Source organism: Cibotium barometz, chromosome 32, assembly GCF_041138505.1.
Source record: "Cibotium barometz isolate CiBa-2024 chromosome 32, ASM4113850v1, whole genome shotgun sequence".
Taxonomy (NCBI): domain Eukaryota; kingdom Viridiplantae; phylum Streptophyta; class Polypodiopsida; order Cyatheales; family Cibotiaceae; genus Cibotium; species Cibotium barometz.
The window spans coordinates 50,957,145-51,101,323 of record NC_141077.1 but is presented as its reverse complement, the minus strand read 5'-3'; the positions used below and the strand labels follow the sequence as shown (position 1 = coordinate 51,101,323).

Genomic DNA, 144,179 nt, shown 5'->3' with positions numbered 1-144,179 from the left:
GTAGTTGGCTTGAGACTTGTTAGTAGGTGGGGGGATATGGATTAAGTAGGCGACATTAGAATATACTAGGTAAGTGGAGATGGAAGATGAAGATGGTGTCTCTTCCTGACTATGACTTGAGCTGGGGGGTGGGTGGCTAGATTTGTGAGATTTTATAAAATCTTGAAGTTTAGGGATATCCTTAGGATTTATGTTAGGATGTTCAATATGGATGGCATCAAAGTGTAAAGTACATTGGTTAACATGGATTCTAAATATTTGTAGATATTATAGTATAGTTTTAGAATACCGAAAGGGTGATATAAAGAAGACTCACATAAGTTTAAGTGCTGGTGAGTATTGTAGACTTCTAGCTACCCATGGCTTATAATCCATTGAAAACTTTGTGCTACCACCTCGTAGTTGACTAGTGTTTCAGGAATAGCATCTGGAACAAACAGGTCTAATTTTTCAACACTGTTGTCCAGGATTTCAGAGTTTTGTAGTACCCAACACCAACTACGAAGGTTTAACACATAGGGTGTAATGGATAAAAGTAGATATCCTATGGATTAGTTAATACTATATCTTCTCGGCAAAATTCCCATTATGATAGTGGGGTCGGCATCACGCTCAGTATTTTGCTTAATGAGGGTTAGTTCACCTAGGCCTAGGTCCTCAGATAGATTGATAGTGTATTGAAGCAAGGAGAGGGTTAGTGTAGACAAAAATAGAGTAAGAGTTTGAGTAGGGGCCCTGAGGGGTTACTAGTTTGACCTATCTCCGAGGCTCGCTCAAGGAGTAGGCGCATTCATCCGTAGGCTCTTGTCTTTGACTGCGGTCTTGTATGGCCAATTGGCATTCCATTTCGTGTAGCGGGAGTCATTGGTACTGAGGAGGTTTGATATGGCTGTTCCATCCATGCAGCATCCAACTCCTCGAAGCACGTCGTTGCGTCCTCTTGGGCACGTCTGGTGGTAGCCTTTCTTTCTTGAGCCTCTGTGATTCTCTGAAGTCTTTTGGCAGCCAGTCTTTGACTATCTTGTAACTGTTGGGTGACTTGTGCCATTGCCTCTCGGTGTGCTATCTCCATTCTTTGCATTTCAACTTGATTGGCACTAATGGCATCATTAAGGACTCTCACCTTCTCTGCATGTGCCTTGTTTGTTTATTCCCTTTCTTGTTAAAAGTGAGTAGCCCTGCTTTCTACTTCCTTTAGGACTTAAGGATTTTGTAGCTCTTCTTCTTTGGCCATGGACATATGCTAGAGCTCTTGTACCTACTGGGCATGAATGGCTGTTAGCTCGTGGTTATGGTGGGTAACCTCCTTTTAGAGTTGCTCCTTAGCCTGTTCCAGCTTTGCCTTAAGATCTGTATTCTCTTGTATTCTCTGATCTCAATAGTTTGGCTTAGAACCAAATTATTATTTTCTAGCGATTTGTACTTGGCCTCTTGCTCCTTAGTGGCCTTTAAACTCTTTATGATCACATCTCGATGCGTGGCCTCTATTGCTATCAAGTGTTCTTTTAAGGTTTGTACTTGTGTATTGGACTCTTGAATTTGCTTCCAAAGTGCAGCATTACGATCATGAAGCATATGTGTAGTGAGAAGATGGCAATGCCATACTCGTTGCTCCTACTCCCATAGTGGTGCACTTGTTCTTGCTGCCCTTTCTAGTCCCATTTGGGTAGGTTTAGTAGTCCATCCAAGCCTTCCATAGTTTCTTGCATGAATTGTTCATAATCTATATTCTGTAGGAATGACAGCTGTGGCTATCTAGATGCCTTCTTTTGCTTGGACTGGATGTATCTTCACCTCTTGGTCCTTTACATGTATCAAGTGGCGCTGCTAGATCTTGCACTAGGATTGATGTTGCTGTCTCAAGTTCTTGTGATTCTTTAGCCGGGCACTGCTTCTGTTTGCTGTCTTTGGCTCCATCTTGTAGGTGTGTCTGTCATGGTAGAATCCTTGATCGGGGATAGGTTTTTGAATATAAGCTGAGCTAGGCTCGGAGGAGGAGTCATTTGTTGTGTTTGTTCTTGTGTGGCCTAACTAACAGTGGCTTCTTCTTGTGCTAGTACTTCCTAGTATGATTTAATCTCTTGTGCGAGCTCAACCTCAATCCTTTGTGATTCCTCAGCCACGTCGGGAATGATGCCCCTCATCTTTCTTTCTGTTTTCTTTTTCCTCCCTTTCGTTATCTCCTTCATTATGGCTTGTGTTTCCATGAGGACAGCTTGACTCTCTTGCATCTCTGTGTGTAGCTGTCAGCGCTGGTTGCTCTGGAAGGAGTGCCAATTGCATCTACTCTGCTAGTTCGGGTTCTAGAAGGGTCCTCTTCACCACATGGTTTAGGACGTATGGGTTTCATATCTTAGAATGATGGGCTTTGAGATAGTTTTCCATTTCCCTGTGTATGTAGTATGCCCAGTCCTCCTTCTCCTCCTCATGGACTTTCGAAATTCTATTTAGTGGTACCCTGTTGTATAGCGGTCCACTAGCTTTACCTGCATGATTAATGACATTGCCCTGTATGCCTTCTCCCCATGGCCTCATCTCTTTTCTGATGTTCTCATATTCAGCTCCATTGGAATTATAGGAGCTCTTCTTCAGCATAGCATCCAAGAGCATCTTGCCAAAGTCATGGGCATGTATCTTAAGTGGTGGTGGGAGTTGTAGAGCTTTGTGGATAAGATCTTCCATGATCAGGACCTGCTCTGTTGTGCCATCAGCCTTTATTACTGTCCCCCGCTTGGTAGCTTTGTCATAGGTTTTGATGTGTTTGACACAAAGCTCCATGTGGATGTTCTTGGGAAGAATCTGTGCCATTCTATTGAGGCCCACATTCTCTAATTTTTCCTTTACTTCTGCCTCTTCCAGGATTTGGAGGTACTTTGAGGGGCTGTGGAACTGCAGCGCCACCTTTCCATGGGCTGTATGAATCTCCTTGCTGATGATGATGGCACCATGGAAGGCTTGGGCATATGGGCCCAAGTAATTCATCTTTGGTCCCCGTGTCAGCCTCTTCTTTTGACTCACCAAGGAGCCCATAGCACTGGCCTGTGCTATTGCTGGGGTCTCTTTGCGGCTTCTTTGGTGTGGCTTCTTTGGTGTCTGAGCCTGGTGGGGCACTGGCCTGTGCTATTGCTGGGGTCTCTTTGTGGCTTCTTTGGTGTCTGAGCCTGGTGGGGCAAGTACCACTCCCTATTTTTGTGTGCGTGTATGTGTGTGTGTGTGTGAATGGCAAGAAGGTTAATCGGGATGAGAAGGGTGTTAGTTGGTGGGAGCAATAAACAAGGTGTGTTAGTTGAATAGGTGAATTATTTAGCATGAAGGTGTAGGTTTTTAGCAGTTTCGTGAAACTGCAGGTCATGAGGAGTAAAAACGTGAGAGGGATGTAAAAATGCGAGAGGGATTTCCATGAGACGGAATCCTGTGAGAGTTAAAGACGTGAAAGTTAAAAACGTGAGGGGGATTTCCATGAGACGGAATCTTGTGAGAGTTAAAGATGTGAAAGTAAAAAACGTGAGGGGGATTTTTGTGAGACGGAATCTCATGAAAGTTAAAGACGTGAAAGTTGAAAACGTGAGGGGGACTTCTGTGAGACGAAATCCCATGAGTTTTATTAGCGTGAAATTGTAGGTTTTGGCTATTCCGTGAAGTTACAGGTTTTTGGCAGTTTCGTGAAATTGCACGTTTTTGGTAGTTACGTATTTATGTTTTGTTTTTCTCTCAAAGATTTAATTAATGCAAGTGATGAGTTCACATAGCGGAGTTTAGAGCAAAACACGAAAATTGTCTGATGAAAATGCAGATGGTTTTAATGTACAAGACTTTGAGTTGTCCGAGACATTCAGTTGATCATAATCAAAGTTTGAAATGGATGAAAAAGAAAAGAAAAACAAAGAAGGGTCCAAGTTCCCACCTCAATGTGTGAATGTAGATTAGAGTTCGAATAAGCAGGAATGCGATGCAAGACTAATTGCGGGAGCACACGATTAGAAGACGGTTTGTGTTTGAGCACATGATGCAAAATGATGAAAAAAAGGAAAGATTTTTGAATTTATAGCGTAGCCATTAGACTGGGTAGCTGCCTTAATGAAGAAGGCCATGTGGCATCTTGCGATTGGCTCATGATGAGAAGTGATCATTTCACGACATGAAGCATTTTGGACCAGTTTAGGCATGAACTATTTTGCACTAGTTCACAATGTGAACTTTTTTGCACCAGTTCACGGCATGAACCATTTTGGATTAGTTCACGGTGTGAATTGTTTTGCACTAGTTCACGGCATGAAGCGTTTTAGATTAGTTCACGGCGTGAACCCTTTAAGATTTGTTCACGGCATAAACCTTTTTAGATTGGTTCACGGCGTGAACTTTTTCGGATTATGAGTGTGCAAGATTGATACCTTCTATTTCTCTTTATGCTCGGTCATTCAAACATGCATTAAATAAGTGAATGATACCTAGTTCTACCTTGTATCCATTGTGTGACTAATGGATACCTTCATCTTTTATTGCCATGGGAACCAAGGTGACACCTTGTGGCACTTCTGGGTAGATGTTGCTACAGGCGTTTTAGCTCCGTGTGGGAGTGTTTGATTCTTCCTTCCACCCAACTGAACAATGTTATTACTAAGTCCCATGGATTGGGGCTTTTATCCATGTCCCTTTGCTGAACTTTTTTTTTCCCTTTAGGGTCCTTGTCCAGCTCCTTGATCGAAGTGGTTACTAGTATTGCTTTGGCAATACACAACCCATCTTGTTGAGTTGTCTTCTTTCTCCATATACTAGTGTTTGTGTGCAGTTTGAGCATTGGTTTTAGTTGGGAGTTAGTTTGAGCATTGGTTTTAGTTGGGAGTTGGTTCTGCATACTTTTACTATGCTTTCCTTTGTATTCTGAGCAGTTTATAAAACGATGACCACTAGGTGGGGTTTGGGCACCCACACTGTTGTATTGCCTTGGTAGTATCCTTGTGCCAGTAGTAAATCCTTTCGGACCCATTGCTTATGAATGCCTTGTGGAGTGTTGGTTTGTCTGGGGTACTGTGCCAGCCTACTTATAAAGGCCAATTCTAATTTTTGGCCCCCTTTTGAACCCTTCTTATTGCTTTCGTATTAACCTCCTTCTCCTCCTTTTGAGGCTGGTTTTTGAGTTGACCCTTGGGCAGCCATTGCTGTGTACCCTGTGACTTAGGATGATTTTTGCATAGGGATTGCGGAATTGCTACCTTTTTTGCTTCATGAGTGGATGTCATCGTGCTTGGTGTTGCTTTCTCCTCAATCACAGCCTGATTTCCTATGTTTGTCAGGGTCCAAAAGGGTATGTATATTACATTGTCTCTCCCTCATTCACAGCAGTGCAGTCCTTTTCTCCCATTGGATATTACATTTGCTGGCACAAATACAGGATCGTCCTAGGATCATTTCCTCTTCCATGGAACTTGCAAGCATGACAAATACCTTTCCAACCAAATAATTATTTCTGATGGAAATGTTAACACTTAAAAATCCCTTAACTTTCATAGTTATCAAGTGTACACTGCGTACTTGTGCATTGGTGGGTTCAAGGTGCAGTTTATCTAGGGCTACCCATGTCTCATATGAGATCAGTTTATGACTTGATCCCGTATCTATTAGTGCAATGCTCATTGCATGGCATTTAGCCGTAGAGAGTTCCACCCTGAGTTGTGTTGGCTCAATGTTCTATTCCTCTTCCCAGGAGAGTTAAGGAAGCCATGTTCACGTGCAACATTCTCTTTTAGAGCAATTTTTTGGCTTTGGCCTCCCTTGCCTTAGCCTCTTCTTGAGCTTGCCAGATTTGTTCCATTGCGAGCTGCTTTTGTTGTTTTAAGAGATGTTCTTGTAAGAGAATCTCTTGGGTCAGTGGTCCAAAATATTTTTTGAGTTTGCTTCCATTGATGTAACCCTCCATCTGAAGGTCGTCAATTGTCTCAATCAAAACCAATCCCTAAGGTGTGATCTCAGACACTCGGAAGGGTTCTAGGCCTCTGTATTTGAGTTTATTTTTCCTGGTGCTCTCTACACCATACATGAGGATAAGGTCCCCTATTTCTAGTTCTTTTTGTTTCAAGTTTTTGCCAAACCAATGCTTTCTACGTAGTTTCTTGACCATGAGTCCATGCGATACAATTAATATGGTCTCATCAAGCTTCTCTAAATCGATTATCCTTTCAACAAATGCATTCTCCGTTAGACGTTCTTGCATTACAATTCTTAAGCTCAGAACTAGGTGATGATTTCTGATGGACTACTAAGAATCCAGCAAGTAAATAATCAATCACCTCATTAATGAAATGTGAGCCGTGATCACTGACTAATTCTAATGGGCAGCCGAATCTCGAGATAATTTGCTTATATAAGAATTTTGCTATTGTTTGTGCATCAGTTTGCTTCGAGGCTATGGCTTCTACCCATTTGGTGAAATAGTCCGTGGCCCACGATCACATATCGGGCTTGTGATGGATATGCCGCTGGACTAATAGGTCCAACAAAATCTACCCCCCATTTTTCAAAGGGTTGTCTTACAATAATAGGGGTGAGCGGCATCTTGTCCTATTGTTGTTGGATAGCAAATCGCTGACATTCCTCACACCTTTAGACAAATTCTATGGCATCCTCGAACAATGTAGGCCACCATAATCCTGCTTAAAGTACCTCGCGAGCCATAATCTCTCCAGCAAAATGCCCTCCTGCTATTCCTGAATGAGCTTCATCCAATATCGTGTGATGAACTCATCTTCTCTCACACATCTTCTTAGGACATTATCTTCTTTACCTAGCTTATATAGTTCTCTCGCAATTAATTGATAAGGTGTAGCAAGCTTGATAAGCCGCCACATTTTATCTTTGTTCAAGGGTTCTACGAAAAACCATAAGCTAGATAATCTGATATCTCCTCACTCCATTCGGGTACCACGTCCAGTTTGAACAAACAAGCATCAGGAAGAAGGTCATCATCAACACTAGTGCTGGTTTCCCATTTGGAATTCTTGACATATGATCAGCTAACACATGTGTCCCTTTCCTTACTATAACTATAAAGTCGAATTCTAATTGTAATAGCAACTAGTGTATGATTCTTCCTATGGTGCAAGGCTTATTCACCAAGTATAAAAAGGCTTATTCACCAAGTATAATAAGGCTTGATGGTCCACGAAGAATACGAATTTGTTGGCCAATAGGTAATGTTGATACTTCTTGATAGCGTAAACCATGGCCAACCCTTCTCGCTTTGTGGTGGTGTTGTTCACCACTACATCATTTAATTGACAACTAGCAAAGCAGACTGGATAGTCCAATTTGAACTCATTGGATTGTGCTAGTACACATCTAATAACAAAGTTTGATGCATCAATATGCACATGAAATATGAGGTCCCACAATTGGGGGGTATTAGAATTGGCGTACTAGCCAATGCCTACTTTAAAACGATCATATGCTTCCTGGCATTCCTCAATCCATTCAAAGATAATGAGTAGCTTGTACAATGGCTTGGCGATTTTAGCATAGAAGATTATGAAGCGGCGGTAATACCCAACGTGGCCCATAAATCTTTGCACACGTTTGTAATTAGTGGGTGGTGGCAGCTCCAAGATTAACTTGACCTTACTGTCATCTGTGGATATACCGTTCTTTGAGATAATGTGTCCCAATATCACACCATGTTTGACCCAAAATTGGCACTTTAAAGGGTTTAGGGATATACGATATAATCGACATCGCTCAAACACCTTCCTTAAGCAAGCCAGACGGTCTGCCCACCATCGAGAGTGTGCACATAGATCATCAACAATGAATACCTCCAACCACTTATGCAAGTAATCTTTGAAGGTTGTGCACATCAATCGTTGGAATGTTGCTGGGGCATTGGTGAGACCAAAGGGCATGACTTTGTATACAAACGTCCCCCACATTGTATTGAAGGTTGTCTTATGCTAGTCCTCTAGTGCTATAGACACCTGATTGTTAGCTGGGGCATTGGTGAGACCAAAGGGCATGACTTTGTATACAAACGTCCCCCACATTGTATTGAAGGTTGTCTTATGCTGGTCCTCTAGTGCTAAAGACACCTGGTTGTAGCCTGAAAATCAATCCAAGAAGCTGTAAGCTTCTTCACCAGGTGACTCTCTCCAAAACATGTTCCGTATATAGGGCAATGGATAATGGTCTTTCCTAGTAGCTGCATTGACCTTTTTAAGATCGACACATACCCTAAGTTTCCCATTCTTTTTTGGCACTATTACGATTGGTGACAACCAATCCGTGTATTCTCTCTCATATATGAAATCCGTAGCAATGAGTTTATCTATTTTCTCCTTTACAATTGTCGAATACTTAGCATTCATCTGGTATGGTTTCTGCAATGGTCTTTATCCTTCCATGATTGGAATCGTATGCTGCGCCACCTCATCTCCTTGTAATTCTAGGTGAAATAGTCCTTAAATTCCTTAAGGAGGGTAACAAGCTCATTTTCTTCAGCCGAAGTCAAGTCCTTAGCAATATATATGCGTTTGGCTTCCTTCCTTGGTCCCACAATATCAACATCCTTGACTTGAACCGGGCCATCGTATGATGTGGATAGCCCATCTTCCTTAACCCTTTTTGCCATCAGTCGCATCACCTTCCGTTTGTCTCAACAGTGTAGGTGTTGAAGTGGTCGGGTACTGGTTTATCGTCATTCTCACTTTTTGTTTTAGACATGACTTTTTAGGCCTCTTGCTTGAGCTTTGTTCCGTTTTCGACACCCAGCTTTTGTAAGTTTAGGTGTTTTTGGCTCTTAAAGGATGACTTTCTCCTTATGTTTCCCCTCCAGTGATATCTTACTCAATTCCTCACCCCAATCCTTAGAAAACTCATTGTGTACCTTAGTGACTTCGAGGTATCTCATCCACTAGGCATCCATGGGTTTTCTTCGTAATAGGGCATTTCGTCGATCAATATCGTTTCTGTTTTTGCCATCTTCTGAGGTGTTGAGCATTGATACGGCCTTGTGTTCCCTTCTATGCTAGATGCCTGTCCTTCTAATTCTTCATCAATGGTTTGCCAATTAACCATACAGATAGAGGTCATGGTAACAGTTCCAGATTCCACATATTGGGTCCCTCTAGGTTGCATCACATCTATGGTAGCTAGCACATGCATCCATTTTCCACTGAAATCTAGAGGAGGAAGTGAAGCATACATTTTTGTTTCCTCTTCCTCTTTGGAATTTTCCATCGAAGGCTAGTATATTTTGTACGGATGTGGTCCGCTCAGTTATGACCGAATCATTACCGAATAGTTGCCCTTCCATGGGGTGTGCTCTCCACGTTCTCAGATCTATCTTTAAAATTCGTGAATCCCTACGCATATACACGTGATCTAATGCCCAATCGTGCACCAATTTGGACTCCCTAATGAAGGGTCTCCCCAATATTATGTCATATAAATCAGGTTGGCACAAGAAGTCCATTACCACAAATGTATGATGGTAACGAAACGTAAAGAGTTTGAGTTTCACATTCTCCAAAAGTCCAATGGGTCTTGAAGATGTTCCGTCTGCCATTTTAACGATTAGATCTGCTCTTTTTAGATTGGGTTTTCCCCAGTTTTTTCAGCAACGTTTTGTGATGATGCTAACCCCTACCCTACCATCTAGGATAGCCAGTGCCTCGTACCCATCATCATGAATCGAGATTGTAGCATTTATGTCGTCACTTTCATAATAACGTCCCAATTGATTAACTGGTATCTTGACGACTCGAGTTTCCCTTATGTGTTTTAGGGTTCTTTCTACCAAAGGTGGTAGAACCTTCTCTGTAGTGTTGGCTAGCCTTAGTCTATGCTCTACCCATTCCTTTACATCTGTTCATAGTGTTGGTCAACTGCGTAGCAGTTGCAACAATGGCATTTGTACACACGTGGATAGTATAGCAGCACGATGCTTCTTATGTCTCTGGGTGATGGATGGACTCACCATGCGCATTTTCCTCAAACATCCTGGACATTGTGTTTGCTTGAGATCCCTCTTCCGTTTCTTTTGAAATTGGAGTAGGTACGTACAATTCCCTTTTCCTTGTTGTCTCGTTTCTTGGATACATTATATCCCTGACCTGATTACCCCTTAGCTTGGCTTCATGAAGCCGTTGACATTCTTCTACTAAGGCCCTAGCGTCTTCGAGCTTCCTTATCTCTTCGGCATTTGGGTACTCACCGAGTCCTTTAAGGGTTGATGGTCTTTCCTTTTGCTCCTCTAGGTCAGGCTCTTTGTGGTTGATCACTTGATCCCCTTCTTCTCTCGATTGAGCGGATCCAGTGGTGTCGATCGTACCTTCTTTGAATCCATCTTGGATTATAACCCTAGTGTCACCCTTCCCCACGTTTTTCACTCTTCTCCTGTGGCCAGTTCTAGAGATGGTCGCATCTGCTCGGTTCTTTCCCTTGTCTCCCAAGTAGGCCTGGGCTCATGTCAGGACATTTAGTGGTGTGATATTTTCAGGCTGCACACTAATGGTTCGGATGGTGGCCTGATTAGAAGTGGAAGTCGAACCACTTGTGCAGTATGGACAATCCTTGATCAAATGATCAATACCACATTTAGTACAAGTGAGTACTGGCATGTCATTGGGCAAAGTAGTTTGTTGGGGTTGGTGCGTATGAACCACATTCTTGTTTGGGCACTCAGCGATTCGATGCGGCCCACCACAGACGATGGAACATTGTAGTGGTCCTCTCCTCTTATTTGAGTTCACGTCCTTACCCTTCCACTGTACCGTGGTTTGAAACACAGGTACTAGCGTGTTATTCTATAGGACATAGAATTCAGGTGTGACCTCCGCAGCTTCCTCATAGTACTCTCCACTAAGTTCTACCTCACGTACGATATCAATATCTTCTGATGAAGGAATCTTCAGTTATTGGGCCTTCCTCTTCCAGTCGTTTGTGGCGCTTGTTTGGGCTTACAGGTTCTTCTGCTCTCTTTCTTTTCTCAGCTTTTTAGTCTTCCTTTGCGGCCTCTGGATTTGTGGATGTAGCCTCTTTATTCCTTTTGTTAATATCTTTTTGCGGCACTACTTCCTATGGGGCTTTCTCTGCACCAATCTTCGTTGAAGTTGTCTAATCTGAGAGAATAGAGTCGCAAAGTGGTGAGAGGTTCTTGAATGCCATTTGTGCCGGTTGGGAGGGGCGTGTGAAGAGGTAACTTTAAAGCTATGCTTACTGGTATATCGGGAAGTTTCATTCCCCATGCTTCGTGCTGCTCCAGCACCTACTGATATGATGCAATATCTTGTGATATTTATGCGTCCAAGCGGTGGGATTCCTCAGTAACTTCCAGAATTATGCCTCTCATCTTTTTGTCTTTCTTTTTTCGCTTCCCCTTCTTCAGCTCCTGCATTATCTCCTTTGTCTCCTTTAAGAGGGCTTGTCCTTCCTGCAGCTTGTGGTACCTGTGCTTGTGACATGCTTTCGGGAATTAGAAGGTTAGCTGCATGACTTAGAACCTTGGTAAGTAGATAGGTGTAACTTGTAATTCTCCATCTCGCTATGGATGTACCATGCCCAGTCTTTCTCCTTTTCTTTATGTACCTTGGCTATACGGTTAAGTGGAACCCTGTTGTACCTGTTAACTTCCTTCACCTACATCATCATAGACATTGCTTTGCAAGCTTTCTCATTTATTTCATCACGTATATTGTCATACTCTACCCCATTGGAGTTATTGGAAATCCTTTTTGGCATATCTTCCATGGGCATCTTCTCAATATTGTGGATATGTGTCTAGATTGGTGGGGGCAGCTACAGAGCCTTGCGTATCAGTTCTTCTGAGAGGAGGACTTATTTTGTGGTGCCATTTGCCTTCGTTACAATACCTCTCTTAGTGGATTTATCATATGATTTGAGGTACTCTGCACATAAATTTATGTTGATGGTGTGGGGAAGGCTTTCGGCCATTCTGCCCCAAGACCCACTTTCTCTAGCTTACCCTTGACCTTTGTATCCTCCAATATCTGAAAACACTCAAGGCTATGGTATTGGAGTGTGATTTTCCTGTGTAATGTCTATATGTCTTTGCTAATCAGATCCCTGGAACTTTTGTGCATGTGGCCCCAAATAGCTGAGCTAGGTGCCGCGTGTGGTGCTCTCTTTCTTTGTTCCACGGGTGACCTTGTGGTACTGGTTTGGGTTATGGCCAAAGTCTTCGAATTCTAGTTTTGGTGTAATGGAGGAGGCCATCTGTAACATTGGAAAGAGCGTCAATCATAATTATTGGTAGGAGCTCGTGAATCTCCCCTTCTTTGTTTTGTGTGTGTGTGTGATGCGTAATGAGAAGTAGGTTAGTGGGGTGAGCAATAACAGAGTGTATGAGTATTAGTCATCGGGAAGAAGTGTTTAAGACAAGAGAGATTAAATCATGAGGGTGCAGGTGTGAAGGCTTAAGCCGTGAAATGTTAGTTTGTGAAGAGTTAGCGCATTAAGGGTTAGTGCGTAAGGGGCTTAACCCGTGAAGGGCTTAAGATGTGAAAGGCTTAACCCATGAAAGGGCTTAACCTGTGAAGGGCTTAACCCATGTGAAAGGCTTAACCAGTGAAAGTGCAGGTTATAAATCCACGAAATAGCAGAGTTTTGTGTGTGATGTTTTGAGTTAAATTAAGTGTGAATGTGTTGCTATAGCACGTCCACAACATTGGAATGCAATTAGATGTAGTGTTATTTCTACCAAAGGGTTGGTGTGGATTCTGTGAAATAGCAAACTTTACTATTTCATGAGTTAAGAAAGCATTTGCCCTTGTGAAGCACTTTAGGTGTGATGATACATTTTGTCATGCAAATGGAATATGGACGAAAGGTTTACAAATCAATGCAACTTGAATACAAAAGGAAGAACATATGTAGACAAATGGAATAAGAATGTGTTTGATTGTTTTCATGTCCTATAATACTTTTATTCAAAAGAAATAAAACAATCAAAGTTGGAGGACAAGCTCCTATCTATGATCGAAGGTCGCAAGCAATGATAAATGGAAGACCCCTTGAATGCAATCCCGCAAGCAATGAAGAAAAAATGCAATACAAACACAAGTCGGACGACAAAGAAAAATGAACAAAAAAAGGGGAAAAAACAAGCTTTAATGATTTAGGCATCGATCACGGTGGCTAGCTTAAATGGGCATGCCATGTGTCAGCTTATGGTTGGTGGAAGACTTGTGACCGTTTCTATCTTATCCCTTATGCATGCAAGTTTTGATACCTTATAGTTGCCTATATGCTCAAACACTTAAAGCCATACGTTATACATTCATTGAATACAAATGAAATGAATGAACCTTGTATGAAGGTGAGGTTGTGACGTGGATGCTTTCTCTAGTGGTATGACCACTACTGTCTGTGGCGTCAGTGGTTCCATGTCACCTGTCATTGCATGTTTTCCTTTGTTTAAGGGGCTCCATAATGGCACAATGATGGTATCCTTGCCATCATTGAGTTGTGACACACTCTCTTCCCATTGGATATGACAACTACTGGCGCGCAGATCCAAGATCAGTCAAGAATCATCTCTTCTTCCATGGTTCCTACACAAGCATGACAAATACATTTCCCACCAAGGATTATTTCTGATAGAAATATTAACGTTAAAAAACCCCACAACTTTTCATACCTCAGACTTGTGCATTTGTAGCTTTGAGGTGAGGTTTGTTTAGAGCTACCCATGTTTCATAGGAGATCAAGTTATGACTTGATCCCGTATCAATTAATGCAATGCTCTTGACGTGACTCTCTTTCGTAGAGACTTTTACACTGAGACGTGCCGGCTCAATGTCCAGGTCATCCTCATCCAAGAAGGGTGAGTGAAGCCATGTTCACATGCAACATTTTCCCCTGGAGTCTCTGTTTAGCCTTGGCTTCCCTAGCCTTGGCTTCTTCTTAAGCTTGATTTCTCTTTGGCTAGCTCTCTCTTTTATTTCAGTAGATGCTCTTGTGTGAGAATATCCTGGGTCAGTGGTCTGTAATACTTCTTAAGTTTACTTCCATTGATGTATCCTTCCATTTATACTCCCTCGATGGTTTCAATTTGGACTGACCCTTGAGGGGTGATTTTGGACACTCTAAAAGGTCCTAACCCTCTGTATTTGATTTTCTTTTTCTTGGTGCTTCCGACACCATACATGAGGACGAGGTCCCCCATTTCCAGTTCCTTTTGTTTCATGTTATGGTCAAACCAACGCTTTCTCCACAATTTCTCGACCATAAGCCCATGTGATGCAATTAGCTGGGTTTCATCAAGTTTTTCTAAATCAATCAATATCTCGGCTAATGCATTTTTGGTAAGCCTCTCTTGTACTACAATTCGTAGGCTTGGAACTAAGTACTCCATAGGCTTGGAACTAAGTACTCCATAGGCATTACCGCATCAATGCCATAGGCTAAACAAAAGGAAGTATATCCCTTCACTACCTTATACGATGTATGATACACCCATAGAGCTGTAGTCAGCTTATGTTTTCAATCGGTGCGACTGGCTTCTAATGTTTTAGTCAAGATGGCACATAAAATCTTGTTTGTGCTCTCTACTTGACCATTCGCTTATGGATAAAAAGGTGATGACTTTCAATGGACTACAAGGAATCTGGCCAGTAAGTGTTCCATCACCTCATTAATGAAATACGAACCCCGATCATTGACTAATTCAAGAGGGCAGCCAAATCTAGAAATGATATATTCATATAAGAACTTGGCCATGGTTCGTGTGCATCAACTCGCTTAGAGGCTCTTGCCTTTGCCCACTTTGTGAAATAATTTGTGGCCACAATTACATATCGGGCTTGTGAACGAACGAATGCGCTGCTGGACTAATGGGTCCAACAAAATCAATCCCCCACTTTTCAAAGGGTTGTCTTACAATCACAGGGGTGAGCAGCATCCTGTCTCTTTGATGTGGAATAGCAAATCTTTGTCACTCCTCGCATCTTTTCACAAACTCTATGGCATCCTCGAATAACGTAGGCCACCACAGTCCCGCTTGAAGCACTTTATGAGCTGTAACTTCTCCAACAAAGTGTCCTCCAGCTATTCCTGAGTGTGCTTCTTCTAGTATTGTGACAAATTCATCCTCACACATCTTCTTAGGACATCAACCTTGCCTAGCTTATATAATTAATCAGTAATCAATTGATAAGGTCCAGCCATCATAATAAGCCGACACATTTTATCCTTATTCACAATGGTCGTCCTTGCAAAAAACCATGAGCTAGGTAGTCAGATATTTTCTCACTCCACTCAGGCCCATGTCAAGTTTGAACAGACAAGCATCTGGGAGGTCATCACATCAATACCAGTTGGGTAGTCTCAGAATTGGTGCACAGGCCAGTGCTTTCTTCAACTTATCATATGCTTCTTGGCATTCCTCAATCCATTCAAAGATGATGAGAGTAGTCTATACAATGGTCTGGCGATTTCAGCATAAAAAATGATGAAGTGTGAATAATACCCAACGTGGTCCATAAACCTTTGTAATTGGTGGGTGGGGGTAATTCCAAGATCAATTTTACCTTTCTCTCATCTGTGAAAATACCATTTTTAGACACAATGTGCCCTAAGATCACACCAATGTTTGAAAGAATTGACATTTCAAAGGGTTTAAGGATATACAATATAATCGACATCGCTCAAACAACTTTCTCAAGCAAGCCAAATGTTCAGTCCAGCGTCAGTGTGCACACAGATCATCAATTAATACCTCCAGCCACTTTTGCAAATAATCCTTGAAGGCTATGCAATATAATCGTTGGAGGGTTACTAGGGCATTGGTGAGACCAAAAGGCATATTCTTATAAGCATATGTTCCCCACATCATGTTGAAGGTTGTTTTGTGCTTGTCTTCTGGTGCTATGGACACCTGATTATCACTTGAAAACCCGCCTAAGAAGCTGTAAGCTTCTTCTTCACCTACTACCCATTCCAACACATGTTTGGTATATGGCAGTGAGAGTAGTGGTCTTTTCTAGTGGCTGCATTGACCTTTTTGAGATCAACACACACCCTCAATTTCCCATTCTTCTTCAGCACAATCACGATTGGTGAGATCCAATCCGTGTGCTTGATCTCATAGATAAAATCTCTAGCGATGAGTTTGTCAATTTCCTCCTTTAGAAATTGCTGCATATTTTGGATTCATTTACTCCTACGGCTTTTACCTAGATGGCCTTGATCCTTCCATGATCAGAATCATGTGTTATACCACTTCGGGTGGTACACCTTGCATCTCTGTGTATTTCCAGGTAAAGCAATCCTTGAATTCCTTGAGGAGAGCTATGAGTTCTTCTTCCTCTACTCTAGTTAAGTCCTTGGCAATATAGACAGGTTTGGTTTCCTCCCCTGACTCTACAATATCAATTTCCCTAACTTCAGTTGGCGTGGATACACCATCTTCCTTTACTCTTTTAGCCAACAATTGAACCACTTTTTGTTTGTCAATTGTGTATGTTTTGAAATGGTCCCGCACTGAGAGTAGGTCTGGTTTATCTTCTTCCTCATTTTTTGTCTGAGCCGCCATAGTCTTCTGAGCCTCGTGCTCAACTTTAGCCAGGGCCTTGTTTCATTTTCGATGCCCTACTTTCGTGAGTTTAGGCATTTTGGACTCTTGAGGTATAATTTTCTCCTCGCGTTTTCCATCCAAGGATATCTTACTCAACTCTTCACCCCAATTCTTAAAAAACTCCTCGTGTGCACCTTAGTGACCTTGAGATATCTGAGCCACTGGGCACCATGGGTTTACTTCGTAACAGGGCATTTTATCGAGCGAAATACCTCTTCTGTTTTTGCCATCTTCTGAGGTGTTGAATATTAGTGCAGCCTTGTGACCCATACCCTTCTGTGCGCTTGAGGCTTCATCCTCTGTATCGTCTTCTCTTGGTTGCACATTTAACATGCACACTGAGGTGGTAGGAACATTCCCTGCCTCAACATATTGGGTTCCTCTGGGTTGCAACACATCTATGGTGGCAAGCACATGCATCCAATTTTCACTAAAATCTAGAGGTGGAAGCGACGCATACATTGTAGCCTCTTCCTTTTCCCTTGAATTCTCCTCCATTGGTTGGCAGACTTATAGGGACATGGTTCACTCAGTGACTGAATCAGTTCTCCCAAACAATTGCTCTTCCATTAGGTGTGCCTTCCATGTTTGTAGATCAATCTTTAGAATCTACGAATCCTTTCGCACATACACTTGATCTAACGCCCAATCATGCACTAATTTAGCTTTCATCATGAAAGGTATGCCCAAGATAATGTCGTATGAATCTGGTTGGTGCAAAAAGTCGTATGAATCCGATTGGTGCAAAAAGTCCATTACAATAAATGTTAACGAAACAAAAAGAGCTTAAGTCTTATGTTTTTCAACAAAGCCCCATAAGTCTTGAAGATGTTCCGTCTGCCATTTTTACAATTAGATTTGCTCAGATTTCCAAATCTGCTTCACCCTAATTTTTCTAACATCGTTTTGTAATGATGCTCAACCCCGCTCCTCTATCCAGGATAGCCAATTCTTTACCCGTCAATGATAGATTGGGATTGTAGCATTTGTGTCATCACTCTCATAATAGTGGCCCAGTTGATTGACAAGTATTTTAACGAATATGGGAGTTCTCACCTCCGTATGCTTTAGGTTTTTCTTTGTAAAGGTGTTTGGGTCTCCTCTACAGTAAACATTGGGTTTAATCTTCCCTCTACCCAATCCTTTATATCTGCTCACAATGCCAGAGTATTGCGTAACAATGGTCCCATTGGAATTTTAATAGTAGTGGGACAGTATGGCTGCGAGATTGCCTATGTCTCTTGGCTCCCCGGCAAGTGAGGGCTCCTTCCATGTGTTTGTCGCGTACCCACCTGTAGAGGGAATGAATAGATGGACAAGTCTTACTCTACTTCCTCAAACATTCTTGCCATGAATTCACTTTGAGTCCCTCCCTCAGATTCTTCAGGAATTGGAGTAGGCACATCCAATTTCCTTTTCTTTATCAGCTCATTTCTTGGATACATTGTATCCCTAGCCCTGTTAGCCCTTAATTTAGCTTTGTGATTTTGGCACTCCTCAACCAGAGGTTAATCCCATTTTAGATTAACAAGTGTGCTCCTCCAATTGAGGACATTGATAAGTGTCATGAAAAGCCACTATGAAAGTTATACATTATGAGATATTGGCCACCCAAGGCCTTAGTTAAGTAAGTTTTGGGTGCCCAAGTGTGAATAAGGGCCAACTGTATATAAGGCATTTTCTCATAAAATGAAAAGACACAATCCCCCTTTGTGCTATTGAGAGCTCTTCTTTGTGTCTTGAGAGAGATTGAGAGAGAGAATTCTAGCATTTGTGCCTCTTCTATGCTTGTATATTTCATGCTTGTGTGGGAGAGTGTGAGAGAGTGATTGCCTTATGCAACGATATGAGTGACTCTACGATGACATCGTGGAGGTGGAGCTTGGAGGTTTGGAGCTTAACAAGTGAGCTTGGAGGCCTCAAGGGACTCATTCAAAGCATTGGTAAGTGCCCTATGACAGTTGTGTTCTATTGCTCTTCCTTTAGCTGAATTCATTGAGTTCCCTCTTGGAGGTGTGGTAGCCCATAACATTTTTGGCACCGCTACCAGGGAAACACCTTTGTTTCTTCCTTCCTCTTGGAGTTTCAGCTCCCATTGCATAAGATTCATGATTGCCTTTGCATTTTGGTAGTGCATTGTGTAGGAAATGAATGGATAAGATTTGTGTGAAAGTTAAAAATCATGAGAAATTGGTTGTGTTTGTTGTGTGTATGTGTGATGGAGTGGTCTTGCAAGAGAGCTTCACTATTTTTTCTAATTAATTTTGATATTTGCATCACTGGAATCATCAACATAAACGAGCAGGTTAGTGTTCTATTTTTCTTTCTTTTCAAAATTCATAAAAATTGGAAAAATAAGGAGCCATTGACTGTGCCCTGAACTTGTATTACAATCCTTAGGCATGGCACAATCATTTTAGAAACAGTTGGATAAGCATTTTCCACGCAGAATCACATTAGTCAACGCAAGAAATTCCCACGTGAAACTATTGAAAAATCATTCATGACGTGAATCATTTTCTGTAACTTCACGTCATGAACCACTCGCGACATCAATGCCATGATTAACACCACAATTCACGAGATTACCTTGCCAAAAATAGGTAGTCTTATCTTGACACCACCACGAGGTCTAACAAAATTAAGAATTATGAACGTGCAGAAAATCGTTAAGGATGTGAACTATTTCAGAACTCGTCACACGACGTGAACCATTTTTAGTTCACGACATGAACCATGTCAGAAACCTTCACATTGTGAACCATTTTGTGTTCACGACGTGAAACCTTATCTCTTCATGGTGTGAACTTTTTCTACAATCTCATGCCTTAATCAAATCAAACTCACGAACTTAGTATAGTTAGATTAAGGCTAATAAGTCTTGAAAAAATTGACACCCATAATAACAAGGTAACATGGAATTCCGATCCCAAAAGCAAAAAAATTTAAACACATGAAAGTGTAGAAAATCGTTCATGACGTGAACAATTTTCTGACACTTCATGCCATGAACTGTTGTCTGTAATCTCACGGCCTCAGAAACAGGTCGACATAATCTGATCAAAACTCATTAGGGACAACAAAATAGCTTATCAAATCATACATACATGCACTTAAGATCTAGAAAGCTCATCGGAGACGATCTTACACCTAATGATAGTGCATCAAATCACCCAGGAACTTCCTATCAAAAAAGTGTGGGTTCAAGCCACTCAGTAAGCACTCACTTGAGTGTCTTAAGGAATCCAACCACCGTTGAAACTATTAGTGAAGAATCCATGGAAGAGGGGCAACGATACTCTGGATTTGGGGAAGAGGAGAAACCATCCTTCCCAACCAGATCTAGTGGTATCATTGATATTGCCCAGGGATTTTTTGGTCTCCAAACTAGCCATGATGAAGAAGCGCAATCTGCGAGCATCGGTCCGGACTTGTTCCAAGGCAAGAAATGCCCATCCAAACGTCAATTCGAGGCTGTCAAACACCGAATGAGACGGGACATGGAAAGTGCAGCCAGGACGGGTCAAGTATTCTTCCCAACCTCAGAGGAAGTAGAATTAGATCTAAAAAGGATCGAGGTGGAACGACATCTATGCGAGAGTTGAGCTTAAGGAAACAAGGGCTTGATACTACTCAAAGGGCGAGAGCTAAACAAAAGGAGATGGGAAGTTTAAACTTACTTCAATCACGGGATAAGGAGTCGAAAATAGTCATGGGAAGAAGTGAGGGAGAAATCCCAAACTTAGAACCCATAAATGAAGAGCCCAGAGCTGCGGAAGGTTTTATGACCCTAGAAGAAGAGGATAACCTAGTAAGAGCGGCGAGCGAAGTGGAGGATTGTATGTACGCCAAAAAGGACATCAAGGAAATGACCAATCATCCTACGTTCCTACAAGATATGGAACTCTTAATTCTGTAAAGGCATACAGATAGGAAGAGGACGAGGTCTAGGTAGGGGGGGAGCAATTCCTCAAAGACCAAGGGTGGATCCAACCATTGATCTTTATGCAGCCACAAGGACGGATCTGTTGAATATGGCCAAAGAGATGGGTCGAGGAATGGTCAGGGAACTAGACACTACTCTAGAATCTCGACCCTCCCAGATAAATCCACACATCATTTCCAAGCTTGTCAAAAAATTCTCTGGGGACGGGGATCCTATTCAACATGTAGAGATTTTTTAATCCACATGTGAATCAGTGTTTCCGAACCCTGAAACCCAAGGATAAGGTTAACTTCACACGACTTAAGAATGTGTTTATGCTCAGCTTTGCCAGAAGTGGTGATAGATGGAGCCCTGTGGCACAACTGCACAATATCAAACGAAAGGAAATGGAGTTGATGAGAGACTATGTGTCTCGACTAAAGCACGTAAATTCAAGGTGCAAACTTAGGGAGAGGCTAACTGACGATCAATTTATTACCTTGCTTCTGGAGAGGAGTTAGAGACCACGAGATGCATGATTATCTGGTACTAGCCCAACCAGCGACTTTAGATGCATGTTGCAAACTGGCAATTGAATATGAAGATAATATGCTGGAATTGCCGCAATCGGAAGATGTCATAATATCTTCGGCAACAATGACTTTGTGTGTTTCGAGTAACCAAGAGATTGGAGCTCGAAGCAAGTCGGAAACATGACTATGGACGAGCTCAGTAATGCAATACTAGAGAAATTAAAGGTAAAGGAGGGAAGAGAAATATTTGGGTATGGGCATAACCATCTTTATCCTCGTAGGGAATTGGTGTGCTACTCCATGTGCAAATTGAATCACACTACCACCAAATGTCCATAGTTAAGAGCAAGGCCACTACTCTATTATGCACACTATGTAAAATTAGGGAATCTTGATACTTCAATGTGCAAATATCCAAGGTTCCAAACAATTGCACAGTTGCCAGCACCTAGAGCTCCATTGGCCTTACCAGCACCACCTGGACAAATCTTTGCAGCCTGCTACAAGACAACCCAACTGGACAAATCTTTGGAGCAGCCTGCAGGAGGATAACCTAACTCTTCCTATTTAAGGGGATGTTTCGGGTACATGACACTTCACCTCTACCACCACCTGTTATACCAATGCAACCACCACAGGCTAAAATCAACCAAGTATTGATTGAATAACTTAGAGGCCGATACAGGAGAGAATGAAGGGCCTCAACAACTTGTTACAATTACCATTCAATGAAATAGAAGGCTCGGCCTCCACAAGCGCTTCTATCTGGGAACAAGAGCAAAGGGTCTCGCGCTGTCACTTACTTAATACTCACATGCTCGAGGATAGGTATGTCACCTTATGGAAGCAAGTACAGGAAGCTACAGACCAAGTGCAAAAGTTGAAGGAGAAAATGGATGCAGCCCCGATGCTACACACAGAGAAGTCATCCTCAAAAGCTTGAAGGCCGCGAAAGAACAAGAGGGAAGATACCAAGTGTTAGAAGGGCACAACCAAATGCTAAGCAAAACTGTAGTTCAAAGGATCAAAGAGAACACGGAACTGAAGGCACAAGTCGAACAAGCCAAGGAGGAACTTCAAAAAGAGGTGACAAATGCTAGAGAAAAAGAAGGGCAACATACACAACAGCTTAAAGAATCTCATGCAACATTCCAAGTCAAAGAAGAACGGTTTACAAAGCAAATCGCTACCCTAACTGAAGTCTTCTACACAACAGTTAAACAAAAAGTGATTAACCTTCAAAAACTGAAAGGGAACAATTAAACAAAGCCCGTGCAGAGAAGATTAAAGCTTTAAATGAGGTAATCACTGCAAGATCTTTGGAAATGGATCAGATGCGGGCTAGCCACAAGCAAGAGCTTGACCATATCAATCAGCCTGAGAAGCAGCTAGATATTTAGCAGAAGAGCAACTAAAGAAGATCGAAGATGCTACTGCACTAGAAACATATGCAAGGAGGGCACAAGAAGCGGCTACTAGAACATATGAAGAGTTGTAAGTTGCTAGAATGGTATGTGAGGTTGCCATCTTTGACCTTTTGTTGACCAAAGACTCAAGGATTCAAGAATTGGAATGCCAAACTGGCTATTAGGGAAAGGATTGAGAGAATGGAGCCAACAAATGAATTGCGACTACTCATCGAACGAGCCTCTAAGGTAGGTTCATTGCCAGTAACTCCTCGAGCCCCTCCACAAACACTAACTTTGTTTCTATCTACACTAACCCTCTCTCTTCTTCAATATGAGATTAACCTAACAGAAGACCTTAGTTTAGGAGACTTAACACTAATTCGCTAAAATACAGAAAGAGATGTCGATCCCACTATTATTATGGGTATCTTTCGAAGGGATTTAGTACTAGCTGATTCACCAGCTGATATCTTTTTTTACCCCTTACATCCCATCGTGCTTAACCTCCATAGTTGGAGTCAGGTGCTATAAATTTCTGACATCTTGGATAATAGTGTCGACAAACTAGACTTGTTTATGCCAGATGATATACCCACAACACTGGCGAACTACGAGGTGGTTGCACACAGCTATCAGTATATCATCAGCCAACGGATGGTTAGAAGTTTATAATATGCACGAACATCTAAATCTTTCATATTCCACTCTTTATCATCCATTTGGTATTATTAAACTTTACCACAATATTCATAAACATTTGGAGTCAATGATGACTAATGTGGTTTATATATACGGCCATCATCACAGATAATACCAATCCTCGCATTGAGGATTTCACTATACAACCAAAATGGCATAAGGAATATCTCACAATTCCTGAATATAGTCAGCAGTACCAGTGCTCCCCGTTAACCCAAAGGGTTGATCCACTAGACATGCCTATCAAGTGGAGGTTGACCCTGTTACAATTCCATGATACCAAGTGTCGGGATTCTCATGTTTGCTATAATTTTCCACAGTTTGCACCATCAACATTTCCAAATATTGCAAGTCAAAGGGTACGAGTTTGGAACCGTATTCCAAATCTAAATATCATGGTAGTAGTCAAATTTTTGAAGTTGATAGTGGTCCTAATAGATAAACCTAAGGAACGATATGAAGGATTTGCAACAGCTCTGCTCGACATGAACATAGGTCCTGATGAAAGAGGCATGATGCTATGTGCCTCTTTCATGCATGCATTTGTATGAGGGAGTGAGATGTTGGTTGCCCTTGCATACATGGTGTGAGGGACTTCGCGGCGGTGACAGTGTGGAGGTGGTGTTCGGAGGAGTGGAGCTTCCAAAGCGAGCTTGGGGAGCCTCAAGGGACACGAGCTCGAAGCATTGGTAAGTACCCAACCATTGTTGTGTCTTTTGCTTCTCCCATTGGTGTTTGTGTGGAGTTCCTTCTTGGGAGGTACGGTAGCCCATAATATATGGGATGTCATAGAGTGAAAGCCAATCTCAGTGTCATTGGAGTAAAACATGAGATTGTCTATAGACACAGGTGATAGGCATTATGCTTTGGACATGATGTCCAAGTATGGGATGTCAGGGTGTAAGCCAATCTCAGTGCCATTGGAGTAGAACATGAGGTTGTCTAAAAATTCACGTGGACCCTATTATGTACATGAGCATAGGATCACATAGTTTGATTTACATGACTATCACTAGGCCATATTTGAGCTATTGGATTGGTGACTCAATTTATGTAGGCCACTCAAGTATATAAAGTCCATATTACATTATGGACTTTTCTACGAGGATGAGATACAAACACACTTAGATACGTGGCTAGGAGGATACTCAAGTATATAAAGTCCATATTACATTATGGACTTTTCTACGAGGATGAGATACAAACACATGTACATGGGTACATAGATACATATTAGTCTAGCAATGTCTCAAGTAGGAGATCTACTAGCTATTTTATGTTCTCTTTTGGGAGTCTTGTTGTTAGTTGGAGCACAACACGAAACATATGGTTGCTTTATCGAACGAGTACAAAGTATAGGGCAGATACTATGACAACATGTGAGGTAGCTCAGTTTACGAGACCATGGATAGGACATTTGTCATTTATTATGACATCATAAGCAACATACAGCTGGCCCCATTAACCTAGTGTATTATACTAGGACAAAGCATATTGAGGTGCAATATCATTTTATGAGGGAGAAGGTTCTACGAGTGATGTGGATTCACATTTTTAGCACACTGAGGATCAAGTGTGGCTGACATCTTCATGAAGGCATTAGTTACACAGAAGCTTTGCAAGTTTTAGAAGCTTACTTGGAGTGTAGGGTATGGAGTGAGCTCGAGGAAGGGTGTTGAGATATCGAGTTCAATCAATGTGGATATGGATGGTGGATACAGATGTAACACAAGAATGACACCTCCGCACTTATGCCACTTACATGGTTGGTGAGATTATGGATGGCATGCCGCCTATGGTTTATAGGCTTATAACAACCACTTTGGTTTACGAGAGCTTTCCCTTAAAGTCTTATAATATCCACTTTGGTTTATTAGAGCTATGGCATATTCATAACGCTAGCTCATATAGTATGGTTCATACTATGGACCTTTTACATTTTAGTAGTAGAGTACTTATAATATATACTCTTATCTTCATGCATAAAAAACTTCAGACAATAATGCATATCAGAGAAAGTTCTACTATAGTTTGCCTTGTCTCGTTAACATTTAGAATTTTTTAATCTAATTAGCAAAACAAAGAGTTCAACTTAAACTTATGTTTCTTATTTAGTCAAGTTTCATATTTAATCTTTTTAAGGTTTTATAGTTTATGTGATTGAAACATTTATGAGAATATTGCCTCGATTTTTCCACAAAACACTTTTTGTTCGTGAGTTAATTTATGAGGAATTTGAGACGAAGCTTCTATTACCTTGGCTTGGACTTTATATCAATAATGGCTAAATTAGGTCTTCAATCCACCACTCCTTGGTGGAAAAGCTCATCAACCACGAACCTCCTCCTTGGACTTTCCTTGCTGGATGGGAACATCTTATTTCATGGACGCGTGGAATCACTTGTAATTTGGCTATAAAAGTGGTGGATTTTGACATCAAAGCCTTGACCCATAACACTTCCCCAAATGCCTTATCCAAATTATATATTTTATTCTTCATTAATATGGTGTCTGAAATACGCATCCACACCCCCAATTTCATAGGAGAATTTTCAATAATAGCCATTATCCATCTTATGAATAGTTTTCCCCTCCATCTCTTTAGATTGTATGAATGAGGCTCTTGGCACCCTTGGCCCTAGGCGAAATTTCTTAGTAGCATTCTGTTTTATTAAATCTTTACTTCAAATATTTTTGTAACCTTCTTTTGAATATTTATAGATTAGAAAAATTATATTTCAATCAAATCATATTACTTTCTCATTTTTCTCTCTAATTTCCAATGAGATATTCTCAATGTAGAACATCATTGCAATGTAAGGTGCAACCTTCTTACTCTTGACTCAATCTTATGAGATTGCAAAGTTTCGTATTTATTATTCAAGTTTATTTTAACTTCAAGTGCAAATTAATCTTTTCTTCATCATCTCGTTTGATATTATTCAAGTTTATTTTAACTTCAAGTGTAAATTAATCTTTTCTTCATCATCTCGTTTGATATTATTCTAACTATATAGATTTAAACTTATTTATTTAAACTCTTTCAAAACCTATTAGTCAAAATTTAAAGCTTGTTTGATATTATTCTAACTATATAGATTTAAACTTATTTATTTAAATTCTTTCAAAACCTATTAGTTAGCTTGTTTGAATTTAAAGCTTGTGGAGCAACATTTAAGTTGCCCAAAGCATTAGTCTAGACCTTTTAAAACCAAGAGATTGTGGAACAATTAGCAGAATATTCCATCATGAGACATTAAGAGCAAAACCAAGAGATTGTGGAACAATTAGCAGAATATTCCATCATGAGACATTAAGAGCAAAATTTATTAGATACTTTTTTAAAAAACTTATATGATAATTGGGGAAGACCAAAGATTGCTTTCCTCAAATTTAAGAGACACTTGCTGTAAATACCTTATAAAGGTACTTATACAAGATTCAGTCACATTTATACCATAGATTGTACAAACCCTAAGTCCTCTTTAGTTTAGACACCTTCTTTATGACCTGAAGAGATCACATATGACCTATTCCCAGTAATGCCTTTTGACATTAACTCGTTTATGACTTGAACATTCTTATTTTGATCCATACAAGAGAATTATCATGAAATAGTTAAATTTATATTTTTTTGATTTTATCAATCAAGATTGTTAAAATTGATGCTAGTCATTCATTAATTTATGCTTAAATTTTGGATGTATTGAAAACTCAATTATGTATATTGTTTATTTACAATCTCACACCCTCTCAAACAACTTTTCAACTGAGGGTTAGTATCTACTATCATTGTATCGATAATCAAGCTATCTTTTATTCTTATGATGTTAAGTTTCTTATGAATTATGTTCAAGAACTTTATATTGCCTATCCATAGAAAGCATAATGATTGACATCGCTTTGGAGTGTTAAAATTATTTTTGACAAATAATTTCAACTACACTACAATGATGGAGGTATGTCTTGACTTCATTTAACCAACGATTCACATTTTTAGCAAAGTCATTGAAAATTCCTTTTACTTTTACAATATGATAAGCATTCTCATCAAGCACATTTATACTCTATTTGTGAGTTTTTAAATGGATACCTGAGTTGGTTTTCCACACCTATCCTGACCTCACCCAATCTTACTTTCAAACATGGGCGAATCGACATAGCGCAACTGAGGACAGTTGCTATCTCAAGCAGGAGGGATGTCACGGCTTGTCCGTCCATCCTTCTCTGGTTAATTAGGGGTGCCTAATTACCACTATGTTCGTAGCAGGGCACTTGGGTGATTCCGAATATTCCATATGTAGGACATATAAAACAATCTTGCTTCTTCCCTCTTCTTCTTGGAGCACTCAACCCCTTCCTTGCATGTTTTAAAATTAACATTTTCAGTTTGGGGGTGAGGTTTTGAGTTAAAGACCTTAGTGGACAAGGTTGTTGTTGCAGAATGGTGAAAAGTATGTTAAAAGTTTGGTTTTTTGTTGTTTTTGAGTAAAGGATTAGGTTGTGAGTACTTGGGAAGCCCAGAGGAAAACAAGAGAATTATTTTACTATTGATTTTTTATGTTTTCATCATCTTTGTTTTTTCACGTATAAAACCAAGGTGTTGTTACTTTTTCACTTTTTCCCAAATCCAAAAGCCATAAAATATACTATTATTTGAGTCTTGCTGAAGTTTTCATTGCCTTAGCTTGGGTAAGCAAGCTAAAACTGCACCTTTTGAGCAAATAAAAATAGGTTTTTGAACCCCCCCAAAAATCACCTTTTGAGCATATAAAAATAGGTTTTGGACCCCCAAAAATGTAAAACTATTTTTCAATGAGGAAATATTCACAACAAGAAAAACTAGATAAATTCACGCCATAAAAAAGTCCTGAAAATCATGTCATGATTTTAGGGATTACCTTGCCAAATATAAAAAATCTTATCCTCTTATCTTAAAGGAATTTTGGCGAGAAAAAGCCAAAGAGATAGTCATGCTTGACTATCCCATAAATATTCACACATGACTATCCCAAAGATATTCATACTTGAGTAACTTAAGAATCACGTCAAAATAATTTCATCTATTAAGGTTGTTAAGATGATTAAATACTATGGATTGACTATTGAAATTCATTGGAAAAGAGTCTATTTGGCATTAAAAACCTTTTCACATTGTGACTATCTCGAATTTTTCATGCATATTATCTCCTAGATATTCATGCCATGACTATCTTCTAGAATAGTTCACTTATGGGTGGGTCTTAGTCTAATCAACTTTGGGAATAGTCGAGTTTGGTAATTCACAATGTGAAAAACGAGAGTTATTCATGTAGTGAATATGTCAGCCCCCCTTGGCCATGAGTCTATGAGAGATTATATCTCTTTTTGTAAACATTTGAACTCTTGCTGTAAGCTTCGGGAGGAGAGGTTGACTGATGAACAGTTATTGTTGTGCTTCCAAAAGGGAGTTTGAGATCCAAAAATGCCTGACTATTTGCTCATATCAAGACCAACCATTGGATCTCCATTGAATGTATGTTGAAAAATGGCCATCGAATTAGAAGATAACATGTTGGAGTTACCCTAGCTTGAAAAAAATATGACTCCGTATTTAGATGCTCCATCTTGGGTGTCAAGTTGGCATGACTCGGACCCTAGGAAAAGGCAAGTAAAAAATGACGGTAGATGAATTGACCTCGAACATCCTCCTTGATCTGAACAATGCACACCTCTACCACGGAGAGACATGGTCTAGTATGGTGTTGGGTATGTAGACAAAATCAAACAAGCACAGAGTGCCCTCATTTGTGATCCAAACTACTACTCTATTATGCACATTGGAGATGCTTGGGGAACCATGATATATCTATCCATGTGTAGATACGACACTCAATCGCTAGCATGAGTAAAAAGAGATCATTAATTAAAAGGCTTTTGGCCCAAAAATGATAAAGTTGTGTATTTTTGAAGAAATGTAAAATGTGTAAATGGAGTGGAGACGTGGAGAAATTGCTCAGAGGGGTAAAATCCCATAAAAATTTAATATCTAGTTGGAAATCTTGAAATTCACCCTAAATGCCAAGGTTTACATGCTTTGAGAAATTAATATTTAGGTGGAAACCTTGAGATTTACTTTCCCATGCCGTTGAAAAAATTAATATTCAGGTAGAAACATTGAGATTTACCCTAAATGCCAAGGTTTATGTGCCTTGAGAAATTATAAAGGTGCCAATAGAACTTGAAAAATTTAAGTCCATATTTAAATCCATAATGTGGGGTTTACCCTAGGGGCAAGGGCATGGGCAAAAATATTTAGCACTGAAGAAAGTGTGGCCGTTGTGCAACAATGTCTCAGTAATTCAAAGACTCTCGAAGAAAAAGTTTTTTTAGCCATCTGAAAATGCTCAATTCGAAGAATCATCAAGTCAGGTTTGTAATAAAGCATTTGATGTTCTCGTGGGATGCAAAATTTGAATGTCAATTTTCTTATATATTGGGAATGGAATGTGATTGTGTGGGTTACATGAAGATTGGGGATTGTACGAATTCTTAGAGTGAAGTTCAGTTAATGGTAGTCACCAGATCTAAGGGGAAAATCCAAGATTAGGTCCAAGAGACCATGGTGAAATAAAATCCATTACATTGGGGGGAGTAAAGAGAAGTGAGGATGGGTGTTATTAAGGAAATTCAAAAACAAAATAGTCTAGGTATCCATCTATTTAAGATTAAATGATATATCCTCCCACTAATGATGTTATTCCAACGAGGAAACATATTTATAAAGAGTTAAAAAAATACTGATGAGAAGAAGAAGGGTGCAATGTAGTATTAGAATATTCTCATCCTATGTATGAGACCTTACTAAAGACTCCACTTCAGATGATGGTGGATCAAGTTTTGAGTTAAGTGCCTGCTTTCAGGAACTTGGTTATTCATAAATTAACTTAGAAGAGAATGCATGAAATTGTAACTAGAATGCTAGAACAAAGTTAAGAAGGAGTTATAGATTTGGGAGATCCTAAGGTGTATCAAGCCACTGATGTTGATTATAAGGCTCCCATTATTGATCTGAGTTTCAAAAAGGAAGTAGCTAGAGGGGCATTACTTGATGGTGGATTAGGGGATAATATACTCCTTGAATCAATGTTCAAGAAATTTAGGGTCATGAAATTGGAACGTGCACCATTTCAGGTAAAGATGGTTGTGATTAGATAAGAATTCAACCACCATTGGGTATTCTCAAAAGAGAAGAGATAAGAGTTTCTAGTTAACTTTTGTGGTTTTGAGATTGGAGGATGAAGTTAAGCCTTAATGTTGTTAGGGAGACCCTGGTTTAGGACCGCAGAGATCAAACAAGATTGGGGAGCTGGAAGAGTAGTAATCATACAAAGGAAAAATAAATTTAAGCTTGATATGGTGCCCAAGGTGGTAATTAAAAAATCATACAGACCTGTGAATGCACAAGGCATAAATATGGTTGATGATGATGAAGACGAGTGGTTCTTAAGGCTGAATTCTTCATTGGTACCTATTTTTAAGGTTGATGTGGAGCAGATTGTGCAGGAGTATTAGGGCAAGTATACAGCTATGTTGAAAACTGGTACGATGGTTAGAGACTAGGATGAAGTAATTCCGGAGTTATCTATTAGGGCAGGTGTGGGGTGGTCATGAGATGTAGAGTTTTTTGGATGGCTTCAGTGGGTATAATCAGTAGGTCAGGATGGCAACTAAAGATGTGGACAAAACAGCTTTTGTGATTGATTGGGGAGTTTTTGCTAGTCCTATGATGACCTTTGGATTAAAGAATGCATTTGCAACTTTTTGGAGGATGGTGTATGAATTTTTTGTAGATTTTTTGACAACTTTTATGAGAGTTTTCTTTGATGAATTTAGTGTGTTCTGGAACATCTAATTTATTTGAGGCTCTATTTGGAAAGATGTAGATCATCAAGGTTGAGTTTGAATCCACTTAAATGTGTTTTTGCAAATAAAGAGAGCTGTTCTTTTAGGGCACATTATTTCAGAAGATGGTATTACCATTGATCATAGGAAGATTGAAGTAACTCAGAAAGTTTCGGCACAAAGGAATGTGAAGATTTCTAGGTTAGATTAAATGGTATAGTATTTGTGTTCCATTGACGTTTGACCAAGAAGGATGTGATGTTTGTGTCGTATGATGATCAAAGATTTTGAAGAAAATCTTAGTTGTAGCACTAATTGTTCAACCACTTGATTGGGGTTTGGAGTTTCATATATTTTTGGATGCTTCGGATATGGCTATTGGAGTTGTTCTGATGCAAGAAAGAGTCAAGGACTAGTTTCGACCAATTTATTATGCAAGTAGGTTATGACTTCAGTTGAAAGAAATTATTCAGCTACAGAGAGAGAAGCTTTGGGTATGGTGTATCCTCTCAACAAGTTTAGACATTATTTGCTGGGAAGTAAGGTTATTTTTCATGCGGATCATCAAGCTTTGTTGTACTTAGTGAAGAAACTTCATTTGACCAAGAGATTAGCTAGGTGGATGCTATTGCCACCACAAGAAATTGAAGTCACGGTAGTTCATACACTTAAGAAGGATCATTCAATTGTAGATTTTCTGAGCAAAATTGAATCAGAGGAACCAATAGTAAGAGTTCAGGACCAACTACCTAATTCAGATTTGTTTCTTGTTCAGACACACTACATGCTAGTGACTTGTATGATCAGATGTTGTTTTTTCCAACAAATGGTGTGTTACTTGAAATAATGACAAAAGATCAAAGAAGAAAATTGGTTCTAAAAAGTAAGTTTTTTCTAGTTTGCTGATGTTCTGTATAAGAGGGGTGTTAATCATGTTATCAGAAGGTGTGTTTTTTAGTATGAGCAAAAGGAAGTGCTTTGAGGCCCATTAAGGTGTATCAGGAGGACATTTCTGTCAAGAGATAATTGGAAGGAAAAATTTACAAGCTGGTGTATGGTGGTCAACTGTTCTGAAGGATGCTCATACATTTGTTAGGGAATGTATGATTGTCAGAGATTGGGGCAACCCACTCCAGCTAATAGAATGCCTCATCATCTTGTGTTGCCAATAGAGCCATTTTAGAAGTGGGGATTGGACTTTGTTGGTCCTATCAAACTGGCATCATGGTTATCAGAGAATCAATATATCTTGGTTGCAATTGATTATTGAATAAAATGGGTAAAAGCAAAGGCACTCAGAAATAATAAAGCATCCATTGTGGCTAATTTTCTTTATCATAATATTATGATCAAGTTTGGTTGTCCCATAGAGTTAGTTAGCGATAAGGGTGTGCATTTTTTGAACAAGGTGATTTCTAAATTGACAACTCATATGATTAACCATAAAAAGTTAACAGTTTATTACCTTCAAGAAAATAGTTAGGCAGAGAGTTCAATTTTTTTTTAAATTCAGCTTCTTAAAAATATTGTTTTAGAAAATGAGTCAGATTGGGATAGGAAGCTGGATTCAGCATTATGAGCTTTTAGAACAACTTTCAAGGTGTCTACTCCTTTTATACTTGTGTATGGGTTGGAGGGTGTGGTGCCAATCAAGTTTATAGTTCCCAGCCTTAGGATTTCTGTGCAGAAAAAGTTATCACCAAAGAACTCTCATGCATAGAATGGATCAGTTGTTACAGTTGGATGAAGATATAGTGCTGAGAACTTATATTTTTTATGTTGTCCATATAGCAAAGAAGACAAGATTGGGTGAATTGGAATACAAAGTTTAAAGTCTTTAAGGAGGATGATATTGTTATGCTTTATAATTCCAAAATGGGGCCGCATCTAGGGAAATTAAAGTTGAGGAATCAAGGCCCTTTTTTTTATTAAAAGTGATGGGTTGGTAAGGGGACATGCTGATTATCTAATTTGCATGGTTAATGGGTTCCGACTTAAAGCCTTTGTGGGACCTAATCCACAGCTAAGAGAAATGGAGATGTCTAAATCAAGAGCACTAATGATGTTCATTGGTTTGATTTCACCAGTCTGACCAGTGAGCTCAAGTTCTATAAAAGGGGGCATGCATTATTTTTCAAGTGTGTAACTGCTTAGGTTTAAAATTTGGTTTTTTTCCCACCACACTTTGTTATTATTGCATACACACGTGTGTGGGTCATTTCTAAAGTACCTTCTTCATTTCATGCAAAAGGAAATTAGTGCATCTTTTATGCAAGATTGCAAATACCAATGGGGATACGTTTAATGTCAGGCTGCCTCGCATCTTGAAGCAAATCAATCAAGAGGAAGATGAGATTTTAAGCTCGAGCAACAAGAAGACTTTGCATAGTGGCACAAGCTTAGCTCAGACAAAGATGGTGATCATAGAACTGATGTATCCATTTAAAGATTTTAAGTGCATTTTGGATGTCACCGAGGAGACCAATCAGGTATGGTTAAAGACTATAGGTCTTTATGTGTATACATGTTTACCTTCTTGGGATGATTGGAAAGAGAATATTCATGCACCTCAGCAAGGGAAGATGTTAAGGAAAAGTAAGATGCATATAGTACTAGGAATATTTCTAACACCACCAGAGTTTGTGTCTGAAGTGTTTCACTTGTCCAATGAGGGGTCTATCGAGCGGGAGAGGTGCTTAGATTATGTTATGTTTAAAGAGTTTGGGCATCTTGAGGGTACTTGCAATTACTTTGTGATTCAGAAGATTGTAAACCCAATCACAAGAAGCCGATTAACTTGGTATCTAGAGAGGGTTCTGTTCTTCGTGAAGATTAACCATATGTCAAAAGAAAATTTTGGGATTTTGCATCAAGCCAAATAGGGCAACCTAGTATTTTCGCAAAACTAGGACATAACTTCTTGATGAGTACATCCACTCTTTAGAATCCACATAAGATTAGACTAACTATTCACCAAATTTGAACCTAAGGCTCGAGTTGTCTTCAAAGCATCATTGAGTTTTTGTCTGGTTAACTTTAGCTTAGGAATTTTCTTCCCAAGACTCATAGTCGGAGTCTGATAATTATATAATCCCTGAGGCATCTGAATCGATGTAGAGAACAACTTATCCCAAAACACTGGTCTCTTGCTAACCTTCAATGCAGCTATAGCCTCCTGCTTAGAATAGAATTCATACATTAAATCCTTAATAACCCCATGAGATAAACCTTCTAACTACACCTCCCAGCTTCTTAATCTTCTTGAGTATCCACCACTAAGGGTTTCTTCACTAGAGGTTCATCCTCATTGGACTATTTCCACAATAGACCAGTACCCTTCATTACATCAAGATTCCTTTTTAATACAGAAGCCGGTTCTCCACTCTGTGAACTTTGCCAACCCCTAGGTACTTTACTTGTCTTCTGAAAAAGGGTTGCAACCTTGAGTTCCCATGTGACTTCCTCTTGTCAATTTCACTTACCTCTCCCCAAATCTTTGCATTTAGACAACATGATGTAGATGTTAATGTTGTTGAAAATGATGAGGAAAAGGATGTGTCAGAATAGGATGTTCAAGGTTTATTGCGTTGCAGGGTTCTTAAATGAAGATGATGGGGGTCCAATTTTCTGAAGCACTTCTAGCCATTTCCACATTATCTTCTTTTGTGGAACAGGAGGAATGTAATTGCAATTATCAATAAAGAAACAAAAGGCATTGGAGGTGCAGAAGATAAAGCTAGATGCTCACTGTCAAGCACAACTCTCACATATGATTAAAACTGTGGGTAGCCTCAAACTCAAAATGGGAGCTATGTTTTAATGCAAGCATCAATTATCACCAATCATCATCAGAGATGTAGCTGAAGCATTAGTCATAATTAGATATAGCTTAGGTAACATTAGCATTATCATGCATTGATCTTTTATTTCAAAGTATTACTTCTTTCTAAGGTTAGCATACAAATCAACAACCTTACTTGTTTTAATTAGACTTAGCCTTCTTGATTGGAACTTTTTTGAATGTTAATTGTGGATTAGGAGGGGAGATTTGTTATTGGAGATTCTTTAATTGGAACTTGTGTTAGTATTACTTAGGAGGGGAGAGTTGCTACTAGGTATGATCTAATGGGAATATCTGAGAGAGAGTTTCTATGTTAAAGTCCCTTCAAGTGTCTAATCTCTCTTAATTATCACTGTGAAAGGTATCTCCTATAGTTGTGTTGCTCTAAAAACCCTATTTTTTTAATGCTCGCAATCCTCATCATAGTGTAGTGCTTTGGTTGGTAACTTTCTTCCTCTTACTGCAACCCCTAAGAGTAATTAGCTCACATAAATCACAAACCAATGCATGTTTTACATTATGATGATGATGACGGTGTCCCATAATTATAGTATGGTTGGGCTATGTTAGTTGCTCGCTACCTTCTTGTTCTTCTTCTTCTGATAACTCACTAAATGTTGTCTCCTACCTTGTTCTTCTTCTTCTCATGACTCTTCACTCTATCGATGATGTAAAAAACAACTACTTATCTTGGTATGGATTTGTATCAAAGTGAGTTGATGGAGGGTGTAACAAGCTACACTCATGCTAGGAAAAATCCTTGAAAATGCATCTCCCTAATCATAAACTATGAAAGTTAGTTAATGGATGTGATAGACGAAGAACCCCCTAATAGTAAATTGCAAACCTGTAGAGAGTGATTAGGCTAGAAAATAAGTGAGAATACATGAAATTTACATAGGATTAAAAGCAAGACTTTTTTTATAATGACCTTCGATGACCAAGTGGAAGTGTTGGGGGGGTATATCTTAGCCACTAGTAGGTGGTTAAATGCAAGTAAATACCTTTGTACTCAATTGGTATTTGTGGCAACAACTCTTTTTCTTGCTTATGCATTTTTCTTTGGTCTCACCCTTTTGCTACAAAATCTGTTCCCTTTTGCTCAATTCAAAGTAAGAAGATGCATGAAGCGTAAAATTTAGATCACGAGGTTGTAGCGATGTAAAGGGTGTGTTTAGTCAAACTTGGGCATGTACCATCCACAAGAATGCGAAAGATTGTAGAAGCAAGCTATAAAGTGCAAGAGGAAGCCCTTGCATTTGGAAAATTGGTAGGTAACAAACACTCAAATAGTAAATGGTGTGCCTTGCAGTGCATTCTCTCAATGATAATGTTTGAATCTTTGGGTAAGGAAAAATGGCTATGACAACCACACAAATTTGCTCCATGTGAAAGCTATCTTTATGGTAGGATCAGGGCTATAGAGCCCTATGTTAAAAGATAAAACCAATATCCCATGTGCCATTCAAACTAGGGTTAAATGTGGTACAATTAATTAGAGTCATAGATGAATAAATAGTCTTCAAAATATGAAAAGGAGGAATAACACAAGCATAGTTTAGAGTTTAGAAGAAGCTTGTATTTTCTCAATTTAGGGAGAAGCTTGTAATTTTAGTTTGGAGTTTTGAAGAAGCTCATATTTGCCCAATTTAGGGAGCTCAAATTTGTTCAACACTTTTTCAACCTGTCAAACTTAACCACATTGGCAAATTTCTAGTGTTACCCTTGGGCAATTGGAAAATAACCAATACTATGTTATTAAATAGGGGATCTAGTTGTTGTACAATTAAGAGGGTTGGAGTGCACGAGACTAAGCAACATACTTTTAACATGCTTGTAAGGGTTGCATCCACATTTTATTGAGAGGATTATTAGTTAGTATATCTAAGTATAAATTTACTTCTAGATTGGGTCTCACATGCCATAATCAGCTTTTGAGAAGACAATTGACCTATGTGTTATGTAGACTCATTGGCTCAAGTTTTGTTTTATGCAAGTCTTCATGAAGATTTATTAACAATAGGGTTTGCCATTGCTAGAACATGAGCGTCAAGGTTTTCTATGGCGATGGTCATGGACATAGCATATAGGGGACCTATCTCATCTGTCTCCATGGTTCACAAGCTAGGTATGACGATGACATCTCTCTTCGAGTCTCTCGCTCTCTTCACAGATCACCTTTGTTAAGAGGAGATTATAATTTTATCATGGTTGCATGGCTAAGGAATAGCTTGAGAATGATGCATGTGCATAACGTTAGGCTCTATACTCTCTCTATACCGTTGTATGGTTCTCTCTATCGATATGGAGACCTGTCATCACACGGGAAATGTGCCCTTGATAGAGGCGGCCTGGTATTGCCATTACAATAGTGCCAGTATCGTTGCTGGGCGTTCGCGATGAAGCGTGGGTGGACTGCTGGAGGGGGAGCAGGGACAGCAACGGCAACGACAACAACAACGACAACAGGAGGCGGAGGAGGGTTGGCCATGGAGGAGGCAGCGACGTCGTCTTCATCGGCGGCAGGGGGGGTGGGTGGTGTGGAGAGCCCTGCCGCGTTGGGGAGGGCAGAGAAGAGCGTGGCGAGGGGCGGGGATCATGTAGCAGCAGACGAGCCGCGCGAGGGCGGGCAGGAGTCCGTTGTAGTGGAGAGGCGTGGCGACCACTCTGCCGTCTGCAAGTGGACGATCGTCCAGTTCGCCAAGGTCAAGGCGCGCGCATTGTGGAGTCGCTACTTCGAAGTGGGCGGCTACGATTGCAGACTCCTCGTCTACCCCAAAGGTGACTCCCAAGCCCTCCCTGGTTACCTCTCCATCTACTTGCAGGTGATGGATCCCCGCAGTTCATCATCCTCCAAATGGGATTGCTTCGCTAGCTATCGCCTCTGTGTGGTCAACCACAGAGATGAGGCCAAATCCATACAAAGGGACTCATGGCACCGCTTCTCTGGCAAAAAAAAGTCCCATGGCTGGTGTGACTTCACACCCTCTGCCACTGTATCCGATCCAAAATTGGGCTTTCTCACCAATGATGCTGTCCTCATCACCGCCGAGATTCTCGTCCTGCACGAGTCTGTGTCATTCTCCAGAGAGAATGAACTGCAACCGATGACGGGCCCAATGCCTGAGGTTCTCAGCGGGAAATTCACATGGAAAGTACACAACTTTGCCCTCTTCAAAGAGATGATCAAAACACAGAAAATCATGAGTCCAGTTTTCCCCGCCGGAGAATGCAATCTTCGGCTCAGCGTGTACCAATCATCCGTTAGTGGCATTGAGTATTTATCCATGTGCTTGGAGAGCAAGGACACAGAGAAATCACTATCCATGGAAAGAAGCTGCTGGTGCCTTTTTCGCATGTCGGTATTGAACCAAAAAGTAGGGCAGAATCACATGCACAGGGACTCGTACGGTAGATTTGCAGGTGATAACAAGAGTGGAGACAATACCAGTCTTGGTTGGAATGATTACATGAAAATGTCTGATTTTGTTGCACCGGAGATGGGGTATCTTGTCGATGATACTGCTGTGTTCAGTGCTTCTTTTCATGTCATCAAAGAGGCAAGCACTTTTCCCAAGAGTCTGGGTTCCACATCTGGAAGAGCGGGAGCCAAAAAGTTTGACGGGCATCAAGGAAAGTTTGTCTGGAAAATAGATAATTTCACAAAGCTCAAGGACCTTCTCAAGAAGCGGAAAATCACAGGATTATGCATCAAGAGCAGGCGCTTTCAAGTTGGGAACCGGGATTGCAGACTGGTCGTTTACCCAAGAGGTATGCATTTCTGAACCCACATGCACACATGCACGCAGACATGCGCGCGCGCGCGCACACACACACACACACACGCACACGTGTGAGACACAAAAAAAGATGCCCGCCTGCCTAAGCAAACTAGCAGATGCTTTGTAAATTTGTCTGTGTTTGTTCTTAAACCTAGCTACGAATGAAAGCATCACTCTTAATGTGCTTACCCATCGTCACTGATTCTGGTCGTTCAGGACAGTCGCAACCACCATGCCATTTGTCTATGTTTCTAGAGGTTACAGATCCCCGGAACATGTCAGCAGAATGGAGCTGCTTTGTCAGCCATAGGCTGTCTGTAGTGAATCAGCGCTCAGAGGATCGATCGGTGGCAAAAGAATCTCAAAATAGATACTCCAAGGCAGCTAAAGACTGGGGTTGGAGAGAGTTTGTCACCTTAACAAGCCTCTTTGATCAAGACTCCGGTTTTCTTGTACAGGATACTGTAATCTTTTCAGCTGAAGTTCTGATACTCAAGGAGACTTCTATTATGCAAGAAAATACAGATTCTGATGAACCCTTAGCAACCATTTCTGGGACTGAAAGCAGTAGAATCTTGCATAGAGGTACATTCACATGGCGGGTTGAGAATTTCCTTCCATTCAAGGAAATCATGGAGACCCGTAAGATTTTCAGCAAATTTTTCCAAGCTGGTGGCTGTGAGCTGCGGATTGGTAAGCCTTCACCATCACTGCATTGCTTCCATTACTGGTGGTGTAGCATTCATTTGCAGATTTTTGCTGTTCTGAGCTCGTTTTTCATCCCTGCAGGTGTTTATGAATCATTTGATACTTTATGTGTATATTTGGAGAGTGACCAGACTGCAGGAGCAGACCCGGACAGAAACTTTTGGGTCAGATATAGAATGGCGGTTGTCAACCAAAAGCATGTTGATAGAACTGTTTGGAAGGAATCATCCATATGCACAAAGACTTGGAACAACTCAGTGCTGCAGTTCATGAAGGTTTCTGAAATGGTGGAAGCCGATGCAGGATTTCTTGTTCGTGACACTGTAGTATTTTCCTGTGAAATTTTGGACTGTTGCCCTTGGTTTGAGTTCTCTGATCTTGAGGTAAGACTCACATAGCTCGTGAGTATCTTGTGAATGCAGCCGTCGTTGCATTCCTGATTCATTTATTGTCCACATCCATTTTTCTTATCCTCTGCTGGCTTTGTACTTTTCCTCTTGATCTGGTCAGGTGATGGTATCAGATGAAGAGCAAGATGCAATCTCAACAGATCCCGATGAGCTGTTGGACTCTGATGATAGCGAGGGTATCAGTGGTGATGAGGAGGATATCTTTAGGAATCTGCTTGCCACAGCTGGCTTTCATCTGAGCTATGGTGATAACCCACCGCTACTTTTGGATCCTTCACAACTGCAGGTCACTCTCAGAGAGAAGTTGTTGATGGATGCTGGGGCTATAGCAGCTTTTCTTACAGGTCTACGTGTCTATCTTGATGACCCTGCCAAAGTAAAACGGCTGCTTCTCCCTACAAAATTGTCACCAGCAGCTACTAGTGGGACCAAGAAAGGTACTGCAAAGGGGGAGGCTACATCCCCAAGTTTGATGAACCTGTTGATGGGTGTGAAGGTTCTTCAGCAGGCCATTGCAGATTTACTACTTGATATCATGGTGGAATGTTGCCAGCCATCAAATAGCGATGAGTTTGTGCAGCCAGAAACAAGCCACCTTGGTGTAAAGAGCTCTTTTGTTTGGAGGGCTTTTGGGGCCGCTGCACCAGACACTGCTGCCCAAAGTCCTGTTTGCAGACTGGACAATGACCTTGATGCAATGATGGCAACTCAAGCAGTCCAGAGCAGCGACACACCAGCTGTAGACCCACAAGTTTCCAAAGGCTCAGTTTTGCCAAGTGGGTTTCTTTCAGAATCTGTGCAGCGGGAGACTTTTGCAGCTAACAATTTGAGTCAGTCGCAAAAGGTTTGTGCTGCATGAATTCTCCACCACATCTATACTAACAACAGAGCTACTGGGTTTTAATGTTGTAACTTAGTTTCTTTTCCGGGTGTGTAACTGTAGCCAAAATGGCCAGAGCATTCTGATGAACTTCTAGGGTTGATAGTCAATTCACTAAGGGCATTGGACGGGGCTGTTCCACAAGGCTGTCCTGAACCTCGAAGGCGGCCGCAGTCAGCACAAAAGATTGTTTTGGTTTTAGAAAAAGCTCCAAAGCATTTGCAGCCTGATCTCATTGCTTTGGTACCAAAGCTTGTAGATGTTTCAGAACATTCCCTGGCAGCAGATGTGCTTCTTGATCGCCTCCGACAACCTGAAGCTGAACCCACGTTGCACCTGCCAGTATGTTGTTTTCACTACACCGCACTCTGACTTCATTGTAATTGAAACTTACTTTGCTTAGTCAGAATTCCATTTTTGTTCATGTGTTTTTTTGTGAGGAATGGCCTCATGCCGTTCTGAAAATGCAGGTACTAGGGGCTCTTAGCCAGCTGGAGGTTAGTAGCAATGTTTGGGAGATGGTGTTGGATCAGGCTTTGAAAATTCTTCCTGATTTGAATGATGAGCTTCTTGCTGCTGTGATGAGTTTTGCTTTCAAAGCAGCAGCCAAGTGTCAGCGGCTATCACAGGCTGTATGTATTTTATCCCCACTGCAGTTCATTCTCTTCATCTTCTGCTTTGTTTTGTCTTCAGATTTTCTGATAAAATTTATTTTGCAGGCAAAAGCTGTTTGGGAAAGGGTTAAACGGTTGGGTCCAACTGTTTCTCCTCGGGTACTGGATGTTGTTAGGAACACAGTTTGTAGTCATGTGGATGTTGCAAAAGCTTTGCTAAGGGATATTGACACAGATTGTGAATGCAGTAAGCCTGATATGGCATTACCATCTTCAAATGTTTTGTTTGAGGATCATGATGGTGGGGCTGCAACTGAGCAGTTGGATCTGGCAGCCGCCTGTTGGCGGGTGGCTGATGTGGATATTCTTGTAGAAATGCTAAATGTACCCTGTCTAAGAGTGGAAGCTCAGCAAGTATTTGAGAGAGCTATAGCTAGGGGTGCATTTGGTGAGCATTCTGTAGTCATGGTTTTAGAGAGACGGCATGCTCAAAGGCTAATTATGGATTCCAGATGCCATTTGAATGGCTTACAGAGTGCAGAGGCATCACTATCAGGCATGGCAAGCATATCTATTCCTGAAAGAGATGATGATTTTCCAGTGGTGCTTGGCTTGGCAGAAACCTTGGCTCTTTCAAGAGATGTTCGAGTAAGGGAATTTGTCAGCATGCTATATGCTGTCATGTTCAAGGTATATGGCGATGAAGGTTACCGTGAGCGGATGTTAAGGGGACTTGTAGAGCATGCAACAAACCATGCACGTGCGCCTCCCGAGGTTGAGTTGGGCATGAACATCCTAACCTTTTTGGTCAGAGAAGAAGAGGGCACTGCTAGACCTGTTTTATGCATGATGCGTGAGGCAGCCGAACTAGTGAATGCAGACCGTGCCACTCTGTATCAGCAACTTCGTGCCAGTGAGGAGGAGATCACCTCGGCTCGTAGTGATAGGCAAGGGGAAATAAACAACCTTATGAAAGAAAAAACTGCAGTGTCTCAAAAGCTCTCTGAGGCAGAGGCAACACAAGCACGCCTGAAAGTAAGCTGACTGTCTTTATTCTTGTGGCCTCTTTTTTGCAGGTTGTGGATCACCTTTTTCTGTATGGTTATCATTTTTATTTTATTTTATGCAGGGTGAATCGAAGGCAGAGCTAGATAGACTCTCGCGGGAGAAGAGGGATCTTGCGGAGAGGCTTCGTGAGGCAGAAAACCAACTGGATTGGGTTCGTTCAGAGCGTGATGATGAGGTGGCAAGACTTGCTGCAGAAAAAAAGAATTTTCAAGATCGTCTGCGTGATGCTGAAGCACAACTTTCACAGCTCAAATCTCGCAAGCGTGATGAGCTAAAGGTATTTCATTGCTTATGTCTGTCCTTTGCCCAATTTGTTCTCTTGGTTATTGCCTTTGGGTACAATCATTCCTTTATCATAGCATGCCTTGACTACATACAGAGGTACTCAAGTGTTGACCCCTCCATATCAGTGATGCTATGACACACCTCACAAGGCAGAGGGCCCAGGCAGGCTTGGCCCTGGCCAGCAGCATTTGAAGGCTGGGCAGCCATGCTACGTGTAGGGAAACAGACAGGGGGTTGGGCAGCCCTGGACTGGCAACATAGACTTGCTCATCTGGATTGGATTCGTGCTAGGGCAGGCTGTCGTCAGATTTGTGATTCTCTTGATGCTTGTATCTTTTATTTCTGGCACTCCTTGGTGTTGATCTCTGTTTGATGGATGCTGACTGCTGCTGCCTCTCAGTATCTGTGAGATGAGGAATGAGGAGGGGGGCAGGTCCTTTTTATAGAGGCCTGGAAAATCCCCATAGAGGGGTCAGCCTTTACTGGCCTTACATCCTTTTGGCTCCTTGCCTATTAAGCTGCATGGACAGTTGTACAACAAATAATCCAAGTGTGTTGTAACTGTGTGTGGGATAACACATTGATGAGTAGCCCTATAAGCCAATCTTGATGGTTGTCCCTAGACTAGGGCTGACAACATGCTCAGTGGTTATCCAAAAGGTGACTAACTGTGCACTCTATACAAGTATGGCCATGTGGCACCCTAGTGCAGCTAGTGCACGTGACATCAATCTTGTTTGGGCACATGGGAGCAATCGATTCTATTCTACTCCTGGAGTTCTTGGCAGAGACTAGTTTGAGTGCACGGCTAGTGCTAGTGGCAGGATCGACGCCATTCTTACGTGACACTGTTTGTGGTATGGGATGAAGACAGTTTCTTGGTCCTTGCTTGCTTGGGGGTGGGTTGGCTGCTGAGGTGGCTACCCTTTTCATAGATCTGCAGTCATCCCTTTTGAGCCTCCTGAGGCTTAAACAGGATCAAGACTTGTGATTCCAGTGAGGAGGAGGATGAGCATGAGCATGAGAGGTGCTCTGGCATTGTCTTTTGAGTCAACATGAGGGATGACGCTCGTGTGAGCGGCAGTTTTGCCCTTGGAATCAAGGAGTTTGGTGGTCTTGATCATTGCTGCCATCTCTGTACCGTGACCTGAGGGTGACACGACCATGCAATATTTAAAAAACAATACGAATTTCGTCCAGCAACTTAATTTTTAGCCTAAAACACATACATAGAGACCTTACATTATCATGGGTAAGTCTTGAAATGAGATAAGTTGAAACTCTGTAAAATGAAAAGAATAGGTGGAAGGACTAGCCTCCAACAGGAGCATAGCATTCTGTCATTGTTCATAGGAAGGTGAGAGAACAGGTTGAAAGGAAAAGTTGCTTTTCGCTTCAATGCTTTATTTTTTTGACATTGTGTTTTTTTAATTTCAGACTTAATAAGCTGAGCAGTGGCAGTTCTATATGAATGTGTTCTCTCATAGTATTTATGTTGTTGTCTACAGAGAGTGATGAAAGAGAAGAATGCATTGGCAGAGAGGTTGAAGAATGCGGAGGCAGCACGCAAAAGGTTTGATGAAGAACTCAAGCGGTTTGCAACGGAGACTGTAACGCGTGAAGAAGTGAGGCTCTCACTAGAAGATGAAGTTCGGCGTTTAACCCAAACAGTGGGGCAAACGGAAGGTGGACTTCGGGAGAAGGAGGAGCAAGTTATGAGATGTGAAGCATATATTGATGGAATGGAAGCCAAGCTCCATGCCTGCCAGGTAGGTTATTTGCATTTGTCATCCACTTTTTATTTTTGATGTCTGCAGGCTGGTATAAACAGAATGCCTTCAATTTTAATTTTGGGGTTTCTTTACATGACTACTAATGACGTTTCATAGGCCCGACATCATACACATTGTAGGACTGCGATAGATTGTGGATAGCGGCTCACCACCCAAGGGTAGGCCGAGGTTTTCGGATGGCTTATAGACAACTAGAGCTAATAATGGCTAAAATCTTGTAAATAAAGTAGGAAAGCTTATAAATAAAGCAAGGGCCAATAATAGTTAGGTTATCGCTATATATAAGTGACCTTAAGGCACTTATGAGTTATCGAGGTGTCCACATGGTAGACAAGAGAGCCACCAGGGGGATGCAAGATCTCTTGGCCATGGAGCTACAAGGTGGGTGGTTTGGCCTAGTGGTACGGGATGCTAAGGTTGGGGCCATCCGTACCAAGCAGGCTCACGGCAATCAGACCTCAAGCTTGGGGCTGATTCGAGGCATTGAATCTATGCTGAGCTTGACGCTATGATACCAATGTAACATGTGCGGAAGCTCTGTGTGTCTTCTTTCAGCCTTACGTAACTGTTGGGAATCAAGGTCTTACCTCTGCATGTGAACCACCTCTTAGAGGGTCACTTATGTGTTTGTGTATGTGTGTGTGAACTAAAGAGAATGTGGGGGAGAGGGAGAGCTTGAGTTCCTTGCAAGCAACTGTACCAAGCAGGTGAAAGAGTGCACATAGCAGAAGTAGAGTGGCACTAGAATGTGCTGAACAGAGAGTGCAACTATGCTGAATATACTGAAGCAAAACAGTCCCAAGCAAGAGACAATACAAGTCTCATAAGTGAGGGAGCAAAATATGTACAAGACTGAATGAGAAATGAGAGGCCAGCCCCACCTATTTATAGGTGAGGAGGGCTGGCCGACTGGAGTTGAATATGCTGGCCGACTGGAGCATATGAGCTGGCCGACTGGTAAAATATCAAAAGGGTTGGGAAAAATCCTAGAAAAATATGTAAAATAGGGATGGCTAGCCCACAATCAAGGGCCATACAAATGGGACCAAAAGGACACCAGAAATGGGCAGAAACTGGGGATGAATGTGCTAACACCCCCTCTCAGCACCAGATGTTGAACATAACTCCGAGAAGCCGAAGAAGTCGTCCTCTGTCAAAGACAAAAGAAAGCAGCAACAACAGGTACCAGGAAAGCTCCACAAGCAAACTCCACAGCAACTCAGCTACAAAAGTAACAGAACAAGCTGCCAGATACATTGTTTTTCTAGAAGAAATCAACCATGAAGGTTGCATCGTGCTGCTCCAAATATCGGTGCCAAACCCAAATATAAACATAGTGTCACAGGAATCCCTAGAAGCCTGTAGCTCCAAGAAGATAATACCCTCAAAAGAAAGAGTCCATCTGCTCCAACGCTGTACCAAGAGTAGCCAAATGCTGTAATATAGCACCCTCCTTGAAGGTCGGCATCGCTAGATGTAAGAACTCAACTGTCCCCTTTGAAAACTGATGTCGGGACTCCACAAGCCCAACCAAATCCAAACCCCAATCCTCCAATCCCTGGAAGTACCACTGTGCCCCAGGCACGGTCACGGACACACCTGACCACAATCCAGAATCCTCACACAGAGTAAGGAAAACAGGAACATCCATAGTAGTGGTAACTGAAGTAGTAGTAGCCTTCTCAATAGCATTCCATAGCGTAGAAGCAGGCTCCTCCATAGAAGGCAAAGGGACCAGCAACACATCCTGGTCACTGGTTGTTGAAGAAAGAGTCCGAAGCGAAGCATTAGGAGAAAAATCCCCCTCAGAAGCTGTGAGCAAAGACAACCCACTATCTTCCTCAAAAACATTACCAAATATATCATCCTGGCAAGGAGAAGTATGCACAGAAATTGAAGGCAGGGCAACAGGAGAAACAAACTCCTCAGATGCAGTGAGCAAAACTGGCCCACTATCCTTCGCTGCTTCTGGGTGCTCTGTAGCCAGTGATCTTATGGATACTTCTTTTGGAGATGTAAGATTACTGGCTACAGAGCACCCAGAACCAGAAAGCTTTTGCTGATCATTGGCATCACATTACAGGTCACAAAGCAATTACCACACATAGAAGGTAGAAGCATCATCAGGAGCATAGATGAAGTGTCGAAGAACCGAATCCTGACAATTCAGGAGGAGAAAGCCATAGATCTATTCGTCAGTTTTTCTCCACCGACACACATCCTCCGTAGAGGCAAGGTCCGGCAAGCACCGATTCTTGTACGAGAGAAACTCCATCAAACCATACTCCCTGAGAATAGAAGTAACCTGCAACTTTCATGACTGAAAGTTACCATCATCCAACTTGTCTGCCTCATCAAGGAAATAACAAGAGAGTGGTACGGGAGCCAAATCTGAAGTTGTCATCATTGATCCAATCAATAGGACCAACCCTCATAAGATAAAACTGTCCAAATCAGAAAACGTTGATATAGGGTCTTTCCTCCACCAAAACGCAACCCTAAGAGGCTGGACAACACCTGAGAATATGCTGTAAGAGGGTGTAAGAGGGAAAGGCAACAACAACGACAGTAGCTTGGGATCTCCTCAAGAAAACGCACAATCTCTGAAGAAGAAGTGTCCTCCACAGGTACCAAGAGTGCCACCAAAGCTTGCAACACCAAAGACCCCCTCTGCAAAGGGGAAAGCCCACTGGAGAGGAAAACGCAGCACACAGAAGGCTGCTGTCCTGAAAAAAAAAACAGGCCGCCTATGTCCCAAACTCCACGTGGAAAAGAAAACTGGCCAAACAGTACCAGAAGGCTGTGTTGATGAAGCCAAACTGAAGGGCGCAGCAACCAGCAAGTTCGGTCCAGAAAACACAGCAAAGGAAGCTGCAGATCTGAGAGAAAGACTCAGAGGCAAAGTGACCAGGTTCAGTCTAGAAAACGCAGCAGCAAAGGGCTGCAAATCTGAGAGAAAACATAGAGGAGAAGGTGCTGAAAACAGGGCTGAAAAAAGAGGTTTCTAAACCGGGAGCTCTGATACCATGAAAGAGTGCACAGAGCAGAAGTAGAGTGGCACTACAATGTGCTGAATAGAGAGTGCAAGAGAGAGAGAGAGATGAAGAAAACTATGCTGAATATACTGAAGCAAAACAGTCCCAAGCAAGAGACAATACAAGTCTCATAAGTGAGGGAGTAAAATATGTACAAGAGTGAATGAGAAATGAGAGGCTAGCACCACCTATTTATAGGTGAGGAGGGCTGGCCGACTGGAGCTGAATATGCTGGCCGACTGGAGCATATGAGCTGGCTGACTGGTAAAATACCAAAAGGGCTGGGAAAAATCCGAGAGAAATATGTAAAATAGGGGTGGCCAGCCCACAATCAAGGGCCATACAAATGGGACCAAAAGGACACCAGAAATGGGCAGAAACTGGGGATGAATGTGCTAACAGCAGGCTCACGACAATCAGACCTCAAGCTTGGGGCTGATTTGAGGCATTGAATCTATCCCGAGCCTGATGCTTTGATACCAATGTAACATGCGCAGAAGCTCTGTGTGTCTTCTTTTAGCCTTACGTAACTGTTGGGAATCAAGGTCTTACCTGTGCATGTGAACCACCTTTTAGAGGGTCACTTATGTGTATGTGTATGCGTGTGTGAACTAAAGAGAATGCGGGAGAGAGGGAGAGCTTGAGTTCCTTGCAAGCAAACACACACACACACACACACACAACAAGAGAGAGCAAGATACAAGAGAGGTGGATGGTTGAATTTTCTTCTATATTCTTCTCTTTTCTACAACCATACAACTAAAAAGATAAGAGTATATACTATAAGGAAAAGTACTCTCCTACAATAACGTAAATGATCGGTCCATAGTGTGAACTTGACTATATGAGCTGGTGCTATAACTATGCCATAACTCTAGTATTCCAAAGTGGCTGGCTGTCACATAGCCTGTTATCCACTGGGAGTATATCAATTAGAATCTCACCAACCATGCCAATAGCATAGGTGCGGAAGCTATCACCCAGGTGGGTCATCAATGTCCGCACTAGTTGAGCTCGATATCTCAACACTCCCCGGGCGCTCAACTGCACACACTCCACTCCAAGTAAGCTCCTAAACTTATGGAGCTTCTTTTTGTTAGAATTTATGCATCTTAGTGTATTTGGGTTGTACCATTTATTGGACATTTTATGTATTTTCTCTTTCTTTTATGAGTGGTGGACCAGTTGGCCTGTTCTAGAGTAGTCGGCCAAGTGTTCATACTCACTATTTAAGGAGGCCTCCCATTTCTCACTTTCTCATCCAATCCCTTGCACAAGCTCAACATTCTCTTGCTGGCCAATTGCCATTGTAAAGCTTCAAGCTAATATAAAAGGTGATCTTGTCCACAAGCTCTCTCTACTCTCTCTCGTGTCTTGTTTATGCTTCCGCCTATGCATTCTCCAACATGGTATCGCTCGCTTAGGTTCAGGCTGCTCCATCTATTGCAAATCTGCTGGCCTTCTCTTATGTGGCTTGCGTTTTTTGCTGTAGCTCCTCTTGGCTACAGATCAGTCCCATTCAGTGGCTGCATTTTCTTGCGTTGCTGCGTTTTTTGATCCAGCCAGCCCTCTTGCTGCTGTCGGCCAGCCCTACTGGCTGCGTTTTGCACTTCAGAAGCAGGTTGTGGAGTACTTGGCTGCGTTTTTTGTTTTCTGCATTAATTGAGGTGAGCTTCTTGCATGTGTAGTTGCAAGACAAGTGGATGTACATCTCCTTCTTCCTCCACGAGTCTCGACCCTTCTTGTAGGAGGTTCCCGGTGGTTTCTTGGACTGTTTTGTCGCTGTCCAGCCTCCTTCTCTCTCAGGTTTGAGAGGGGCTGATTGATTCTGGAGCCTCACTTCGTTGGAAAGCACTCGAGAGAAGTCTTTCAGAGTTGAGATCTATGTTTCTTGTTGCTATGGATATGGCTCCCCCCTATAAGAGCAAGGATGACGAGTTGAAAGGACCCAACTATGCCCATTGGAAGCTTCAAATGCGGATCTGGTTCATCCACAAGGGTTTGTGGGATATTGTTCCCCCCTATACGAACAAGGATGACGAGTTGAAAGGACCCAACTATGCCCATTGGAAGCTTCAAATGCGGATTTGGTTCATCCACAAGGGTTTGTGGGATATTGTTTAGGGCACTAAAAGGAAGCTGGAGCGTCCTCAAAACTCTAGGAGGTGGACTTAGGATCAAGAGAATGAATTTGTTGCGGAATTACAAGATTAGGGGAATTGGGATTCGAAGGCGCATTCAGTGCTTGTGCGGACCATCACAGAGGAGGTCTCATCGGCTGTGCAAACTCTCACCAATGCTCATCAGGTATGGTCTAAATTGGAGGATCTCTTTGCTTGAGATTCATCAATGAGGGCAGTTACCTTGCAAGGGCAGCTCTACGGCTTGTTATTTCCTTAAGGTAGTTCCATGTTGTCGTTCCTCATGAAGGCCAAGGTTATCCATTGCTAGTTACTGGCTATGGGTGCTACTTTGTTCTCTTCTAAGCTGGCTGTCCTTATCCTCACCAAGCTTCCTCTGGACTATGATGTGATTTCTCTATCTTTGTGGTGCCAGGTCACATCCACTCAATTGGATTTTGATGATCTTAGCTCCCTACTATTGGAGGAAGAGTTTGTCCTTGTCTCACAAGGTAAATTGAAGGTGTCAGTCAACAGTTCCAACCAGGCACTTTCCTCAGTTTAGAAGAAAGGTCGGAGTCACTGCTTCTCTTGCGGGAAAAGAGACATCTGTCCAAGGATTGTTTGTCCAAGAAGAAGGACAAGACCAAGAGCAAGGCTTCATCTCAGAGAAAAGGGCAAAGACACGACACACGAGAGTGATACCAATTCTAGTACCGCTTCTAGGGCTCCCAGGGCGCTTCCGGCTCAAGAGAACCTAGATGGTGTACTTCTCTAGCACACATGCAGTTCCTTCCCATGTGCTTCCAGCCAGAGGAGGCTTGTGGGCGGGAGAGGGGGTGATTATAGCTCCACTTACTGGTGCATGGGGATCGTGATTCGGAGTTCCAAGCATTAGACATCTGGCAAGACATGGTTATCTTTTGTGTAGTAGAGATTATGAACTGGATCTGTTTCGAGTTCATTGTTCGAGGCTTTTGGGACGTGATGTGTTTTTCGTCCACTGTTGGGGATTATGGGCCTGCAGCTCATCATCTATTCTTGGACTTCATTGCACACTTGTGTGGGAATTCGTGGCCAAGGAAAGTTCCTTGCTATTTGCGGTGGCATTTTGTTTCGAGGAAACAGGTTGGCGGGTGCTCTCTCCGAGGTGATTCCAGTATTCGTGGTGCTGGAGGGTCCATGGTTGCATCTTCATCAGCTTATCTTCTTTAAGACTCTTGCACACTCTGAGCTATAGAGGGGGTGTTAGAATTTATGCATCTCAGTGTATTTGGGTTGTCCATGTATTGTTGCTGGCTGATTGCCATTGTAAAGCTTCAAGCTACTATAAAAGGTGATCTTGTTCACACACAAGCTCTCTCTACTCTCTCGTCTTATTTATGCTTCCGCATGTGCATTCTCCAATACTTTGTGCCCAATGCCTTCGTGAAGATGTCAGCCACCTGATCCTCTGTGCTAACATATACTAGATCTTCATCACTTGCTAGAACCTTCTCCCTCACAAAGTGAGAATGTGCTTCGTATATTGGGTCACTTGCTACACTTCATGTTTGGACAGACATTGGAGTTAATGGTTGCACTTTTGACACGAAGTCTTTTTTAAAGTTTAGCTTAATGTTTGGTTCTGGGTCTTAAGTGCTTTAGGTCTAGAGTTTACGGTTCTCTGTTTTGCTATTTCGTGTTGTTGTTTAGTATCTCAGCTCAAAAGGTTTAAGTTCTTATGAAGAAGAAGTGTGTGTATGCTTTTGTGTGTGTGTGTTTTTTATTTTTTATTTTTTAAAGTTTCTTTCATTCATGTAATTGTTTTGTTTTGATTTCTTGTTTGCTTGTTTCTTGTTTTTGTTTGTTTTGTTTTGTTTGTTTTTTTTTTGTTTGCTTGTTTTTTTGTTTTTTTTTTTGTTAATGTCTTAATTAAAAGTCTTCGTTTGATATTATCTTTTGATTTCCTCTCCTTAGTAGCTAGGTTTGTTAGTTTATTTATTTTTGATCTTTCAAATGCTTTGTTTTTGTCTTTTTCCTTCTTCACTATTATTTCTTTCTCAAATCTCTCAATTCGTAAGTTTAGATTTTTCTGACCTTATGAAGGTATATGTATATATACTCATGTTGTCACAATGTCATGTGTATGCTAATCCCAGGGCTGATCCTTGAAGGGCAACAGATAAAGAATTAGTTTTGGACGAGACACAGGAGCTTGTGTTGCTAGTATGGGCAGGAAGACCTTGTGGAGGAATTTGGAGGCTGTCGCTAGTTTTCATGAAGAAACATCTTTTGTCGGCTGCAGCACAGCAACACTCCCAAATGAAAACATAAAGCCACTGGTAGACCTTGTAACTATTTGGTCCTCCATGCTCTTTTCACATGATAGACTCATACTCGGATACATGGACAAGATGATGGACACATGGAAACAGGGTTCCTAAAGTTGGAATTGGAAAAGCACTCGTCTAGGTCAAAAAGCAAGAAAAAGCAAAAGGCAAACTTTGTTGACCAAAAAGCTGAGGGCACCGTTGGAAAGAGGGCATCGAACTGGATCAAAAAGCTAAAAGCCGCTTTTTCAAAAAGTAGCTCCAGGGCCAAAAAGCAAGGCCCTGAAGTTGTAAAAGCATAAATCAAGAACTTTGACTATTATTAAAGCAACAGCAAGGAGGCAAATCAAAAGCAAGAAAATAAAACAAAAGCCAAGTGGAAAAAGGCAAAAGCAAAGCATGGTAAAAAGCGGGCATCCCCGCAAGTATTTAAAGAAGTATGCACCCTCTAGGTGGATCATAGAAGAACTCTTGGAGAACTCGAAGGAGAGATTCATCATCGTTATCTTCCTCCTCTTCTTCACACCACCTAACTCCTCCACCTCAGCTGGTGGCAGCCATCCCAGCAGCGCCCATCTCCGCCACCTTTGCTCTGCCACTAGCTGCCACCTCTGCACTGCCAGAAAGCTGCACTGCCTTTGTCGTCCCGCCATCTGTACTGCACCAGAGCTGCCTTGTGTAACCAGCTAGCTGCCTACGCTTGCAACAGTGCCGTTGCCTTTGCTTTGGAGCATTGTCGCATGCAGCACTTTGCCCAGCAGCGCTGCCTTTGCTGCTGGGTTGCCCTGCTGACGCTAGCTTCATCACCACCTTTGTTAGGAGTGCCATCGCTTGCAATGCTGTGCCCAGAAGCATCTATTACACATCGCCGCCTTTGTGTGGCAGCAGTGCCGCCATTTGTACGCTGCCTTTGCCTTGCTTCTCTTTGTGTGCCACCTTTTATCATAGAGCAACACCGCCTCTTAGTGCTGCTCGTGAGAATATTGTTTTACACTAGAAGCACCGCCCTAATCTCTACTGAGTTGTCATCTTCAAAACTCCGTTGATATGTTATCTTCTCCTCAGTGTGGGTGTATCTTGGGATTACCTTGTCCGGATTGGATTGAGAACAAAGAGCTTTTGTAGATATTTGGGAACATCAAACATTGGATTTTGGTACTCGCCCAGTATAAGTCTCTTGTGGGTCATCCTCGTGGTGAGCTTGGTATCAATTATCTTGTGCCTCAACATTGACCTCGGCCCTATCTTGACATTGATACTTTTGTTTGATATTGTATTCATTTGTTGTATTGGTCCTGGCTTGGAGAAGCCCGTGGATTGTTCTTGAAATAAATTCCTGAAGTGGGGGCAGGGCCTGTTCCCCGCTCAGCGTGGTGTACCGTGTGAAATCCCTATTTCCATCTCTCTCTCTCTCCCTCTTCTCTCTTTGTATCTTTATCTCTCGTACACGTGGTTGCATCTGTCACCGTAGGCTCCGTTGGTCTTACATGTCAAATCCCCACCGGATCTCCTCGTGGAATGCTCCTGGTACGAGACTCGAAACCTGCAAACAAACAAACAACAAAGGGGTGTAGGCCTGACTCACCTCCCAACCATGACAGTCTTGGCTGTCCCACCGAGCCACGAGCTGAGCTAAGTAGGTTGACGTATCGACCAATCTCCACCTCGCGACGTCCCATACCGCCACGAAGCTACCCTCGCAGGCCTCGAGATTGCTGTCGGCCTCGGCTGCATAAAGCAAGTGCACGTCTGCACTAGATCCAGGCTCCTGACCATAGAGCTCTCACAAATCACGCGAGACTCTATATGACTAATGACTAACCTTGGCCACCCTTTTATAGGCTCTTGGCCGGTCATCGGGCGTCAACACTTGGGTGCCCGCCCGTCCATACTTGGGTGCCCGCTGTGAGGTGAAAACAAGAAAAAAGACCATGCCTCTATAGCCCTTCACCTCCCAAACTTTGAAAATACTAACACAACGGAGGCACCACCAGCCACCGGCTGGAACACTTCTCACGGTTCACCACCCACCCACACCAGAATGACAGCTCAAAACCACGATAGACAAATGATCATCCAGCAAAAACATACACAGCACCATCCACACCACAACACTTTGGGAAATCCAGTCCCATCTTCATCACACTTCAAACAAACTCAGCAATTACACCAAAAACCAAGACTCTGGCTTGGATTTACTGCCAAGGGAATTCACCCTTGCGTCTGACAACCAAGCCTCTCTCCCGGTCTCTGCATTGCACTCTCTGCCTGCAGTCGCCACCCACACAAAAACCGGCCACTTCTCTCTCTTCAGAGGGCGCCCCACCAGCAACCCTCGACTTTAGTAGCTCTCTCTTTGTGTGTCACGACCTGCAGCAACGCCAATACAAGAGCCTCTGCAGCTCGTCAGCTTCTCTCACTCTGCACACGCTTCAAAGAAACATCCTTCACCTAGAAGGCGGCCACCCTCCAGCCACCACCAACTTCAAGCTTCCCTCTGCTCTCTCTTCAGTCCTTCTGTCGCCAGCCGTTGCGCAACACCTCCAGCCCTCTAAGCTCTTATGGTTCCAGCCCTTCGCACCTGTCTTCAGCACTACCAGCCACCTCTGCAGCAAAAACCTTTGCGCCTGCGGCTGCTTTACGTGTCAGTCACCGCTACTTCCTGCACCAGAGCCACAGCTCCTCTAGCGGACCAAACAAGCGCCAGGCGGGAACCACCTTTTCCACGCTCTGCAGCTCTTCGCCAACCCAAGTTCTCTGCGCGCTCACAAGAGAGGCCGCCTCTTCCGCAAGGCGGCTGTAGACACACTCCCTTTGCGTCTGTCTCCGCCGAATCACCAGAGAGCCACTTAAAACAAGGCGGCCACCACACCTTTTAGACCCGACTCACCATTCTTTGCCAACCCTCTAGACATCTGCGCTGGCAGCAAACAAAGCTTCCACGTGGTCTCCTTCAGCTGGCCACTTTGATATTATTATTTTTATTTTCCTTTAAAGCCTCAATGATGGCCACCATTACCCTTTGCATTACCTTGCTTCATCTGAATGTACGGCGCCCACTACTTTCCAAAATAATACAAGAGCTGTCCACAGCCCTCATCGTGCTACATCATAACTTACCAAAACTCGACCATTGCAGTCGATGCCATGCTCTTCCGATCATCATCACATTCTTGCTAAAAATGGAGCGCCATCTCTGCATCCAGAATCAGTCCAGATTGACCAGCCATCATCACATTCGGGTTTCCCGTAATACTTTCACATGAAGGCATCACCAAGAGCTCGTAAAAAAAACATAAAACCACCCACTCTTTACATTTGCCAGGGCATTCAGGGCAAAGCTTATTTGCACACCATGCATCCCATATGTACACAAGCCCAAAACACTTCTCAGATTTTTGCCTGACACCCGCCTTTTAGTCTATCCCTAACTCAGCTCGCCAATCAGCCTGCCTAGCTCCAAGCTTCCCCAAGCCTCAAAGCTAGTCTTGTGTGCGTATAGCACACGATAGATACACATTGTGCACATGACATACTCCCCTTCCTCTAAGAGCTCACTCTTGAGCTCACTAAAAAGCTAGGGTAATCTCTGTGAAGAGTAGTCAATGTCTCCCATGTAGCGTCCTCCTCAACACGATCCTTCCACTTGATCTTGTATTCCGTGATAAGCGTATTACGCAATCTTCTTTCACGAAATCCAAGAATCTTTTCAGGTTCGTGCGAAACAAATGTCATGTCCTCGGCATCCTTAATTTCTTGAGGAGTAACTAACTGGTCTGTTCCACCTAGTACTTAAGTCTACTGACATGAAATATAGGATGAACTTTCACATGAGAAGGCAAATCCAATTCATATGCAACTGAACCAATCCTTCGTGTAATACGAAATGGTCCAGAGTATCTAGGGGATAATTTCGGAGATCGACCTGTCCGTAAAGTCTCGGAATCTTTCGGAACTCGCAAATACACTATCGTTCCTTCAGAGAACTCTCTGGGTGAACGATGTCTATTAGAATAGAATCTATCTCGGTCTTGAGCACTTCTAATAGATTCCTTCGTAACTTGTAACATTTCTTGCATATCTTGCAAAAAATTACGTGCTGCATCATGCTGAAGTCCTGAGAATCCTACTGTAACAGGTGATCTAGGTTGAAAACCATACATAAGCATGAAAGGACTAAAACCTGTACTTGTATGCTTAGTACTGTTATAAGCAAATTCTAACATAGGAAGATAATCCTCCCATGATCTTTGTCTTTTGGATACATATGCTCGAAGCGTATCTTCCAAAATCTGATTCACTCTTTCAGTCTGGCCATCAGATTGAGGATGATATGAGGAACTCAAATTCAAAGTTGTTTCTAACTTCTCAAAAACAAGTTTCCAAAAATCACTCGTAAACTTAGAGTCCCTATCACTGACTATGTCCTGCGGTAACTCGTACAGTCTAAACAATTGCTCGATAAACTGCCGTGCTAATTGCGTAGTTGTAATAGTCTTCCGGGTCGGTAAAAATCGTCATTTTTGTCAAGCGATCTACCACAACCCAAATAGAATCGTGGCCTTGATGTGTTCTTGGCAATCCGGTAATAAAATCCATGGAAATACTTTCCCATTTATTACCTGGGATTTGTAAAGGATGCAACAACCCAGCCTGGCTAAAGCGTTCAGCTTTATTTGCTTGACAAATTTGACACTTAAGAACATAATCTTCTACATACCCTTTCATCTTTGGCCAATAAAAAGTGTGTTTCACTAACGATAGTGCCTTATGTACCCCAGGGTGTCCAGCAGAAGGGGCGTTGTGACACTCCTTAAGAATCTTGGACCTAATGTCCGGGATCTGTGGTACACAAATTTTGTCATTACGGAATAGTAAACCATTCTGAATCATCCACTGGCCTCCTGCAGCCTGAATGGTAGGCTGTTTAGTCATTGAGTCTTGGTCAATCATTGAGCTCTTGTCCTGGATCTTTTGCCAAAATGGACCAAAATAACTATCAGACCTGCAAAGCCCTTTCAATGACTGAAATAAGTCGGTAGAAATCTCGGTGAACGACAAAGTATTCACCTCTCTAATTCGACTAAGCGCATCTGCAAGACTATTCATGGACCCTTTCCGATAACGGATCTGAAAATCAAAATCTTGCATTAACTCAGCCCAACGAGCTTTCCTTCCTCTCAAATGATCAGCATTACATACATACTTGATTGACTGATGATCAGTCAATATCACAAACTTGGAGCCATATAAATAATGTCTCCAAACCTTGAGAGCATGAATCACAGCATAAAGCTCCTTCTCAAGGGTTGGCCAACGAGATTGAGTGTCGTCTAGCTTTTTACTTTCAAAAGCAACCAGTCTACCATCTTGAAATAGAGCAGCCCCGATGGCATAGTTACTGGCATCAGTTTCAAGAATATAAGGCCGACTAGGATCGGGTAATGCTAAGATAGGTGCTTTCTTGACTTTATCTTTCAAAAGTCTGAAGGCCATATCCAAATCGTTATTCCAAGTGATAGGCTGATTTGACCTTTCAACAAGTCGGTCATCGGTAGTGTGAGCTGAGAGTACTCGCGCACAGATTTCCGAAGAAAAACAACAAAACCGAGAAAAGAACGAAGTTGTTTCACTGTTCGCGGTATAGGCCAGTCCAGAACCTTCTGAACTCGGTCATAGTCAATACTCAATCCATCTCTAGTGATCTTGTGTCCCAAGTAAATGATGTCTGTCATAAAAAACTCACATTTACTTAATTTAGCATATAGTCGATTCTGTCGTAAAATAGATAAGACAATCGTGAGGTGTCTAACATGATCCTCAAGAGTACGACTATATATCAAAATATCATCCAGGAACACCATCACAAATTTCCCCAAATGTTCACGAAAAAGATCGTTCACTGCTGGAAAGTGGCTGGAGCATTGGTTAACCCAAAAGGTAATACGAGAAACTCGTAATGGCCATACCTAGTCTGAAAGGCGGTTCTTTCGACATGCCTTTCATGAATACGTATGTGGTGATAGCCAGTACGTAAATCTATCTTCGTGAAATATTTCGCTCCTGCTAACCGGTCAATTAGGTCATCTGATCTAGGGAGAGGATAACGGTTCTTGATTGTCATCTTGTTCAATCTCTTGTAATCTATACACATTCTCCAGGTGTTGTCCTTCTTTCTCCTAAGCAACACAGGTGCACCCCAAGGTGATTTACTTGGACGGATCTGGCCCATCCTCAAATAATCTTCGAGTTGTTTAGCCAACTCATCTTCCCAGCTTGGCTCATCATGTAAGGTGGAATACTGATAGGATGAGCACTAGGGATCAAGTCAATACGATGATCTACTATCCGTTCAGGTGGTAAACCCGATGGCAGTTCCTTAGGAAATACATCTTGAAACGAATCAAGTATCTTCTGTAATTCTTTGCTTTCAAACACACTTAATTCATTGACATCCATGGAAAGTATGAGAAATGAAGAAAGTGGAATCAATACACAATGGAAAGCAGTATACAAAGAAGAATCCATTATATTTCCAAAATCAACTGTATTTACAAGAGCCTGAGAGGGATGTATACAATCACCTAAAATACTATACTGGGTGTCCTTATGCTGAAAAGAAAAAATATGACTAGACCAATCTATCTGGACTTGAAGAGTCTGAAACCACTCAATCCTTAATTACAAGTCTACATTTTCTAGGTGCATAACATAGCATTCCAGAGTATCTTTGTAGTCCTGAATCTGGATTGGAAGCATCTCCACCTTTCGATCCCATACTTGCCTTCCCGCAGGTAGGCGTACCTCATAGGTATGATCGCTGGGTGTTGTATGAAGACTCAATTTCTGCACAAGTTTGTAGTTAACAAAGTTGTGTGAGCTGCCAGGGTCTAGAAGAATGTGAATTCTATGGCCATTCACTTCTCCATAAACTCGGAGAAGATCATGCAAGCCAAATACTTTAGAGTTGAACAAACAATCAGAACATGTACTAGGGCGAGAAAGTACAGTAACTGACGTACCTGTCAAAGACAACTGATTAGCTGCCTTTGGCTTGGGTCCTGCGTTGGTCTTTGCACCCTTTTGCTTCGGGCACTCGTTACGCATGTGTCCTTTTTCTTCGCAGATAAAACGTCTCTCCTTCTTGAGCTTTAAAGCCTTAAGGAGTCGTTTCTTCTTCGCTGGTGTCGAACTTGAAATCTTCAAAGGTTGGTCCGAAGACTTTCCTTCAGTCGTGTTAGCCATAGGTGCAGAGAACTTTCTTTTGTGCTTGTTTCCCTTCTCGGTAACGGGTTTAGACTTGGAAGAGACTATTGTATCATCATAGATACGAGTTGAATGAATGGCCTCGTCCAAAGTTTTGTATTTGTTATTTTTAACTTGTAATCGGTATGAGTCTGGTAAACCAGCTACGAAGAACCCCAAAAGAGTAGTATGATCCATCTTTGTAGCTTTCATTTGCAAGTCCCTAAACTTCTGGAGGTAGACCTTATAAGTGAGGTGCTGGGAGGTCATGGTCAAAGCTGTAAACCGGGCAACAACATCATAAGCATTCTCTTTCTTGAGGAATTCCTTCTTGAAGATGTCTTCGAATTGTGCCCAAGTTGTTGGCTTAGGATTGAGTTCCTTCCACTAAAGCAAAGCTTTGCGTGAGAGGAAACCTGTTGCTAACTGGATCTTTTTTCCATCATCATATGGATGAAACTGAAAATGGACCTAGCCATGTGTCCACGATCTCCTTGGTACGTTGCTTTTGCTCGCCCCCGAACGGTTCCGGAGTAATCTTGGGGTCTAAAGCAGAGCCCAAGGTATCCATACCCGAAAGAGTAGAGAGGGTAGTGGTCAAGAGAGAGATGGAGTTTTGCAAGGCTTGCATCTGGGCGGCAGTTTGTGCCTGACGTTCCGAAGAAGCTTCGAGAGCTACTTTGAACTCTTGGAAATCGGATTTTGACACATAATCGTCAAAAAGATCGGCATCGGTATCCTCCGTAGCCGGCAAGCCTTCGCGTTCGACAAGGGGCTCCAACTCCGATTCTTGGGTCGACATCTTGAAGAGGACAAGCGAAGAGAAATTTCGATCTTTGCACAATAAACGTGCGAGGGAACTTGAGAGCTTGAGAGCTTGAAAACTTGAGAGATGTGTGGCAAGAAGCCCACTTAAGGGGTTTATATAACGTTCCCCAAAAGCAACTTGAGCTTTTGCTTTTGTGTTTCTTAAAAAAAATAAAAATAAATAAATAAATAAATATATATATTCTGCTTTCTTAAAAAAAAAACACCTTTAAACCTTAGAGGAGACCTTTAAACTTAAAAAAAAAAGTTTAATCTAAAAAAAAATAAAAAATACCTCAAATCGGCAAAGGCTTTCTTGGATTTTTTTTCTCTTCCCTCCTGGATTTAGCGCTGCTGGCTGTATGCTGCCGTTGCCTACCGTGCTGCCGTCGCCTACCGTGCTGCCGGCGCTTGAGTTCGTACAGGTGGCGTGCGCGTGCGCGTGCGCCAACCTGCATGTGTAGGTGTAGCTTGGGCGCTTGCCTTCGTAGGCCTGGGCGCCAGCTTGGGCGCCTGCCTGCGTAGGCATAGGTGTTGAAATATACAAGTGAATAGGGTGTGTGCGGGAATAAGCCCTTGGTTAGAGGCTGTAAAAGAGGATGTGTAAATGTGAAAGAATCTGTGAAAAGGTGAGAAGAATCTATTGGGAGAGAATAAAGGGTAGCATGAGAAGATTTTTGAAGTGTGGAGATATTCTGGGAGATATTCTGGGAAAAGTGAAGAGGTGGAGAGAATCAAGCAAAAGAGGTGGAGATATTCTGGGAGAGGTGGAGTGAATCAAGGAGAAATCAGTGGGATTTGATGCTTGGATGTAAACTCTATAAATTGAGGCATTGGCCTAATGAGAATTTGCTGGTTTTTGATTATCCATGTCTACATTAAGCTATTTGTTAATTACTCACTAATCACGTCTTAATTATTTGCTAATCACTTTGTTAATGATGTTGATTCTAGCATTTGATCCACCATAGTTCATCACATTGCTCTAATTTCAACATGGTATCAAAGCCATGCCTAGAATCCATCAAGTTTATGAGCCCATTATCTAATTAATTAAGATTAGTAGATAATTAGAAATTAATCAAATTTTTAGTTATTTTTCAACTTATCTTTGTACCCCAAGCTGGTGGAGGAGCTCTAGCTCCTTGCACACTCAACATTAGGCCAAACCCTTTTAACCCTAGCTAGCTATAACCCTTGTGCTCCAGTAAGTTGAAACAACGCAGCAAACCGTCATCGGACGAAGGAGAAATCGGTGTTTTAGCAGGCGCCGTTTTTCAGCAGAAGATCTCAAATCTACACTAACTCAAGGTGAATTAGCCTAATTCCTCTTAGTCCCAGGTGTTTTCAAGCATGATCTACAAGCTGGTGAAGTCAGAATTCAATTTGATCAAGTCTACTGTGAGATCCAAGCTCTTCATCAAATCTACAAGTGACTTTGGTAAAACAGAGATTAAGCTTTCAATATTTGGTCAAATCTTGTGTTTCTTGGCTTAATCCTCTACTAGACTCGTTGCTATTGATGGCCTTGAAAGCATTTGAGCTCATTTGAAGTCTAAGGCATCAGATCTGGACTCCCCGCATACTCTGTTTTTTGTACACAAAATAGTGGATTAATTTGCTAATCAGTGATTAATTAATACTAATCACTGTATTTTGGTGCAATTGAGGGTTCAAATTAACCATTAGGTATGTGATACAGATCCCTATAACTTCAGATTGCAATTTGGAGTTGGTTTGATACTCCAACCATTCCGTACAAATTGGTTACCCTTGATGTAATGTAATTTCTGGTGATTTTATGCTGATAAATCTGTTGTAATCATCTCTTAAACACCAGATTGAGTTGTAAAAGGGTAGACACTGCCCTTGAATCTTGAAATTGGATCAAGAGGTAAGACCCCCTTCACATCATGATGAGTACAGCACAAGAAATAGCCAAATTTAATGGGGAGCAATTTTACACATGGCAGACAAAAACCATGTATTTGCTCATGAGGAAAAATCTGTGGGGGCTAGTTGAGGGAAGAGATGAATGCCCAGAGGCGAGAGGGAAAAATGAGTGGAAGAGCAGGAATGAAAAAGCATTGGGACTTATTGCACTCAGTTTAAATGATGAAATCATTCATTACATCACAGGGATACAATGGGCAAAAGATGCATGGGATGAACTCAATAACTTATTTGGCACACAAGCAAAAAATTCAAAGATAAATCTGTTAATGCAATTCTACAAATTGGACATGAAGGAAATTGAATCTTTAATCACACACTTGAACAGATATAAAAGCATTAAGCAACAACTGGCAGCTATTGGCACAAAGGTAGAAGATGATGAGACACTAGCAGTGCATCTGAAGAGTGACAAAGGTGAATATGAAAATATTGTAGCAACACTAAAGAATGTACCTGAATTGAAGCTACACGAGATAGAAGCAGCTATACTAGAGCAAGAGAGCAGAGGCAAAGAGAAGAAATGGCTCGACTCAACAGCAGGAGACGAAAAAGCATTCTTCACCCGAGGAGGATTCTCTCGAGGACGAGGACGAGGAAGAGGCAGAGTAGGAGGAAGGACCTTCACTTGCCACAACTGTGGAAAGCCAGGACACATGGCAAGAGACTGCTACAGCAAACCCAGTGGAGAAGGAACGACATCGGCAAACTTCATGGAGGCTCCAAAGGAAGTGGAGTCGGATCATCTTTTTTGAGAGAGAGAGAGAGAGAGAGACCCCACAACCCAATGTAATCTGCCCCAACAAAGTAAAACCACCTCTGAGCCACCGATGATGTAGGCCACGTGGTAGATGTATGTGTGAGCACTTTAGTCAAGGTCGCGGGCACTTGTATTAGCCTTGGACACATAGAGAGAGAGAGTGTCAAGGACTATGAGTTTAGGGACTTGAGGCACTGGTCGCGGGCTATCAAGTAAGAGAGAAACTTGGTATAGGGTCCAGGTGTGCTAGAGAGTATTCACTTGAGGGGAGGTGTTGAAATATACAAGTGAATAGGGTATGTGCGGGAATAAGCCCTTGGTTAGAGGCTGTAAAAGAGGATGTGTAAATGTGAAAGAACTTGTGAAAAGGTGAGAAGAATCTACTGGAAGAGATTTAAGGGTAGCATGAGAAGATTTAGGAAGTGTGGAGATATTCTGGGAGATATTCTGGGAAAAGTGAAGAGGTGGAGAGAATCAAGCAAAAGAGGTGGAGATATTCTGGGAGAGGTGGAGTGAATCAAGGAGAAATCAGTGGGATTTGATGCTTGGATGTAAACTCTATAAATTGAGGCATTGGTCTAATGAGAATTTGCTGGTTTTTGATTATCCATGTCTACATTAAGCTAGTTGTTAATTACTCACTAATCACGTCTTAATTATTTGCTAATCACTTTGTTAATGATGTTGATTCTAGCATTTGATCCACCATAGCTCATCACATTGCCCTAATTTCAACAATAGGCGCCTGCCTGTGCCTTCAGCTTAAAACCTGCACCTGCAGTACGCGACCAGCAGCACCCGGCCAGCATCTGACTGCGCATACTGCAGTCGACGGCCCTCTCTCTCTCTCTCTCTCTCTCTCTCCCTCTCTCTCTCTCTCTCTCTCTCGCGTGCAACCAAAAGCAAACGTGCTTTTTTTTCTGTTTTCTCTCAACAGTTCATGCAACTGCACAAACACGAATCTTCAGCCGCCTTCTTGCAAAACAAATCAACCCTACCATCGACCTACACCCTTATCACGGGTTTCTTTGATGAAAAAGCACATACTATCTGAAAAAACATCACCATGCATGGAAAAAAACAGCAAGCTTCTCGAACTCAATACTTTTCTTCGACCTCATCTTCTCTACCTACCGACTTGCTCGTTCACGAGGCACGCTCTGATACCACTGTCAAATCCCCACCGGATCTCCTTGTTGAACGCTCCTGGTACGAGACTCGAAATCTGCAAACAAACAAACAACAAGGGGGTGCAGGCCTGACTCACCTCCCAACCATGGCAGCCGTGGGCAAGCCCACAATCTTGGTTGTCCCCACCGAGCCACGAGCTGAGCTAACTAGGTTGACGTACCGACCAATCTCCACCTCGCGACGTCCCATACCGCCACGAAGCTACCCTCGCGGGCCTCGAGATTGCTACCGGTCTCGGCTGCATAAAGCAGGTGCACGTCTGCACTAGATCTAGGCTCCTGACCATAGAGCTCTCACAAATCACGCAAGACTCTATATGACTAATGACTAACCTTGGCCACCCTTTTATAGGCTCTTGGCCGGTCATCGGGCGTCCACACTTGGGTGCCCGCCCGTCCATACTTGGGTGCCCCCCTAACTCGGCTCTCGCCAATCAGCCTGCCTAGCTCCAAGCTTCCCCAAACCTTGAAGCTAGTCTTGTGTGCGTATAGCACACGATAGATACACATTGTGCACATGACATTACAGTTGTATCAGAGCAAGATTTCTCTTGAAGAAATCTTTTTTGGGGTGATAGAACCATGTCGAGAGTTGAGGGAGACCAAGGACCTCAAGAAGGGAAGAACTATGAAGACAACCCAAGGCATCCAGGAGAGATCCAAGGCTGTCAATTTGTCTCTCATGAGACCGCAGTCATGACATCAGCTGTATTTCGAGCACATAGAAAGTTTGCAGCTACTTTCTTTGATGACATTATTGTGCATTCAAAGAATGAAGAAGAGCATTGGCAGCACTTGGATATGGTATTCTAGGAATTGCGGAAGCATAAGTCGTATGTGAATGGCAAGAAGAGAGTTCTTTTTGCCAGAGATTCACTACTTGGACCATATAGTGTCCAAGGGGTCAGGATGGACCCAGAAATGGTCAAGGCTATTGTGGAATGGCCAGAGTTGACTAGGGTGCATGCAGCTCGAAGTTTCCTTGGCTTATGCTCTTATTACTGGAAGTTCATCAAGTGGTTTGCTGTGGAAGCAAGTCCACTACATGATTTGACAAAGAAAGCCGTGGGATTTCGGTGGACCAAAGCTGAAAAAGAATCCTTTGAAGCACTAAAAGTTTATGCTAGCAAAGGATCGGTATTGATTATTCCAGATTTGTCAAAGCTATTTGTGTTAGAATGTGATGCTTCAGGAGATTGCATTGGAGCAGTCTTGAACCAAGAAGGCCATGCCGTGGCCTATGAGAGTCGAAGACTTTAAGGAGCCGAGAAGACCGCACCCACTTACGAGAAAGAATTGATGGCCATCATACATGCCTTGAAGATTTGGAAGCATTATCTTATGGGTGTTTAGTTTGTTATCGAGAGAGATCATCAAAGTCTTACGTATTTTATCAGAAAAGCATATAAGATGGGCTAGCTATTTGGCCCAATTTTATTTTCAGATTATGCATACTCATGGGAAAGATAACAAAGTAGCAGATGCTCTATCTCGAAGACCCATGACCCATGCAGTTTCCATGGGATATCATTTGGACTTCACCATGATGAAAGATTTTTATGCTACAGATAAAGATTTCAAGGACATTTGGGATAGGTTGCAGAATGGAGACTTGGTGACTCCTTATGTCATCAAGGAAGGGTTTCTTAGGATGCAAACCTGTTTATGTGTGACCAAGGATTTGAGACCAAAAGTAATGGAAGAATGCCATGCCCCACCTTATATGGGACATAGGGGTATCATGACAACAACTCAGGCCTTGGAAAGTTATTTCTTTTGGCCTAGCATGAGAAGGGATATTGAGCAATATGTTCGAGAATGTTTGGTTCGTCAAGAGGTCAAGTTTGATCGACAAAAACCCGCAGGATTTTTACAACCTTGTTCCCAACATTCCATGGGAAAGTATTGCCATGGACTTCATCTTTGGATTGCCAAAGTCAGGATTTGGGAATGATCGAATATGGACTATTGTTGACACGTCAGTAAGCAAGCCCACTTCATTCCAGTGAAGAAGACCATATGTGTAGATCATATGGCAAGATTGTTTATTCAACAAATTTTCAAACATCATGGATTACCAAAATCCATAGTAGGGGATAAAGATCCTCGGATTACCAGTTTCTTGTGGAGAGCACTTTTTGACAACATGGAGACAAAGCTGAATTTTTCTTTAGCTTATCATCCTCAAACAGATGGGCAAAGTGAGATTGTCACCCTCACTATATTGGATATGCTAAAGTGTTATGCTCTCGAAGCAAAGGTCAATGGGAGAAGTACTTGCCATTGGTTGAGTTTGCTTGTAACAATATTCACTCTGTTGGTGTTGGACTCACACACTCACACACAGAAACCTGCACATTAGGGTTAGGTGCAGGAAGAAGAAGCTCAAACAGAAAATGAGTGAGAAAGAAAGAAAGAAAGAAAGAAAGATATATTAACGTCTATGAGAGGCCAAAGTCGGCCTATGAGACAAAAAATAATACAACTGTGTTCTTCCGGTCATCGGAAGAAAAGAAACAAAAGAAAAAGTGTGCATGTGTCTGGATACAACTGTGAATCATCATGGATCGGTGGAGCCCATATACAAACAATATAAGGGGGGGGTGGGGATGTGGATGTGGATGGAGTGCTAAGGCAAGATGCATCTCTATGTGCTGAAGGGGTAGTACAAGCATGCTATGCAGATCTATGGCTAACTCCATCCAGTGCCATAAGAGGGATATAAGATATCATACATCGCCGATGCTAAGGTTGTGAATGGCGTGAACATGTACCTTGAGTCTGAATGAAAGCGAGCTAGCCTCTCTCCTGTGTCTCCATCTGGTGTCTCATTCGGATAGCTGCTATCTCTCGGTGACGGAGTCGGGGTGCTCTATGTCTAGTCTGTCTAGGTCTCCTCCTAGCTTTCAATTCCTCTGCTCTCTGTGCGGTCACCCCACGTGGTACATCAGCTCGCACTGGCATAGCTCTCTGGAAGAAATCTGTGAGCTGGGACTGTCTCCCACCCCTAGTGGGAGTGGGTGTCTGGAGGAGTCTCTCTTGAGAACTATGAAGCTCTAGTAGTAGTCTGCCAAGCTGTCGCTGGTCCGAGGCCTCCATCAACTGATGTAGTGAAGAGTGCTCCTCAAACAATCCTGCATATCTATCTCTGACCCCCTGGTGGGCTCTACATCTACATACAAAGTGATCCTCAGTCTCCACCTCCTCGCGGCACAATCTGCATATCCGCTCAGCTCTGGGAACCCGTGCCACTCTCCCGGCCTCTATCTCTAGCTGATGTGATGAGACTCGTAGCTGTCCAATAGCAACGTGAGAGCAGTGGGGCATGTATACATCCATGTACCGCGGTCGATGTATAAACCCATCCCTTGAGATGCTCATAAAGTGGTCTCTGTAATACAGCATCTTCGGTGGTAGTGGGCTCTCTGGTGCTGTCCATGTCTCTTGTATGTAGTGCTGCCCAAACCGCTGCTGCATACATCAAGGCTGGTGTCACTAATGTATCAAAGAGCCACCCCTTCGTGCGGGGTTCCTGAAAATGTGCCTGATGACACTGACGCTCAAGGCCAGCAAGAGCTGCATACCCCCGGGTCACTCTGTCTCGGACTGCCTGAGCCATGGAGAAGCGTCTAGCTGAGCTAGTAAATGTGATGCCAAGGTAAACATAAGAGCTCACCACCTCGACCCGCCCTCCTGCTAATGTGAGAGTAGTGTGGCTCCTGTTTGCGGGTGAGGTGTGGAAGATCATAACCTTGGTTTTCCCAAGGTTCACTGTGAGCCACAAGGTGAGCAACAATAGAGCCGTTGCCTCCGTGCCTTGGCCTGATCAATCAGGCACCTCAATGTAAAAATGTGGTCGATGGTCGAGAAGGCTCGACGGAAGCCTGCCTGGCCTGCTGCTCTCAATCCCCCAACCTCTGCATGAGTGCTCAGCTCTGCCTCCAAACTGCCCCGTATAGTTTGGCCAATATATGGCCAATCATGATGGTCCTGTAGTTCCGGGGTCTAGTACATCTCCCGCTTTATGGATCGGCACAATAGTGTGCATCGTCCACTCAGCCGGAAACCCCTTTGACAGAGCTCTGTTGAAGAGATGAGCAAGAGATGGTGCCAATGTATCAATAGCATAGATGAGATGCTCTCCCTGTAATCTTGTATGATCTGTCGCCCGTCCATGTTGGAGTCGGCATATGACCCTCCTAACCATAGGTGGGGTGAAGAAGGTGGAGACTGTGGAGCATGGCTCTGTGGGCTGTGGTATAGGGGGCTGTGGAGGCACATCATAAAGTCTCTCTGCATAGCATGTGATATGTGTCCCAGTACTGAGCCTCCTGATAAGCTCGCCGCTTACGGTGGGTGAGAGTATGCATCCTCCTGCCTGCCTGCCTCTTGGGTGATCTCCCCGCGAGCCCTCTGCACTCGGAGACTGCCGTAAAGGTTTCTGCACTCATCATCATACCATCAGTTCTGGGGCATGCTCCCAGATGTAGGTGGCTGTCCTGTCTGTATGTGGTATGGGAAACTCCTCGCGGCTGCGGAGTGCAGTACATGTGAGAGCTGGGAGGTGAGCATGGCCATGGGTGCCGATGGATCTAAGGCAAATAGTTGATCATGAACATGATAGTCGTACACCTCGGCTAGGTCCTGAGTGAAGTGAAAAATAGTGCGTGGTGGCTGTATGATGGGTGGGTGGGTCTCCAGTAAGCTCCTGAAAGTGAGGGATAGGTATATCCGCCCCAATGGGGCATGGTGGTACGGTGAATTGAGGCACCATATCTGGTGCCTCCCGGGATCCCATCACATAATCCACTGTACTACTGCCGCCTCCCACTGGAAAGCAAGTCAACCCACCTGAATCTGGCCACTGAGTCATCCCGTTATAAATAACGAGATGGTGTCGGGCCCCAAGCTCCAGCAAATGTTGCCCATATCCAGTGCTGTCAGCTCCTCCATCAGTGGAGATCCGAGTGGTCCCTGTATCCTCTGTAGCTAGCGGCTCTAGTCTCAAGGGATGCTCAAAGTCATAGATCTCGCACTGTCTGCTCTGAGTCCGTGCATTGAAGTCCCCCATCAAGAAGCTCCCAGTGTCGAATAGTGTAAGATCTCCTCAGATAAGACAGAGTATGGAGACTCACTAGCCTCTCCTCCACCTGGCTCCTCGGTGGTGGCAAACCGTGACCCCTTCGGAGGAAAGTAGCAAAGGGCGATATAAATCCATCTGGTCTTCGAGAGGCGTAAGCTAATCCACATGTATCTCGGCTCCGAGTCTCGTGCTACGACTCGAACATGCTCATGTAACCCTGTCTGAAAAGCACTGCAATACCTCCTGAACCTCGGGAGGTGGCCTGTCTCATCCCCTGTCGGTGAGCTGACTCCCACTGATAACCCTTAACCCGTGGTAAGCCCCTCTCTGGGCTCTCATGTGTCTCTGTCATCAAGATGATATCCCGACCCTCCATCACCTCCTCAAGTCTTCGTGGATGTGTCCATAGGACTCCATTACAGTTCCAGATTGCTATGTGTATCTCTTTGTCTTCATGTTGTTTCCTCCGTGTCTCGTAGGGCAGATGGCGCTATTCGACCCTCTTCCCATCAATGTAGATGTGACCATCCCTATAATGTGCCTTCTTCCCTTCTTTGCGTGCCGCCTTGATCTTCGGCATGCATAATCTTCTGTGCTCCAGTTGCATCCATGTGAGGTCATCATCGAAATAGATGGGGTCGCTTGGCAAGCTCCTCAAGATAGCCCGTCTTCTCATAAACCTCATCCTACTCTCCTCGTCCGGGAACTGTAGCACTAAGGCCTTGCCTTTGGTGGAGTCCTTTGGGGTTGTCCTCCATACTCTAGTGAATGGGAGCGGCTCATCCTCCTTTAGTCCTAGCTTGGTACATAGGTTCCGCCCGTCAATCTCGGGCGTGGAGGTAGTGCTCTTTGGTATCCCTGTGACTCGGATGTTGAGGCGCCGGATCCGTCGCATCTTCTCTTCATCAAGAGTAGACTGCATCATGTGTACATCTTCTTGTACCTCCTTCTTGATGTTCTTCTTCATCACTTGTACATCTTCTTGCACCTCCTTTTTGATGTTCTTCTTCATCACTTCTACCCATCCTTCGCGGGCCGCCTCCATTTTCCCCTTGATTGTGTGGGTGAGGGTTTTGGTGATCTCTTCTTTGATTGCCTCTTTGTCCACCTCAAGAGTCTCTCCTTCCTCCCGTGGACGATCGCGTAAGGATGCCACTTCGCCCTTCAAAAGGTTGATTTCCTCCTGCATGGCGAGCTTTTCCTTTCCCACTCCTCTTGCATGGTAAGCTTCTCTTCCTTCCATATTTCCGCTTCGGCCTCCAGCTTCCCCATGCGCGTCAATAAGTCCTCCTTGATGGCGGTGATGGTGCTGTCCAATGTCTTCTTCTGGTCCTTGATAAGATCCCTAAGGATATGATTAAGCTGGCTGATTTTGTCATCTACAGACCCTCCCATTGTAGAGGGAGGGAATGTTTGAAAGGAGCAGGTAAATATGTGGGAGAGAAAGAGAAGAAATGGATGAAATAGGGTGGGGGGTTCAAGTCCCCATTATGTTGCTGCCTTGGGGGCCATAGCAAGGGTGGGTGGGGAAAGTGCGCCCGAATCAGTGAGGCAGAGAGGCTTGACGAGAGAGACGGGCTGCACACAGAGGGGGCGAATGCAGGCGAACAGGTGCGATGGAGAGAGAGAGACGGGCTACACAAGCAATGGAGGGTAGGGTAGCACAGCGGGAGCTGGGCAGTGCCAGGTGCAGCACAGCAAGCTCGGGCGGGTGGGTACGAATAGGCGCAGCACAGCGTGGACGAATAGAGGGAGACCACCAGGTACGAACAAAGGGAGACCACCAGCGCGTAGCGCGAGCAGGGAGGGGGGGCTTGCGTGAGAGAGATCAGCGTGCGCTCCTGTGTACCCTGACCAAAGAGAGAGAGAGAGAGAGAGAGAGAGAGAGAGAGAGAGAGAGAGAGAGAGCCAAAAGTGTGGTAGCCACAAAATGCAAGTCAACCCTTGCATGTGTGTCACATCCATATAATATAGAAGTACAAAATATTATATGGATAGAGTGTCCTTTCACACTTGATATCCAAGGGGAAAAACCACATGGGAAAAAGTGCCCTTGGTTAAGCCCTGTTCACACATAGCACTACCATAAGTGAGCATATGCCTACAAGTCCCCCCTGTAGTGAAAGTGTGAACCTGTACAAGGTAGCAGATCACTCTGTGTATGAGAGGAAGCCCAAAGCTTTGCGGAAAGCTTCAAACTTTTGTTCAGGTAAAGCCTTTGTGAATAGATCTGCAACATTATCCTGTGTAGGGCAGTAAGATAAACTGATCTCCCTTGCATGTAACCTCTCTAATGAATCTCAATGTGCTTGGTACGTGCATGAAATACGGGATTTCGTGCCATGGCCATAGCACTCTGGCTATTAGTGAGAATGGTGGTGGGTGTCTGTTGACACTCACGAAGATCAGCCAATAATCTCCTCAACCATACATAATCTACTGTAGCTGTGAAGACTGCCCTGTACTCAGCCTTGCAAGTAGATGTGGCAACAGAGGGTTGCTTTTTGCTCAACCAAGATATGCATGAACTGCCAAGAAAAAACAATTCCCACTGGTGGATTACCTGGTATCATAATCACCAGCCCAATCTGAATCAATGTATGCATAAAGCTGCAAGTTGCCCCTCCTGGGATAGAACAAACCAAGATCTAGGATACCCTGAAGATAACGAAAAATACGTTTGACCGCTTGCCGATGCTTTGTGCTTGGGCTGTGCATGAATTTGCTCAACAAAGACACCCCAAAAGATATGTCTGGCCTTGTGTTACACAAGTAAATGAGGCATCCCACTGCCTGGCTGTAAATGCCGGCCTCAAAAGGCTCTCCAATATCATGCATAGTAAGCCGTACACGTGGTTCTACATTCATCCATGTGAAACCTTTTAAGCAAACTTTTTATGTACTTAGTTTGCTGCAGAACAATGCCATCATCTGTATGCCGACATAGTAGTGTAAAGGTCCCAAATCTGACATATCAAATTCAGCTTTCAAATCAGCTTTGAAATCTGAAATTTGTGCTTGGCTAGTACCTGTAATGAGCATGTCATCTACATACAAGATGAATGAGAATATCGGCACCGGTTTTCTTCACATACAATGTGCTTTCGGCTGGACTATTCACATACCCTTGGCTGGTTAGATGAGCATGTATTTTATCATACCAAGCTTTTGGAGCTTGCTTTAACCCATACAATGCTTTGTGTAACTTGCATACTTTATGTTCCTCACCAGGAACTACAAAACCAATGGGCTGATTTACATATACCATGTAAATCCCCATTTAAGAATGCAGTTTTGATGTCCAATTGATGCACTTTCCATCCTTTATGTGCAGCCAATGCAATCACTGATCTTATTGTAGTCATTCTCAAAGTAGGAGCAAAAGTCTCCCCATAATCTATTCCCTTTTTCTGGGAGTAGCCTTTAGCCACAAGTCTTGCTTTGTACCTGTCAATAGTACCATCACACTTCCTTTTGACTTTGTACACCCACTTTGTTCCAATGACATGCTTGCCTTTCGGCAATTCCACAAGATCCGAAGTATTGTTCTTCATGATAGAAGAGATTTCATCTTGCATAGCTTGCACCCAATGCTCATTCTCATGTGCTTCTTCATAAGAAGAAGGCTCTTCTGAATCAAAGAGACCACCCATGGCTAATGCAGACTCCCCATGATGCATATTCAATGCATGGTTGGAACTAGCCCTTGTTCTACCTGTGAGTGGAGCTGCAAATTTGCTTTCTTGCAAAGTTCTCAGCAATCATCTTGGCACCGACTTGGCTGTGTCTATGGCTGTTTGCCCTTTCCTGACAAGATCTTCCACTTCTTCCATAGAAGGGGACTGAATGGCTGGCTGTTCCACATGTTCTACATGAGGATTTTCTTGTGTATGGGCTGGCTGATCTGAATCCCCCCTAATTGCAATGGGTAATAGTCCATCAAACATGCCCGGTATGCCTGTATCATTACTTTTATACAAGTTGTACATGGGCTATTCTGAATTTTCAGCAAATACCACATCTCTACTGACAAAAATCCTTCGTGTTGTTGGATTATAAAGACGGTATCCTTTGCTCTCATTGCTGTAGCCCACAAAAATGCATTTCATTGCTTTATCATCTAGCTTTGTTCGGAGTTGTTCTGGCACATGTGCATATGCCAAACACCCAAATGTACGCATATAATCCACTGTTGGCTTTCGGCTATACCAAGCCTCAAATGGTGTTATGGTTTTCAAAGCTTTTGTTGGACACCTGTTCAACACGTGAGTTGCACACATTATAGCTTCCATCCAAAAATTGAGGGGCAACTTTTGTGCTTTCACCATGCATCTTGCCATCTCCATGAGAGATCTATTTTTCCTCTCAGCTACACCATTTTGCTGTGGTGTATAAGGCACAGTACATCGGTGTTTGATGCCCTTTTGAAACATATAATCCTTAAATGCATTTGACATGTATTCTCCACCTCTATCTAAGCGGAGTGTTTGGACTTTACATCCACACATATTTTCAGCCATTGCTACAAAGTGTCGAAAGCATGTAAACACCTCTGCTTTCTCTTTCAAGGGGTAAACCCAAGCAAACCTGGAGTAGTTATCAATGAATGTGACGAAGTAAAGATGCCCCTCCTATGGATGGTGTCCGCATTGGACCACGTACATCACTATGTATGAGCTGTAATTTACTTTCAGCTCTAACATCTCCATCTTTGGGGAATGGTTTACGCTGCATCTTTCCCAAAATACACCCCTCACATACATGTCTTGTTGGAGACTCAAGAAGCGGCATATTATCAACCATATGATGCTTTTGCAAAAGCATCAAACTCCGAAAATTTACATGCCCAAATTGAGCATGCCATAGCTCTGCATCATGCATAGCAGGAGTGTGGGCAGCCACTGTATTTGCATCATAAGTACGCTTGTCATAGCTGTCCAGCTTATACAAGCCTTTGTATCGTGTTCCAGAAGTGACTATTTCATAACTCTTTGATGGGTCTTTTACCAAACACTTCCCATCTTCAAATTCAACCTTTAAACCTTGGTCGTTTATGGTTGAGACGGAAAGCAGATTTTTCTTTATCCTTGGAACATACAACACATTTTTCATACATATATTGGCACCATTGGCTGCAACTAGTATGACATTGCCAATTTCCTTTACTGTATATGTGGTATGATTTGCACATGATACAGTGCGGCCATTTGACGCATAAACCAAGTGCTGAAATACATCTTTGCATGAAGTGATGTGGCTCGAAGCACCGCTATCAAAATACCATGATACATCCTGTTTGTCAGATTCAATGCAAGACATATCATTGTCTGAAGTGTGTCACTAGTGCATGTGACCAAAAAAGTGTACTCTTCCTGAATTACATTAGCTGATTGCTGTGCTTTGTCAGTAGAAGAGTCTGCTACTGCATTGCTTGCTTCTTTCATTTTTCTTTTGCAATCCGCTTTCTACATTCACTGATGTAGTGTCCAAGCTTATGGTAGTAGTGACATTTGCCCTTCTTTTTGGGCTTGTTTGCATCCCCTTTGTCAGACTTTTCACCACCAGAAGAGGGCTGTCCATGACTAGCCTTGCTAGACTGTTGTCCCCCATGCCTAAAGCTCTTTGCTTTATCCTTATCCTTGGCTGTGTAAATGCCATGTCTCCACCACGGTTGCTAGATAAGTTTGCTCTTGTTTGCTCTTCCTGCAAGAGTAAACCCACCAGCTCTTCAAAAGTGACGGGATCACCACCTCCTCTCATAGAGAGGTTGAGAGAGGTGTGAAAGCCCAAGTAGGAAGGTGGTAAAGAATGAAGAGTGTTGGTGACCAGTTGTCTGTCTGGGATAACCTCATCAATGTTGAGTAATTGTTCTTGCAAATCTTTCACTTTGGTGAGATGATCTGCCATGGAGTCACCCTCATCCATAGAAAGAAGATCTAATTGCCTCTTCAAGTTGGCAACTCTTACCTCGTTGCGTACCTGATACATTGCTTCCAATGTGTCCCATGCAAGCTTCAATGTCTTGCAAGAACGAATGTGCGGAATAATAGTTCTTTTCACTGAAAGGGCTATCAAGCACATGGCGTGTGTATCCCTAGAGTCCCATCTCTTCTGCTCTTGTGTAGGAGCAGGTTCTACCTCAGGAGCTCTTTGAGCACCTCCCCTTTGAGGTGTTGCTGGCTGTATGGTAAGTGGGCGTGTGTCATCACCACACACGATGCCCCAAAGCCCTTTGGCTACCAGCAAATTACGGATCATGAAACTCCAGAGGGAGTAGTTAGATCCATCCAACTTGTCCTCCTGGGTGAGCACACCAAATACATCTGTAGCATTTTGAGCCATGTCAACAAAATATACAAACAAGCAAACCAAGCACCAATGTGCACTTCCAGGCAACCAAATGTCCTATGCAAATTTTTGCCTGCAAATTGAAGCAAGTGTAAATCTGCACCGATTAGTCCAATTACACACAATGTGTATACATATGCGGCAAATCACAGCTGTAATGCCCAATTAGATGCTCCAATCTGAAAAGCCCCAATTTTTCTGCCTTGCAATTGCTTCAATGTGCAGTTAATTGCCCAATTTTGACAAAAGCCCCAAATTTCTGTAAGCAAGGGAGGCTTAATCTACTGATTTTGAGGTTAATTTGAAAAACCCCCAAAATCTAATCAAAGCAACATGCTCAATTTCTCCAATTTGTCATCAAATTGAGAAATCCCCCAAATTATCTGCAATTTTTCAATTTTCTTGGCATAGGGGAATTTTGGCAGACCCTGAAAAGTTGCTGCACCTGCACTAGGACGCCTGCAAAATTTGTTTATTTTTCCTTTTCATTTTTTTTTGAAATTAAAATACCTGGAACTGAGATGGCCAGGTACAACAGGCTAAGTGGCTATGTTGTAGGCAGCGTGAGGAAGTACCGGAAGTACTAGACGGAAACGAATTGTGCTGGACGGCGAACTCTGTTGGACCACGGATGTTCAGGCGGAGTAGTTGCAAGCAAGCAGGTACAACCAAGGAGGAGCAGGAGCAGGAGCAGTACAGAAGGTGTAGGCGAAGGTGCAGTCGTCAGGCGAGCAGCACAGCAGGCACGGTCGTGCAAAGGGCACACGTGGGGGTGGGAGCCGCCAGGCGTGAGATTACCATTGGATAGGGGAGCCACAGGGCGGGAACTGCAGGACCACATAAGGCGTCAGATGACATAACGAAGGCTCGATCTTGGGGCAGCGACGATTGCTCGCGAAGGGCGGCGTAGGCACCGGGCCAGGCGGAGGCAGAGCTGGCCGTAGTAAAGCCGTCGATGTGGGTGGCACAGATAAGCGGAGGCGTTTCTGCGCGCACTATCGCTGTCGGCGTCGGAGGCCGTAGTTGGCGCGCACGCCGATAGACTCCGCCGGGCAGGAGACGCTCAGCAGCGGTGGCAGTCTTGCCTGCACTAGTGCCGCCGGCTGGGTTGGGTGTAGCAACGGATGGAACAGAGGTCGACGGAAATTCGATGGCAGACGGAATTCCACAGGCAATGGACCTAACCAACGGAAATTCACAATCAACGGATTTGTTCGACGGAAATTCACAGGAAACTGTAGAGACTGAATTTCCAGAAAGCTGAGAACCTCCAGAGCTGTGATACCAATTGTTGGTGTTGGACTCACACACTCACACACACAGAAACTTGCACATTAGGGTTAGGTGCAGGAAGAAGAAGCTCAGAGAGAGAGAGAGAGAGAGAGAGAGAGAGAGAGAGAGAGAGAGATTAACGTCTACGAGAGGCCAAAGTCGGCCTATATGACAAAAAATAATACAACTGTGTTCTTCCGGTCATCGGAAGAAAAGAAACAAAAGAAAAAGTGTGCATGTGTCTGGATACAACTGTGAATCATCATGGATCGGTGGAGCCCATATACAAACAATATAAGGGGGGTGGGGATGTGGATGGAGTGCTAAGGCAAGATGCATCTCCATATGCTGAAGGGGTAGTACAAGCATGCTATGCAGATCTATGTCTAACTCCATCCAGTGCCATAAGAGGGATATAAGATATCATACATCGCCGATGCTGAGGCTGTGAATGGCATGAACATGTACCCTGAGTCTGAATGAAATCGAGCTAGCCTCTCCTGTGTCTCCATCTGGTGTCTCATTCGGATAGCTGCTATCTCTCGGTGACGGAGTCGGGGTGCTCTATGTCCAGTCTGTCTAGGTCTCCTCCTGGCTCTCAATTCCTCTGCTCTCTGTGCGGTCACCCCACGTGGTACATCAGCTGGCACTGGCATAGCTCTTTGGAAGAAATCTGTGAGCTGGGACTGTCTCCCACCCCTAGTGGAAGCGGGTGTCTGGAGGAGTCTCTCTTGAGAACTATGAAGCTCTAGTAGTAGTCTGCCAAGCTGTCGCTGGTCCGAGGCCTCCATCAACTGATGTAGTGAAGAGTGCTCCTCAAACAATCCTGCATATCTATCTCTGACCCCCTGGTGGGCCCTACATCTACATACAAAGTGATCCTCAGTCTCCACCTCCTCGCGGCACAATCTGCATATCCGCTCAGCTCTAGGAACCCGTGCCGCTCTCCCAGCCTCTATCTCTAGCTGATGTGATGAGACTCGTAGCTGTCCAATAGCAACGCGAGAGCTGTGTGGCATGTATAGTAGCTGTCCAATAGCAACGCGAGAGCTGTGTGGCATGTATACATCCATGTACCGCGGTCGATGTATAAACCCATCCCCTGAGATGCTCATAAAGTGGTCTCTGTAATACAACATCTTCGGTGGTAGTGGGCTCTCTGGTGCTGTCCATGTCTCCTGTATGTAGTGCTGCCATATGTCCTGTCTCATCACTCTGTTCCTCTCATTGAGAGAGAGGTAACCCCGTGGAGCAGACTGATCATACTGAAAAGGTGGCAACCGCTCAATGTCTATACCATGATGTGAGAACCACTGTAGCATCTGTGCATACCAAGATCCAGTGTGTCCAGCCTCGGCCAGCTGTCTGGATGCCTCAAAAGCTCGGCGGGATAATCTCTCCGTGGGCATCTCCCTCATCCTGTATATAAAGGAGATCGTCTGGAACAATGCCTCCAGTGCCATAGGTGGTGCAGCAAACTCAGCTCGAACAATGTCGTGCCGGATGGATGGTTTGCTGCGTATCATCCTCGAGAGCATCAAGATCTGTGGTCTCTCCAGCTGTACCCATGTGGAGGCTGCAAGCCCTGGTGCCCAAACCGCTGTTGCATACATCAAGGCTGGTGTCACTAATGTATCAAAGAGCCACCCCTTCGTGTGGGGTTCCTGAAAATGTGCCTGATGACACTGACGCTCAAGGCCAGCAAGAGCTGCATACCCCCGGGTCACTGTGTCTCGGACTGCCTGAGCCATGGAGAAGCGTCCAGCTGAGCTAGTAAATGTGATGCCAAGGTAAACATAAGAGCTCACCACCTCGACCCGCCCTCCTGGTAATGTGAGAGTAGTGTGGCTCCTGACTGCGGGTGAAGTGTGGAAGATCATAACCTTGGTTTTCCCAAGGTTCACTGTGAGCCCCTGCTGTGCGCAGAAGTCATCAAGAGCCACAAGGTGTCTTTGAAGCCCAACCTGCGTGTCGGATACCAAGACGATGTCATCAGCATAAAGCATAACATGGACAGTAATACCTGATAGCTCAACCCCAGAGCCTCCTCCTTGTGTGATGTAATCGACCACCTCATCAATATAGAGCCCAAAGAGCGTGGGGGAGAGCGGGCACCCCTGCTTCACACCAATGGTGCTAGCAACTGTGTCGGCGGACAAGCCTCCTGGGCATCGGACTCTCCCAAAGACCTGCTCATATAGCTTGTATATGCCCCACATCATGTCTGAAGGTATGCCTAGTGTCTGTAGTCGCCGAAAGAGGCGCTCTCTGGGCACAGTATCAAATGCCTTGCGGAAATCCACAAAGCAACAATAGAGCCGTTGCCTCCGTGCCTTGGCCTGATCAATCAAGCACCTCAATGTAAAAATGTGGTCGATGGTCGAGAAGGCTCGACGGAAGCCTGCCTGGCCTGCTGCTCTCAATCCCCCAACCTTTGCATGAGTGCTCAGCTCTGCCTCCAAAACTGCCCCGTATAGTTTGGCCAATATATGGCCAATCATGATGGTCCTGTAGTTCCCGGGGTCTAGTACATCTCCCGCTTTATGGATCGGCACAATAGTGTGCATCGTCCACTCAGCCGGAAACCCCTCTGACAGAGCTCTGTTGAAGAGATGCGCAAGAGATGGTGCCAATGTATCAATAGCATAGATGAGATGCTTTCCCTGTAATCCTGTATGACCTGTCGCCCGTCCATGTTGGAGTCGGCATATGGCCCTCCTAACCATAGGTGGGGTGAAGAAGGTGGAGACTGTGGAGCATGGCTCTGTGGGCTGTGGTATAGGGGGCTGTGCAGGCACATCAGAAAGTCTCTCTGCATATGTCTGCCAGGTCTGAGGATCGGCAATAGGTGTGGGAGGACGGGGCTTTCTGAGTGTCCTCCAAGCAGCAGCAGCATCTCTGCTCATGAGCATGTGATATGTGTCCCAGTACTGAGCCTCCTCATAAGCTCGCCGCTTACGGCGGGTGAGAGTATGCATCCTCCTGCCTGCCTGCCTCCGGGTGATCTCCCCGCGAGCCCTCTGCACTCGGAGACTGCAGTAAAGGTTTCTGCACTCATCATCATACCATCGGTTCTGGGGCATGCTCCCAGATGTAGGTGGCCGTCCTGTCTGTATGTGGTATGGGAAACTCCTCGCGGCTGCGGAGTGCAGTACATGTGAGAGCTGGGAGGTGAGCATGGCCATGGGTGCCGATGGATCTAAGGCAAATAGCTGATCATGAACATGATAGACGTACACCTCGGCTAGGTCTTGAGTGAAGTGAAAAATAGTGCGTGGTGGCATGGGTGGGTCTCCAATAAGCTCCTGAAAGTGGGGGATAGGTATGTATGATCCGCCCCAATGGGGCATGGTGGTACGGTGAAGTGAGACACCATATTTGCTGCCTCCCGGGATCCCATCACATAATCCACTGTACTACTGCCACCTCCCATTGGAAAGCAAGTCAACCCACCTGAATCTGGCCAGAGTCATCCCATTATAAATAACGAGATGGTGTCAGGCCCCAAGCTCCAGCAAATGTTGCCCATATCCAGTGCTGTCAGCTCCTCCATCAGCGGAGATCCGAGTGGTCCCTGTATCCTGTGTAGCTAGCGGCTCTAGTCTCAGGGGATCCTCAAAGTCATAGATCTCGCACTGTCTGCTCTGAGTCCGTGCATTGAAGTCCCCCATCAAGAAGACTTCTTCCAGTGTCGAATAGTGTAAGATCTCCTCAGATAAGACAGAGTATGGAGACTCACTAGCCTCTCCTCCACCCGGCTCCTCGGTGGTGGCATACCGCGACCCCTTCGGAGGAAAGTAGCAAAGGGCAATATAAATCCATCTGGTCTCCGAGAGGCGTAAGCTAATCCACATGTATCTCGCCTCCGAGTCTCGTGCTACGACTCGAACATACTCATGTAACCCATGCCTGAAAGGCACTGCAATACCTCCTGAACCTCGGGAGGTGGCTTGTCTCATCCCCTGTCGGTGAGCTGACTCCCACTGATAACCCTCAACCCGTGGTAAGCCCCTCTCCGGGCTCTCATGTGTCTCTGTCATCAAGATGATATCCCGGCCCTCCATCACCTCCTCAAGTCTCCCTGGATGTGTCCATAGGACTCCATTACAGTTCCAGATTGCTATGTGTATCTCTTTGTCTTCATGTTGTTTCCTCCGTGTCTCATAGGCCAGATGGCGCTATTCGACCCTCTTCCCATCAATGTAGATGTGACCATCCCTATAATGTGCCTTCTTCCCTTCTTTGCGTGCCGCCTTGATCTTCGGCATGCATAATCTTCTGTGCTCCAGTTGCATCCATGTGAGGTCATCATCGAAGTAGATGGGGTCCCCTGGCAAGCTCCTCAAGATAGCCCGTCTTCTCATAAAGCTCATCCTACTCTCCTCGTCCGGGAACTGTAGCACTAAGGGCTTGCCTTTGGTGGAGTCCTTTGGGGTTGTCCTCCATACTCTAGTGAATGGCAGCGGCTCATCCTCCTTTAGTCCTAGCTTGGTACATAGGTTCCGCCCGTCAATCTCGGGCGTGGAGGTAGTGCTCTCTGGTATTCCTGTGACTCGGATGTTGAGGCGCCGGATCCGTCGCATCTTCTCTTCATCAAGAGTAGACTGCATCATGTGTACATCTTCTTGTACCTCCTTCTTGATGTTCTTCTTCATCACTTGTACATCTTCTTGCACCTCCTTTTTGATGTTCTTCTTCATCACTTCTACCCATCCTTCGCGGGCCGCCTCCATTTTCCCCTTGATTGTGTGGGTGAGGGTTTTGGTGATCTCTTCTTTGATTGCCTCTTTGTCCACCTCAAGAGTCTCTCCTTCCTCCCGTGGACGATCGCGTAAGGATGCCACTTCGCCCTTCAAAAGGTTGATTTCCTCCTGCATGGCGAGCTTTTCCTTCTCCCACTCCTCTTGCATGGTAAGCTTCTGTTCCTTCCATATTTCCGCTTCGGCCTCTAGCTTCCCCATGCGCGTCAATAAGTCCTCCTTGATGGCGGTGATGGTGCTGTCCAATGTCTTCTTCTGGTCCTTGATAAGATCCCTAAGGATATGATCAAGCTGGCTGATTTTGTCATCTGCAGACCCTCCCATTGTGGAGGGAGGGAATGTTTGAAAGGAGCAGGCAAATATGTGGGAGAGAGAGAGAAGAAATGGATGAAATTCAAGTCCCCATTATGTTGTTGCCTTGGGGGCGCAGACAGAGGGGGCGAATGCGAACAGCAGACAGAGAGGGCGAATGCAGGCAGGCAGCGGGAGGCAGAGCGAAGCGGGTGGGAAAAGCGGGCGCAGACAAGTGGGAAAAGCGGGAGCCGGAGCGAAGCGGGTGGGAAAAGGGGGCGCAGACAGGGGGGGCGAATGCGAACAGCAGACAAAGAGGGCGAATGCAGGCAGGCAGAGCGAAGTGGGTGGGAAAAGGGGGCGCAGACAGAGGGCGAATGCGAACAGCAGACAGAGAGGGCGAATGCAGGCAGGCAGTGGGAGGGGTGGGCGCAGAGCGAAGGGGGGGGGGGGGGGGGCAGACATAGGGGGCGAATGCGAACAGTGAAAGAGAGGCGAATGCGCGAATGCAAGCGGGAGGCAGAGCGAAGCGGGTGGGAAAAGGGGGCGCAGACAGAGGGGGCGAATGCGAACAGCAGACAGAGAGGGCGAATGCAGGCAGGCAGCGGGAGGCAGAGGGAAGCGGGTGGGAAAAGGGGGCGCAGACAGAGGGGGCGAATGCGAACAGCAGACAGAGAGGGCGAATGCAGGCAGGCAGCGGGAGGGGTGGGCGCAGAGCGAAGCGGGTGGAAAAAGGGGGGGGGGCAGACAGAGGGGGCGAATGTGAACAGTGAAAGAGAGGCGAATGTGTGAATGCAGGCAGGCAAGCGGGAGGCAGAGCGAAGCGGGTGGGAAAAGGGGGCGCAGACAGAGGGGGCGAATGCGAATAGCATACAGAGAAGGCGAATGCAGGCAGGCAGCGGGAGGCAGAGCGAAGCGGGTGGGAAAAGGGGGCGCAGACAGAGGGGGCGAATGCGAACAGCAGACAGAGAGGGCGAATGCAGGCAGGCAGCGGGAGGGGTGGGCGCAGAGCGAAGCGGGTGGAAAAAGGGGGGGAGGGGCGCAGACAGAGGGGGCGAATGCGAACAGTGAAAGAGAGGCGAATGCAGGCAGGCAGGCGGGAGGTAGAGCGAAGCGGCTGGGAAAAGGGGGCGCAGACAGAGGGGGCAAATGCGAACAGCAGACAGAGAGGGCGAATGCAGGCAGGCAAGCGGGAGGCAGAGCGAAGCGGGTAGTGTGGTAGCCACAAAATGCAAGTCAACCCTTGCATGTGTGTCACATCCATATAATATAGAAGTACAAAATATTATATGGATAGTGTCCTTTTACACTTGATATCCAAGGGGAAAAACCACATGGGAAAAAAGTGCCCTTGGTTAAGCCTTGTTCACACATAGCACTACCATAAGTGAGCATATGCCTACACACTCTTCGACAGGCAAAGCTCCCTTTGAGATTATTTATGGCAAACCATTATTGTTGCCTATTTTGAAGACCAAGGAAGAGATCTTCCATGCGGACGAGTTCGTTCGAGATTTGGATACGGCCTCTGCACAAGTTCGGAAGGCTATTGAGACATCTCAAGCCAAGCAAAAGAAAGTTGCAGACAAGCATAGAAGGAAGGTCACTTATGAAGAAGGGGATTGGGTGTTATTGCGATTTGAAAAAACAAGACTTAGAAAGTCAAAAGCTAAGGCGCTTAAGGAACCCAAGCTTGCCCCCAGGTATTAAGTCAAAAGCTAAGGCGCTTAAGGAACCCAAGCTTGCCCCCAGGTATTATGGACCTTTCAGGTTACCAATAAGACCAACGATGTATGTTATCGTTCGGACCTTCCAGATCATTGGAGGATACATAATGTCTTCCATGTCAGTTTATTGAAGCCATATACAGGACTACCCCCAGAGGAGCCTGTATTGGAGGATCCACTAGAAGTAGAAGAAATCTTACAGCCAGAACAGATTGTAATCAATTTCGTGAGAAAAAGAGGAAGGACAGTGGTTAGGAAATTCCTCTTGAAGTTTAAGAACTATTCGCCCATGGATGCGAAATGGATGCCAGAAGAGTACTTTAAGGACTACCCAGATATTCTTTGAGCTTATCAGGAAGCAGTTGGTCTAGATGTATTTGAAGTATAGGCTTGAAACGTCTTGTGATCAAGACAGATTTAAGAGGGAGGGATTGTAGCCCTAGCCCTCTTCATTGTATATATATTTATACTGAAATGGAATTGATCATTATCTTGCTTATGTAATGGTCTTGATTGGATCTGCTCTAGTTTGGGTGGCAATGATGCCAGAAAGCCCTAGGAGCAAGATTTATATATGGGTGGCAATGATGGCAGAAGACCCATTTGAGTAAAATTCTATTATTTATTAAAAAGATGAAAGCAAAAGCATGGATAAACTTTTTGGCAAAAAGCAAGGCTTCCCTCTAGTATAAAACTAGCATGAGCCTCTCTTGAGCATCATGGTTGAGGGGTGAGGTTCTTCATCATCATCAAGGCGTGGCTGTCATTGTTGAAACATGAAGCTGGTCATCACCATCAACAAGATTGTGGAAGTGTGGGGTTCATCATCAACATCATCACCACCATCTGTTGATTGTTGCTGTTCGTACTGATGCTGCTGTGCTGTGGTTGCACGTTTCCCTTGTGCACCGCCACTGTACTGTCGCCATCAGCCAACACCAGCCTGCAGCTGCTTGGCTGCTGCCAACAGGACCGCCTGCGCCTGCCTCCAGCGCATGTGTGCCACCATCCAACCGCCTGTTTGGCCAGCACCGTCGATTGGCCATCATCTGAACCTTTGCCGCCACCTGAAGCGCTGCTTGTAGTGTGCCTGCTGTGCACCGCTAGCTGCAACTTGCGCCACCAGTGCGTCGCCTGTGGCTATATGACCTGCACTTGGCTGTGCCACCTAGCCACTGCTGTTGTATGTCTAGCCGCCACTTTGCGCCACCAGTTGTTGCCTGCTGCTTGGCTGTTACGCCTGTTCGCCGCTGGCTGAAGTGCTGCGCATGATCTGCCATTTGCCAATGTTGCTGCCTGAACCACCTGATAGCGCCGTCTCTGCCACCTACCTGGCTGCTGCTGCTGCCTACTATGGTCGTTTGCTGCCATTTGTGCTACCTACAGAGAGCCTGTGTGCTATCTGTTAGCACCGCCACCTCCACCTTCACCTGATAGTGCCGCCAATACCGCCACTTGTTGTTTCGGGCATAATTAATTCTACTGTGCTTCCCCATGGACCTATCCTAGTTCATACACATCTATACAACTTCTTGTGGACCATGTCTGCTCCGGGTTTCGGCGACAAACTTTCAGCTGGTCTCCATAAGTTTCATCATCCACACTTGTCTCTTGTGTACTATATTTACAAGCTTGGACTCGGACTCGGACTCTATGCCGATGTAGAAACCCTACTCGGATTTGATGTCGAGGCACAAGATCTTGATGCCGAGCACACCACGAGGATGACCCACAAGAATCTCTCACCGTCCGAGTCCTTTGTTTGCTTTTGTATTCATTGATGTATTGATCTTGGCTTGCGAGCCCATGGATTGTTCTTGAATAAGTTCTTGAAAGGGAGTAGGGCCTATTCCCCGCTTAGTGTGTGTGTGTCCTGTGCAAAGTTCCCTAAACCCTTCTCTCTCTCTCTCTCTCTCTCTCTCTCTCTCTCTCTCCCCCTCTCTATCTTGTCTCTTTATTTTCCTCTCTTGGATACTTGGTGGAATCTGTCACAGCACGCCCCGCTGGGCTTACAGCCGGCTAGCTCTATGGATAAATAAATACTAATATTCTGCCGACAAGAAGGAGAACCTCTCATATGCCTGGGCGACTGGTTTAGGGTCCATAGAGATGAAAGCCCGACTTGGGAAGCTGAAGAACTGGTCCAAGCGTAAGCCTGGAACAATGAGTTGGTGGAGTGAGTATGGTGGATGGGAGCGTCCAAAGCATGTTTGCGAGAGGTCCTAGCGAGGAGGTCAAGACCACTAGGCCGAGTGTGTTGTTGGATGTGTAAAGATTTGTGTAAGCAGGACACACTCTGAAGAACATATTGCAAACTGTTCAAACAAGTGGCTAGGAATTTTCTCGAGCACATCCTTAGCGAGCTGGTCAAGCAAGAAGGGGACATAACCATAGATTTTCAAGCACTGGAAGAGATTGCAGAAGCTACGGAGGCCGAGTACTTAGGGGCACTGGAGCAAGCATGGAGAGATCCTCATTCGTGGGTGTTGCCTAAGCTGCGTCAGCGAGCCACCGAGTTTGCAAACTCATCTAGGATGACAAGGAAGAAGCTGAGTCTTCTGAAAAGGCAGTTGAAGAAGTGATGAAGGAATTAGAGGAAATGGAAGTTAGTGAGGTTGAAGGAAGAAAAAAATGGTCGTGAACCCGAGGATACAGAAGGAGCCAGCCCAAGGCAGTCAGGAGGTGGAGACTCGGGGGAGGTAACTCGGGAAATCAAGGAGGTTCCAGTGCGGGGGATCCAATTCCGAGAAAGATCAGGGTGCTCTTGGAGGACAAAGTGGTCAAGGTAATTCGGGAAGTAGAGATCCATTTGAGGAAAATGGAAGGTCAAGTGGGGAAAAGGGAACAAAAAAGGAAAGGAAAAGATGGAACAAAAGGACATGTTGGAAAAGGAAGCTCTGGATCAACAAACAATTGAGAGAAGGCAGGGAAGAACAAAAGCAAAGAGAGGCCGGGGCATCACAGTTGTTTGAGAAAATGACAGAAGAAGAAAAGCTGTACTGATTCCAAAAAATTAAGCAAGGATAGTTGATGACTAAGGTAGCCTACTCGGTACCTTATGTACCATATAGACATCCTCGCTGCATACCACTATTAGACAGAGACCATGTTTACAGGGTGGCTGAAGATGATAAATCTCCTTCACTTGTCAGTAGATTAGGGTTAGGTTAGGTTTAGGTTTCCTGCATGGCTAAGGTGGATGGGAACTCCATGCCACATGGTGTACAGAGAGAGAAGGGAGCTGTATATAGAGAGAGAGAGTGTTAGAGAGAGAAGACAATGCTCTAGAGAGAGATTGTGTTGCACGACTCAATGATTAGAGATTTGATGGATGTTGAAGATTCCCCAAGGACATGCTTTTGTAGGCAAGCAACCTTATCTTTTGACTCAGTCACACACCCTACATCAACGACACATGGCATATTCCATGACATCGCTGCTTACTACACACACACACACACACACACACCAGCTTACGAGGTTGTTCACACACATAATCGCACTCACACACACTAGGAGGGGATTTACACCCTAGGTTACACACATGAAGCTCCAAATACCCAACAAATCCCCCCCTCGGAGCAAAGGTGGGAATGTGATGAGGAACCTTCAATAGTCAGGAATACACATGCTCCATCTTTGGTTCGAACTTGGCATGTCCCCCGGCTGTGGGCTCAAGGGCTCATGTAACTTTGCTTAGAGATGCTTGGCTCAAGAGGCTGGTGCGCTTGGCCTCAATATTGACGTTAGGGTTTGGGCATAAAACATAAAATGAAGCATAAATGGCTTTATAATAATAATCCTAATCTAATAGAGCGAGAATGCATGAGAGGCTACATCTTGGCTTAATAATGTGTTATATTAAACATAAAATGACAGTCCTTTTATAGAAGACAACCCCTTCACATATTCTAAAGCATATGCTACCACCACATATGCCTCATGCTAAATATAATGCCAAGTGTCCTCAATAGGTGTCACATGCTCACATAATATCTTAAGGGGCTGTTCCCACACACAAAGGAACCTACACAACAGATATCTTTACAAGGGGTTGTTCCCACACACAAAGGAACCTACACAACAGATATCTTTACAAGGGGTTGTTCCCACACAACACACACTTTATACAAATCTCCTTTAACAGTGACTTTCCCTAACAATCCCTTCCTCAATGAAAAGGAGGCATGAGCCAAAGATAGACTAACAAAGTGATGGCAGCTACTAGATGTCAAGCCGCACGAACAATCTCCAAGAGTAGCATTGAACAGAATCTTCCTTTTGCACCGATCTTCGAATGTGCCATAATGAAGATGAGGTTATGAACAGAGCCCTCCCAAAACTGGATCTTCATAGAAGAGTGTCGCGTGCACCGTGCACTGGGGCACACAGTGACACTGGCATGATCACCAGTGCAAACATTTGTACAGAAGTAGTATCTTTTTCTAGGAATATTTGTCATACGCCATGACCCCATTGTGAGCCCTCGGTCCAGCAGGCACGAGCTTCGTAGGTTGGTCTCCAAGCCATAGAGGTCAGTCTGGAGTTTGTCCTCTTAACCCACTTGGAGAATTCATTAGTTAGGTGCATGTAGCAGTCAGCCTTAGCATTATGTTTGCATCAGAAGCATGTAGTAGTCATGTAGGGGCTAAGTTGTAGGAGAAGCATGCCTATGGGCCATGTTGGGGTAAAGGCGTTATGCCCACCCTTATAGTGTGTACAAGCCCATAAGTTATAGTACATAGTACACTTAGTACTTTTAATGTACTAAGTGCACTATGTGTACTAGTGCAATATACATGTGTGATAGGGGAGTCACACACTCATATCTTCATGAGTTGACTTATCCCCACAACTCTCTCTCTCTTTCTCCCTTGTTCTTCTCTGTGTATGTCTCCCACATGACCTAACCCTAATTCCATCTCTCCCACACAACTGGTATCAGAGCTAGTCACTCCTGGAGCTACCCATTTTTCAGTTGTGCGCCTTCAAGCTGCTGGCTGCACTTTCGCTAGTTGGAGAATCATCATTAGCCAGCCAACGGGCACAGGCAGTCGCGAGAGGTGGCAGCTCGGGCACGTAGAAGTGCAAGGCAGCGTTAAAGGCGTAATCGCTGGCCGCTATCGCTTGACGTAGGCAAGTGAACGCAAGTCGTCGGCTGGCGCTAGGCGAAATATAAGCGAAGGCAGCGTAGCTGGAGGCGTCGAGCGTGAGCAGCGAGCCGAAACGCAGGCGAGCGAAAGCCGTGTAGCTCTGCCTTCGCTCCACGTCACCCATGTTGAGGTGTCGAATTGCTCGCCAGAGCTACACGACGGACTGTGTGAACTGCATCAGGATCAGCTTAGTGATCCCTCCCTCTTGGCCATATCAGCCCACTTCCTTCTAGCTCATGACTCAGATGAGTTTAACCGCTGGGAAGCAGGAAGAGAAGGTTCTCGTCAGTGATATCAGAGACTAGTCGCACAGGTGCGCTGAAGCTACGAAGCAGAGAAGGAAGACTTCCTTTTGTTTGAAGAGCTTCAAGAAGATTGATCCTCGTATTCCCTCGTTTCTGCAGCACCAGCATTAGAAGTGCCCCCCCACCTGCACAGAACAGCAACAGCATCATCATCCCTTTTCCTGCAACAACAAAATTCAGCCTGCAAATCAGAGAAAAATCAGAAAATAACAAGGTATTCTGCTTCAATTTTTTTTGGGATTTGCAATTGAGCAGGTGCAATCATTAATTGAGCAGATACAGGCGCCGAATTGCTCAATTTTTGAGCAAAATTGGCAAAATTGGGTGACATTGGTCACAATCAGGATCAATTTGCAGGAAATTGGTCACAATCAGGATCAATTTGCAGGAAATTGGTGACAATCAGGATCAATTTGCAGAAAATTGGATGTCGAAATTTGGGGCTTTTGATGTAATTGTGCAATTAAGCACTCATACATGCTGTATGATGTGAAAAATCGCACATTTGGGCAAAATTGCAGCAAATTGCAGTGCAAATCAAGGGGCTTTTGTGCCGATTTGGTTGATTTGCATGCAGGCAATCGCATTTGATGCTGTGGATAATGTGTTGATGCCTTACAAGCACTCAATGTGCCTGTAAATCAAGGGGGTTTCATGTATTTGATGTATATGTGGCCAGGGGGAAGCATCGTGAACACTCTGGATGCCTTCATGTGCATCAATGTACCATGTATGATCAGAAATTGATCTTAAATCAAGGGGCTTTTCAAGATTGTATGCTTGTTGAGCTTGGCAAAGCAGCAGGCAAGACATTTATGCCTTGAATCCTCAAAAATCAGCTTGCAGTCAAGGGGCTTTTGCCCAATTTCTGTTCGGAATTGTTGTATGCAGTGTTCGTGACTGTAAAAGTCTGATTTTCACTCATTTGGACAGCCAGGAGAGCATTTATTGCTATTGTACTTGCTGGTACAGATTTGGCACAGCTTTGTGCAAGTTTTGGCATGGCTGTACACTGTTTTGAGTGACCAAAAGGTTCAATTTCAGCTGCTGTACTTGCCGGTACAGGTTTGGTACATCACAGGTGAGCACTTGGTACTGCTGTACAATACTTTGGAAGGGCAACAGAGCACATTTAAGGTGCTGTCCAAAATCTGCAGCAACCAGATTTTGGTGTTTTCATCACATAAAGTGGGAGAAAAGTTGCATTTGTGCTTCCGCAGTGGGAGATAAAGCTTGGGAGAATAAGTGTGAGCACTTTGTGTGCTTTTGGTGCAGTGTTTGCACATTTTGCAGGGAGTCAGGCATTGACAGGTTGCATATTGCTATGGCAACCACAGGTGAGAGCTCTTCATTGCTTCACATCAAGAAGCTTGAAGGCTCGCATAATTATGATATTTGGCAAACCCAGTGCTACAATGTGTTGCTCTAGAAAAAGCAGCACAAGCCTATCAAAGAAAGGGGTGTGATGCCCGCTTCTCTTACTGCTGAAGAGTGGGAAGATATGGATGAGCTGGCAAGATCTACTATCATGTTGTCTGTGTCAGACTCATTACTTTTCAGCATTCGTGAAGAGAAGACAGCTTGGGGAATGTGGCAGAGATTGCAGGACTTGTATGCCCAACAAAGTGCCTCAAGCAAAGTGTATTGGTTGAAGAAACTCATAGGTCTTCAAATGAAGGAAGGGGCGTCTATGACAGCCCATCTAAATGAGTTTAATGGTATTGTCAGCCAAGTTATAAATCAAAAGTTGGCAATGGACGATGAGTTCAAAGCCACTTTTCTGTTATGCACTTTGCCAGAGAGTTGGGACACATTCAGGACAGCCACTAGCAATTCGCATGCTATGCTGTCATATGCAGATGTTGAGAGTGCTCTTCTTCAAGAAGAGATGAACAGGAAAAACAACTCTGTTGGAAAGTCCAATGCAATGAATGCACGTGGGAGATCCCAACAAAGGGGTAAAAGCCAAGAACGGGGAAGGAGCAAGTCTCGCTCCAAAAAGGATTTGGAATGCCATTATTGTGGCAAGAAGGGACACATTAAAAAGCAATGCTACAAATGGAAAAATGATCAAAAGGAAAAGGGAAAAGGCAAAGACAAAGAGAAAGATGAAGCCAAAGATGTAAAGCCAAAGGGCAAAAGTGGAGTCAAGATTGAAGAAATCAATGTGTCACATGCAGGTGGCAGTGAGGATGAGGTCCTATTTACGTCTTCACTTGATGCCCATTCACTTCTTACAGGTGGTCATGGTATGCACTCATGGATCATTGATTCAGGTGCCTCCTTTCATGTCACAGGTTGCAGAGACTTGTTTGTCAGGTATACTGCTGGCAATGAAGGAGTGGTTTATTTGGGTGATAACCATGCATGCAAGATTCTTGGCAGAGGTGATGTGAGGCTTGTATTTTCAGATGGCTCACAGCTTATGCTCCATGATGTCAGGCATGTGCCTGAGATCAAGAAGAACCTGCTTTCTACTGGACAGCTTGATGATGCTGATTATGTTACCACATTTGGTCGTGGAAAGTGGAAAATTAGTAAGGGCTCACTGGTTGTTGCCAGAGGCTCTAAGGTGGACACTCTTTACTTTATGCATGCAGGTGTTTGTCACCATGCTAATGTAAATGCAACCGAGCTGCCGGAAATTTCTATGTGGCATAGCCGGTTGGGACACATGAGTGTCAAGGGAATGGAGCAATTGTCTCGTTTGGGTTACTTGCCTTCTCTAAAGTTTTCAAGTTTTCAGTTTTGTGAGCATTGTATATATGGTAGGCAACTACAGTGCCCCCACAAGAAAGCTCTTGGACAGAAAATAGGTCACCTAACACGAGGCTTGGTGGGAAAGTGCCAGAAGAAGTATGGACAGGGAAGCCTCCGTCATACAAGCACTTGAGAGTGTTTGGTTGCGTTGCGTACGTGCACATACGCAGGGAAATGCGCACCAAACTTGATCCTAAGTCTCACAAATGCATATTCCTAGGATATGGTGACAGAGGTGAAATGGGGTATAGACTTTGGGATCCCGTGAATAGAAAGATTATACGCAGCAATGATGTCATTTTTGATGAAACATGCATGTATAAGGAGCCTGCAAGGCAACAGGAGCCTAGCAGAGTCATCTTTGATGATGATGGACATCATGGACAACAACAAAGGGCTGTAAATCAGCCATTACAGCAGGAAAACCAGCCCTTAAATGGTGCTGAAAATGGTCCAAATGGACAGCCAGAGATGGCAGAAGATATCCCTATGGATATACCACAGTTAGAGGAGATACCGGGCATGATTTTTCAGCCTTATGGCATGGAACAGGAGCCACCAATGGGTGATATGCAGGCTGGACAGCAACCTGCAAATGATGGTCATTGGGTACGGAGGTCCACTAGACCCTCCAGAGCCCCTGACAGGTTTGTTCCAGGGGTTGACTACTTGATGCTTACTGACTGTGGGGAGCCCTCATGTTATAAGGAGGCTTTACAGAGGGCAGACAAGGCTCTTTGGGAGCGTGCCATGAAGTCAGAGATGGATTCTCTGCACAAAAATGGAACATGGAAGTTGGTGCATTTGCCTGCAGGCAAGAAGGTTTTGCCATGCAAATGGGTTTACAGGCTCAAAGTTGCACCAGATGCAAAGCCAAGATACAAAGCCAGGTTAGTGGCTAAGGGCTTCAAGCAGGAATATGGTGTGGACTTTGATGAGATCTTCTCTCCAGTGGTCAAAATGACCACACTTAGAGCTGTGTTAGCTTTGGTTGCGCATGATGATCTGGACTTGATTCAGATGGATGTGAAGACTGCTTTTCTTCACGGTGATCTCCATGAGGAGATATATATGCAGCAGCCAGAGGGTTATGCAGTGAGTGGAAAGGAGAAGCTTGTATGCAAGCTCAAAAAGAGTCTTTATGGGCTCAAACAGGCACCAAGGGAATGGTATTATAAATTTGATACATTCATGAAATCTCAGAAATTCAGGAGAAGTGACATAGATCACTGCTTGTACACCAGGAAAGCTTTGGATGGCAGTCTATTGATCCTCATCTTGTATGTTGATGATATGTTGATTGCCGGGAAATCTCGTAAAGAGATGGATGCCTTGAAGCAGAGGTTGCATCAAACCTTTGATATGAAGGATTTGGGTGATGCAAATCACATCTTGGGTATGCGGATACTTCGGGACAGAAATCAGCATGTGTTGTATTTGTCTCAGAAGGAATACATTGGCAAAGTCTTGCAGAGGTTCAATATGGACGGGGGGAAGAAGACTAGTACTCCTTTGCCTCCATATGTGAAACTCAGTGCTATGGACAGCCCACAGTCAGATAGAGACAGGGTTGATATGGCCAAGATTCCGTATGCTTCAGCTTGTGGCAGTCTCATGTATGCCATGGTTGCTACTAGGCCGGATATTGCATTTGCAGTGGGAGTGGTTTCTAGATACATGGCCAACCCTGGCAAGAAGCATTGGGAAGCAGTGAAAGGTGTCATGAGATACCTGAAGGGCACACAGGATATGTGCATTTGCTTTGGCAAACAGGATGCATTAGTGCATGGTTACACGGATTCGGATTATGCCGGTCATCCAGATAACCGGAAGTCTACTACCGGTTATGTGTTTACATTCACAGGAGGTGCTGTGTCATGGATATCCAGGATGCAGAAGTGCACAGCCTTATCTACTACAGAGGCCGAGTATATTGCAGCCACAGAGGCTTGCAAGGAGGCATTACGGCTATCTCGGTTAGTGGTTGATTTGGGTTATACAGGGGATATTCCATTGTTGCATTGTGACAGTCAGAGTGCCATCCAGTTGGCAAAGAATCCTGTCTTTCATGCAAAGACGAAGCATGTGGATGTGAAGTATCACTTCATCAGAGAGGTGATAGAGAACAAGCAAATTCAGCTTGTTAAGATTCATACGGATGACAACCCGGCTGATCTGTTGACAAAGAGTTTGCCTCCGGAGCGGTTTGCTCATTGCAGACACTTGATGGGCATTGGATGAGGCCAGTTTCAGCCTTGATATGGCCTTGTATATTATCATGTACATGCTGATTTTTTCTTTTCCTTTACTTAAGGGCACTTTGCCTTTAAGTGGGGATACTCAACCGACGTATAGTCTTTCTGGTCCTTGCGTTGGGTAGTCATATCGCTTGTTTTGAAGCATTGTACAGCATTCTCCAAAGAATTAATATAAGCAAATACTCCTGCTTGTAGGGGGGGGCCTTCAGTGGGTAATTGGGACCCAATACTATGTCGTCTACTTCTCTTCTCTCTCTCTCTCCTCTATGAATCAGATTCTAAAGATCTCACCGCATAAAGGTATAAAGAAGGCCCTGTTGTGCATTACCACAATCAAGGAGAGGATGAAGTGGATGACTTTACTTACTCCATCAAAAGAAAGGGAAATTAAATGGAGTGATAACAGCAAATGTGTGTACAAACTTGACCCTTGCAAAGTATAAAAGCATACTAGATAAGCCTAAAACCCAATAAAACCTAACTTGTGAAGCTCAACCTCAAATCTCAAAAGCATTTACACAGCTAGCAATGATAAAGGACAAGTTCTCCAGCTGAATATTCGTGGCGGGATTCTAGAGCCAACAAACTAGTGAGGTATAAGATCTTGATGTAAACTAGAATTGGAGCATAAAAAACGAGACTGGTTGCTTCCCATTACCTCAAAGTGTCAGGAGATTGCAGTAGGTAAACGAGACTGCCACTGAACTAGGTAAAACAACTTGATTGAAGCTGGAAGAGCTAGGAACCAGCAGATTGCTTCTGTCCACCATGGGGCCAAACAAGAGCCACTGAGCCTAGCCAAAGAACCACTTGGCCCAATTGAACTGCTTTGTGTAGCTCTGTAAATCAGCTTGTAGAAAACCACAGTCTTGGTACCTTCTCTGCAGAAGACCAATTGATTTGGACTGGTAGATATTATGATCAGGACAGAAGCAGAGAGGCTGTAGGGGTATAGAGCTAATGGGACTGTAAGCGCACAACAGCTTGGGCACGTAGAGTAGGGCAGACATTGCAAAGGCCTCCCAAAGCTTGGCCAACGAGGACCAAACCAAACCAGAGACGGGGGAAGTGCACAGAGGCGGGAGCCCGCGGGAGGCAAGGCGACATGGGGTAGGAGCCGCAGGGAGGCAAGGAGAGTTGCTTCGAAGGCTTGCAGGGAGGAGCTCGATGGCCTTCAGCGTTGACGACAGTTGCACAAGATACGAGCGAGAACTGCTACAGAAGGCCCAGTCGAGCGGGGGATAGGCAGGTACAAGAGGGAATGCCGGGGTGAGACTCAAAAGTGAACAGGAGCATGTCAGAGGTGTCCATGGCTGATGTTGGGCCAGTGGCAGCGTCGAGACCAAGGACACGCACATAATAGAGTTTGTTGAGGCCAAGCCATTGGAGAGGGAGGAAGAGCCCACCCCAAGCACGAACATAGAGATAAAGTGTGGTGACAAAATGTAAAAAACTGAACGTAAAAGTAAAGAAGTAGGTAGCTGATGGAGAGGGCAAGTGGATGCCACTTTGTTAGCCTAAAAACACGTCTGTGAACACGTGTCAGAGTCTAACACCTGTCTTCAGCTGAACACATGTCTACAGCTGAACACTTGTCAATTGAATACCTGTCAGCTGAACACTTATCAGCGGAACACCTGAACCCTTATCAGCTGAACACCTGTCATGGTCAGCTGGGATCTTGCTTGTAAGCCCAGCAGGGCATGCAGTGACAGAGTCAACCATGTGTCCAAGAGTTATAGAGATAGAGAGAGAGAAGGGAGAAAGAGGGCAAAGGGTTCTTGCACAATACACCACACTGAACGGGAACATGCCCCGTCTCCTTTGAAGAATTTATTCAGGAACAATCCACGGGCACGCTGGCCAGGATCAATACAACAATGAATACAAAAGCAATCAAATTGGCGATGTAGAATCCCAAGTCGAAGTCGGTGTCGGGGCATGAGATCTCTGATTCCTGAGCACACCACGGGATGACCCACAAGAATCTCTCACTAGGCTAGTACTAGATCCAATATCCAATTCGAAGTCCAAGTCCTAGTCCAAGTCGAAGTCCAAGTCGAAGTCCAAATCCTAGTTCTAAGTTTGAATCAGAGCTCCCAAACCTGAAAGATATCCAATGTACTCAATACCCAATCTTTAATAAAATCCTCAGGAAGCTTCTCGAAAAAGCAAACACCAAGGTGGCAGCATTGGTGGCGGGCGGCTCGACATGGGCGGTAGCAGTGCATAGAAGTGGCGGCGGAATTGGGCGGCGGCAGGGCCGGGCTGAGCTGGGCAGACGTGGCGCAAGGAGGTGAAGCCAATGGTGAGGTAGAGATGATCTCCACAGTTTATCCACGGGAGATCTAGCTTACAGTTATCCATGGTAGAACGGGGATATCCAGGTCAATCCCACTAACCAACATATTATCCCACATCCTCCTCTACAGTACAGGAATCAACAACCAGAGGGTTTGGACAGAAACTCCTGCTACGACGAGAAGAGATCTAGATCCTCTTCAGTGACACGTCCGGTTAGACACAAGGATTTTGAGAGGACTCCTAATCTTCTTCCTGGCTTTGAGGATGGCCCTTGAATGAAAAAAAAACTAAAGTGCAGAGTTAAAGATGGTGTTGGGTTTCAGCTTGATCAGGTTCTTTGTCCCAACAGTTTACAGGAAACCCGAGAGCTATTACTGTCTTCCCCTGTTTGTGGATATTGTGGCCTCCATGACCATGAGTCACTTCATTGCTCAAAATTGATAATTTTGAGTGATTCGGAGGATGAGTTTGAGCAACGAACTCAATACTTTTATAAGCTTTTAACCTTATACTTGTAACTATGCCTCCACTTATAAGCCTCTTCCCACGTTAGGAATATCTCCCCATTAGGCGCCCCGCCCCATGTCCGGCCTCCAACCTAACCCTGCAATAGTGTGCACCTATCTTGGACGTATTGTCATGGCTTTAACCTCCATGTCTCTCCTTGCACATGCTCCACTCCTACACACACACGCATCATGATGGAACCAGCATAGTGTAGTTGTCAGATCCTGTGTAAATACTAACATGGTGTCAGAACCTTTTCTCCCTACCTCTCCAGCTGTGCCTCTTAACTCTTGCTTAGCTCTTCTGCGTACGAACAACTAACCTTTGCAGTGCCTGCCTGCCTCTGCCGTTGCCTCAGCCAGTGCCGCCTTGCACTGCATTGTGCTCCCCTATGCCAGCGCTGCCCTGCCTTAGTCATCGCTTGTGCGTTGTCTTCTTTGTAGCCGCCTACTGCCCACCTGTGCAGCGTCTGTACGCCTGCCAGCGCCCACCTGCTACCGCCTTCTTTACAGCAGCCACCTGAGCTGCCGCCACCACTACCTCTGCGCACCATCAGTACCTGGCAGCCCGGTTGTGGCTCCTACATCGATACTACCTGCAAGTCAGAAATCAGTTTTGGGGCTTTCCTCAAATGAGTGAAAATAATCTAATTGAAGGTATTATTTCAACAAAATTTAGGGCTTTTGCACAAATCAGCCCTCTGCATCAAAATTTTAGCTTCTACAACTTGAAAAATTTGGGGGTTTCTTTCAAATATGGAGAAATTCATCAAATTTGATATCCAACACCCTCAAGTTTTTGGGACTTTTCCAAAATTAAGCTTCTTGCATCAAATTGGAGTCTCTACATCAATGAAAATTTGGGAAGAGGTCGTAAGTACAATTACAAGTCCTCTGCCTTGGTCCTGGAGCCTAAAATGATAGCCCAAGTGTCAGTCGCTTGGCAATGCCGATGCAAAAGGGAAAACCTTCATCAGTACATCATCGAGAAGTTTTTAATACTTCCAAAAAACTATCTAAGTCCTATTATGTTTGAGTCAAGGGGTCTTTGTCCGGGTAGTCCCCCAAAATCTGAATATTGTGTGTGTGTTTTTCATTTTGTAATGGCTTGTTGCTATAAAAGGCTCCATCATTCCTGTTGTACCCTTGCTTAGGTCTAAGGGGGTTGTCTTGGTGAGTTGATGTAGGCTGTTATTTGTTGGTCAAGTTCCTATTTCAAGCTCAACATGAGAGAGACCATGCTTTGCCATGCTCATGTGAACGTTTGAGCCATGCTCATACCTGCAGAGCCTTTGAATCTGCTGCGGAGAACATGCCGATTGAATATGACTTGCTATCAAAATCCCTATAACGGGAGGTCATGGGTCATTTGTAAGCATTCAAGATGAGGTTGCATAGTCAAGACCAAGGGCAAGAGAGCCAAGAGGGCACGCAGTTGGAAGAGCCGAGTATACCTCCAACCAGCATTTTCGATCGACACACACGAGAGGACAGTAAGCATTAGTTTATGCACATCACCCGAGGCTCATATCTGATTTGGATCTTTGCTAATCGTTTTGATTATTCATTCATTTAGTGATTTAGAAAAGGAGTAGATTAGGTAAAGGGTCTCTCTCCTCTTTCTCTCTACTTCTGTGTGTCATCATTGCACACATGATTAGCGTTGACCTTTCTTGCTTAGCGTTAATCATTATCAATCACGCTTCCTCATAGTTAGTTAGCATCATGTGACACTTAAATGTTGTGGTGAGAAAAAAAAGTAGATGAAAAAGCCTTGGGTGTATATAATGTGGAGACTGGGTTATTGTTTAAGGATGGTTCAACTTACTCACTACTCTAGTGTGATATATGCATTTACTTTAGCCTCATGTTTGATGTATTCTTTAAAGAAATTGTTGTCAGTGTCAAAAAATGAAATTATGTGATTGGTTCTATCTGTTGATGAAGTCTTTCTTTTTGTTTTGTAGACTTACATACAAACATTGGAAGCATCTTTGCAAGAAGAGATGTCACGCCATGCCCCCCTTTATGGAGTTGGTTTGGATGCCTTGTCTATGAACGAATTGGAAACATTGTCTCGCATTCATGAAGAAGGCTTGAGGCAGTTGCGAGCCCTGCAGCAACAAAGAAAGGGTGGTGGAGAAGTCATGGTCACAAGCCATCTCGATTCTTTGGTGAGTATTTCCCCATTGCCTTCTCCTCTTGGTATTTTTCCGACGCCTCCTACTGTAGCCATGGGATTGCCCAATGGAGTGGGAATGCATGGAAATGGGCATCTAAATGGGACTGGGGGGCCGTGGTACGCCCCAACATGATGGAGCTTTCTTGCATTTCTTTGATTTTTTTATTGGTGGCGAAGTGTCTGGCTATGCTGTTACAGACTCCACAAGATTTGTACCATTCAAAATAGGTCACGTATGTGACTGTTAGCAGTAGGCAAGCCGTACACCACACTCTGAAGAGTAGGCCAGGGTGCACAATGGCAAATTTTCTTAAGAGGTTGTGGCAGTCTGTTTATATGATGGATGCCCAGAGATCCAAGTGGGCACTTCCCCGACATACAACTCTCTTGGGTGATGATTAGCCTTTGTTTGTACCATTCTCAAGTACTGTCTGCAAGGGGGAGATCCTAAGCTGCTTCATTTTGTGTCATTCACATTTCTATGAGCTTTGAGAAATGATTGCTCCATAAAGCATTTTCTTCTTTTTACCCGGTGTCTCTTATTTAAATTGAGCTTGTACATCTCACCAGGGACGCGATCTTACAAAGTTCTCTCTCGACCTTTTTTGTACAGTCGTTATCCATCTGCATTCACATTACTTCTATGGTTGCCTGCACTTCACAGAGAGTCAAAGAGGAGGGGACTATTTTGTAAGGTTTGGTTAATGCACTGGTCTTGGTGAGTGCTAATTTCTATACAGAAAGTGCTGTCTGGCCATCTTGTTACAGAGAGAAACATGACCGCAATATACTTCTGCATGAGTTTGCATAACCTGACTACTTTACCCCAAATGGGTCGCTACAGTAGATGGTGACACGATGTGAAATCCAAGTCATGGTCCAAAGATCAACGTCAAGCACGATGATCAGCCTCCGAATCAAAGCAGCCTAGATATATTGAAGTTTTTTTTTGTTAATTACGAGGGTTTTCTGTACCCAACTGACGTGTTTTAGAGGTATATATGTGAAGGCATAGCTAAACTCCAGGATCTTCACATTTAGCTGCCAGTAAGGGTGGACCAGGCCGACATAGTGTTCTAGCGCTCAACATGTTCTGATTGTGTGCCTATATACACGCTAGTGCATATATACCCTCTTATGCTAGGGGACTAAAATGACATTCATCCAAATCCTAGCAACGATTAAGCACTAGTGACTGCTAGACATTTATGAAACATTTTAGCAAGCTGCCAATCACCCAACTACTGTAGAAACACATACATTCAGGACCAAAACCTCCAGCTTTGTGCTGTTTCTCTAAGCAGGAATCTAGAAATGTTTAAAATTTGTGCTTGCTATACTTCCATGAGAATTGGTTCTACATCAGCCAACAAATTGGCCTAGTGTCAAATCCTTAAAAAAAAAATGTGAGTGGGTACTTCAGGATCCCCATCCTGTAAATTTGCCAAGATACCTCGCATCAATTCTGACCACATTCCCCCAATCCACTGAAGTAGAGTTGGCCTGTAGTATTGTTCCCATAGCAGGGCCTAGCAAGATACATCAATTCAGACCACATTCCCCAATCCACTGAAGTAGAGTTGGCCTGTAGTATTGTGCCCATAGTAGGGCCTAGCAATGCCAGACCAAGTCTAGTTAAAGGAAGATGTTAAAACCAACCAAAGACATTTGTAATAGGTTAATCCACAATTTGGTTTACACTAGATAATGTGCTGACATGTCTGTTGATTGCACAACCTAATTTCAGATATATAAACATTTTTCCAGCTAAACAGTGCTAAATAAATACAATGTCATTGCTTATAAACCGAACCGCATAGCATGCAATACCAGTAACAACCAAGCTTTCAGGTGCTTCTGGACTCCTTCACCAAAGATGCATATTTTCCATCTAAGCTCAAAATCAATGCTAGATTTTTTCTTTGGGATCCATTTTTGCCATTTCTGGACTTTTATGCTGTTTTAGAACAAATGCAAAATGGTTGCTTCATGCAGACAAGAAGTAAGCCATCTAAATGATGGAATATAAGCCATCTAAATGATCTTAGTTCACAACTACTAAATTTATTTATTTATTTTCTTGCAAGTAAAAACCTCATTTGACATCAAAGATATCTGATATTAAAGTGATATATCGAATGTGTGCTCAAATACAAATTAAATGTTTAAGACCATATTGACTAAGTCAAGAAGAGGGCTGCGTACTTTGATCTCTTTTCTTTACATTAATTAGTGGCCGAGGCCATAAGCTATTTCTTAAGATCAGCTCATGTTGGCATTCTTGGCCTTCCATCTTTCTATTAGAGGAGATCAATTGCTCATGGATAGTGAGTTTACCTTTATTGAGGCTTCACAGATGTAGGGGTGCATGAGTCATTTTTTGTTTAGGCACATTTAAGGAGAGAAAAAACAATTGAAACAAACATGTTTGATCTTGTAGAATATTCTAAAGAAAGTGCTATATTAGACTAGATTTGGCATCTATTAGAGTGGTTGTGGTTGTTTCTTCTTGCCACAACTTTATAGCTTGATGGTTCTCATGACCCTAGGGCACAAATCTCATGGCAGACTACAAGCAAGGAGGAGGGTTAGTGATAATCAATCCTAATATGCAAACTATGAAAACTCATTATGCATGGCCTTCTTGTAGGCTTATAAGCTTATGCAATACGTCAAGGAAAGTGGGGGGAGTTAGAGCCCCAGTTGAGATGCATCCTCACAAACGTACATATAAGGATGCATTTTTCCACATTCCTTGTTTCCCTTGTCAAGGCGTGGTGCTTAAATCATGTCAGTAAGAACATTGCGTGGATGAGTCAATATACGAAGTTAGTGGATGTTTATAGTGTTTGATAGAGGGCTAGTCTCTTTTATTGGTGCATGTAAGGCATTGAAAGGCATGCCCCTAATCTTTAAAGTGAGAGGAGACTCTCCTAATTAGGACTATTTTCACGCACTGGTGTACCAATTCAAGCTATTGAAATTCACTAGAATGAGGGTCTATATTGTTTCTGTTTTCAGTGCTCATGCACCCTCCGTCGATTTTTTTTTTGGCATGGCTTCAACTAGTCTATGAGGCCTGCTAGTTATTGGTAGATTAGAGCCACATGGCTTACCTTAAGATACATTCACATTGGTAGATTAGAGCCACATGGCTTACCTTAAGATACATTGACATTGGTTTTGAGAGGCTTGGGTGTATTTGTCGGTAATGTGAGATCCATTGGTTTTGAGAGACTTGGGTGTATTTGGTAATGTGAGATCTAGTGTCATTTGAACTATTCTTCTTCTTCAATAATCGTCTTGTAGTATGAAGAGGGTAGAGGGGCCAATAAAACGATGCGTTCAAAGACCACACTATACCCTTATTACCTCTTAATCTAATGTTGATCGCTTCTAATGGTTCCTTTCCTAATGGAAAATCTTAGCTCAAGCATTGTTTAGAGGCCTTCGATGATTCCTTTCCACACATTATGGCAACATCACATCATCTGACATTATTTTTCTCACACCCACCAAGAACAGGAAGGCCACCAAGGTCCACAAGCTCCTAAATTCTACACATGATATCAAAGTTTCTAGGGCTACGTCACATGTGTGAAAAATGTTCGCCATTAGAGAGAGAGAGAGAGAGAGAGAGAGAGAGAGAGAGAGAGAGAGAGAGAGCACCACTGAGTTTGATCCCCACCCTAGATCCTAAATACTTTGCTTTGATCCCCACCCTAGCTCCTAAATTCTACACATGATATCAAAGCTTCTAGGGCTACATCACATGCGTGTTAAAAATGTTCTCCATTATATATATATATATATATATATATATATATATATATATATATATATATATATATATATATATATATATATATATATATATATATATATAGAGAGAGAGAGAGAGAGAGAGAGAGAGAGAGAGAGAGAGAGCACCACTAAGTTTTTGATATGGCTCTATCGCTCTAGGCATGTGTAGGGCTTCTCGAACATCATTTAGAGTGAAGGCCAGGGTTAGGTTGGCATTTCTGGTATCTCGGATAATGTGTGCATAGATGGGTGTCGTATGAGGATATGAACCTTAAACAAGTGTGTTGAGGTTCGGCCCCCCATGTGGTGGGAAGAGCAGCTAGCCTGCTGAGACCTAGTCTCTCCATGTGCATCATAACGTTGGGTCTCTTTGCTCTTGGGTGGTAGGTGCGCTTGCGCTCTTGTTAGCACTCTTGGTTGTGGTAGGTGAGCTTCTGCTCCACCTTTTTCTCTGATTGGATCCAGTTGTGTATCATATGCCCATTGACTTCTTTAAGCATCTCCACTCCAAGGGGGGAGAAGTCGATGCCAGCCACCTGCTGGTACTCCAACAGGTTGTGGACCTTGGTGGCCTTCCTCTTCTTGGTGGGTGTAAGCAGAATAATGTCACGTGATGTGGTGGTACTCCAAGAGCTTGTGGACCTTGATGGCCTTCCTCTTCTTGATTGTTTTTGGCACAGGACCAACTTGTCTCTATGAGGCCTACCAGTTATTGGTAGATTAGAGCCACATGGTATTTGTTGGTAATGTGAGATCCATTAGTTTTGAGAGACTTGGGTGTATTTGGTAATGTGAGATCCATTGCCATTTGAACTATTCTTCTTCAATAAATAATCGTCTCTATTTCTCTAAGTAGGTGTATGGCTTCTCGAACATCATCTAGAGGGAAGGCCAGGGTTAGTAGGTTGGCACTTGTGGCATCTTGGACAGTGCAAAGATGGGTATCGTATGAGGATATGAACCTAAAGCAAGTGTATTGAGGTGTGCCCCTCCATGTGGTGGGAAGAGCAGCTAGCGTGTCGAGACCTAGTCTCTCCATGTACATTATAACCTCGGGCCTCTACTCTTGAGTGGTAGGTGAGCTTGCACTCTTGGTTGTGGTAAGTGAGCTTGTGCTCCACCTTTTTCTCTGATTGGATCTGGCTGTGTATCACATGCCCGTTGACTGCTCTAAGCAGCTCCACTCCAAGGGGGGAGAAGTCGATGCCAGCCACTTGCCCCGGTACTGCAAGAGCTTTTGGACCTTGGTGGCCTTCCTCTTTTATTGGTGGTTGTGAGAAAAATAATGTTAGATGATGTGCTGTTGCCATGATGGCAATTGGTGAGAGGAATTGAGAGAGTATTGCAGGGGGCTGTGAAGGTGTGGGTGCCTTTTGGCAAAAATTGGCAAGCGTTCGACTCTTAGGAGAGTGAATAGTGAAAAATGAGAGGAAGGCCCCAACTTATATAGCTTTTTAGTGGGAAAGCACGTATAAAGGTTGCAACATACATACGCAAACCATTCTTGGGAATATGCATATATCGGGAGAGAGAGAGAGAGAGAGAGAGAGAGAGAGAGAGAGAGAGAGAGAGAGAGAGAGAGAGAGAGAGAGAGATGCTCCTTCTGCTTTGAGTTAACGCAAAGGTCATTAATGAATATCTCTAGGATCTTCCAAAAGACAAATCTTTGAAAGTTGGCATTGAAAGGTGGCAAGTACATTAGCCAAGCTGAATGGTAATACGATAAGGGTAGGTTCCCCACTCGGTACCAAATATTTTCTTGTATTGATGAAATGGGTCATCAATTGTTACGCTTGAGAAGCCATTTAAAAAGCTACAAGCTTTTGATCTTTCCAACATGTAAGGCATTAACCTTTTTTGAGGTTAATATAGCTTTTCGGTATTCTTGGGAATGATCTCACTATTGGCGAGATAGCCACTCGATGTGCTCGATTTCATACATAAATCCTGTGTCGAGATGAGCTTGTTTAGCTCTTCTTTGATCATTTTTCCCTATTTGGAGATTCATGTGGTAGGCTCTTTGTTTGGATAGTTTTGCGCCTTTTATGGAGAGGGATGGTGTGTTTCACCACTTCTGCTTCATATTAACATACAAGGCTACTAGCTGTGAGGACTGGCTTAGGTTCTTGACGAGGGCCAATGTGATTTTCTTTGACCTTGGTGGGGCCATCATATGAGCTCAGCCATGAGGCTCTCTCCTGGGGTTTCTTTAAGTCTTCTCTCACTGTACCACTCCGTTCCTAATGTTGTAGGACTAAAAGTACTTGGGCATTTGCTCGATGTTGTACCTCTCTATCCCCAATGTTGTAGGACTTAAAAGTATTTTGGGAATTTTCCTCAAATATATTCCTCTTGAGACTTGATGAGCTCTTGGAGCTTGGCTTCCTTCTCTACCTCAACCTTGACTTTATTGAGCTTGCTCCTGTTGGGCATCTTGTTTGTCTTTGCTTCCTTACTCAGAGGTTGTGGGATCCTTGCCACCTTCTTTATTGGGTGAGTGTCTTCACCCAAAAGGTGATCTTCTTTAGGTCATCTTCCCAGTGTCTGGAGTAGGTCTCATGTGAATCCCACTATTTGGAGTAGGTCTCATGTGAATCCATAGCCTCAACATAGTGAAGCCAATGAAGATTCATCTCTATGGCGAGAATATACTTCTTAGGCCTCCTATGTGGCTTTTTCCTTCGTGGCTGGGTGGTGGTGGTTGTGGGCAATATAGAAGTTGATCCTTCCACAAAGGATTCCTCACTAGTTAATATTGATTCAAAAGCCACTATTTGCTCCCAAAAAGGACATTGTACTAAGCATAAAAAGGGAGGTAATTTTCATCCCGTCTAGTCTTGCAAACCTTGATCTAAGATTTTGTGAAAGAGTTTCCATGGTTTCTAAAACATGAACCCAATCCTCAGAGTCTTCACACTCTCTTGGTTCTCATCTTCACTATCCTATAACTTGTTGCAACATTTACACATGTTGAGACCGAAGAATTTTAGACCATTTTGTGAGACTCACTAATGAGAATGCCTCAACCCATGGGATGTCTTTCCTATTTTCAAGTTTATTCGTACCTTTGTGTATGTAAATGTGATTGGTTTCCCAATCGGGAACCAGCCTTGCTTCTCTCATGCAAGGCCTTCTAAGGATCATGGTGTACAACCCAAAAAGGATGCTGCACTAAGCATGAAAAGGAAGGTAATTTTCATCCCGTCCAGTCTTGCAAACCTTGTTCCAAGAATTTGTGGAAGAGTTTCAATGATTTCCGAGACATGAACCTAATCCTCTAGGTCATCACGCTCTAGAAGAGGTTCTTAATCTTGGTTCTCATCTTCATTTACTATTGCACTTAGTTAATTTTACTAGGGTTCAAATGGTTTCGATCAAATGTACCAAACATGGCCATGTGAGCAGCAAGGTTGATAAGTGGGCAGGAAGCTGTGAAAAGTTTGAGAGAAAATCTGCAATAGTTTGGCTAGGGGGTAAGAAGAAAAGTGAGAAAAATGAATAGTGGTGGGCCCTTATATAGATTTTCAGGGGAGATACGACTATGGCTTCACAGAGGAATGGGCGTGGCTTCACGGGGGAATGGCCATGGATTGACAAATGAATGGCTGTGATAGGTTTTGTACCTTGGGACTATGTGGTTAGCACCCCATTGTGGTTTTATACCGACTCCTTGCTCAATTAGAGATTGCGAGAAGTCAGGTCCAATTAGGTTTGGGAAAGGTTGGCAGCTCCTCATGAAGCCTCATTTCCTCATGGGAGGAAGTGGTTTGATAGTGAGGGGTTGGGGAGGTAAGAGGTTGAGTAGGGGTGTAACGTGTAATGGGTGAGTCGTATGATAAGGGCAAGTGGGGTGGCTGAGGTTGAGGGGATATCACTGGTGGAGATAATGGGTAGGGGGGCATGGTCTTGGCTCCCTCCTGGATTTTTCCTTTGCCCTTATCCAGCAAAGTGCTAGTGGTGGCAACTACGGCTAGCTAGTGGTGCAGTGGGCTTGGGGCCAGGGACGTTATGGGTTGGCAGTCGAGGTAGCCATATTTTCCGATTGCCTTCATATAGAACCTTTGGGTTACCTAGCTGTAAGTACTGGTTGTGTGAGGATGGGGTGGGCTTTATCTACAGTGTCGCTATGGTGGTGGCCTTTGTTGGATGTTCTCTCTAGTTGTGCGGGTTTGCAATTGCCTTGGCGAAGGTCGACCTTAGTTCTGGTAGTATGTTGATGCGTCGGAAGCTTTGGGATTGCGGAGGTTTGAGGGGAAAGGTTGGATCTTTGGGGGATGCACATGGTTGTAGCACCCTCATAGTAGCCTTGTTTGACTAGGATGTTCTTGGGTACCCAACAGTGAGTATTGGGTGGAATCGGGGTGAGTTGGTATACCTGCTAGTCATGTTAGCAATTGGTGAGGTTTGATGTGTTGCGGAGCTTGTCGTTGATGAGGCTTTATGGGAGGGGGGATCTTGGTAAAGGACAAGCCTCTTTTAGGGTGGCATGGTTCTATGTTTGTCAGCAAGTAGGGGGGTTGTGGTTGGTGAAGAGGATTGGTCACCTTGTGGAGGTGAGATTGGAAGCTCTGGCTCTTTGTCTTTCATAAGGATAGTAACTTGCCTTGAGGCCATTTGTAGTGTTGCCGTCCTTGTGTCCCAATCAATATGTCACCAATGGTGTCCCATCCACCCTCTTCCCAGAGGGATATCATCTTGCATCATCCCTGAACACATGACAGAACTTTCCATCCAAGGGGATCTTTCCAATGTTAAATAAAATTGTAAACAACACCTAAGCACTTAACAAAATGCGAAGTGACGATAGTGATAGTGGCCAGGGTGTGGAGTAAGGTTGGCCTCTCAAGAGAGTTCCGTGTGTCATAGGACATTAAATTATGGTTAGCACCCGTATGAACGAGTGCTAACTTTTGGGTGAAATTTGTTAGAGTGGTCATTCCTAACCACAAATGGGCAGGTTTCACTTCCCAGTCCACTTCCTAAAGGTCTACTACCTGAGCCATGTTTAGTGTGATTTGTTGGGCTCTAAGTTTTGCTTGTGTTGTTTCATGGCTTCTTGTTGTGCTATTTTTTAATCTCATTTTGTTTTTATTTCTCCTCCTATTTGAGGCAAATGTCCTTTAAGGTTTTGTGCATCAGCAGTCTCCATAGTAGTGTCGCAATTTTCTACAATTGAAATAACCTGCCATCTTGACACCATCGAGAGTTTTAATGCACACTTCGCCTTGTGGGGTTATTTCGGTCACTATAGGAAGGGCCCTAGTCCTTTAAATTTGAGCTTTTTCTTGTGATTTTTTGTGCTATATAGAGAAGGACCATGTCCCCCTTGTTCATCTCTTTGTCCTTTGGATGGTCATCAAACCATTGCTTGTGCGCCTTAGTTTTTTGACAATCATTCCATGCTCTACCCATTTGGTCACACAATTTATATAAACTAGAATGTATCGATTAGATCTATAACGTGATGGAGGATCTATTGGTCCTAAATTTTTTTTTCTCTTCTCAAATGGTTTTAACACTAAGATAGGTGTTAAAGGTGTCGCAAAAATTTTGGATGGTCTACCAAATCATTGACATTTATCACACTTATGATAATAAAATTGACAGTCTTTAAATAATGTTGGCAACCAATAACTAGCAAGAAGAACCTTGTGAGCCATTAATTCTCCAGTAAAATGTCCACCACATGGTTCATCGTGTAAAGCTTTCAAAATAGTGAAAATTTCATCTTCATGCACACAACGTCGATAAATTCCTTCCCAAGGAAAGTACTTATAAAGATAACCACCCAATAGACTAAGACCTTGATTGTAATAACAACATTTTCTTTTCCCTTCTATTTGTCGTAGGTGGATATTGAGCCGTACTAAAAAACTTAGCAATGTTAGCAGACCATGGAACTCGTGTTTCTATTAAATATAACTGAGCATCTGGGAGATCGTCATCTACTCCAATCTCTTGATCATCTGTCTTAGCAACTGAGATAAATGATCGGGCAATACATGCGACTTGCCTGCTTTAGTCACCACTTGAAAATAAAACTCTTGAAATAAAAACATCCATCTAATAACACATGATAATTCTGTCTTATTATTCAAGAGGTACTTTAAAGCCTCACGTGATCAACAGAGAATATGAATTTATTTCCTATAAGATAATGATGAAACTTCCAGATGGAGAATATCATCGAGAGTTCAACGATGCAAAAGTCATCTAGAAAAACCTCCATCCAAATCTTGATAAGCTGAGTCATGACACATTGGAAAGTAACCGAGGCATTGCATAACCTGAATGGCATGAATTTATAAGCAAACATCCCCCACTCAGTAGTAGTAACTCAGAATGGATTAACACTTGGTTATATCCACTAAAACCATCCATAAAGGAATAAAGCTCATGACCAACTACTTTATTTAAGACCTGGTCAGTAAATGGCAAAGGAAAATGATCCTTCTTTGCCTTATTATTCAATTGCCGATAGTCCACACAGATATGAATCTTTTTGTTCTTCTTAGGGACTATCACAATAGGCGAAACCCATTCACTGTAAGCGATAGGATAGATAAAGTCCACATCAAAGAGCTTAGTGATTTTTGCTTTAACGATCTTTGCACATACTGGGTTCATTTGTCTTTGTCGCGTTGACACACAGACCTTGCATCATGCTCTAAGTCAATATAATGTTGACATAATTCAGGCTTAACTCCTTTCAGATGTTTATAAGACCATGCAAGAACACTCGAATATTTAGTCAAAACCTTTTGAAAATCGTGTAGATAAAATCCTTCTATTGGAGAACCTATTAATAAGGATCTTCCTTTAGCAATTTCTAATTCGGACAACTCGGTTTTGGTATCTTGCACATACGTAGATCGGTGTTTCTCACTAGACACCCTAGGAGTCTCTTGAGATATATGCATTGGTATCCCCTGCACATACGTAGATCGATGTTTCTCACTAGATACCCTAGGAATCTCTTGAGATATATGCATTGGTATTTCTTCTAAAAGACGATGTCGATTTGTCTTAGTCATCTCTCTATTATTTCCTTCTCTTTTTGCCTTGATACTCATCTCACCCATATACATTGCTATCACATTCCTTTCCACTCCCTAAGTCTCTCTCTCTTGGTCATGGCTTCACTTGCTTCTTATGGTAATCCATAGTCTTTCGCTTGCTTACCTTAGTAGGTTTAATTTCCACGTGCCTCTATTTTTGTGTCTAGATAAGTCCATAAGCTTAATATTATAGAGAATGATCAAGAGGCTCAGTACAAGAAGCAACATAGTAAACTACTAACTCTTGAGACTATAGACATTCCAGACAGTACAAGGAGTTTCTAAACTCCATCCGTATACAAAGCCAACTAAGCCCATTTGCTCAATACAAGTGAAAGAGTGTGCATCCAGACTAAAACTCCACTCTTAAACGTGTGTGCTTATACAACCATGAATTCTACACTCTCACTTAAACACTCTCTTGATCATTACTACTCATGTCCTCATACATAGACAAACTCAACCGGATACTACCCATTGGCCCTCAAGACAGTTATAAAGAGAAAGAAGGTTATCCCTAGTAGGAGCTCTTGATCATAATGATGGGTATATCATGTCATCTTTGGCAAAAGCTGTTTATAGTGCTGAGAGCTGGTATAGACCATTGGCAATGAACCCTTAGATCTCGTTCAATCACCAACATCAAACCAAGATAGTGATCCATAAAAGTGATGAGGAGCCCATAAGCTTTGAGCAAGTCAAGCTCTTCTAAGCTACTAGAAAAAAGCTCAATAACGTCAAGGCTAAGGAAGAGAATGAAACAAAACTTAAAGAGCTCGGTGAGACTCTAATAAGGCAAGTGCCCATTGAGTACTTTAAGTCCTACAACATCAAGGAGGACAGAGTCGTACATGGTGCGAAGGCCCAAAGGAGCATGGGTAGATAAGAGTTATGATTCATATGATGGCCCACCCGAGATCAAGGAAATAAATCTTGCTAGCCTAAGTGAAAAGCCCAAGCTAAGGAGAAGTGATAGCCTCGCTCAAGGAATTTTAGGATATGTTCACCTAAAACTACTCTGACATGAAGGGAATTCCTTTGGAATTGGTGAAACACACCATCCCTTTGTATGAAGATACAAAATCATCCAAACAAAGAGCCTATCAAATGAATCCCAAGTATGATCAAATGGTTAAAGAAGAGCTAGACAAGCTCGTTGATGCGTGGTGTGTGTATAATGGCGCATGATTTCTGGGGAAAGCGGCCAAGGTTGATGTAAAGGAGGGCAAGAAGAGCGGGAATCAGAGCCCAGGGAAGTGTTAAAAAAAATAAAATTTTTGGCTACTAGAAGGGAGCAAAGTACTCCGTGAGGACCCCTCATATCCTCTACAAAAGCGAGGGCATTGTAACTATCGGGTGTCTAACCGGGGATCGAACCTGATACCTCCAGGTTACATGGAAGTGTTATATGGGAGAGAATTTGTCACCATTAAAGCGTAGTTGTAGTCAGCGCATCATTAAAGCGGCCGATCTGAGGCGCATCTGCATCTAAATTCAGAACCGACACCTGTCGTCTGGCTGGAGCCCTTGTGGACCAGCAGCGGCAGAAGCAGCACCGACTCCGGAACAACAATCCGCGGTCGATTGTAAAGCTGCCGTCATCTGGAAGCCATCCCACCGACAGCAGTCCGGATTCTGAAGCTGTCGTCATCTGGACCCCCGTAGTAGAGCATCCGGCGAGCCGTAGGTGACATGGACACCCAAAAAGTATTCAGGATTCCCAAAGAAAATAAAAAATCTTATGTAGCTCCTTTTCTTTCTTTGCGTTCTGACATCTAGCCCAACACAGCCTCGTTTGCGTCCCGACTAGCTTGTTGTCATTATCCAGAAGCGCAGGTTGACACAATCCGGATTTAGGAGTCCCTGATCCATCCGGAGTCTAGATCTTGTTCACCATGGACCAAAGTTTGAAGAAATGAAGTTTTCCTAATTCATTTCGTTAATGGTACATCATGAATAACAACGATCAAATTTACTCATAAAATCCATTAATCTTTTTTACAATGGGGAGAGAGATGATTGATAATTAAAGTTTGATGCATGATTATTGGGTTGCGATGATTGGAAGTCTAGGCAACCATATGTTGTCCATGGCTTGTGGACCTTGGTATAGCACCAAGTTCTCCTTGTCGTGTGCAAGCTTGGCCTCGCGTCGGCGTGGAGCGCCGATCCCCACATTTTTTATTATTGTGATTAATGGGGAAGAAAAAGAAAAAGAAGTGTGAAATTTGCTTAGAGAGAGATCATAGAGCATCCAAGTGCACATTGTTGCATACACACCATGTCGTAAAGGGGATAAGTGCAAATATTATTGCATTGTGGATTTAGTGGCAGAGTTTTATGGTATCATTGAATCCTTGAAGAAAGCATCATCATCTAAAAAAATTGGAGAAAGCTAGGAGCAAACTATGTAATTTTTTAGATACCCTAGATGATGTATATGATTATCGTGAGAGGGGTAGACATAAGTCATGTTCGAGTTTGAGGAGGATAGAAATATTGCAATCAGCCCCATAGAGGAGCTAGAGGAAGCTTATGAGAGTGAGTCAGATAGTGATGTTGACCTTGATAGCTAGGATATTGGTGGGAGTTGAGAGTGCATGGGAGAACTAGGAAGGTTGGAAGTGCTAGGAGGAGTTCTCGGATGTACCTAGCTTCTCATCGGATGGATCCAAGGTTTGGCAGATAGGCAGGATGATAGATATGCCAAAGTGCATAGTTCCAACTCACATGCCTGTGAGATGATGTCACATTGCCTCATGATTTTGAGAGCATTGATGATGTGGTACATGATGGATGCCATTATGATATGGAGTATGCTATCCATGATGATGGTGCGATTTTTGATTTTCCAGAGGAGGACAGTTCTATGGTTGATGACAATCAAGTTTCTTCTTATGTTTATGGTTGATGACAATCAAGTTTCTTCTTATGTTTATGATGATATTTTTACACATGATGCGGTGATGCATAGTGATATGGTGGATGATGATCTCATCCAGATTCTTGATGACGATCCAAAGGAGTTAGCTCCGGCTAGTATTGATATTGATGCGGATATGATGAGTATCTTTCACTCTATTTGTGGTGATCTCATTCTTCTTTGCGGGTGTAAAGGTTCACATTGAGTCTTCTGAGTCTACTACACATGATGGTGATGATCACATTGATATGATCTTATTTGATGATTCTCCAGATTCACATGATATTGATCTTCATGCTGATCATGTTGATGATGTAGTTTTTATTTTCTCTTGATCATGATGTTTCCCATGATGATGTTGTTTCTCATGATATTATTTTTGATGATGCCATGGTGATCCATGATGATATTCATAATATTTCTATGCATGATGGGATTCATGTTGATGGATTTTCTATGTGATAGAGGGTTTATCCCATTGTTTTATGAGGCATGATGGGGCTGATTTGCCTATCCATGCAGAAGTGGGTTTACAAATATTCACAGGAGATATATTCATGTTGTTGTCTGTGATGGGTAACAAGACATGCAGATCTTTATGGATATTTCCATATTCTCTTTCATATGATGGTTATTCAGGCATATGCTGATGGATTATATATTGCAACAGGAGAGTATGGATTTTCATATGCTATTGGCATGTAGATATCATACATTTATGGTTCTATGTGTTGATTTTCTTTGATGGAGATATTCTCATGCTTGGAGCACATATATTTCTTGAACACCCTCTTTGTGCTATAGGGAGGAAGGAGAAGCTTTTTCTTCTCGCGGCCTTGATTGGTGAAACACATGCTCATGATGATCATTCCTTTGATGATGATATCTTTTATGACACTATGTCTGAGTTAGAGCTTGATGATGCTCTCGATGATGTTCTAGTGGAGGAGCATACTCTTGCTCTAGTACCTATGGTGGATCATTCCGATTTGATGGTGTTGTCTTTGGAGGATGATCCGACCATCCATGCTTTCTTGATGCATATTCTTAGATCTTATTTGGCATGGTTTATGGTGATGATCTTTCACCATGTGCTTCATTGACTTATTATTTTGGTGTTGTGCCATCTTGGGCACATGTCTAAGCTGTTGGAGGATCGACATGTTTTTATGTTTCAGATGTTGGCGATTCTTCATAGACATATCTTTATGGTGATAGGCTATTTTTGGCCTATGATGCAGATGCTGGAGCTTCACACGGATTCTTATGTGGCATTTTTATATGGTCCACTCCATGCTCTTGGAGTGTGGACATCATTCTTGATTCATGGTTCTTCATATTCATATTATATGATATAGCATGGTATTGCATATACCTCATGGGATTTCATTTCTAGCATACATATATCATATATGTGGGTTTGATCTTCAGATTAGGAATCCGACCCACCGGGTGTGCCATGCGTTAGTAGGCACTTTTATTATACCATGTGTATGCACTCTTAGAGATGTTCGTGTGTGAACCCACTTTAACCATGACTCTTCACGTTTCGCATTCACTCACACCTCCTCGTATCCCCACATACGTGCATGAAGCATAACCACCATTATCTTTTTTGTATTCAAGCATGAACACAATGTCAATTCTCTGATTCATTCTCTATGGTTTTATCTTGTAATTTCCATGTTTAGAGGTGTAGACTAAACAAGGTGCCATAATTTGTAATGTATGCTAGTAGAAGCTAGGGAGTAAACTCATACTGATGATTGATGAATCGTGGTTGGAGAAGGGGCTGGTTGTGTATCTTTATAGGCTTGTATATGATTTTCCTTCCACTCTTTCACTTCCTTTTGAACGAGCCTATTCAGTTCCTTAAGGTTTTTTGGATTTCTGGTTCTAGATATCCCCTAGAGGTTAGATGCCTAGTTTTCTCCAGAATATTCTCTTGTCTCCACTAGATCCATTGTTTGTGGCTTGTTCTATTGGGCTTTTCCATTGTCTAGATTTTTATCATCCTTTTTGAATATTACAAGTTCTATGCAAGTGGGGGTAGGTGCTTCAAGCACAGGATTTAGCTTGTCCAAATACTCCTTCCACACTATTTTGAGCTCTTTTATTGCATGTTCTTCCCACTCCTCCATTCTAGCTACATCAAGCTCATATATTTTGGGGGTGTTCTTGACATTGTATATTACCAGTATGGCCTAGGCTAGCTTGAACTTGTCTTTGTTGGCTCTCTCATGTATGCTCTAGACCACCTTTAGTTACCCCTTCATTACATGATCAATTTATTGTTTGGCTTTATTTGCCTTGGTGTTGGCATCAACCATGCCTCCTTTGATAGTTTATGTTAATGATTTTTGTTTCTTTCTCCTTCTTGGCCATTGTTGCCTTGATGCTTGCGAATTCCTTATGTTTTTGTTAGTGTATTGTAAGCTTGTGACTTGCTTCTTGAGATTTTTCCTCTATTCAGCCTTTAATAGTAACATTTTTTGTTGGTTCTCAATGAAACTCCCTATCCTTTTATTTTAGGGTATCTATAAGGTTTTAAATTTCATTTGGGACCTTTGTAATGTATTTATGTAGGTAACCTAGTGCCTCCTCTGCCCACCTGGCCTTTAATGTGTTCAAAAACAGGGAAGTTCTACTAGGTGTTACTGCCTCTCTAGTTATGTATGCAGGTTACCTAGTGCCTTCTCTGCCCACCTGGCCTTTAATGTGTTCAAAAATAGGGAAGTTCTACTAGGTGTTACTGCCTCTCTAGTTATGTATGCAGGTTGAGAGATTGGTACCTTAGACTAGACTCATGAAAGAGGCTTGTTCCACGTTAGACTTTTTGAGTTGTCCATCTTAGGGCAAGGGGATCCTACAGTGGGTCCTCCGACTCTTGCTGTGCGTGGATTGCTACTGGCTCTACTGCCTCTTGCTAGGCACTTTGATCTTCCTATCTCCAAAGTTAATTTTCCTTTTCTATGGCATTCTAGATTCGGTGGATTTTTTCTTTTTTGAAATGGTCATTGGATTGCCTTTGCTCCTCTTGTGTCTGACGACCAAGGGACACATTTTCTCAGTAAAGTTATAGAGAATCTGGTAGCTAGGTTTCTAATTGTTCACCAAAAAATCAATGTATCCCCAATGTTATGGGCGACAAAAGTACTAACAAGATTCTTAAGTGGATTTTAACCAAGATTGTCCAAGAAGAATCACATAATTGGGGCATAAAGCTTCTCCTATTCTTCCTCCTCATCTTCTTGATAGTCTTTCTACACAGCCATACCTTGGAAGAGCACCTTTAGGTATGCTTGTATGTTTGTCATGCTGCTGCTTTTCTTAGGTTGGCGATCTCATCCTCTTAAGGCTTTTGTGTAGAGGAATTTTGCTCATGCCACTTTGGCTATGAGACCTCTACTCCCCATTCTTTCATATTTACTACAATAGCCTACGCTAAGGGTAGAGAGAATTACTTGTTAAAAAATCAAGCTTGATTAAGCTCAAGGTGGATCAAAGCATATGAGGGACATGATTAAGCATATTTATTAAGATAATATAATGTGCTTTATGCGAGCATGAAACACAGGGTTCCTCATGATGGCTAATGCACTTTGGCTATCACACAATGAAGATGGAGGTGGGGGACTATGGTCCCCAACACCAAGGTCTATCAAAATGCATCTGAGCCATATACACTCCATAATTGTTGCTATAAAATATACCCTATACTCAACTTCATAGCTTAAAGTGGCCACTGTCGGCTACTTCTGCTAAGACATGATACACATGAATCACCAAGGTGAAAGTAAAAGCCACTCACTAGTCGTGGAGACATGTATGTGTCATAATATCCAGCCCAATCGATATCACTGAAAGCATGTAGTTGAACATCACCCCCCTTAGCATAGAATAAGCCAAGGGAAATAAGTGTCTTGTAAGTATATGAACACTTTCTTGGTGCTTACTTCTAGGACTGTGCATAGACTAAGCTAAGGGACTAAGCGTCTTGTATGTATATGAATACTTGCTTGTAAATCCAATGCTTACTTATAAGTATATGAATACTTGCTTGGAAAGCTAATGCTTACTTTTGGGACTGTGCATAAACCTGATCACAAATAAAAAACCCTAAACAAAATGTCTAGCCTTGTACTATATAGATAGATGAGGCACACTCTTTGATATCTTGTTGATAAAGTGATGCATCAAATGGTTCACCTACATCTTAGAGACTAATCCTAGCACTTGTATCTACTACTAGTGTAGTAATAGGCTTATAATCTTTAAGATCAAACAATGTAAGTAGTCTCTGTATATGTACTTTGCTTGTAAAATCACAATATCATCAACACGCTATATAAATTGTATGCCCAAATAATAATGCAATGAGCCCAAATCTATCATCTCAAATGACATGTAATTCAGGCTTGAATGCCAAAATCTTCTCCAATCTTCTCCTCATTAGGGGACTATGAGTAACATGTCATCAACCTATAAAATGATGACCAAAAATAATCTTTACCCCTCTTTACATAGAGGGTACTATTAGTTAGAATGTTTGCAAAAACCATTTATAATCGAGTATATGCTTTTATCTTCTCATACCATGCTCTGGGCTTAAGACCATATAAAGCTTTTATTAACTTGTATACTTTAGATTCCTTCCCCTTCTCAATAAAACCATGAGGTTGAGATACATAAACCTCCTCACATGAAAGTCACCATTTAAGAAAACAATCTTGATATCCAACACATTCCAACCATGATGCACTGCCAATGTAATAATAAACCTAATCATAGTCATACGAGATGTGTGTATGAAGGTCTCATCATAATTTATGCCCTTCTCTTGAGCATAACTTTTTGCAAATAATAAGCCTTGCCTTATAGCGATCAATCCTACCATTAGCTTTACATTTTAGCTTATAATCCCACTTTGTACCAATGGCCTTTTTACTTAATAGAAAATTTGCTAAATACCAAGTGTCATTTTTTAGGATTGAGTCGTATATGATGAGTTGTATACTCATCCTATATTGCCTACATCCAATGATCATTTTCATGTGCTTTCTCAAAGGAAACATGCTCTTGTTCATTACAATCAGAGTATGATCCACAAAAGAATAAGAGGCATGATAAGAACGTGCAATGTGGAGTAGCTAATTTGCTATCCAGTGGAATGTCTGCAACAACAACCATTTTAGTATACTCTTGGATGCTTGTATGGATACCCTTTCCTTATCCACTGCATCATCCATGATTGCCTTATCAATAGGCTAATCTATGGGCTGAAATTTGAGATGATTACCCTTTCTTGTTCCAATGCATCATCCATAATCGCCTCATCATCAATAGGCTAATATGTGGACTAATCATTATATATACTAGCAATCAGAGCATGATCCACAAAAGAATAAGATGCATGATGAGAACCTACATGTGGAGCAGCTAATTTTCTATCCCGTGCAATGTTTGCACGAGACATTTTGGCATACTCTTGGATGCTTCTATGGCCACAATTTCCTCATCCACTGCATCATTCATAATTGCCTCATCAATAGGCTAATCTATGGACTGAAATTCGAGCTATTTTTAAAGCCAGTATGGGCTAATTTATAACACCTTTTTGAGAAATCATTTTCTCCACATATTGCTTCATGTGACATTGTACAAATATAGGAGTATATAAAAGATATCCTATGAGCATACATTTTGCTATTTTTAACATAAAATCATGGGCTAAATTGCATTCTCAATAAAGACAACATCTCTACTCTCACCAAAATCTTCTTTTTGTGGCCAGATGGTAGAGTCTACCCTTTGCTTTTTCTGAGCCATATCTTACAAAAATATATTTTCACCTTTTCATCTAGTTTATTGTGTTGTTGCTTAGGAAAAAGAGCATAAGAAAGATAACCAAAAACATGCAAATGAGCCATAGAGGGCTTCTTACCATTCCAAGCTTCATAAGGGGTAATTGTCTAAAAGGCCTTGGTGGGACATCTAATTGCTTTTAACCAGAGGTAAATCATGGCCTTTAACCATGTAATGTGCCATCTCCATGAGAGAACTATTCTTCCTCTCAATAGCCACACCATTTTACTTAGGTAAGATGTATTGATGTTTTATGCCTCTTTCAGCCATATATATATGAAACTTCTTTGAATTATACTCCCCCCTTTGATCTGTACAAAGGGTGCCAACTTTACATGTAGACACATTTTAAACCATAGGAAAAAGTTTGTAAAGCATGTAAAAACCACAAGTGTCTAAAGCCTTCAATGGATACAAGTGCTTGGAGTAGTCATCAATAAAAGTCACAAAATAGACATATCCCTCGATCGATGTGGTGTTCTCATGGGACCACATACATCACTATGTATAAGCTCTAATTTTTAGATAGTTGTAACTGAGATCCATCTTTTTGGAATAATGCCCATTACATCTTGCCTAAAATGCACTCCTCACATACATGTTTGACGAGGACCTCAAGCTTGGGCAACTCAGGCAACTCTGATACCATCTCTTGCCTTTGAAGGTGCAACAAACTACCAATATTCAAGGACCAAAGCGGGCATGCCATAGTTTCATGTCACTCATAGCACGTGTGGTCAGTCTCTCATAATTGTCCAACCTGTAAAGCCCATGGCTGTTGGCGAGGGAAATGACCGCTTCTTCCCTCAGTAACCTACTGAGAGTCTTTAGCTATGCACACATAATACAATAGGCAAATACAGATCTAACACAAAATAGACGTAGCACATAGACCACTGAAAACTACTCGACTGACTGCCTAGTAAATAGTGCAAGAACACGATGACTCAACAGATAACTCTACTGACCATAACATATGAAACGAAAATGAATACACAAAGACAAAATAGGAAGATGCATGTACAAGAGAGAGAGAGAGAGAAAAAAAGAATGGTCTTGCTTCTATCAACCAAAAAGGAAAATGATACAATTGGCAGCCAGCCTTTACAAAGCTCAAGATCCATCCTTTTATACTTCCTGTTTGCAGTATCTGTCTCAGTACTGTGAGATACCCTTAGTGATAAGATGCGCCAGTTGGGTGTTAAGTAAGCATCATTCTTGTAATAAAGTACTCTAGCTACCATTCGACTAGCCTTGACAATTGGGCGTGCTAACACCGGCTGTTTGGTTGCTGCCATGGTGTTGGGTGGCCTGCAGCACGGGCTAGCCTACGGCTAACACTTGGCATGCCCGGTGGGTCGAATTCCCAATCCGATGACTTGAACCCAAAAAGTTATCGTCTTCTAGAATGTTAGATGCCTTTTAGCCTTTGGGTGAGTTCTAATCATAGCCACTAGAGGCATTACCTAATGACCGCTAGTTTGGTGCTTTTAGTGGGGCGAGATCCTAAATGTTGTGGTAGCAGGCACATCTTGGCTCTTTATGTGGAAGAGTGGATTCGGAAGGCGGAAGATGAAGAATGCCTTCCATGAGATGAATTCTGGGGATTGATTTCCAGAAGCAAACTTTCAGAAAAGAAAATTTATGGGGTAGTACTGGCTTCTTCCCAGCGTGCTTGCCTTGAGTTCCTTGATGTGAGCGAGGATCTCGTTCGTTGCCGTGCTTATTGATTTGCTGCTACTCTTTGTAGGACATTATCATGGTGATTAGCCGGTTATGCAGTTGGTCATAGTTCTTCTGGAGAGCCATGGCATAATCCTCTAGCACTTCCAATAGTTGTAGCCTTCCCATGTTGAAAGGTGTCTGCGGATTTGGTTTTGCAAGGTTTTATTGAGGTATTTCCATTTATGTTGCTTTCACTGCTTTCCTAACTTCAGCTATTACTTTAGAGTGCAAGGAATGCTCTTGTCGGGCTGAGGTGAGGATGGCCCTACCTCTTTTAGTGATATCCCAGCTACATCTGGTAGCAGTACAGAGATGGGAGACAAAGAAGTTGCCCATGATCCTTGAATATAAGTGCTCGTGTTTGGTTGATCCTCCACGCTACTACTGTTGTGAGTAGCTTTAGAACCATGTTGTCTTCTTGCAACTGGTCTTCTGATGTCATTTTGCTTTATCTCCATCTTCCAGTGTAAGATTCCTCTCCCCTCTTTGAAATAAAAGAAAGATTCTGTTTTACCCTGTTTTAGCCTAGAGAGAGAAAATGTCTAGAGAGAGGTAATCCAAAATTGAGATATTTAAATCCTCCTAGTGTCTAAAATGGTTTTCCCTAAAATAGAAATTCAAAAAGAACTTTCCAATGTGCAATTGGAATTAATTGAAAAGAAGTACAAAGGACCTTAGCCTAAGGGTCTAGATTTTCAAAAATTTTTGGATTATGGTCCAATTAACCAATAGGATCAATCCAAGTGTGGGCAGGAGATAAATCTAATTTATAAAAGAAAAACCTCCCAAAATGAGTAAATGCTCACATAAGATGAAGAGTTGACTAAGGACAAGGTTTATTAGTAAAAAACTATGAGTATTACTAAAAAAAAGAGATATTTTGGATATAATGATTCAATTTTAACACCTTGGTAAGGAGAAGGGAGCTCTTCAAGGAGGAGCCTATTTCACTTGTGTGGTGGAGTTTTAAACTCAAAAATATTGTGATATTTTTATCTCTCCTCTCTCCTAGATCAAACCAAATCAAAAGGGAGCCAAACTACGTCCAAATCTTGTCCAAATTCAGCCAAGTTGAACCTGTAAAATTCTAGAAACTAGTTGGACTTGGTTAGAGGTCTCCCTCACCATAAATAGATCCTTAGCCCTTTGTAAAGAAATATGAGAACTATACCATGCCAGTATTATACTGAAATAATGATATTTTTCTAAAAATCCTCTACAAATAATGATTGAAGAGATTGGAGCTTCTCTCTCTCTTCAAGCTATGTAACATATCTTTAATATCTTGAGGACCATTATCACCACACGCAAAGGTCCTGCAATGAACAAAGATTACTTATAGCAGCAATATTATAAAATAAATTAATAGTTAATGAAAAAAATCAAACAATAGATACACTCTAATAAGAATAACTTATAACCAAAAATCAAACAAACCTTGCTGCATGAATTCTTCGCCGCTTGAGAGCACCACCACCAATTGCAAGTGTCTGAATGTTGTTTATTGTCCTCTTTCGCTCTCTGGCTCCCATGGGTGTGCTCTTCATATGCGAGATTGTATCCTGTAACTTGAGGATGTGGTCCTCTTTCTCTTTGCCCTCTCTCTGTAGCTGTAAAATATTATTCTGTGTAATTTCGAGAGCTTGTTGCACACTACTCAAAGTGACTTGCAAGCTATGAATTTGTGAGTTTAGAAATTGAACCTTCTATGCATCACATATACTTAAGCGTTTGCAATATCCAAGGAACCCATTCTCACCCTCTCCAACAAAATGAATGAATGAGGATAGGTCTGTGAAAGGTAGAGAGAAATTTGAAGAAGGATCATTAGGATAAAAATACCCATTAGCCCAAAGATCCACATTACAATGACCCTACTGTCTTCTTTCTTGCTTCTCCTATGCTTTTAGACGTTCTTTTGTGATAGTTAGGTGCATATTCATTCAAGATGCAAATATGCAAGTCTACCTTCCTCACTCGTGATGAATTCGAGGTGTTTGTTATTTATGTGAGTGTCATAGTAGACACAATGGAAGATGGTGTTGAAATGTCAAGCTCGTATACAGCTGGAGGATAGCACATGGGTGCTGACAGAGTGACAGTATGGTAGATAGATATCGTGTGGTGTGTTTATGACCGCGTCCAGCTGGTCATGTGTGGTGTGGACATTACATTAGGTTTACTTTGTAGTGTGGACATAACACTATGTTGTGTTCTCCTTTGTGTGTGTGAGAGAGATGGTGACTATGGCTTCTCTCCTTCTTTATGATTGATGGATATGGATTAGGGTTTGCTTCTCTTGTGTGTGCTGTCTCCTGCTTCTGTTTTTTATCATGGTATCAGAGCCAAGAGCTCATTAGCTGTGTTGTGAGAGTGAGAGAAGAGGGAAGAAGAAGAAAAAGCTGTGAAGGAAGCCATTGGAGCTTGGAGCAAAGGAGAAGCTGTGGAGCACACATCGGCATCAGATCTGAGAGCTAAGGACCATTGGTAAGTGTAGCAAGACCCCCTCTGCGGACTGCAGGTATCAAGAGCAAGTGTAAGAGAAGATTAAAGGTGCAAAAGAAAGCAGAAAATTTTTGTTTTGAAGCTTTCATGGAAAGCTTGTGAATGAATGTACTTTGGCACATGTATTTTGGGAAATGCAAGCAAAGAAGTGAAGGTCTCATGTATTTGGAAGGGCACATGTACTGGCAACTCAGGAGCAAATCATTCATGCAAAAAATTGATGCATTACAAGTGATGTGTGAAGGAAAAATTCTGGTTTTGTGAACTCCTGCAAAACAGAAAACATAACCCCCGTGGAGGATCGATTGCGGAAGCTAGAGGAAGAATTGAGCTAAACCCTTCAAGCACATGTTAGTTTAGGTCATTGCTAAGGTGCTGATGATGTCAATGAGCATTTGCCCTTCTTCTACAGCCCCCAGGAGCAGGTGGCGCATCTTGGAGCAGATTCTTGGACAGGTTTCAATGATTATGGTCTAATTCTCTCATTTGGACACCAAATTGGATGCTTTAAAGCTTGGAGTACTTAGCAAAAGTGTGATTGTGAGCAAGATAACATTTGGGGCAGCTCATTTCATGAATTTGGAGCTCATTGAACTCAATTAGCAGAGGTTTGCAGGTTTGCAGAAAGTCTGTCCAGAAACAGAGCATTTTTAATCAAGGCATTAATCCTTGTCTATATCAAATTGGCCTAATTCCTTTGGTACAAGTAGAGTCCTATGAGTTGCTAAACTTTTGATTCAAAAAGTTTTGGATTTGGATAAGATTTGAAGGAGATAGAGCATTTTTAGTGAGAGGTGGTACCTGACAGATGCAGAAAAAGGTAAACCAGGGAGCTACAAAAATTGGTGGTTCTCATTCACCTTGAAGAATTTGATCAAACCCTTCTAGGATATGTTGGAGCAATGTGTTGGGAAGCCAATGCAAGTTGAATCATTGAATTTGGACAAGATTTGAAGGATTTAGAGCATAATCTTGACTGGTTACTGGCGAGAAATTACTGGCGAGAAAAAAACCAAAATTTTTTTTGTGAAAAAGTATCATTTGGTTTCAACTTTGATCGAGTGTACATTGTTGGTGAATCATTGTGGGATGTTAATGCACACAATTTGCAAGCATTTAGATTTGAAGCTTTACAGGTCCGGCATACAACTTGTCAAAAGGGTACATCTACTATATTTTTGCAACAATGGGAGATGGTCCGATACAGATTGTTGGAGAGAAGCTTGACCGCACTAACTTTCAAGTGTGGAAGTTTCGAATGAAGAGTTTTTTGAAAGGCAAAGGTTTATGGAGTCTTGTCTCGGAGGAAGACCCGGAGCCATACCTACCTCCTCAACCAAATAATGCTCAGTTACTGGCTCACAAGCAATGGGTAGAGCGGTCTTCGAAAGTGTTGCATTATTTTTCAATATGTGTAACAGATGCCTTGCTTATTCACATCCACCAAGATGCAGATACACCGAAAGAAGCATGGGGTATCTTGTGCCGAATGTATGAGACAGACACTGGTGCAAGGAAGATACAACTAAAGCAACAGATTCACAGTGTAACACGAAGGAATCGGAGTATACATGAGTATGTTCAGGAAATCAAGGGTTATGCAAATTCCTTGTCATCAATCCATGCCCCAATGGATGATGATGATTTGGTTGCTCTCACATTGCGTGGTTTAGGCAAAGAATACAAATCTTTTGACACTTCCATCTCAGTAAGGTTGGGAGGAATGCCAGACTTTAATGAGCTTGTGTCATTGCTCATTGTGGAAGAATTGAAGCTTGGCCTTGGTGGTCTGAGTGTTACAGGTGGTGCATCCTCGTCAAGCAATGATGAGCATGCAAGGAATCAGGCTTTTTACTCATCTAGAGGCTTTCGAGGTAGGGGGAGATTTACCCCTCGAGGCCGTGGAGGACGTGGTTGGAATGATAGGTCTACTCAACCACAATCAAATCAGAATTTTCAGAATTCACAATCATCATTTGGATCACGTGGAGGTCGTGGATTTCAATCCCATAGGGGGAGATTTGGAACAGGTGCTCGTGGTAGAGGACGATGGTAAGGTCCTCAACAAAATTTGAATGGGATTGAATGTCACTATTGTGGCAAACTTGGACATATGGCAAAAGATTGTTACAAAAAGCATAATGATGTGAGGAATGGAAGACCACAACATGGAAATTATGCATCTACTAGTAACAATGATGGGAGTTCAAATCATCTTTTTGCAATGAAGCATGTTATGGGGACAATGGATTCTCAGAATGCTGGAGATGAGTCATGGTATATGGATTCAGGTGCCTCAAACCACATGACATGTCATGGTGAGTGGTTTGAGAAGATGCAACCATTGGATACAAATGGTTATGTGGTCACAGGAGATGATACTCAGCATCTTATAACACTATGTTGTGTTCTCCTTTGTGTGTGTGAGAGAGATGGTGACTATGGCTTCTCTCCTTCTTTATGATTGATGGATATGGATTAGGGTTTGCTTCTCTTGTGTGTGTTGTCTCCTGCTTCTGTTTTTTATCAGATGGTAGATAGCTTGGATCCCAAAGAGAAGCTTGAAAGAGAGACCTACTGCAAAGAGAGAAGGGCTTGGGAGGGAAAGACTGAGAGAGAGAGAGAGAGAGAGAGAGAGAGAGAGAGAGAGAGAGAGAGAGAGAGAGAATCTTTTAGTTGTTGAGTTAGACAGAGAGGAGATGTGATAGTAATCAATGAAGAAAACGGTTTTAGGTGGGTTTGCTATAAAATATAAATTTTAAATTGCTAGCCCATCTGAAAATTTAAATTTAAATTAAACTTTTAAATTAAAAAACGTAAGTTTTCCTTGTCTTTTAATGACTTGATTTAAAATTTATGAAAACTTCAAAAACGCAATGAAAGTGTATTAAACAAGATTGTCTTTTGACTGTTGATATGAAATTTAGAGGGAACTTAAAAAACGCAATGAAAGTGCATTAAATGTGATTGAAAGTTATTTTGAGAAAATTATTTTAAATTGTAATAAAAAATATTTTTGGAGCCCCTATATGGACAAGATTGATGATGTTTCGAGAGTTTTAGTGGCTAGAAAGAGAATCCTAGAGAGGGAAAACTAGAGAGATCCCCTACTTTTAGGGCCAAAAGTAGGAATCATTATGAGGTTTGTCTCTTTAAGCCTCAATAAAATTAGTCTTAATTCCTTAAAATTAGGGATACTTACAGGGCTCTTTTTATGCTCAAATGCCCCCTAATGGTGATGTGAATCGGGATAGATGTGAATGAATGAGATGTGATGTGAATGGATGAGATGTGGATCGGGATAGATGTGAATGAATGAGATGTGAGGTGAAATGGATGTGATGTGATATGGATCGGGGTAGATATGAATGGATGAGATGTGAATGAATGTGATGTGGATATGGGTAGATGCGAGTGGATGAGATGTGATGAGTATAAATGTGGAAAGATGTGATGAGATGGAAAATGATGTGATTCAATGAGAATGGATAAAGACGATGGGAATAAATATGATTGGACTTGGATTAGGTAATGCGGATTGATGTGGAACAATGTGGAAAGACGAGAGTTCGTTTTATAGAAACTATATTTATGACATATTTTTAAATGACTGTTTTATGTCAAGAATACTGGGGAAGTATTTTGACCGTCTTGTGAATGACGTCCTGAAGACTTAAGTGATAAAGATGTAACAGCTAACGGAGAGTCAATGGAGGACGTCTTGCATAGCAAGGTCAACCGAGGTTGACCAGCCTTGGCTCGATTTAAATGGTGAGCTTCCGGTACGGTGGATGAGGGAGCAAGGAAGCGGCCTATGAGTGAGGCACTAGGTGACCACCAGCGAAGGATCCTAGAGGGTCCTGACCATACGATGCTTGGGCTCTGGGTCGCCGAAGATACCCACGCGTGCATCGAGGAAGAAAATGGAACAAGGTGTTAGAGGTGTTTTCGGAACTCGGGCATGGATCTGGTTGATTGACCTTGCTGGTCCTCAACGGATGAGTCCATGGCTCTTTTATATGGATCTGTTGGTTGATCTTGCTAATCTTCAATGGAGAGTCCATCTGGATTTTCTTATGTGATTATATTGTCGGGTACTATGAGCTAGGAACTATTGAAAAGGACCCTAAGTGAACAGGTGTGGTGAACGTTCTGGTTACCAATGATGCTATAGGTACACCGATGAAGGAATGATTGGAAATTAGAATTCAACCTGATATTTTGGAGGATTATGATCAGTGATACTATGGTTTCATTAAAAGATTGTTTTAAAGATAGCTGAATCTGTGAAAAAGGTAATTTCATATTGGGTGTGTAAGTGGTGTGACTATCTTGAAGTTTGCATGAAGCGCCAACTAGGGGACCTAGGAACTCTCTTCCCTGGTACCCAAGACAAAACATAACCAATTTCTTAAATGGATCTTATCACTATAGTGGTTGGGCAGTTGGCTAACCCATGGGACTGGCTAGACTGATGGATCCCTAAAATGAGACTCAATTCTGTTATGGTACGATAGATGAAGTAAATCCTGGACAGTTCTTGTTCTATGGTGGAAAAGAATCAACGGCTGTGCCTCTCGTTGAGGAAAAAAGTGTTAGTCTCTATGATCCAAGTGCAAGTCTTTTCCTTGATTTGACCATGTGACTTACGGGTTCGATTGGATCAGTTTGGTTAGTCATGACCTTGACTACATTAGAATAAAAATATCCTGGAGGAATCGCCTGTGCTTTCTGGGCGAGGGAAGCTTTTCCGGGCTCGATTTTGGAAGAACCGAGGGATTAGTCTCTTGTTCGGATATCCGTGGGGCGAGGCCCTGAGTGAGAGGCTCTGCACCCTGCGCAAGAAGTGCTACTTCCGCTGCTAAAAACCCCGAATTCGTTGCACAGAGAAGGCAGGGATCTTTTAGGTGGTATTAGAGCGAATTGGCTAAAGTGGATCAACCGAGAAGCCAAAAATGTCAAAATTTATGAAGTAGCAGTAAAAGGTTGTAATTGTGTGATGAAATTCATACAAATTGATATTCAGAATGAAGATTCATAAATAGGTAATTGGGTCTTCAGATGGAAGTACCGCAATTGTATAGAATCCCTAACTTGCTTGAGGCCTAGACATGATGGTATTTACCTTATAGTTCCAAGGACCGTGACTACCTGTATACACCGAGGGTATAACTGCAGCTCTTTACTAGCAGTATATACGAGTAAATCTAAGACCTTGAATTTATAAGCAAAAATGCTATCCAGATGATGAATTTAAATGCTGGTTGATACGATTTTAAAATTTTGGTTGAGAATTGATGAGTTGATTTGGATTTCGATTGAAAGATGATGATTCCTGAATTCTAGTTGAAAGAACAAAACCACAATGAGGATGAATGGGATGAATCCCAATAATGATGTTAATAACTAGAATGGTGATAATGACTTCAGCAAATCACTATGAGATTAGTGGATTGTGCTGACATATTGCTACTGTTAACCTTGACCCAGTGGATCAAGTTAAGGGATGACAAATTAAAAACCTACATAACTGAAATTCCCATGGAGTAATGTTCAGATGGAATTTTTGGTCTAATGGACTATTATTGTGTTAAGGATATGAATGATATGTTCTGAATGAATTGTTATCTAATAATGAGTTTTATATGAAGGGATCTTTATCCCAAGATTCTGTTGGGTTGACTAGACTATAAGGAACCCCAGAATCAGTTGGATCTTAAGGAAAAGAGTTTGTCCTCTAGCTGTGAGATGAGGACATCTCGTGTTTTTTAAGTGGGGTAGGATGTAAGATTCCTCCCTCCAGCTTTTGAGGTGTAAAGGTGTAAGAACCTCCCCTTCTGTTCTAGGAATAACACTTTTAAAATAAAAAGAATTTCTTTATTCATATATTTATGCATAAAAATCAAATTTAATGAGAATAACACTTTTGTAAATAAAAAAAATTCCTTTATGCATCTTCTTATGCATAAAAATCAATTTTAATGAGAATAACACTTTTGTAATTAAAAAAATCCTTTATGCATCGTTCTATGCATAAAGATCAAATTTAATGAGAATAACACTTTTGTAATAAAAAAATTTTCTTTATGCATCTTTTCTATGCATAAAGATCAAATTTAATGAGAATAACAGTTTTGTAATTAAAAAAATTCCTTTATGCATCTTTCTATGCATAAAGATCAAATTTAATGAGAATAACACTTTTCCTTTATGCATCTTTCTATGCATAAAGATCAAATTTAATGAGAATAACACTTTTGTAATTAAAAAAAAATCCTTTATGCATCTTTCTATGCATAAAGATCAAATTTAATGAGAATACACTTTTGTAATAAAAAAATTCCTTTATGCATCTTTCTATGCATAAAAAATAAATTTAATGAGAATAACACTTTTGTAATTTAAAAAAAATCCTTTACGCATCTTTCTATGCATAAAAATCAAATTTAATGAGAATAACACTTTTGTAATTAAAAAAATTCCTTTATGCATCTTTCTATGCATAGAAATCAATTTTAACAATTAATATCAGTGATATCCATGCATATTCATAGGTGAATATGTACATGGAGTAATTAGAATATTTCTTTTAAATACAAAAATTATGGAAATTACTCTTTTGGAATAACATAAAAACAAACTTTCTTTTTCACAAAATTCTGAAAAATTTTGCCATAACCTCCTTTGTATGGCTGACCATTTCTCATTTTTATCATTCTTTATTTAACTTAAATTAACCCAAATTAGATTTATAGAACTCTAATCTACATAAATTTCTAAATTCAAGAGATTAAACAATAAGAAGAGCTTAATTAATCCTTTAGTTGATCTTTCTAGGATTGAGAAAGGTTGGAATGTAAAGAGGAGAAGGGGGTGGTCTTTTTATCAAAGGCATAGCATTTGAATTTAATTCAACATCTGCAAAACATAAAAATTAACAAAACCATAGATTCTTCATTAAACAAGTAAGAAAATTAGCTTACATGGAGCTTGTAAGCTCTCCTTTGGCTTGAGGGATTGAGGGTTCTACTCTTGTTTGAAGCAAGAGTGGCCGCCAATTCACTTTGGAGAGGATTAGGCCAAAAATAATTGAATTATTAAAAAATTCAATGTAGATGGCTCAGGACAGGAGAGCAGAGTAATAGTGCATAAACACCATTAAGCTTTTACAAAGGGGGAGGCTTCTATTTATATGAAAAAGTGAGCCTCTAACCAAGCAAACTGATTCTAGAATTTTCGAGATCAGTTTGGTCAATTTTTGACCATTTTTGGGTCAGTTCAACTTACTTTTTGGATCTAGTTTTGAAATAGGAGAGATGAAAATATCTCATTTTATTGATTAAAAATTGTGGGTAATGATGAGAAAAAGGTGCCTACTTCATGAGGGGAGATCCCCACACTGAGGTGCCAAAATTTAGTTTTTTAATTCTTTTCTTTGGTCCTTAGTCCACTCTTCATCTTATGTGAGCATTTACTCATTTTTGGAGGCGTTTTTTTTAATTCTTCAATTTATCTCCTCCCTACATTTGGATTAATCTTATTGGTCCATAGAAACCTTAATTGGACCATAATCCAAATTTTTTTAAAAATCTGGACCCTTAGGCTAAGGTCCTTTATACCTATTTTCAATTAATTTCAATTGCACATTGGAAAGTTCTTTTTGAATTTCTGTTTCAAGGGAAACCATTTTAGACACTAGGAGGATTTTTATATCCAAAAATATCTCAATTTTGAATTACCTCCCTTCAGACATTTTCTCTCTCCAGGCCAAAACAGGATCTTTCTTTTATTTCAGAGAGGGGAATAATTATAAGATCAGAAGGGGAGGTTCTTACACTTGCACAGCTCAAAAGCTAGAGGGAGGAATCTTACATGAGAGGATATGTCAAAGAGTGAGATGGGAAGTAAATGAATGTGGATGTGTATGTGAAAGAATGTGATGTAAATGGATGTGGATGTGTATGTGAAAGAATGTGATGTAAATGGATGTAGATGTGTATGTGAAAGAATGTGATGTAAATGGATGTGGATGTGTATGTGAAAGAATGTGATGTAAAGGGATGAGATGTGATGTGATGTAAAGAGATGTGGATGAAATGTGATGTGATGTGAATATATGTGGATGTGAAGTGATAGATGTGAATGTATTGTAAATGATTGGATGGATGTGAATGAATGAGATGGGATGTGTATGAATGAGATATGACGTGGATGTGATATAAAGTGGATGTGGAATGAATGAGATATGATGTGGATAGATGTGGACATGATGTAATGTGGATAGAATGTATGTGATGGAATGGGGATACAATGAATGTGATGAATGTGAATGGATGTGATGTGATGTGAGTTGGGATAAGTGTGAATGGGTGAGATGTGATGTGAAATGGATGTGATGTGATATGATGTAAATTGGGATAAATGTGAATGGATGATATGTGATGTGAATGGATATGATGTGATGTGAATTGGGATAGATGTGAATGAATGAGATGTGATGTGAAATGGATGTGACATGATATGATGTAAATTGGGATAGATGTGAATGGATGATATGTGATGTGAATGGATGTGATGTGATATGATGTAAATTGGGATAGATGTGAATGGATGATATGTGATGTGAATGGATGTGATGTGAATCGGGATAGATGTGAACGAATGAGATGTGATGTGAATGGATGAGATGTGATGGGATGTGAATCGGGATAGATGTGAATGAATGAGATGTGAGGTGAAATGGATGTGATGTGGATCGGGGTAGATATGAATGGATGAGATGTGAATGAATGTGATGTGATGAGATGTGGATATGGGTAGATGCGAGTGGATTAAATGTGATGAGTATAAACGTGGAATGATATGATGAGATGAAAAATGATGTGATGAGATGGAAAATGACGTGATTGGACGAGAATGATGTGATTGGATGGAAAATGATGTGATTGGATGAGAATGATGTGATTGGATGAGATGCGATGAGTATAAATGTGGAAAGATGTGATGAGATAGAAAATGATGTGATTGGATGAGAATGATTGTTGGAATTAGGGTTGCAAGAAAGCACACAAAGCTTGGAGAAGAAGAAGCAAGAATGCACACAACACAAGTGTATTAGATTGTGTCAATGTACAAAGATGAGTTAGCCCTAGAAGGATGGGAGTATATACAAGCCGGGGGGAAAAACCTCCTAAAGAGGGAAAATGTGCCCCGACGGTCCTAAGTGTATTCACACACATCACTGCCTATATATATGGCAACAAAACCTCCTAAAGAGGAAAAAAGTACCCCAGCGGTCCTAAGTGTGTTCACACACATCACTGCCTATATATATGGCAACAAATCCCCCCTGGGAGTGATGGTGTCAAGAGCTGGCACTCATGTATAGGGAAGTGCCATGCCTGAAGTAGATCAGTCCACAAAGGGGAGCAAGCCCAAAGCTTTGCGGAAAGCTTCAAACTTCTCATGAGGAAGCGCCTTTGTGAAAAGATCGGCGAGGTTGTCCTGTGTTGGCACATATGCCAAGCTGATCTCTCCTGCTGAGAGTCTCTCCCTGACATGGTGATAATGCACCTCAATGTGCTTTGTGCGAGCATGAAAAACTGGGTTTCTCGCAACTGCCAATGTGCTCTGACTGTCAGTGTATACATAAATGAGGCAACCAACAGCTGTCTGATAGAGTGTGACATCAAAGTGATCTCCAGCATCATGAAGACTCAACTTCAAACCTATCTCCATTGGAGTAGCAATAGGCTTGCAGTCTTCAAGGCCAAATCTCCTCAACAATGTCTCAATATACTTTGTCTGACACAAAGCGATACCTCCATCACACTACTTAAATTGTATCCCCAAATAATGATGCAAATGCCCCAAATCTGACATCTCAAGAGGCATTCCAATCAGCCTTAAGATCAGCAATATGACTCTCATTTGGTCCTGTGAGCAGCATGTCATCGACATAGAGAGCAATGATTAGATGTACATCATCCACACGTTTAACATACAAAGTGCTTTCTATTGGACTATTTTGAAAACCATGTGCAGTCAAATATGCATGTATCTTTTTATACCAAGCTCGTGGAGCTTGCTTTAAACCATACAAAGCCTTTTTCAACTTGCACACTTTGTTTTCCTGCCCTCTTTGAACAAAACCACGAGGCTGCGATACATACACCTCCTCATGCAAATCTCCATTCAAGAACGCAGTCTTTATGTCCAATTGATGTACATTCCAACCATTATGAGCTGCCAATGCACAAATGCTACAAATGGTAGTCATACGACAAGTGGGAGCAAAGGTCTCATCAAAATCAATGCCCTTTTCTTGAGCATAACCCTTTGCAACAAGTCTAGCCTTATAGCGATCAACACTGCCATCTGGCTTTTGTTTCAACTTAAAAACCCACTTACATCCAATGACCTTTTTACCAATAGGCAAATCACACAAAGACCATGTACCATTCTTCATTATAGCATCATATTCACTTTGCATTGCAGCCAACCAATTTTCTGATTTTTGTGTCTCATCAAATGAAAGAGGTTCTTCCTCTTCACACATACTAGACACAGCCAAAGCATAACAATCTGATGCATAAGAGGCATGCTGAAAACATGAACGAGTACGACTAGACATAGGTACATCAATTTTACTATCATGCAAGGTTTGCACCAGCCATTTAGGCATACCTCTAGCCTGCTCATTTTCAGCCCTATCCTCATAAATTACATCTTGTAAATCTGCATCAAAAATAGGCTGATCTATGATGTCGTTTGAAATCTGCATAGGCTGAATATTTGCCTCATTAGGACTTACATTTGAATTCCCACCTGTAAACAGAGGCAACAATGTATCAAATACATCCCGTGAGCTCACACCTGTCTCTTTGGTATATGATAACAAAGGCTGCATAGCATCTTCCACAAAAACAATATCTCGACTAATCAAGATACGCTTTGACTGCGGATGATACAATCTATAACCCTTTCTCTCAGCACTGTAACCAACAAAAATGCATTTGACAGCCTTATCATCCAATTTTCTACGTTGTTGCACAGGCACTAAAGCATAGGCCAAGCAACCAAAGACACGCAAGTGACCAATAGAAGGCTTCCTGCCATGCTAAGCTTCGTATGGAGTAACAGACTGCAAGGCCTTAGTGGGACACCTGTTGAGTACATATGCAGCACACACACATGACAGCCTCAAGCCAAAACGCAAGTGGCAAAGCTTGGCTCTTGACGATACATCGTGCCATCTCCATAAGTGACCTATTTTTTCTCTCAGTAACACCATTTTGCTGAGGGGTATACGGCACTGTACATTGGTGTTTTATCCCACGACTAGCCAGAAATGCATCAAACTCTTTAGACATGTACTCCCTCCCTCGATCAGAACGGAGGGTGCCCATAGTACAATTGGATACATTTTCAACCATAAGGAAAAACTGTTTGAAGCACAAAAACACTTCGGACTTTGCCTTCAGTGGATATACCCATGCATGCCTTGAGTAATCATCAATGAAAGTCACGAAGTATAAGTGTTTTACCAAATGACGGAGTTTGCATAGGCCCACATACATCACTCTGTACAAGTTGCAATTTGCAAGTGGCCCGCACAGAACCATCCTTTGGAAATGCAGAACGCTGCATTTTGCCCAAAATACAACCTTCACAAACATGTTTTAATGGTGTCTCAAGAGGGGGCAATGAAGCGACCATATCAAATTTCTGCAAATGCAGCAAACTAGCAAAGTTCAGATGACCAAAACGAGCATGCCATAGTTTTGCATCTAAAACTGCCTTTTCATCAGAAACTGCATTTGCTGAATCTTCCACACACTTGTCATAAGAATTGAGCCTATATAGCCCACGAAACAAGGTGCCAGATGCAATAATCGTATCACCAGAAGTTAAATCATGAACAGTACATCTGTCATCCATAAATTTGACTACAAGTCCAAGTCTAGCAAGCGCAGAGACAGACAATAGATTCTTCTTTATCCCTGGCACATACAAAGCATCTGAAAGTGTGAAAGCGCTGCCATTTGCAGTAGTAAGCATAATTTTACCAACGCCCTTCATTGGATAAGAAGCATTATTGGCACATGTGACAGTATTCCCATTAGGAACAGCCTCAAGACAAGTGAACATATCACGATGCGAGGTAATGTGCTTTGTAGCACCACTGTCAAAATACCATACATCAGAGTCAACAGAAACTGCCAAACATGCATCATGTACAGATGGGTCAAACTGGCACTACACGCTAAACGCCCATTCTGTATCCTACACAACATTTACAGAATCTGCATTTGTAGAAGCATCCGCTAGTGTGGCTGCATTTGACTCTTTCTTATTTGCCTCTTTAGCCTTTAGCTTAGGGCAATTCTTAATGACATGATCAGTTGTCTTACAATAGTTACACCTTATCTTTTTCTTGCCTTTATCAAGAGCCTTCTCAGACCTATTGTTGCTACCTGTGGAAGGAGAAGAAGTTGCAGACCTACTAATAGGAGAAGAAACAGTGGAAGGAGCTGCCTTACCACTTCTTCTCTGTTGGGCAGCAACAAATGCCTGATCAATTGCACGCTGCCTAGCCCTGTTTTGCCTGGACTGCGCTTCTTGCAAGAGCTTGTTGACTAAAGTATCATACTTGACAACATCAGTTCTGTCCTCAGTAACAAGTCTCCACGTGGAAGCAAAAGTCTGATATGACTCAGGTAAAGCATCAAGAACAGTCTGCACAAGAGAATGATCAGGAATAATCTCACCTGCAGAAATCAACTATTCCTTGAGATCTTTAATCTCAGCAAGAAAAACATTCATGTCATCATCTTCCTGCATAATCTTCGATTCTAGCTCTTTACGCAAGTAAGAGATTTTTGCCTCATTACGACCTGCATACAAACCAGCTAGAATATCTCAAGCCTATTTTGGTGTTTTAGCTGAACGAATATGTGGAGTGATGTTAAGTTTGACAGAAAGTGCAATCAAGGCATGAGCCTGCGCATCTTTACCATCCCAATGAGCTTGTTCCAGCAGTGGGTAAAACAGCAGCAATAGTAGAGCTGCTAGAACCTGCAACATCCTCAACTGATCCTACATCCATAGAACCTAGACGTACATCCATACCCTGCACAATGTTCCACACTCCTTTTGCAACCAAAACATGCTGCATCATAGCCCAAAGTGGGTAGTTGCTGTCTCCATCCAGTTTGTCATCAGCAGACAACATGCAAAATACATCATTACTGTTATCAACCATGGCCACTGACTGAAACTGATGCAAAAGCTACCTGTAATGGAGCAAAGACTGAACAGAAAATAACTCGTGCTATGTAGCACGGTCCACAATAGAATACGTATGCCTGTTTTGCAGAAAACTGCACTGTCAAAATTTCTGCACAAAATGACGAAAATACTTGTGCAGAACTTGTAATGCAAAAATAGAGCCCAAAACGACCTCAGATGCAATTTTTGAGAACGCTTGTGAAAGCTGCAAGCGCTCGTCAAAGCTCACCTCAATCGGAGAATGTGAGTCGACGGAGGGTGCTGGCGGCATAGCCCTGGGAGCCGATGCCTGCTCTGATACCAATTGTTGGAATTAGGGTTGCAGGAAAGCACACAAAGCTTGGAGAAGAAGAAGCAAGAATGCACACAACACAAGTGTATTAGATTGTGTCAATGTACAAAGATGAGTTAGCCCTAGAAGGATGGGCGTATATACAAGCCGGGGGAAAAACCCTCTTAAAGAGGAAAAAAGTGCCCTGGCGATCCTAAGTGTGTTCACACACATCACTGCCTATATATATGGCAACAATGATGTGATTGGATGAAAAATGATGTGATTGGATGAGAATGATGTGATTGGATGAGAATGGATGAAGGACAATGGGAATACATATGACTGGACTTGGATTAAGTAATGCGGATTGATGTGGAACAATGTGGAAAGACGAGAGTTCGTTATAGAAACTGTATTTATGACCTGTTTTTAAATGACTGTTTTATGTCAAGGATGCTCGGGAAGCATTTTGACCGTCTTGTGAATGAGGTCGTGGAGACTTAAGTGATAAAGTTACAATAGCTGACAGAGAGTCAATGGAGGACATCTCACGTAGCAAGGTCGACCGAGGTCTTGACTAGCCTCAGTTCAATGAGCTTCTGGTACGGTGGATGAGAGAGCAAGGAAGCGGCCTATGAGTGAAGCGCTAGGTGACCTACGAAGGATCCTAAAGGGGGCTGACCATACGGTGCTCGGGCTTTGGGTCGCCGAAGATACCCACGCGTGCATCGAGAAAGAAAATGGAACAAGGTGTCAGAGTTGTTTTTTGAACTCGGGCATGGATCTGGTTGATTGACCTTGCTGGTCCTCAACGGATGAGTCCATGGCTCTTTTATATGGATCTATTGGTTGATCTTGTTGATCTTCAACGGAGGGTCCATCTGGATTTTCTTATGTGATTATATTGCCGGGTACTATGAGCTAGGAACTATTGAAAATGCCCCTAAGTGAACAGGTGGTGAGCGTTCTGGTTACCAATGATGCCATAGGTACACCGATGAAGGAATGATTGGAAATTAGGATTCAATCGGATATTTTGGAGGATTATGATCAGTGATACTATGGTTTCAATAAAATATTGTTTTAAAGACAGCTGAATCTGTGAAAAAGGCAATTTCATATTGGGTGTGTAAGTGGTGTGACTATCTTGAAGTTTGCATGAAGCGCCGACTAGGGGGCCTGGGAACTCTCTTCCCTAGCACCTGGGATAAAACATAACCAATTTCTTAAATGGATCTTATCACTACAGTGGTTGGGTGGTTGGCTAACCCATGGGACTGGTTAGGCTAGACTGATGAATCCCAAAAATGAGACTCAATTCTATTATGGTACGATAGATGAAGTAAATCCCGGACAGTCCTTGTTCTATGGAAAAGAATCAATGGTTGTGCCTCTCCTTGAGGAAAAAAGCGTTGGTCTCTATGATCCAAGTGCAAGTCTTTTCCTTGATCTGACCATGTGACTTATGGGTTCGGTCGGATCAGTTTGGTTAGTGATGACCTTGACTACGTTAGAATAAAAATATTCTGGAGGAATCGCCCGTGCTTTTTGGGCGAGGGAAGTTTTTTCGGGTTTGGTTTTGGAAGAACTGAGGGATTAGTCTCTTGTTCGGATATCCGTGGGAGGCGAGGCCCCGAGTGAGAGGCTCTACCATGCGCAAGAAGTGCTACTTCCGGGAGGGGGCAAGGATCTTTCAAACCTAATGTTGTGGGGAAAAGAACTCTATCTTCTATGGTATTGGAGCTTTGGTGGGATAAGAAATTAGTCTCACAAGAGAATACAATGTCTGAATCCTCATTTCTCTTACCTCTTAATTTTGGGTATTTCAAGGCCATGGTGTGGTGAACCTTCTTAGTCTCACAAGAGAATACAATGTCTGAATCCTCATTTCTCGTACCTCTGAATTTTGGGTATTTCAAGGCCATGGTGTGGTGAACCTTCTTCCACCTTGTTCCTGATTATTCCCCTCTTCTTCATGCCCTTTGTTCAAGCTCTTCTTATCTAGCTTCTTGATCTCCTTGGGTCTCTTGGTCCTCCTACTTTGAGTCTTGATCTTGAAGATGAGCTGCCTAGCTTCTTCTTCTTTATTCATCAAGAATCTTCCTCCCAACCCTTGGTCCTAGTTAGGATGATGATTCCTTTCACCATTCTTAGGTATCTACATTGATAACATAATACTCTGGCTATTTTGGTCTATCATTTTCCATGTGGATTCCATGAATGCATACCCCTTCTATTTTTATACCCCTTCTATCATTTTCCATGTGGATTCCATGAATGCATTACCCTTCTATTTTTATACAATGGTACTAAGGCCTTGGACACACAGTTACATTATAGACAAAGGCACTTGATTCATGCAAGATAATCTTAATTTGAGTGCAGTACATTGTCCTTTCTGACATGAATTTTTTTGACACATTCCCATAGTCTTGGTCACTTATTATTTCACCAGTCACCCCCTATTGTGTCACCATCCAATCAGACCTAATAATTTAATGGTTTTGGACAAGTTAACCATCCCACCCATGCTATCCGTTTGTGCCCAATGCAACAAGATGGTATATAGCACCATGCTAGCACCTACAAGAAGCGGTTTCACTTAGCTTTATGACGTTTGGACTAGTGTCTAGACAATATCCAAACTATGCTGGGGTGTGAGATGGTGACATAGAAGTGCTAGAAGTACACATTAACATGGGCCACATTTCTTATGCATAGAGAAAGAGAGCCATAAGCATTAGTATTTGAGAAGGGTGCAAGATGCATAGTATAAGAAGTGATATAATAAACTATTGATCATCGAGGTTATGGCCATAGAGTTTCTAGACTCCATTCAAGCATAAATCTAACCACGCCCATCTACTCAAGATTACTGCATCTTACATCCTTGGCACTTGCTCTCTTAGGAGATGACACAAGATTGTCCACATCCAGATAAAACTTCTACTATCAGACTTGCTTGTTTGTAATCTGGGTTCCGTATTCTATCTAGAACACTCACTCACTCTCTAGTACCTCTATCCTTATACAAAAAATGGATTTAACTGGGTACTACCCACTGTCGTTGGCCCCAAGCTGGAATTTTTATTCAAGTAAAAGCTCTTGATCATGATGGATCCATAATTCTGCAAGTTTGGTATGCCATTGAACTTGTAGGCCATTGGCAGTGAACCCTTAGAGCTGGTTCAACACTCTACTGCCAACAACCCATAACCCTCCCATCACGCTACCCACAACATCTTCCATGGGAGCCCCTTCCATTTTTGCTACTCAAACTCCATGTCTCAACCTTCTCAACCAACTAAGCCCCCTCATTAATCATATCCATGAGCCCCCATCTTTAAATCATTCCATGAGGAGTCGGATATCAATGAGGAGCCATCGTAGACTACTCTAGAAGTAACCAATGAAGATGACAGGAAGAACCCAGGGGTATACTTAACAATCCATGAACAATAGCTCACATACTACCCACCAATCATGCTGTAGGATCTCACATTCCAAGGCACCTTCCATAGTTAGGTGAACACCCCCCCTTTAACATGGCCAAATCCATCTGGTGATGAACCAACACATGGATTCCTTATTTGCCTCGTGGAATTAGCCAACCATGGTGCACACTAGAGGAGACTGGCATTTTGTTAACCCCAGGGACTACCCAACGATAGGTCACATAGGAGTCGAACCTAAGTCCACACACATGGCACACTAGAGGAGGTTGGCATTTTGTTGACTACAGGGACTACCCAACCGTAGGTCACATAGGAGTCCAACATGAGTGGCATATGCCCTATCTCCTTGATGACCATTAAATATGGTGGGAATACATAGCTACACCCAAGGAACTCCACAAGGACCCCAAGTTCTTACCAAATATAAAAACAAGGTGGTCTTGCTACAAACTCCTACATTGATGGCCCCACACCTCTCACCACCATGGAGATGTGGCTACTTGAATGAATCACTTCAATGATATCTACTACATCAAGGTCCCTGACCTTGCCACTGCCACATGTTGGTTCTTTCAACTCATCATCAACCAAGAACCAATGGACAAGTAAAGAGCGGGTGGTCGTTGATCTCAATGAAGGTCCCAACTTTCATCACAGTGGCAAGGACAAATATTTCCATTGCCACATCACCTTAAAATACATGCCCTTTGATATCATGGAACCTTACACAACCACCTTCCAAAGATAGGGTTTTGGAGTCTACGAACTCCTTGTACATAGTTGATTAAGACTAGTAAAGGCTGGACCATTTTTAAGTTTGGGTGGCCTAGTGTGAAATCTAGTCATGTCATTTTTTGACAATAATTAAGACACAATCATTCCCTTTTGCAATAGTTTACGTGTGAGACCTCCTTCTTCTCTCTTCTCACTTGCTTGTATGCTTTTGAATTTATGCTTGCTAGCTAGATACTTGTTTGAATAGGTTTGATTGTAGGTTTTTCCTCTTCTATTAGCTTCTTCTTCCCCAATGTTTTGTGAGAGATAGAAATCACACAAAGGACCATATCTTCTCGCTTGCTTGTATACTTTTGAATTCATGCTTGCTATATGTATACTTGCTTGAATAGGTTTGATTGTAGGTTTCCCTTCTTCTTCCCCTATTTTTTGTGAGAGATAATCGTCTCACGAAGGACCAAATGTTCTTGCCTCCATCCAGGCATTAAGAGCTCACAATGGAGTGAGGACATGACAGACAAGCTAGCGCACCCACAATGGAAAGTTACATTTACCTTAATTACCCCCATCTAAAAAATCTTGTAAAACTCTAAAAACTAGGCCAAACCAACTCTTGGGTTGGGGACATGAGCCCATAGTCCCATGAAAAAAGATGTGAATCTAGACACGTGAGCTTACATAGGTGTGAGTCTATAGACATGAGCCTACATAGGTGTGAGTCTATAGACATGAGCCTATAGATGTGAGCCTATAGGAGTGAGCTTAGATACGAGCATGTAAACATGAGAGTTAGGTATACCTAGTACTATACCAACCCATTATTACTACCTTAAATAATTATAAGGATTTTCTTATCATACAATCTGTGCCAGCTACAAATTCTAAGAAAAATTCTTATTCTTTGCAATTATTGGAGAATTAAACTATAATTATTTCCTGACAACTATACACTAACCCTATCATCGTAGGCCTATTACATAAAAGTTATCCCCTAGGTAGGCCTATTTTATACAAATAAAATACATGAGACTAGTCATACAAAAAGATGTAAGCCTACAAACATGAATAGCATGGAGACATGAGCTTGCATATGTGAGCCTAGAGATGTGAGCATGTAGATGTAAACTTAGACACGTGAACCTATAGACGTGAGTCTAAAGGGGTGAACCCTTGCACATTAAATATCTATTTCTTCATCTTCCATGGTGGATGGTAGCATAGCTATATTGGTTTTTTAATAGTGTCTTTTCTATCCATTATTTTAACTTTCTTGATCTTAGTTATAGCTCCTCTTAGGCGTGTTCACCATGTCTTGCTCTTTTTTCTCGTCTTTCTTCTTATAGATTTGAGGAAGCATGTCTTGGTTTAGGGGTCCATAATAGTTTTTCAACTTACTCCCATTGATATACACATTAGTTTTGATGCCATTAAGGGATTCAATTTTTGATCAACCCTTATGGAGTGCTTTTGATGATCCTAAAGGATCACATTCATAAGAGCTTTAATTTTTTTTTGTTTATTGCTCCCCATCCCATACAACAACACTAGGTTGCCCTCTTTAAGCTCCTTATCCTTAATGTTTTGGTAAAACCATTTTTTGCATTAGATCTTCTCTATTATTAGCCCATGCATGGCTAATAGTTTGGTCTCTTCCAATAATTATAGGTCAATTAGTCTCTCATCCATAACATTTTAAGTCAACCTCTCACTGAAAATTGGGAACTGTGTATTCTATGAGCATTATAACATCAACCCCATAGGTTAACTATTGTTGCCACTTTTTGTATGATGTCCTAATATGCTCATAAATGCTTATGTTCCCAATCCATTCTACTATGGATTAAATTTTCTTTTTAAAATGCCACATAGGATTTAATTTTGTACTCTCTACCTGGACATTAGCTTGTGGATAGTACGGCAAAGATTTCCTATGTACTATTAATAAAGTCTTTAATGCAAAGTTTTTTTTTTGTGTAATATTAATAAGGTAATCAATCAACTCATTGATAAAATGTGATCCTCACCAAAAAATTATCTCTAAATGGGCATCCAAACCTAGAAATGACCTGCTTATATATTTGGTGGTGGTAGGAGCATTAATAGCCCTAGCTTCTACCCACTTCATGAAATAATATATTGCTAGAATGATGTAGTAGGCTTGGGTTCTATGTGCAAAGGACTAATGAGTCCTACAAAATGAAGTATTGCACAAATCGCTTGACCATATGAAAGGTCTTGAAGTGTTTGGGCACCTGTTTGGTCTCTTCTGCCCTAGTGCTTTCTTCTTCTACTAGCCTTTTGGCTTCTTTTTTCACCAGCACTAACTTTTTATTGTGTGCTTTACGCATAGAGAGCGGCAAAGCTTTTCTGGTTTAGGTATGGGATCAATGGGCTCCACTGGCTTTGGGGTGGTTGTGTGGACTAGAAGGGAGCTATTTGCAAATTCCTTTTGCCATATTTGGTTGAAGTGGTCATGTGCCTCAACCGTCCCAACATATTTTAGCCAGTGGGTGTTTGAATCATCATGGAAGACAGTGTTCTGGCCGAGAGAATCTATCAAGCTTGTGAGTTTTGTGTGAGCGTGTTTCCCTTGATGGTTTCACTTTAATGGCATGTTCAAGTTCCTGATGAGTGGCAACATTAGGCAGGTATGCAATGCTAAGCATGTATAGAGATGTGATCTCCTACTTGTCTACCATAGCAAACCTTGTTCCCATGCATCTAGGAAGTATGTACAGGGTAGTGAGGATATGCATCTAATTCTTAGAGTCTTATGGCTCCGGAAGAGGTGCACACTCCTCACTATCCTTTTCATCATCTAGTGTCTTGCGGCACGTTTGACACAAATGGTCTACAGTGGATCTAGCAGTGTCGTTACTGAGTCCTCTACAAAGGGTCCGCCACTCATGGGATGTACCTTCCATGTGCGTAGGTTGATCTTCACTATCTGATCTTTTCTTCGAATGTAGATGTGGTCGGTATCCCAATTGTGGATCATTTGGTTTCCCTCATGAATGGTCACCCAAGGATACAGTCATACGAAACTGGCTGACGTCCAAAGTTCATCACCACCACAAAGGTGTGGCAGAAGATAGTTCCAAGGATCTTCATTTTTAGATCTTTCAATAGACCAATGGGTCTAGCAATGGCTCCATCGGCAAGTTTGACCAGTAATGTTATGTCATCCATGGTGGGTGCTCCCCATATTTCCTAGCATTATTTGGTAACAATGCTCACTCTTGCTCCCCCATCCAAGATTGTTGTGACATGAAGGCCATCGAAGGTTATCGAAAATGCCGCAATTTGTCATCTTCAAAGTATTATCTAAGCTTATTTACTCAAGCTATGGGGGTGCTAGTGATCTCGTGGGGTTCAACAAGCTCATCTTTCTCTGACTCATTAGAGATATCTAGCTCTATGGATTCTTGCATGCCTACCTCGAGGCGTCCCTCCATCCAATCCTTCAGATCTTTCCATAAGCTTGGGCTACCTTGAAGCAAGGTGGGGATCTGGATCTGAGAAGAGAGGAAGGAAGAGAGCCCAACAATGTCTCTAGGAGTGGATGTTATTCCGTGAGGAAGGTCGCTTTGGCTTAATCTTAAGCTCTTATGTGTATATGGTATGTGGATGGGGATTTCTGTGTCCGTTCTTTTAAGATGGTGGGGATCTGGATCTGAGAAGAGAGGAAGGAAGAGAGCCCAACAATGTCTCTAGGAGTGGATGTTATTCCGTGTGAGGAAGGTCGCTTTGGCTTAATCTTTAGC

General features: G+C 42.7%; 1 protein-coding gene across 2 annotated transcripts; it reads left to right on the top strand.

The window, feature by feature from the left end:
• Nucleotides 1-37,153: 37,153 nt before the first annotated feature.
• Nucleotides 37,154-99,309, top strand: LOC147620312 (uncharacterized). 2 transcript variants are annotated; one of them, XM_086772508.1, is made up of 10 exons: nt 37,154-38,641; nt 38,869-39,345; nt 39,442-39,743; nt 39,871-40,614; nt 40,714-40,992; nt 41,121-41,282; nt 41,370-42,299; nt 42,394-42,609; nt 44,126-44,386; nt 98,567-99,309. In XM_086772508.1, exons 1-10 carry the CDS (start codon nt 37,270-37,272, stop codon nt 98,912-98,914), a joined length of 5,091 nt encoding a protein of 1,696 aa, XP_086628634.1. In that variant the 5' UTR covers nt 37,154-37,269; the 3' UTR covers nt 98,915-99,309. The 2 variants fall into 2 exon arrangements, with proteins under 2 accessions (XP_086628634.1, XP_086628632.1); XM_086772506.1 differs by having other exon boundaries at nt 38,869-39,743.
• The last annotated feature ends 44,870 nt before the right edge of the window (nt 99,310-144,179 follow it).

Excerpts from the sequence above, each read along its gene's own strand:
- LOC147620312 (XM_086772506.1), top strand. The coding sequence starts at position 37,270 with ATGAAGCGTGGGTGGACTGCTGGAGGGGGAGCAGGGACAGCAACGGCA. Across the intron at positions 42,610-44,125 it reads GCAAGCGTGATGAGCTAAAG|AGAGTGATGAAAGAGAAGAA; the intron begins GTATTTCATTGC and ends TGTTGTCTACAG. Across the intron at positions 44,387-98,566 it reads CCAAGCTCCATGCCTGCCAG|ACTTACATACAAACATTGGA; the intron begins GTAGGTTATTTG and ends TTTGTTTTGTAG.